This window comes from Tamandua tetradactyla, chromosome 20 (genome assembly GCF_023851605.1).
Source record: "Tamandua tetradactyla isolate mTamTet1 chromosome 20, mTamTet1.pri, whole genome shotgun sequence".
NCBI classification, from domain to species: Eukaryota; Metazoa; Chordata; class Mammalia; order Pilosa; family Myrmecophagidae; genus Tamandua; species Tamandua tetradactyla.
In genome coordinates, this window is record NC_135346.1 from 22180124 (window position 1) to 22324302 (window position 144179).

Sequence of the window (144179 nt, forward strand, 5' to 3'; positions counted from 1 at the left end):
TAAAATAAAATAAATAAATGATAATAATAATAATTCCCTGTTTTGTTTTGTTTTACTTTTTGAATGGTTTGCTAGATAATTTAAAATTTAAAACTCCGTATGTGGTTCACATTTTGGGGCTGTGTTAAGTTTCTATTGGACATCGCTGGTCTACATTCGGAGGCTGACAAATGAGGCCGCTGTCCTGTGGGTCTGCTTGTCAGCTCAGACGATTCCTCTTCCAGGTGGCTCCTCTGGCCCCGAGGTGGCTGCTCTGGCCCCAATCCATAGCACTGGATGGCCTCCTGGTTGTGATGGTGCTGGGTTTTGACCCATGGGTGGACCCCTGACTCAAGTATGTCAGTCAGAGTGCTTCCCTGGGAGTTTGGGAAAGCACCTGGTGGTTGAACCTGTAACAGGTAAACTGGGGTGCTCTGGGTGGTCATGGTTTTCTGCCCCATAGATCAGAAAAGCAGATGGAGCTGCTCTACCATGAGTACGAAGCCCATGAGTAGGTGGCGGTGGAAGATGGGGGGTTCTGCTGGTGTTTCCAGTCTGATTGCGTCATGTCTTTGGCCAAGCTGAGTTCTCATCCTTGGGTCCTATAACATACCCTTGGGTTCTTATAATAAATGCCATCTTTTTTCACTCACTCTAACTTAAACAGGTTTCTGGCTACCAAAAGAGCCCCAAATAATTTGTACTCCATGCTTTTTGCATTTTTCTTTTTTTACCTCAGGTCTACATAGGAATGGATTTTCCATGAAACTAATGAAGCTTGACCCAGCAAAGGCTGTTCCTGGAGCTCTAAGAGGACCCTAAACATTTTGTATTTGTAACTTTATGATTTTTTTTTCTTAAAGAGGCCCCGAAATTATGTATGCTTCAGGCCTCAAAAAATGTAAACTTGCTCTGCGTATTGCATTCCCAAACTCTGGTTGCAATGCAAACCTTGGTGAATTCAGGAAGACTGTCCCACCCAAACGCCAAACTCATTCCTAACTTAGGGCCTTTGACAAGTCTCAATGAAGAGAGGCCTGTAATCTTCTTCCCAGGATCTTTGCAGAGTTGGCACCTTCTCATGAATCAGATCTTATGTTCAAGTTTACTTCCTCCAAGGGGATTTCCCTTACCCCTCCTAACAACCTCTAGTGTCTCTATCACACCATCCTCTTTTATTTATCAGTCATGATGGGTGCTTAGCTCATAATTTCTTGTTTATTCATTTCTTTGCTCACTCATTATCTCCTCCCACTCTTTCTAAAATGAAAGAACCCTAAGAGCAGGCACCCTGTCTGTCTTGTTCACTGCTGTGTCCCCAGCATCTAGAATGGTGCCTGGCATATTGTAGGTAGTAAATATTTTTTTGTTATTATTTATTTATCAAATACTTGCAAAGTGCTTCTCATATGGCAGGCAAGATTCTAAGGTCTTTATAAATGCATGAGTTAAGTTCCCACCTTTCTAATATATCCATGTTCCATGCCAAATTTTTAATTCTTAATCCCTTTTTCCAAAGAAGAAAATTGGAACACATCCACAAATATTTATTGAGCTGTGCCTGTGTTACAAACACTGGGCTAAATGGTTTACCTCATTTGAATCCTCACAGCAACTCTAATAATAAGGTAATTTATTCAGTAGGGACTTTGCATTTGGCTACATGTAACTGAATCCCAACACAAGCTTAACCCACCAAAAGTTTGTTTTTCTCACTTAAGAATTCTGGGGTATGTGATCCAGAATTTGAACAGCATCTCCACGAATACGTCATTGACCTGCTAACTTCTTTCCTGCTCTGTCATTCTTAGCATGTGCCTCTTGTATTCATAGTTTCAGAGATGGCTGCTGCCTCTGTAGATATTGTATACTTGCAGGGAAACAGTGAAAGGCAGAGTACGTATATCAGCTTTCCCTTTTTGATCAGAGATATAGCTATTTTCTTGGAGTCCCCTCGTATAATATAAAAATTCTGCTTAGATCTCATCGGTCAGGCTAGGTCACATGGCCACCCCTAGCTGGATGGAAGTCTGGGAAGTGAGTATTCTAACTGGGCACATACTGCCCTTCATAAAATCCAGGTTCTCTTGGTGAAGACAAAGGGAAGGATAGATATCAGGTAGGAAATGAGCTGATTAGGTTTGGTGATCGTACCCAGGACCCCAAAGAGTGACAAAGCCTAGGAATTCCATATGTTTGGCATGCTAGAAACACCAAAAACTCTGAAGATTGTGCAGGATTTGTGTGATTGGATGGAGGAACCAAGACTGTGAGTGACCAAGTGCTTTGTCCAAGGTGTCGTATCTTAAAGGATGTTGAGGGATAATAGATGTAAAACTGGGGTTCACTCTCAGGACCGTTGATTCCAAAGGCCATATTCTCGAGGTCTGGTTCCCAGAGAGTTTTTTTTTCTTTCTTTTTACTAGGCAAAGAATTTTACTAATCTTTGTTTTCAAACTTTACTCCCACACTCCTTCAGCTTAATTAACCTCAAAGAATGAAATTGTGTATAAGCAAAAACTGAAAAGAGCTGCAGTGTCCAAGGGGCTTGAGCTTAAAAATATTAGAGATCTAGACTTTATTACATCCATAAACAAAACAGTTTTAAAAAGCAGTCGTAATATAAAATAGCAGCTCCAAGTCACTTCAAGTTCTATCTTTTTTAGAAGTTGACTCAGTTCAGTTTGCCTCATTCTTGGAAGCCTCATAAAAATTCTCTGCAAGACCTGGAACTTCATCATCATCATTCTCTCCAGTAGCAAGTGGTGCTTTTCCATCCACAGACTGTCTGGGCAGAGTTCAGCCTGTCTCCTTAAACTATCAGACGTTCTGCACTAAGCTGATTTAGGGCGCTGGGGAGCATTTTTGTCAGCTGCTTAGTCTCAGCACAGCCTTGTAATAGTGAGAGTGTTTGCTGCCAGAGATGCCTGAACTTTATGATTATTTAAATAATCCATTTAAATAAATGGATCACTGTTCCTTGGTTTGTAAACATACTAGCCTCTTCAATACTGAGATATTGTTTACCCCGAATTTCTTTAGAAGAACTGAAGTTTTTAATCATCTGCTGTAGCTGTGCTATGCTCCACCTTCTTTCTGCGAGCAGTTCCTTTCCCACCAACGTGCACTCGTGCCTGCAGTTTGGTGAGCTTCTCTTGGTTCATGACAGTCGCTTTCATCTTGTCAGAGCAGAAATGGGGCCAAGCAGGATGGTCTCAGACCAGCTGGGACCAGGTGCGCACACACACAGGCATGCAAGACGGCAGCTAGAGGGAGGTCGGCCCCAGCGGGTCTTAAATATAGATAGTTATATTCTGATTTTCTGGGATCCAATGAGCCTTCTTTTCATGATAGCTTTGAACAGTACTAACGTCCACCATTTATTGAGCACTTAACTGTGTGTTATTTTCTTAACATAAATGATCTCATTTTGAAAATGGCCTTACGGTTTTTGTAAAAATCATTCCTAAAATTTTTTTTTAAAGCAATAACAAAGCAGGTGCAAGGGTAGTTCAGTGGTAGAATTCTCGCCTGCCATACGGGAGACCCGGGTTCGATTCCTGGTCCTTGCACTTCCCCTAAAAAAACGAACAAGTAAAACAAACAAAACAAAACAAAATTCAACAAATGGTGCTGCAATAATGGGATATTTGCATGGAAAAATAATGAAATCTGACCATGCCATACACCAGTGAAAAAAAAAAAAAAAAAGCAATAACAAATAAACTCAAACACTATAGGAAAGAACTAAGAAAAAAAATTTTAAAAATTCCATAAACCTTCCCCCCAGAGAAAACCAAAGTTAGCATTTTGGTGACCACCCTTCCAGGTGTCTCTCTTTATAGATAAACATATAGAAATGTGTTTAAATACATAAGTGGAAGCAGGTGATACATGTTTTTCTGTAGACATAAATTGTCTAGGGGGTAGGTATCATTAACTCCACATTGTGGGCTTAGAATAGTTAAGTGATGTGCTGCAAAACAGCTAACAAGTGGCCGAATGAGGCTAGTTTCAATTTTATTTGAACTGACCACCCCAATTCTTTGGCTGAATTTGAAAAATCAGGGATCTCTTTCCTTGTATAATTTCTATATCTGTAATTATATATGTATGTACTAAGATGTCCCTCTTATGAGGCATGTGCATGATAGGAAAACATGGTCACCAGCTCTGTAAATGCAGCAGCTCTAGGGAATATATTCATTATGAATAAAATAAAGCATTGGAGCATTGCAAAGTTTCAGGGAGACCTTGCTAGTCTGAAGTCTGTGGGGAGCAATGCTGGGTTAAGGCTTCCCAGGAAATCCTCTGGCCCCATCATGGAGTTGAGTCTTATAGGACTGCTAGGGTTCATTCCTGTGATCACTGCACGCAACCCTCATTCTCCTACCTGGTAAATACTTTTTTTCATTCTACCTCCTACCCCTACCCCTGCTGATCCTTTGCTTTGTAGTGGCATTTACCAGATATTGTGGGCCACGTTGAATAGTGCTTGGAGCTGCAGAATTTTGAATGAATGAATGAAACAGAGTCCTTCCTCCCTTGTTGATAAACAGGACTTCAACTGCCAAGGGCCCACTTTGAAGTCTAAAAGATGTTTTGTCATCAGTAGTATACTGATTAAGTAAATTATGGCAAGCCGCATGTTGGAAAACCATGTGGCCCATAAAATGAGTGAGGTGGACCAGGAAAGGATGCTAAGATGGCCACTTAATAAGAAGAAAACAAAGCAAGGTGCAGGGCACTATGTAGATCATGATTCCTACCCATTTCTTAAATATATATATTTCACACACACACACATATTTATACACTATACTTTTTCTGGGAGAACCCATAAATATAATGAAGAGTTGTTAGCATCAGGAAGGGCAGGAACAGAAGTTGCCGCTTGTCATTTTGTATTTTCATGTCTAAAAGTTCTAACCTTATACAGGCGAACTGTTATAATTATTATCTAATATCAATGGGATAGTCTCTGTGCAATGAGAATATGGGCCATTAAATTTTTTTGTGTGTACTTCTCATGCTTAAAAAAATTAAAAACTGGTTTTGAAGTGTTTTCAGGGAGATATTTTTTTCTCCTTAAAATAGAAATTTTATTATGCATCCTAAAAAACAAGGGGGCCCTCTCTAATTATGGACTTTTGGTGTTAGGAGACATTCACACAACTGCACCCACTGTATGGGGGACACGTTCTGTGCAGTAGTATAACAATCTAGTTGGGGGAGGGGCAGATTTATTGTTTCTGCGTCAATTACTGTAATCAATCAGGCAGGACTGCCAAGTGGTGCCAACAAAGATCCGGCAGTTGGTGACTGCCTGGAGTGCTGTCTTGATGGGAGCCCTGAGGCCATTTCTGGGCAGTGGGTGGAGAGTCCAGAGGGGCTTAAGCATTGATTTCCCTGGTCTGGAGTGTGAGCTTAGCATGGGTGGGTGGGGGCGCAGTTTCTTCCCAAGTCAGTCCCAGCCTGCCCCACCCAGCATGTCAGCCCATCAGGATGTGCTCCCGACAGTGTCCCAACACCCCAGAGGGGAAAGCAAGGAAACACGAGCCAACATGAAACCCTGCGGTGCGTGGAAGTAGCAATGGAAACTGGGAAATGTAGGCCACTGTTCTGTTTGTTCTAGGACAGGGTGAAAATCGCAATCGTTTCATCAGAATAAGAAGGGGACATAGAAAAATTGAGTGCCAACCAGTTGAAAGGACCACCGCCATCCTTCCATGTAAAGGCCCTGCTACCTTCTACTCACAGTAACGGTGGTTAAGAAGGAGACAGAACTAGGGTGCCGCGTCATACTTAGTCTGGCTCAGCCAGGGATAAGCTGTGCAACCTGAGACCAACCCCTTTCAAATCTCATGGTCTTGTGGGGAGCCAGGAAAAACACCTCCTCCGAGGTCCTATGTGAGCTGAAGCCCATGTGATCAAAGGAGCTGGCCTTGAGCAGGTCTGCAAAGGCCTCTTCAGCTGGGCTGAATCTGTAGGCGCGCCGTGGGATTTTTCAGCACTTACAGATAGAGCAAGTCATCTCTGCCATGGCATGTGTACCAAGGTTTAACTCATGAGATGATGCCTTCTCCTGAAAGGGGCTTTTTAGACTTCCCTCCAATTTGTCATCAGTGGGTCTGACCGTGGCTGACTGGTGTGTTATGCAAACACGCTGCATAAGCCCAGTGTGCTTGTTAGCATCAGCTAGCTGGATTTGGGGCTTAAAAGAGCAGCATCAAAATGCCTGCTTGTTCTGTTTCTTCCAACGCTGTATTAGCTGATACTGAGGGGCAGGGAGTGCTGGGAAGAGGGGAAGAGACTCCCATGCCAGGTCTGCTCACCTCACTGCCACCTTTGGAATTTGGTCAAATCATTTTGATTCATTATTAATACACTTTTTTTGCTTCTCAGTACAAATCTGAAAGGATGAGGAGATTTCTCTCCTTCCAAAATTGGCAGAGGAAGAGGGCATAACCTAACAAGGTCACTTGGTTTTCTACTGTTGACTCTGCACCCTCCCTTCTACAGAGATATTAATACAGTCTCCCAATACCATCAGCTGTAGATAAAGCAAGGGCTTCAGGATCTGCCCATCAAGTCCTTTATATTGGATGGGGCTGGAAGCCTGGGGGAGCATTTACATTAGGGTGGGAGCCAGGATGAGGGATGCAAAGACTAAACAATTCAATTCTGGGTGCACCATCCCTGCTCTTTTATTTTACAAATATGTTTATGGTATGCCTACCACAAATGAGATACAATCCTTGTTCTCGAGAATTTATTGTCTTTTTGGTAGTGGATGGTGGCAATGATAGTACAACATTGCGAGTGTAATTAATACCACTGACTTGTATTTTAAAAAATGGTTAAAAAGGGAAATTTTGCATTAAATATGTTACTACAATGAATTGTCTTAAAAGGTATTTATAGTCTAGTGGGAGCCTCAGGTCCATCAAAAACTGTCTGAATTGTATCAAAGGTATCACACTAATCAAAATATTAATAATAGGGAAAACTGTGTGCGGGGGGTATGTGGGAACTCTATTTTCTACAAGAATTTTCTATAAACTTATGACTGCCCTAATAACATTTTTTAAAACTATCTTATGTTTTGCTTCTTTATTTCATTGAACATTGTGTGAAGCAATCTTGAGAAAAGCCCATTAATGTTTCAACTAGTTTAAATAATTGAACCTCCATTAAATCAACAGATAAATGAAGTTATTTGGGTCCTGTTCTTGCAGAACAAAGAACTGTGAGTTTCTTCACTACCTGTCAGCACCACCACCCGTCTCATCACTGCCTCTTCTCGGGCATCCCACCTCCTGCATGACCTTTACCAGATTGCGGTTTTCTTAATTTTATGGTTCAAAATGGTCCTTCAAATTAGCCTAGACTGACAGAATTAAGGCCTCCACAAATAAAATTACATTTGGCTTTTAAGAAACAAGGCTGTAGTGGCTAAACAAACTGTGGTATATACATTCGATGGAATATTATGCAGCTGTAAGACCGAATAAAGTAATGAAGTATGTAACAACATGGATGGAACTTGAGGACATTATGCTGAGTGAGATTAGCCAGAAACAAAAGGACAAATGCTGTATGGTCTCACTGATATGAACTAACATTAGTGAATAAACTTGGAGAATTATGTTGGTAACAGAGACCATCAGAAGATGGAAATAGGGTAAGATATTGGGTAATTGGAGTTGAAGGGGTACAGATTGTGCAACAGGACTGATTGTAAAAACTCAGAAATGGACAGCACAATACTACCTAACTGTAATACAATTATGTTAAAACACTGACTGAAGCTGAATGTGAGAATGATAGAGGGAGGAGGGCTGGGGGCACAAATGAAAGCAGAAAGAAAGATAGACGATAGAGATTGAGATGGTGTAATCTAGGAATGCCCAGAGTGTATAATGATAGTGACTAAATGTACAAATTTTAAAAATGTTTTTGCATGAGGAAGAACAAAGGAATGTCATTACTGCAGGGTGCTGAAAATAGGTGGTAATTAATATTTTAAAATTTCAACTTATGTGTGACACTAAAGCAAAAAATGTTTATTTGGTACAAAATTTATATTTTGACTAGTGCATTTCCTAATAGAATTTATGTAGACAGCTTAACTGAACACCCTAAGTACATGGAATCTTGAGTAGGACATGAGATTTTGTTGGTTTGTCCAGAGTGATGCCCTGATAAATCCCAGGGTGATTTGAACAGGGAATAAAAAGTTACTTGCGAAGTCCTCTTTGGGGAATGGTGAGAAAGGGGGAAAATTCAACTTTCCCAAGTTGAATTCTTGATGTTCTCACAAGCAGTGTGGACAACCAAAGCTATATGCTGAGCCCCTAGTCTTGGGGTTTGTTCACATGAAACTTAACCCCACAAAGGATAGGTCAAGCCTACTTAAAATTAGGCCTAAGAGTCACCCCCAAGAGAACCTCTTTGGTTGTTCAGATGTGGCCTCTCTCTCCAGCCCACACAGCAAGCAGACTCACCACCCTCTCCCTGTCTACGTGGGACATGACTCCCAGGGGTGCGGACCTTCCTGGCAACGTGGGACAGAAATCCTAGAATGAGCTGAGTCTCAGCATCAAGGGATTGAGAAAACCCCTAGAATGAGCTGAGACTCAGCATCAAGGGATTGAGAAAATCTTCTCGATCAAAAGGGGGAAGAGTGAAATGAGCCAAAGTGTCAATGGCCGAGAGATTCCAAACAGTTGAGAGGTTATCCTGGAGGTTATTCTTACACAGTAAGTAGATATCACCTTATTATTCAAGATATGATGGAGAGGTTGGAGGGAACTGCCTGAAAATGTAGAGCTGTGTTCCAGTAGCCATGTTTCTTGATGATGACTGTATAATATAGCTTTCACAATGTGACTGTGTGATTGTGAAAATCTTGTGTCTGATGCTCCTTTTATCTACCTTGTCAATAGACAAGTAGAACATATGGAATAAAAATAAATAATAGGGGGAACAAATGTTAAAAAAAAGAAACAAGGCTGTGAGCAAATAAATGTTTTACTCATTCTGAGAAATGACTCACAGAACACTAGCATTGCAAAGGAGTATCTGGTTTGTTGTAAAAGCCAATGTTCCTTTTCAGAAGTGTGTACAGTCCACACAAAAACTGTGCAAGAATGCTCACGATAGCGTTTTTCATAGTAGCCAAAAAAGTGGAAACAATCCAATGTCTTTCAACAAATGAATGGAAAAACAAAATGTGGTATATCCATAAAGTGGAATATTATTTGGCAATAAAAAGAAACGAAGTACTGATAGGTGCCACAACACAGATGAACTTTGAAAGCACTATGCTAAGTGAAAGAAGACAGACACAAAAGGCCGCATATTGTATAATTCCATTTATATGAAATTTGATTAGTGGTTGCCTGGGGCGGGGGTGGGAGGGGGTGCGGTTGGGAGGAACTGGGGAGTGACTGCAGTGGGGTTCCTTTTGAGGTGAGGAAAATGTTTCAACATATTTTGGCAGAATACATTGAAAACCACTGAATTCTTTGTTTAAATGGGTGAAATATACTATGTGACTTGTACCTCAATAAAGCTGTTATTAGAGGATTTAACATTTTAAAAAACCGAATCATTTCAGGGGCAGTTAGGGCACTTGCTATCTGTAGCCTGAAAAACTCTATCTCCTTATTTATTTAATTTGTGCATTTAGGTTTTGTAAATTGAGTTTTTCTCAATAGCTGTACTCCAGCTGTATAGATGGATAGATGTGTGGACAAGAATTAGAGAGCCAGAAATAAGTGCAAGCAAATAAAGAGATTTTGTATAAAATTGAGATTTTTTTAATCCGTGGAGAAAAAGGATAGTTTGCTCAACAAATGATATGGGATCTAGCTAGTCATTAAAAACAAACAAACAAACAAAAATAAAAAACTGGATTCCTATCACATTCCTCACCCCAAAATAAAACAAAAAGAATGCTTGTAGATTAGATTCATTAGATAATACAAATGTTCCAACAAAAAAACTAGGCAAGTAAAAAAGAAAAGAAATGAAAAATATGCAAATATATATATGTTTATTAAGTTAGCAAAAAAATTATTTTTTAACTTGCTAATACCCAATACTGGCAAGATCAGTGGAAGAAAGGGCAGGAATGTTAATGAGCACAGCTTTTCTGGAGGGCATTTTGGGAAGGTATTTTAAGAATCTTAAAAAGTGCCATCCCTGAGAAAAATTAATTTCATGTCTAGATATCCATTTTAATAAAATCATCAAAGATGGACAACAATTTCCATAAAAAGTTGTTTACCTCAGCTCTGTTTTTATTAAGAAATCAGAAACAACCTAAATATCAAGCAATAAGGAATAAATTAAGTTATTGTACATCCACGAGCAGACCATTATATAAATATTTAAAATGTCATGCAGAAGTATATTTACTGACAACTGAAAAGATGTCTACAGTCTATTGTGAAGAAGTGAAAAAAAATTAAGCTATAATACAAATCAAAATATCCAATTTTCAAGGAAAAAATGTGCATGTGTATATGCATAAAAATGACCGGAGGATAAAAAACTCTAAAATGTTACAGATGTTTTATATTCTAATAGTGGGATTTCAGGCGAATTTTATTTTCTCCTTCATTAGAACAGCTATGTTCCCTCATTTTTCTACAATAAATATTTATTCCTTGCAGGGCCACCACTAGCCCATATGGTGCCCATGTGCATATTAGGAAAAGGTACCCCCTTTTCCTGGAACGAAACCCCACAGCACTGTGACAGACCTGGCCAGTAGTACGCATGCTAGAATTTAGCTTACACTTGCCCCCTTGGGTGGGTACTTTTGCACAGTGAACATGCACAACTGTTCATGATGAGCCTAAAACTTGTATAATGAAAATTACTTAAAATGAAAGAGTAAAAGTAATATGACCTTTTAAAGCATCTATTCTTCCTTGACTACCGACAGGTTTTTGAGCTCACTCTTTCTCCTGCCTTCTTTCTATGCACCACTGTCTCAGTTGGCCAGCATGACAGACACCACACCACAGGGTGGCTTAACAACAGGGATTTATTGGTTCATGGTTTGGAAGGCTCAAGGGCCAAAATCAAGGCATCAGCAAGGCCATGCTTTCTCCCCCAAATCGTTAGCATTCTGGTGCTGGTTTGCCACAATCCTTGGGGTTCTTTGGCTTGTATCTCTGCTGCCTGTCACATGGTGTTCTAGTCTGCTAGCTGTCAGAATGCAATATACCAGAAATGGAATGGCTTTTAAAAAGGGGGAATTTAATGATTCCTTTAAGTTCAATGTAATGATTGCTAGTTTACAGTTCTAAGGCCGAGCAAATGTCCCAATTAGAAATGTCCAATCAAAGGCATCCAGGGAAAGATACCTTGGTTCAAGAAGGCCGATGGAGTTCAGGGTTTCTCTCTCAAGTGAGAAGGCACATGGCGAACACAGTTAGGGCTTCTCTCTCTCGGCTGGAAGGGCACATGGCGAATACGGCGTCATTTGCTAGCTTACTCTCCTGGCTTCTGGTTTCATGAAGCTCCCACGGAGGCGTTTTCCTTCTTCATCTCCAATGGACTCTCCGCTTCGTGGTGCTGCAGCATTCTGTGCTCTCTCTGAATCTCTCATTCTCCTCTTTTATAGGACTTCAGAAACTAATCAAGACCCACTCAAATGGGTGGAGACATGTCATCCCCTAATCCAGTTTAACAACCATTCTTAACTAAATCACATCAACCAGGGAGATGATCTCATTACAGTTTCAAACATACAGTATTGAATAGAGATTATTCTACCTTTATGAACTGGGATTTATATTAAAACATGGCTTTTCTTAGGGGGCATGCTTCCTTTCAAACCAGCACACATGGTGACCTCACTGTCTCCTGTGGCTGCTCTCCCGGTTTCTGTTCACTTCCAGTTTCTTCCTGGGTGGCCTTCTCTAACAAACTGTCCAGGTTTCTTCTGCTTATAATGGACTCCAGTTTTACAGATTAAGGCCCACGCTGATTTAGTTGGACACATCTTAATAAAAAATAGCATCTCCAAAAGGTCCTATTTACACATGAGTTCACACCTATGGGAACACAGATCAGGGTTAAGCACATGTGTGGAGCACACAATTCAATCTAGCACACCCACTCTACCCAAATTTGATCGATCCTCAGGATGCAGTGAAATTTTCCCTCTCCTGTGCATCTTTCCCAACCACTCCAGTGTATATGGTCATTCCTTTCTTTTCTGAACTTCCCTTGAACTTGTTAAAAATACATGTATGGAAAGATGAAGTGGAGGGGGACGCACTTGACTCTCCAACTCCAGTCAACTGGCAGTGCCTACGCACAGCACTGTGCTGAGAAGGATTTTTAGCTCACCAGGAGTAATGTGATTGATGATTGATGTCTGTCCTGGGCATAGGAAAGGGGATAGGACATACGAATCCCATGCATTCTCCCTGACTAGTTTGGGCATTAACTATTTAACTATTTCATGTATTCACTTTTGCCTGATAATTCAATTCTGACCACCTGATAGCACAGGCAGCACATGGTCCACTTCTTATTCTTCTAAATGATATTTCTTTATATTATTTTTGTTGTTAGTGCTTTTATAGCCCTTCAGAGTCTATCATGGAGCTCGGCACAAGAATGCCTAATAAATACTGTAATAAAAGAGTAATATAGTCTTTTGAAAATACTGCTTTCCAGGAGCACAGTGGTTTTCAGGAACAGCAAGTATTCTACAAGTGACCTCTTGTTTATGATGGGGAAAGGGAGGGTGCTAGGGAGTAGATGCAATGGAAATAATGCATCTTGACTTTTTGTTTTTTAACAGAGCCAGTTTGCTTTCTAACTGTGCTGAAAATGGAGGAGGTTTTAAAAAGAGAAAGCTTCCCACCGAGTAAGAATTAAACAAATATTTGTCAAATGAATGAGTACGTGAGTAAAATAAAAGGCCTGAAAACACTTCTAACAGGACAAGGTATCCCATGAAGCTCAAGCATTTCATACTCCTGACAAGCCTTGTGTTGACACGAATTCCAGATTAACATGGCCACAGAGAGTCAGTTGGGAGCAGGAGCTCCTCCCATGGCAGAACCAGGCTCTCCTCCTGTCTTCCTGTGCCAGTTTGAGAGTATTATGATGTACCCGAGAAAAGCCATGTTTTCATCCTGATTCCATGTTGTGGAGGCAGCCATTTCTTTTAATCCCTATAGGTTGGAAACTTGATTTGTTTATTTCCACAGAGACGTGACACACCCAATTGTGAGTGTTAACTTTTGATTAGATGGAGACGTGGCTCTACCCATTTTTGGTGGATCTTGATTAGTTTACTAGAATCTTTTAAAAGAGGAAACATTTTGGAGAGACCTCAGGAACAAAAGAAAGAACAGAGCTAGAGAAACGACAGAAGCCTCAGAGCCGACAGAACCTTCACAGCAGAGCTGACACAGATGCAGACACTTGGAGAACAGAGACACAGATGTGTGGTGATGCCTGGAGCCCAGCAGATGTTGCCATGAGGTGTCAAGCAAGCCAGAACCTGGAGAGAGCCAAGGGAAGCCAAGAGATGAAAGCCAGCCCCAGAGAAGCAAAGTGAGGAGCCCCCCCCGCCCCCCCCCCCAGGAACAGAGGCTGAAAGCAAGGGAGCCTAGGAGCAAGGGACCAGCAGATGCCAGCCACATGACTTCCCAACTGACAGAGGTGTCGCATATGCATCAGCCTTCCTTGAATTAAGGTATCTTTCCCTGGATCCCTTAGTTTGGACACTTTCACTTCCTTAGAACTGTAAACTGGTAACTTATTAAATCCCCCTTTATACAAGCCGTTATAGTTCTGGTATATCGCATTCTGGCAACTTGCAAACTAACACGCTCCCTGATTCTGTTGGCTTGATTAAAATTTATTGTAGCTCCATGCTCCCCATTTTAGCCAGCAGGACCCCAGCTTCAGGCTTGCTTTTTGCAGTGGCTCTAACCTCAGCACAGGGAGTCACCCACAGAAAGCTCAGGCCAGGAAAACTCCCCGGGTCTCTGTGGTTGGAAAGCCTGTGTCAGCAGCGCATCACTGAAGCAGTCAGTCCTTCCCCTGGCTGACGATGCAGGGACATGTACTGGGGCACGCGATAAAGTTCTTGGTATTTGCAGTTCGCAAAGCACTTTTTCGTACATCATCTCGTTTAGTTGATCCTCAGGAGGGAAAAAGACGAGGCCAGAATCTTCCTTTCCTTTCCTTTGGAGTCATTATATTTTAGAAGAACAGTTTTCCCAAAAGTTCATTTTTGCCGGCAGGAGACACTTCTCTCCCTTCCTCAAGAAGGGAGTTTCTTAAGATGTATCCTTCAGAAGCGCTTCCTGGGTTGGGAAGGAAGGCTCGTGCCCCAGGCGGATGTCTGTGTTTTGGAAGCGGGAAGAGAGTGACATTTTTAGGCTGCAAGCCTCCTCTGGGAGAGCTTGGGACAGGTTTATTTTTAGATGCGTTTTCTGCCACCCACAAAAAACTCAGAAGGTAATGAAGCACCTGGCGGGCTTCCTGAGGAGAAAGTAGCAAAGTGCAGGGAACTACAGCTACTGCGTCTTCTGAGTCACGAAGTTTGACTTCATCGATCTTGACGCAGTGAGAGCACCATACCTTTTTTTTTAAATCATAGTTTGGTTGCTATGGTGACAGCATTGCACAAACCCTCAAATCATAAAAAGCTGGGCCACAGACTTGCAGGGCACAGGAAGCCAGCCTCACACGTGTTAACCAAAAGCAGCATATTGTATGGTGCAAGGATGGAAGGAACACCAGGTGTCTGGTGGTATGGATGCTTGTCTCAGCTCTGCCACTTCTTGGCTGTGTGATCATGGGTATGCCGCTTAACTTTTCTGATCTGCTTCCTCATCTGTAAAATGAAGGGTGGAACAAAATGATTTCTAAAGTGCTTTTGACGCTAATATTCTATGACCTCCACACACAAAACAAGATGCTTAACCTCTGTGTTACTTGTTTCCTCATCCATAAAATAGGGATAGAAATAGAATCTACCTTATGTATTTCTTCTGAGTGGTGGAAAAGATAGTGTAAATTGCTTGGCACAGTTCCTGGCATAAAGTGTGTGCTCAATACGTATTAATACTATTATTAAAACAGTATTCTGTTTTTTCTTTTTAATGTTTTAAATTGTATAATATATAAACACAGCAGAGAAAGAAAAAAGCAACAGTTTCAAAGTACTCTTCAACAAGTAGTTATAGGACAGGTCCCACAGTTTGTCATGGGCTACCATACCATCATCTCAGATTTTTCCTTTTAGCTGCTCCAGAACATTGGAGGCTAGAAGGAATATATATATTTTTATCATCTTTTTTTTCTTTTTTTGTGCAAAATTATATATATACAAAAAAGCAATAAGTTTCAAAGTACATTGTAACAATTAGTTGTAGAACAGATTACAGAGTTTGATATGGGTTACAATTCCACAATTTTAGTTTTTTTTGGAAAATTTTTTTATTTTTATTTTTTTAATTTTTAATTTTTATTGACAAACCAAAACAACATACAAACATGAACATTCTTAACATACGAACATTCCATATATGGTGTACAATCAATGGTTCACAATATCATAACATAGTATATTCATCGCCATGATCATTTTTTAGAACATTTGCATCACTATAGAAAAAGAAAAAACTCATACATACCAAACCCCTTACTCCTCCCTCTCACTGACCACTAGTATTTCCATCTACTCAATATATTTTAACCTTTGTTCCCCTTATTTTTTTCCTATGTTCCTTACCACTCACTTTTATTGATTATTAGTATTTCAATCTACTCAATTTATTTTAACATTTGTTCCCCCATTATTTATTTATATTTAATCCATATGTTTTACTCATCTGTCCATACTGCAGATAAAAGAAACATCAGACACAAGGTTTTCACAACCACACAGTCACACTGCGAAAGCTGTATCATTATACAATCAATTTCAAGAAACATGGCTACTGGAACACAGCTCTACAGTTTCAGGTATTTCCCTCTAGCCTCTCTAATACACCTTAAACTAAAAAAGAGAAACCTATAAAATGCATAATAATGACCTCCAGGATAACCTCTTGAATCTGTTTGAAATCTCTCAGCCATTGACATTCTATTTTGTCTCATTTCTCTCTTTCCCCTTCCGGTTGAGAAGGTTCTCTCAATTCCTTGATGCTGAGTCCCAGCTCATTCTAGGATTTCAGTCCCACATTGCCAGGCAGGTCCACACCCCTGGGAGTCATGTCCCACGTAGAGAAAGGGAGAGCAGTGAGTTTGCTTGTCGTGTTGACTGAAAGAGAGGCCACATCTGAGCAACTAAAGAGGTTTCTCTGCGGGTGAATTTTAGGCCTAATTTTGAGTAGGCTTAGCCTATCCTTTGGAGGGATAAGTTTCATTTGAATAAACCCCAAGATCCAGGGCTTGGGCTATTGATTTGGTTGTCCCCACTGTGTGTGAGAATATCAGGAATTCTCCAAATGGGAAGTTGAATTTTTCCCCCTTCTTGCAATTCCCCCAAGGGGACTTTGCAAATATTTCTTTATTCACTGTTCAAATCACTCTGGGATTTATCAGGGCATCACACTGGACAAACCTACACAATCTCATGCCCTAATCAAGGTTCTGTATACTTATGGTATTCAATTAACCTGTTCATATAAGTTATATTAGAAAATGCACTAGTCAAAATATAAATTTTGTACTAAATGAACATTTTTTGCTTTAGTCTCACACAGAAATTGAAGTTTTAAAATATGAGTGAAAAAAATATGAATGACCATCTATTTTCAGCACCCTGCAATATTGACATTCCTTTGTTCTTCCTCATGCAAAAACATTTTTAAATTTGTACATTTAGTCACTATCATTGTACACTCTAGGCATTCCTAGATTATGCCATCTCAGTCTTCATCATTTATTTTTCCTTCTGATTTTGTATGCCCCAGCCCTCCTTCCTCTATCATTCTCACATTCAGCTTCATTCAGTGTACTTAAATTATTATGCTACAGTTAGATAGTATTGTGCTATCCATTTCTAAATTTTTACAATCTGTCAAAACAGTGTTCTTGAAGCCAGTGACATCAAAATCACCTTTGCTAGGGCGCTGGACAATGAAAAAGAAAAATTGTTCTTTAAAACTTTTTATTGTGAAAAACAGCAGTGGGAATGTAAGTGATTTTCTAGAGTGATCTGTAGACTAGAATACTGACCGTGTATGGAATGACTCTGGCTTACTAGGTAAAGGAAAGACAAGGCAAGAGGGCATTTGGTGTTTCAATAGGCAAGAATACAGCTTTCATTTGGCTGCTAAGTGGGTGGCCAATTATACCATTTCAAATAGAAATCTGAAGTTCTTGTGACCTGTTTATTCATAATCAACTCTGGAAGGCTTTGTTTCTGGGGGTATGATCCCATCTTGTACCACCACCCTGTCACAGCTCTGCTCACTCCAGGGGAGCGTTTGGCATAGAAGCAGGCTCGTCTTAGTCCCCACACAGGGGCTTTAGTTGTGAAAATGTTGTGGTGAGGGATGGTCCTAGCAAAGGCCCATATTAGAGAGTTGCTGAATAATTTGGCCAGGATTTCCCTGCTTAAAAAATTAACGCGCAGGGTGTGCGGGTGGTAGAATGCTTGCCTTCCATGCGGGGTACCCGGGTTCGATTCCCCGACCATGCACCCAACCAGGAAAAAAAGAAAATAGCATGCAGGAGAACCGATCCTGCACGTTTGATTCCTGGTCCATGCATTTCCTGAAAAACAAACAAACAAACAAGCCAAACAAACAACTGAACAAACAAAAAGTCAACAAATGGTGCTGCAATAACGGGATACTCAAATGGAAAAATAATGAAATGTGACTTCGCCATACAGCATACAAAAAAAAAACAAACTAAGTTGTTTCCTGGCTCTCATGTAATCTCATTTGGATCTGGAGAGTCTCCCTTGTCCACTGTCTGAGGCCTGCCCGGAGTCACCTGGGCAGACTTCCTGGAAGACCTTGATGCCCCCTGGTTCCCTTAAACCTCTGAGTTTAAGTCAGCAGCAGCTTCCTCCAGTGGAGTCCCCTGTGGGTCGCTTCTCTTATGTGTCGTAATTAGCACATATTGTTTCTCCCCTGATACACCACAAGCTATGCAAAGATCCTAGCTTTAATATTTCCCTTGCGTCCTCATGTAATCTTGCTTCTTATGATACTCCCTTAACGCGGTGAGAAAACCATCATCCTGGGACATGTGAGAAACCCTCAACTTACCTCACCAATCAGCTTGGGGGCTTGGAGGCAGTTAAATACTTGCCCTGCTTGCCTTGTTCTTTTTTCTGAGGCACTTAGTTGTTGCAACTGGTTGGGACATTGTGTCCAAAGATCAGGATTGAAGACTTGGTTTTCTCGTGGGCGGGCACTTTGCTATTCCTCATTCCTTGGTCATCAGCAATACTCCTAAATATATCTTGAACAGAAAGCTGCTTGTCAGAAGAGGGACTACTGAAAGATTTTATGGGGCTGCTTCCTGTGCAGATCGGATATTGCTCAAACGCAAGGAGTGTCATTTATAGAGACCACAATGTGAATGGCTATCCCTGGAGTTGGGCAGTGCACAATTTGCACAATCAAATGTAGTGGACCATGGGCAACTGTAGCATCTGTCCTGGGAGGGAGGAGCCCCAAATCTTAAAGCATATTCGTTCTTTTTTTTGTGTGTGTGTGAAATATAACATATATACAGAAAAGCAAGAAATTTTCAAGTGCGTTTCAACAAGTAGTTACAGAATGGATTTTAAAGTTTGGTATGGGTTATAGTTCCATGATTTTTTGTTTTTTCTTCTAGCTGTCCCAAGACACTGGAGACCAACAGAAATATCAATATAATGATTCAGCAGTCCTACTCATTTGTTAAATTCTATCTTCTCTGATATACTCCTCCTTCTCCTTAAATAACATATATACATAAAAGCAATAAATTTCAAAGTACATCACAACAATTAATTGTAGAACAGATTTCAGAGTTTGGTATGGGTTACAATTCCACAATTTTAGGTTTTTACTTCTAGCTGCTCTAAGATACTGGAGACTAAAAGAAGTATCTTGATTCAGCAATCATATTCATTTGTTAAACCCTACCTTCTCTGTATAACTCCACTATCACCTTTGATCTTTCTCTCACTTTTTAGGGGTATTTAGGTTTTGCCCATTCTCACTTTTTCATGTTGGAAGAGGCTGTCGATAATATGGGGTAGAGAGATAGAACTAGCTGATGTTGTGGAGAGGCTGGCCCCTCTGATTTCAGGACTTATCTGGTCCAGGGACCCATCTGGAGGTTGTAGGTTTCTGGAAAGTTACCCTAGTGCATGGAACCTTTGTAGAATCTTATATATTGCCCTAGGTGTTCTTTAGGACTGGCAGGAATGGTTTTGTTTGGAGTTTGGTAAGTATGATAGGTAGCAATGTCTAACTGACGTTTATGTAAGAGTGACCTTCAGTGTAGGCTCTTGACTCTATTTGAACTCTCTCAGCCACTGATGCTCATTTGTTACATTTCTTTCCCCCTTTTTGGGTCAGGATGGCATTGTTGATCCCATGGTGCCAGGGCCAGGCTGCTTTGGCAGTTGGGAAATTTCCGACTGTGAGGAGGGCAGTGCAGAGGTTGTTCAGTGGTAGAATTCTTGCCTGAAATGCCCGAGACCCGGGTTCGATTCCCGGAGCCTGCATATGCCAAAAAAAAAAAAACACTGAGGACACTTAGAAGAAATTTCTCTATTGATCTTGGTTTCATCTCTTGGTTTATTTAGCTAAGAATCACTATAAATTATATAACTTATTAGGTCTCCGTTTCATTCGGACTCCAAATTTACAGTGCATTTGTGACATATGTAACTTCATATGTAAATCTCATTTCTAGTGTTATTTTAATTCTGCAAGTATCTACTATGTGCCAGGCTTTGTTCACAAGGAGATAATAGTGAATAAGAAGCTAAAGTCTATTTCATGCTGCTACTCTTGTTTTGCTTTTTTTCTCTCATCTACATCTAATCTATAATTTCTTGCTATAGTCTAATCACTTAAACCCTTTTGGGGTCAAGACAGTAAATAAACTAAGTAAATTTTATGACTGTATATGCATCTAACATTGTAGTACCAAAATAATGAAACAAAACCAACACAATTAAAGGGAGAGCGATAATAGTTGGAGGCTTCCATACCTCACTTTCAATAATGAATAGCACAACAACTAGCCAGAAAATCAACAAGGAAATAGAAGATTTAAACAACACTGTATACATACTGGATCTAATAGCCACTTATAAAACACTCCCCAACAATAGCAGAAGATACATTCTTCTCAAGGGCACATGAAATATTCTCCAAGATAGACAGAAAATATACTGGACCATAAAACAATCCGTAATAAAGTTGAAAGGATTAAAATAATACAAAGCATGTTCTTTGACCACAATGAAATGAAATCGGAAATAAATAACAGAAATTTAACAGGCAAATATCATTCTGAGATGAATGAAAATGATGACACAACATACCCAAACTTATGGTATGCAGCTAAAATAAGTAAATAGCTACCCTTAGCATTTCTTAATTTCATTTGAGAGAATCAGTGAGGGTCCATTCATTTGTAGTTTCGATTTCTAGGCAGAAAGGCACAGTGCTTGCCATATGAGTGCTAAACTAATGCTTACTGAATGAATGAATTGTGTTCCAGTGGCAAGAAGGTATACCAAGAAATCAGGATTCCTACTTGAGTAGTCCTGTTTCTGTGACTCATTTTTTCAGAGATAGCATTTAGCTGCCGGTGTGTCAAGATCCTTTATAAATTCCTTCTCTTCCTCTTTTTTTCCTTTTTCTCTCCAGCAGCACCCCCCCCCCCTTTTTTTTAAGTACAAGTACTATTGTATTTTTTTAATTCATTTTTTAAAATTTATGAAATATACCCACATACAAACACAAACATTCTTACCATATGATCATTCCATTCTTGTTATATAATCAATAACTCACAATATTATCACATAGTTGCATATTCATCATCATGATCATTTCTTAGAACATTTACATCAATTCAGAAAAAGAAATAAAAAGAAAAAAATTCATACATACCATACCCCTTACTCCTCCCCTCATGAGCATTTCAATCTGCTAAATTTATGTTAACATTTGTTCCCCCTATTATTTATTTTTAATCCATATGTTCTACTCGTCTGTTGATAAATAGATAAAAGGAGCATCAGACACAAGGTTTTCACAATCACACAGTCACATTGCGAAAGCTATGTAATTATACAGTCATCTTCAAGGTACATGGCTACTGGAACACAGCTCTACATGTTCATGCAGTTCCCTCCAGCCTTTCTATTACACCTTAACTAAAAAGGTGCGTAAGAATAACCTCCAGGATAACCTCTCGACTCTGAATCTCTCAGCCATTGACACTTTATTTTGTCTCATTTCTCTCTTCCCCTTTTTGGCTGAGAAGGTTTTCTCAATCCCTTGGTGCTGTGTCCCACTTCATTCTAGGATTTCTGTCCCATGTTGCCAGGAAGGTCCACAACCCTGGGAGTCATGTCCCACGTAGAGAGGGGGAGGGCAGTAAGTTTGTTTGTTGTGTTGGCTGAGAGAGAGAGAGGCCATATCTGAGCAACAAAAGAGGTTTTTTTGGGGGTGACTCTTAGGCCTAATTTTTCTTTCTTTTTTTTTGGGGGGGGGGGGGGCTGCACGGTCCAGGAATCGAACCCGGGTCTCCTGCATGAAAGGTGGGCATTCTAACCACTGAACTTCCCCGTGCATCCATGTTGGGCCTAATTTTAAGTAGGCTTAATATATCCTTCAGCAGCCCCTTTTGAGTTTAAACTTCCTGCCCAGGTGCTCAGCACATAGCTTTTTTTATCCTGCTACCAAGCCAGGGGTCTGCAAACTACTATATCCTTGGAGCAAAACCCGCTTGCCATCTGTTTTTGTATGGCTTGAGAGCAGAGAATGGGTTCTACATTTTTTAAGTGGTTGAAAAAAAATTAAAAGAAAAAATATTTCATGACACGACATTATATGAAATTCAAATTTCAGTGTCCATAAATAAAATTTTATTGGAACAGAGCCAAGTCCATTCATTCTGCTTTTGTGCTAAAATGGTAAGGTTGAATATTTGTGACAGAGACCCTGTGGCCCATAAAGCCTAAAATATTATCTGTCCCTTTATATAACAAGCTTCTCAACACCTTGTTCTAAGCTTTTCTTTCTCATTCAAAACCCCTTCTCCCCAATCTTTCCCTGGTTATCCTACCCTCTTCATGGTCTCTCAGCATATGCATACATATAATCAACACAGCTGTAATGAATTTGTAATTTTTTATATTTAAAAAAATGTCTAGAAAAAACAAAACAAAGCAAAAATGTCTAGAATATGTGTTTATTATCTTCTTAATTTCATTGTGAAGATTTCAACAGTTGGACTGGTCTTTCTTTGACCTGTATTTCCCTCCATGAACAGAACAGGGCATGCACAAGATAGAATGGTTTTGAAGTCTAACCGATACGAGATTGCAGTTCACTAACTGGGCAAGTGATGTAAATTTCTTGTCTGGCTTCATCTGCAGAATGGGTTTGTTATGAGGATTACAGAGATGATGTGTGAAAGGTCCCAAGACCCAGGAGATGCTCCATAAACGTAGTAATTATCAGTAGATACCGGGTTTCCTTATTTGTAATATGAAGATGTAACTTTTGGCTCTTAATGAGACTCATAGTTACGGAGTGTGAATTAAGGGTGGTAGTAAGTCAATACAAACGAAAGTGTGTGGATCAACTGGAAGCTGCATAGATTAGCTGAATAAGTCAAAGGGCTCAAATGAGATATTCACCTAAGGAAGATTTAAATGAATATAACAAACACTTCTTGGTTTCTTACCGAATTTAGCACTGCTTTGGTGAGCCCTCCTGGGGATATGTAAGAGGAAGATTATTTCTATCTTGGAGATTTTTATCTAAATTGGGAAAAGGGGATACAGATATGAGCTATGCTCTTACTTGTCCAAAATATTTCTCTTCTCTCTCAGGATGGATGATTCAGAGTAAGCTATTCATATAAAAAGTATTGTGCATGGAAAGTATTACAGTGGTTCTGTGGGGAAATAAGTTTCTAAGAGTAGCAATCTGAAATGAATAACTTTCTCAGAGGAAATTCTCTTGATGACATCTCAAGATGAAGCCAAAGAGCACAATTTTTATGGCCTTGAATTATCTTCTCTGTCTGCTTGGCTTGTGCCAAGGCCTGGAGCTGTGAATCAGAAATCCAATTTTTCCCTTCACTCTACGACATACATGCCAACAGGGGCCCTTGCACAGTAGTGACTCGATTTCTCAGTTCCCCAATTTATCCACCCATCGAATCAGAGTGAACAATTAGAATTTCCTTCTTCAAGTCTTTGAGGGAACTAAGGGGAAAAAAAGACCAAACATGATAGAGTCTTTATTTTAGTACAAAACATTTGGTTATGACATCACAAAAGGAGTAAGAAGAGAAGATTGGAAGTTGAAGAACAACTTTTTTTTCCTTTTGAGAGAGAATATTCCAGTGAGAAAAGCTGTTATATAAATTATGATAAATATTTGTGTCTACATGCAGGGAGTGTATAGGTATTGCAGGGAGAAGTAATTTGGGAAATAAGTAGAGGTAGCAGTTTCTTTTCCACAAAAAGCCACCATACTGCATGCATGTATAAAGGCGGCAGCTGTTGCTCCGATCACCATATGTAGGAGGACAGACATATTCTTTTTTATTCTCTTTACGCATAAGTTTGGACAATCTGGACAAAGAAGTCAGGATTTCTACTTTCAGTTGGTGACATACATATTTTTTTTAAATTTCGAGTTAGACTTCTCTTTTTAATCATAAAGATCATAAGCATAATGTAATGTTTGGAATGATTCTCTTGATTCATTTAAAAGTTGTTTTCCTAGATTAAAAATAAAAATGAACAGGATAAGAAGGGGGAAATATGAGCCTTGAGCACGCCACTTTGAGGCCTTGCTTAGCATGGCATGTTGTTGGATTTGTTCACTCTCCCAGGATGTAAATATATGAGGTTAGCAACTTAGAAATAGGGCAGATATGTGGGACTTTGGTACTGATAGAGAATTCAATGAAGGAAGATGGATATCTAGAATTTTTACTGATTACAATTTGTTATATTCAGAAATGTGAGAGTGAGTTCAAAATACAGCTATGTTTAAAAATATGTAGTGAGACTCGAAAATTAGAAACTAAACCAGTAATATCAATAACAACTCTAGACTACCAGCTTGCAAAGGCCATCAAGAAGGAATGGGAATTCCAAAAAATCTTCAAAGATCAAGTTTTTTTCTTTATTGGACATGTGGATAGTAGCAGTTCCAGATGGCTGAGTGTGGCGGAAAGAAGAAACAGACCTTGAATGCCTGCTATCGGACTACATAATAGTGGATGCTGTGGGAGCTGGCAAAAGGTTTAAAACGAAATACCCTTGTCTTCACCAAGTTTATAATCTAGGCTTTCAGAAAGCTAGCTTAATGGGCTTGAATTTCAGCATTATTGCTTACTAGTAGTGTGACCTATTAAGATACTTAGTCTCTCCACCCATAGCTTCCTCATCTGCATAATGTTTATAATTGTGTCTCCTTTATGCCAATTTTCTTCATTTAGGTTCTTGCACAAGGCAAGCTCTCATGGTTTAGGCCCATGTTCCCGTTGCCTGGAAAGTTCTTAGCAGGGCTCAATCTTTTAAGTTCTAGCTTACATATCACCTTTCCAGGGAGCTTTGGTTCACAAAATTTGGCCTCTGTATCCACCGAAGAGGCTGTTGAAAACACTACAGAACTGCGTACACATGAAAAGGCTATTATCATCCAACTAAGTAGGCTTTGAGATTTAAGGGGTCCCCGAGTTCCTGAGGATCCACCTTTTTCAGGCTTTGAGGGCCATACCAAGCAATGCGAGCTACTGTGCTCCAACTGAGCTTTATTTAGGGACACTGAAATTTGAATTTCATATAGTTTTCATGATCACCATAGCGGACCTGATTTGGCCCCCGATCTATGAGGATGGTAAATCAGCACAATAACAAGACCTAAGATTCTGCAGCCGGATGCCAGGGATCAGATCGCTGCTGCCCAAGACTGTCAGCCTCTCTAGGCTCACGACCTCCTCCAAGTTGGGGCGGCAGCTCCTCAGTCATGGGGTTGTGATGGGGGTTGGGTGAGTAAACACAAGGGAAGCCCAGGGCCGCCCCTCTGGGGGAGGGGGCGCTGTTAATAATCGCTTTTTAGTGGAATCTAAGCCGACGCTCCAACCTCGCTCACGCGAGGAGGAGGGCGGGACCGCACCCTGGGCCGCGGCCACGCGCGGCGGCGCACGGCGAGGCGGGTGGCGGCGGCCAGGGCCGGGGGCGGGGCGGCGGCGCAGCGTCGTCGTCGTCGTCGTCGTCTCCGCCTCCTCCCGAGGGGCCGCGTCTGAGCTTCGGCGGCGGCAGCAGGGCTCGAAGCCTGAGGAGAGCGTCGTGCCCAGGAGCGGCGGCGGCCACCGAGACCCACCCGAGGCGCGTCCCCTTCGGCCTCCGGGAGCCCCAGGCCGCAGCGCCCGCGCCCGCCCAGCTCGCTCGCTCGCCCGCCCTCCTTCCCTGCGTCCGGCTGCGCCATGGCGTTGGCGGCGGCGGCGCTGGCGGCGGTCGAGCCGGCCTGCGGCAGCCGGTACCAGCAGGTGAGCAGCGCCCGGGCCCGCCCCGGCCCCCGACGGTGCCCGTCTGGTCGGTCGCGTCGGCCCGGCCGATGGCTAACGCGACGCCAGGGCTTGGCAGGCCGCGCTGGGCCTGGGCCCGCCTTCGGACCCGGGGCTGGGATCCGAGGCCGCCCCGGGCCGGGCCCGTCCCTCCGTGACCTGGGGCGGGACCTGGGCGGGGAAAGAGCCTCCGCCCAGCCTGGCGGGTCCGAGAGTGAGAACCTGCCACTTCAAGGGGGCGTCGATCTCGTTTTCCCTTTTCCACCCTTGGTTTGGTGTCATTGGAAAAAAAAAAAGAAAAAAGAAAAAAAGAGGGACCATGAAATGGAAAAGGCAGCTGGGTGCAGAGAAAAGATTAAAATCGGTGTTGTTGTCTCCGACGTCTCTCCGCGGAGAGATGCGATTACTCAGGGTTTCAGAGCCTCCCTCGCCTCTGGTTAAAGACAAAAGTCTGAAATGAAGCGAGAAAGTTCGCAGTTTGCAGTTGATTTTGGAAAAGGCAATGTCTGGCTCTCCTGAGGCCCCAAATGTCGCGCTACGGTGAAGGCTGTAGGGCGTGTGTTTTAAATGCTTGATAATGACTTTTTAAAGGATTTAGTAGTATAGCTGGGAAGGAAACGTGTAGGGACGATTGGCTTATTTTTTCGGATTTGATTTATAAATTGAGACCTCAGGGAAAACATCTGCTTGTGTTTTTCACTATTATTTGTAGCCGGGTTTGCATCGAAATTTAGAGGGACCTGCTGCACGATTTTTAAAGGTTTTTATCCAGCACATCGACATTGTGGATGTTGAGTCAGGTAGTAACTGGTGTTGATTTGGAACCGCAAATAATTGCTTTCTTTTTGTCATGTTTCAGATGCTGTTATAATGTTTATACAAATGTCAGTCAGCCTCTTACACAGTCAGATGTCCTATTTTAAATAATCTACAATTTTATGTTTTAGAAATAAGGAAAACCAATACGATCAGAACATATAGATTAACCCTGGTGCGGCCGGTTACTGGTTTATTTTGCTGTCATCAGCTGTGTCTTGTAATTTCCGCCTTCCTCGGGCTCGTACTCACTAAATGATTGGTGAATTTAGCCTCTTGGTTTCATAAATACGCCCAAATTGTGGCAATGCAGTCCATTCCTTAGATTTCTTCACAGCTTGGGGTCTGGCACATGCTTTTTTTGTATGACCTTGGGCAAGGCTCTGGGTACTTTCCTGCCTTAATTAGTAAAATGCAAATGACAAATGTCACTTTGTAACCGGGGTGTTTGCAGATCACACATAAGCTGTAGTGTGATCTGATTCATTCTTTTTATCCTGTCTTGGATAAGGCAAGCAAGTAAAAAGCTGTGGTTTGTCTTTGTACTGCCATCTTCTTGAGCTATTAGGTAATGCTGACATATTGCTAGAGTAAAAAAAAAATGGGTGGAATATCAAAATTATGTATACTCTAGTTTAGTACTTAACTTTAAATATTCAGACTTAAGTTATATCAGGGACAGGACATCTTTATCCTATTCTTTTTAAAATCTTTATTTTGAAAAGAATCTTTAAAAACAATGAAAAAAATTTTCTTAGAAAAATTGTAAAATAGATATAATCCAAAAAACCACACACAAAACAGCCACAAAAACCTATCATCCGTGGATAAATAATGTTAGTATTTTGATGTGTATTCCTGTAGACCTGCAACTTTATAAATATTCACAAGTATAGATCAGTATTCATGTGTACAGTTGATAACTAATATTGATTGCACATTTATTATGCGCCAGCCACATTACCAAGGGCTTTTCATCCATTATCTCATAATCCTCACAAAATTCCTGTGAGACAAATTATTTATTCTCATACTACAGATGACAGAATCAGGACTGAAAGAGGCGAGGTAACTTACTCAAGCTTAATAGTGATTGCAAAGTTGTATACACATTCCCCAACTTAAAACACAGGCTCATGGTCCAAATATAGGCAAATGCATTAGATAAAAACAAGTGCATGTATATTTTCTTTTGTATCTGTGCATACATATACTGGTCAATTTTTATACACACACAGGCAATTGTGTATAAAATTGATCACACTTGAACATACCTGTGCACATCCGTATGTTTACATATGCCCATGTGCATTGTATTTTAATACATGTGCATTTACAGATGTGTACATACGTGTTTCATGTACAAAGCAAGTTTGTATTTTTATCCTATTTTGCATTTGTGATTTTTACAAATGTTATGAATATCTCACTCTATCAGTAAATAATTTTAATGTCTGCATAGCATGCAGTTGTCAAGCTTCAGCAGTTATCAACAAATGGCCAGTCTTGTTTATTTATACTCCTTGCTATTATTTTGCAGCAAGTCATCTTGTATCATTTCATCTGTAAATGTTTCACTTCTAAAAGATAATGGTATAATATTTAAAGCAGATATTATTACATGAGAAATACATATATGAGAGCGCTTGTGATCCATTATGAATGTGGAAACAGGATGGTGCATGTCAGGAGTTACAGATCCGCAACTGTCCTTTGCATTTTATTTGAGTCACTCTTGGTAAAACCCTGTGCTTTGTGTTTTTGTAGCAGTGATAGATTCCTGTTGGTCCTTGCATATTTTCTTGCCTGGTCCCACTGGTCACCACTTAGTGGAGATTTAATAGCTTAATTGTTCTGTTTGTGCTCTGAGAATCGGCAAAGCTCCCTGGTCTGGGCCTATTACGCTGCTCTAAGAGTGAAATCCTCTAAACTGATGCCACCCACTGGTTTGTCTGCAAATAACATCGAATTACTTTGTCCTAGATGCCAAATTTCACTTAACTTTTCATTAAATTATATTATAAAATAAGTTCTACTTTGGGGGTGATGTTTGTTTGTATTAATAAGAAGATTAAGTGACATTTCTTGATTTGTTCTTAGATCTTTAAAATGATTTGTTTACTTAATGATTTATTCTTATCATCCTTGAACAAATACAGCTCCTTAGTGTCACCATATTCTTCTACTGGTAGAAGAAGCTGATTTACATAAAGCAACTTTTAACACTTTAGAGACTAATACCGAAAATTAGGTTCATGGTTTTGTCGGTTTTGAAGCCAATTATTAACAAATGGCCAGTCTTGTTTTCCTTATACTTTATTTTTGCCAAAAAGCTGGGCAATTGATAAATATCATATATCAAATTTATTGGGCTTTACATTTTTTCCAGTTGTAATTGGTTCTAGTAGCTGGCTAGGTAGAAGTAGAATATTCGTTGCCATCACTAAATGTAATAATAAAGCAAGTGCTAGCACACATCACCTAGCACATCCTGCAGTTACTATTAGACTGACATATTTTTCTCAATAACAATTTACATTAAAAACCTCAAGTGCTAACTTTAAATACTGATCAGTTTAGGAACATTTCTAGTAAAGTGCTTTCTTATTGGTTAGAGCAGTTCTTTTCATATGTATAATATATTTCTTATCCACAGAGTAGATAGCATAATTATTTTTATTTTTATTTTAACATTTATTCCCCCATCATTTATTTTTATTCATGTGTTTTACTCGTCTGTTGACAAGGTAGATAAAAGGAACATCAGACACAAGGTTTTCAAAATCACACAGTCACACTGTGAAAGCTGTATCATTATACAATCATCATCAAGAAACATGGCTACTGGAACACAGCTCTACATTTTCAGGTAGTTCCCTCCAGCCTCTCCATTACATCTTGAATAACAAGGTGATATCTACTTAATAGCTTAGTATAATTTTTGACAATGTTTTTCTGCTACTGTTTTTAAATTAGTAGGTTGGAATAACATTGGTTAGCAGTAACCACAATTTGAGACTTGAATGCAATTGTGGAGGTCTTTCTAGAAATTGGATAGTTTATGATTTGCAAAGTAAGAATTTTAGGGAGAGGCTTTTAATAGCAATTTCATTTTATCTATCATCCAGTGCTTATATGTGGTGTTTAAATTTAAACATTTCTTGTTATATGAATTAGTATGTAGCACAGTGTTTGTGTGCTAGATTCAAACAATAACTTTGTAAAGGGAAACTTGATTTTTCTTTTCTTCCAATCCTTTCCTAGAGGTATGTTTCTTTTCAAGTTTGGTGTACGTTCTTCAGGATTTGTCTTCTTACCTTTCCTTTGCTTTTTTTTCTTAACATTTTGTTTTGAAATATTTTCCAACTTATACGAAGTTGCAAAGTTAATACAAAACCCATACAGGGAACTGCAACATACCCCCCATTCAGATAACCAGGCCCCCCAAATTTTAACACTTTGCTATATTTGCCGTATTGTTCTATTTTTAACTTTTTTTATTGTGTGGTATAACATATATACAGAGCAAAGAAATAAAAAGGAATAGTTTTCAAAGCACTCTTCAACAAGTGGTTACAGGACAGATTCCAGAGTTTGTCATGGGCTACCATATGATCCTCTCATATTTTTCCTTCTAACTCCTCCAGAATATAGGAGGCTAGAGGGTGTAAATATTTTTTTTGTCATCACAGTCGACTTTTTTTCCTTCTTTTTTTTTTTGTGAAAAAAAATATATATACAAAAAAACTATAAATTTCAAGGTGCAACACCACAATTAGTTCATTTAGTTGTAGAACATATTTCAGACTTTGACATGGGTTACAGTCACAATTTTAGGTTTTTACTTCTAGTGGTTCTAAAATACTGTAGAGAAAAAGAAATATCAGTTCAATGATTCAGCATTCATATGCGTTTGTTAAATCCTATCTTCACTTTATAGCTCCACCAACACCTTTGCTTTTTCCATACCTCTCTTTCCATACCTCTCTTTCGGGCTATGGCAGTTACACATTTTTGACATTAGAAGGGACTGTCACTAATACGGGGTAGGGAGATGGAACTATCTGATGTTCTGGAGAGGCTGGGATAGGTTTCAGGGCTTATCTGGACCAGGGACCCATCCGGAGGTTGTAGGTCCCTGGAAGGTTACTCTAGTGCATGGAACCCTTGTAGAATCTTATATATTGCCCTAGGTGTTCTTTAGGATTGGTTGAAATGGTCCTGGTTGGGAGTTGGCAAGTTATGATAGGTAGCAAGGTCTACCTGAAGCTTGTGTGAGAGCAACCTCCAGAGTGGCCTCTCGACTCTATTTGAACTCTCTCTGCCACTGATACTTTATTAATTACACTTCTTTTCCCCCTTTAGGTCAGGATGAAATTGTTGATTCCTTGGTGCCAGGGCCAGATTCATCCCTGGGAATCATCGCCCACGTAGCCAGGGAGCCTTTCACCCCTGGATGTCGTGTCCCACGTAGGGAGGAAGGCAATGATTTCACTTGCAGAGTTGGGCTTAGAGAGACTGAGGCCACATCTGAGCAACAACAGATGACTTCCAGAAGTAACTCTTAGGCATGCCTTAGAGCTTCTCTGCTACCTACCTAAGCTTCACAAGAGTAAGCTTCATGATCAAGGGCATAGACTATTGATTTGGGTGTCCCGAAAGTTTGACACAGTTTCAGGGGATTCCCTGATGGTAAGGTTTAATAGTTCCATAGTCTTTCTCCCTTCCCTCAGGAGACTTTCCCGGTACTTTTTATTTTATTTTATTTTATTTTTTATTTATTTTATTTTTTTTATTTTTTTATCATCATAATTGACCTTTTTTCCTTTTATTTTATGAAAAAATAACATGTACAAAAAAGCTATAAATTTCAAAGCACAGCACCACAATTAGTTGTAGAACACATTTCAGAGTTTGACATGGGTTACAATTCCACAATTTCAGTTTTTTTTTTTATTAATTAAAAAAAATTAACTAACACAACATTCAGAAATCATTCCATTCTACATATGCAATCAGTAATTCTTAATATCATCACATAGATGTATGATCATCATTTCTTAGTACATATGCATCGATTTAGAAAAAGAAATAGCAAGACAACAAAAAAAATAAAATGATAATATAGAGAAAAATAAAAATAAAAAATACAAAAATATATAAGAAAAAAAACAACTATAGCTCAGATGCAGCTTCATTCAGTGTTTTAACATAATTACATTACAATTAGGTAGTATTGTGCTGTCCATTTTTTTTTTTTTTTTTTAGAAATCATACCATTCTACATATGCAATCAGTAATTCTTAACATCATCACATAGATGCATGATCATCGTTTCTTAGTACATTTGCATCGGTTTAGAAGAACTAGCAATATAACCGAAAAAGATATAGAATGTTAATATAGAGAAAAAAAATAAAGGTAATAATAGTAAGAACAAAACAAAACAAAACAAAACAAAAACCTATAGCTCGGATGCAGCTTCATTCAGTGTTTTAACATGATTACTTTACAATTAGGTATTATTGTGCTGTCCATTTTTGAGTTTTTGTATCTAGTCCTGTTGCACAGTCTGTATCCCTTCAGCTCCAATTACCCATTATCTTACCCTGTTTCTAACTCCTGCTGAACTCTGTTACCAATGACATATTCCAAGTTTATTCTCGAGTGTCGATTCACATCATTGGGACCATACAGTATTTGTCTTTTAGTTTTTGGCTAGACTCACTCAGCATAATGCTCTCTAGGTCCATCCATGTTATTACATGCTTCATAAGTTTATCCTGCCTTAAAGCTGCATAATATTCCATTGTATGTATATACCACAGTTTGTTTAGCCACTCGTCTGTTGATGGACATTTTGGCTGTTTCCATCTCTTTGCAATTGTAAATAACGCTGCTATAAACATTGGTGTGCAAATGTCCGTTTGAGTTTTTGCCCTTAATTCCTTTGAGTAGATTCCCAGCAATGGTATTGTTGGGTCGTATGGCAATTCTATATTCAACTTTTTGAGGAACCGCCAAACTGCCTTCCACAGTGGTTGCACCATTTGACATTCCCACCAACAGTGGATAAGTGTGCCTCTTTCTCCGCATCCTCTCCAGCACTTGTCATTTTCTGCTTTGTTGATAATGGCCATTCTGGTGGGTGTGAGATGATATCTCATTGTGGTTTTGATTTGCATTTCTCTAATGGCCAGGGACATTGAGCATCTCTTCATGTGCCTTTTGGCCATTTGTATTTCCTCCTCTGAGAGGTGTCTATTCAAGTCTTTTTCCCATTTTGTAATTGGGTTGGCTGTCTTTTTGTTGTTGAGTTGAACAATCTCATTATAAATTCTGGATACTAGACCTTTATCTGATATGTCGTTTCCAAATATTGATTCCCATTGTTTTCCCGGTACTTTTTGATTATCTGCTTAATATACTCTAGGATGTTTCCAGGCATTACAATAATCTATACAGGATTAAAGGACCTCTTATTCTGTTCTCCCTGTGTTTCAGTTGTTCAAATGAGCTATGCAGATAGGTTGAATTAGATTATGCAGTGCAGAAAATTTCAGTTCCAGATCAGATAAACCTTTTCTTCCATTGGTCTCAAAGTGTATGTGTGGTTCTAAAATATAGACACTGTCTTCCTTACCCTATGTTCTGAATTACTTTAACCCCAACCTGTTCAGCTTCGTTTTTATCTCTAAATATCAGGTTGTGTATATAAAACAGCCTCTCCAAATCCAGAAATAATCATCACCACTCCAGACGTAATATGTCTGCTCTAAAAGCTTACAATCTAGGCCCCTGCTTTCTTATAAGCATTTTCTAAAGGTGACTGTACCATTGTTGTTCTTTTGTTTCTGGCTTATTTTGTCTCTCCAAATGTCCCACAGTTTCATTCACATCATTGCATGCCTCATGACTTTGTTCCTTTTTGTAGCAGCACATCCTTTGTTCATAAGTATACACCGTCTACAATCTACTTCTCTGTTAGTGCATCCTTCAGCCACCTGCGTTCATTGGGCATCACGTATAAGGCCCAAAGTCCACATTCTCAATTTTAGATAATTTCATTGTTCCCAAGAGAAAGAAAAACCAATAAACACGTCCTCGCCAAGTAGGATATCTAAACCCCCTCTTAACTTTTGTCCCTTACCCCATTATTTACCTCTGCTGTTGCTGTGGTAGTACTAATGGTTTCTTTTTGAACATAGCTTATAGCGTGCAATAGCAGTTTTCCCCCTTTACCTGTATCATCTGTTTTGTAAATATTTGAGAGGTTTTATGCATCATGCTCCTTGAACATTTAATTCTTGTGTATTTCCTAAGAACCGGGACACTTATGTAATCACCTTAAGTACAGCTGTCAGGTTCAAGAAATTTTAACATTGATATGATGTTTACAGTCTATAAAGCGATGTTTTTGTATGTTGCATTAATGTCCTTTTGGACATTTTTCTGCCATTTTTAGATTTGGTCCAGGATCATGTATTGCATTTAATTGTCATTATCTCTCTTATTTTAGTTTTTTTTTTTTTTAATTGTGGAACCTTATATACAACGTAAAATAAAATTTTCCATCTCAACTACTCCTAACCACTTATAACCATACAATTCATTGGGATTAATCACATTCACAATATTGTGCTGCCCTCTCCACCATCCATTACTAGATCATTCCCTTTACCCCAAACTGAAACCCTGTATTCATTATGCATTAACTCCCCATCCCCTACAACCTGTAATTTTCTTTGTCTCTGCGAATTTGTATACTCCAGGTATTTTGTGTTAGTGAAATCATATATCTTGTGTCTGACTTATTTCACGCAATATGATGTCTTCAAGGTTCATCTGTGTTGTAGCGTGTATTAGAACCTCATTCCTTTTCACAGTTGAATATAGTATTCCTGGTGTATGTGTGTGTGTGTGTATGTGTATGTTTAACAAATTTTGTTTACTCATTCATCTGTTGATGGCCATGTGCTTGCTTCCAGTTTTTGGCTATTGTGAATTGTTCTATCATCATTGGAGTATAAATAACTGAGTTCCTGCTTTCAGTTCTTTTGGGTAATAGGGAGGAGTGGATTGCTGGGTCATAAGGTGGTTAGTTCTGTGTTTAACTTTTTGAGGAAGTACCAAACTGTTTGCCAGAGAGGCTGCACCATTTTACATTCCCACCAACAGAGTAAGGCTCCTATTTCTCTACATCCTCTCCAGCACTTGTTACTTTCTGTTGTTGTTGCTGATTTTAAATCTTAGCTATTCTAGTAGGTGTGATGTCGTATCTCATTGTGGTTTAGATTTTAATTTACCTAATGGTTAATCATGCTGAGCATCTTTTCATGTGTGTATTAGCCATTTGTATGTCTTTCGAGAAATATCTATTCATGTTCTTCCCATTTTTTAATTGGATTGTTTGTGTTTTTGTTGTTGAATTGTCGGTGTTCTTTATATATTGTAGATATTAAACCCTTGTCAGATATATGGTTCCAGATTTGTCTTTTCACTTTCTTGGTAATGTCCTGTAATGCCCAAAAGTTATAAATTTTGATGAGGTCCAAGTAACCTGTTTTTTGTTGTTGTTACTGGTGCTTTTGTGCTAAAGTCTAAGAATGCACTGCCTAGGTCCTGAAGATATTTTCCTATGTTTTCTTCTAAAAGTTTTATAGTTTTAGCTCTTTATTTAGGTCATTGATCCATGTAGAGTTAATTTTTATATATAGTGTGAGGTAGGAATTCACTTTCATTCTTTTTGCATATAGATATCTAGTTTTCCCAGCACCATTTGTTGAAGAGACTATTCTCCATTGAGTGGATTTGGCTTCCTTGTCAAAAATCAATATGCCATGGTTGTGTAGGTTTACTTCTGAACTCTCAGTTCAATTCCATTGGTCTGTATATCTGTCCTTGTACCTGTATCACACTGTTTTGATTACTGTAGTTTTGTAATAAGGCTTTTTAAAAAATATTTAAATTTATCATTTTTTAATTACAGAAGCTGTGGGTTTATAGAACAATCATGCATAAAATACAAGATTTCCTATACCACCCTATTATTAACACCTTACATTGGTGTGGTGCAGTTGTTATAATGGATGCAAACACATTTCATCAATTGTATAGTATTGATTATAGTTCATGGTTTAACTTAGGATTCACTGTGTACACAGTTCCATGGATTTAAAAAAAATTCTTTATTCTAGTAACATTTATACAACCTAAAATTTCCTCTTTTAACCAAATTCAATTATATAACAGTGTTATCAGTTACTTCACAACTTTGTGCTACCATCATCACCATCCCTTATCAAAATTTTTCCATTGTCCCAAGTGGAAACTGTGTACTAAAAGTTTTGAAATCAGAAGTGTGGGTACTCCAATTCTATTTTTCTTTTTCAAGATAGCTTTGGCTATTCGGGGTCCTGTGCCTTTCCATATGAATTTGATGATTAGCTTTTCCATTTCTTTGAAGAATCTGTTGGAATTTTGGTCGAGATTGTTTTGAGTCTGTAAACACTTGGGTACTATTGACATCTTAATGAAATTAGGTCTTCCAATCTGTGAGTATGGACTATCTTTCCATTTATTTAGGTCTTGGCCTTTTTTTTTTTAATTTTAAAAATTGGTGAAGTTTTAAATAAACTACTTTTTCAAACAGTTTTAGTTTTACAGAAAAGAAGATAGTACAGTTTTTATATATCCCACACCCAGTTTCCCCTATTAACATTTATGTTAGTATGATACTTTTTGGGGGTGGGGGTGGGGGGCGTGCATGGTCAGGAAATCAAACCCAGTTCTCCCACATGGAAGGCGAGCATTCTACCACTGAATCACCCGTGCACCCAGTATGGTACTTTTGTCATAATTAGTGAACTGATGTTGATACTTTTTTTTTTTTTAAATTTTTATTGATACAACAATGTGCAAGCACATATATTCTTAACATACAAACATTCCATACATGGTGTACAGTCAATGGCTCACAATATCATCATGTTGATATATTATCATTAGCTTAAGTGCAATTTTCCTAATTTTTACGTAATGTTCTTTTTTCCCCCAGTATATCATCCAAGATACCACATTATTTAGTTATTATGTTTTTTTAGGCTTCTCTTAAGGTGTGACAGTTTCTTAAACTTTCCTTGTTTGGGATGACCTAGACAGTTTTGAGGAGCACTTGTCAGGTATTTGCAAAATGTCCTTCAATTGAGTTTTTTCTGATTAGACTGGGATTATGGGTTTTTGGGTAGGACGACCACAGGGTAAAGTGCCATTTTTTTCACATTAGCTCAAGGGTACCTATTAACATGACTTTTCACTGTTGATGTTTGCTTTGATCATTTGACTCAAGTATGTTAGGTTTCTCTGCTGTAGAGTTACTTTTTCCTTTTTCTTCTTTTCATATTCTTCTCTTTGGAAGGAAGTTGCTATGCACAGTCCACATTTAAGGATTGGGAGTTACGCTCTACTTCATTGAGGGAGGAGTATCTACGTACATTGTTTAGAATATTTCTGCATTGGGGCGCTTTCAGTTGGCACCAGTATCCCCTTGATGTACCTCTATCATTGTGAGTTTTGTTTTGTTTTTTTAAAAAACCACTTCCTTAATTTCTGGCATCAGGCTTATCTTATATATCTCCTGCCTTGTCCCAGAATCAGCCATTTCTCCAAGGATCGTTGGTTACTTTTCTTGGAGATTGGTATCAGAATCCAAGATTAAGGTTCTAAGTGTGCTTGTTGTTATTGGGATGTCATTGCTTGTAGGCCTTCCAAGCTGACAGAGCAAGGAAATATATGTGTATATTAACCAGTATATATATACTTATCTATAAATATTTCTATATGTAACCACCTGTATCTGCATTAAACTAAACAGAGTTCATTCTCTTGTCTCCAACTCCAATCACATTACCGTTCTGGACTTTTCCTCTAGTTTGTCTATAATCTCTCACTTCAACAGTGAGAAACCTGGCTTCCATCATCCAACATTCATTTTCTTTATTGTTCAATTTTAGTATACATTTATAGCAATATCAGAAATTTTTAACCCATATCATATCCCTGTGAGTAATAACTTTATCAACTGGAGTACAGTGCTTTATGTAGAGCTCTTGTTGCCTTTAGGCTTATAGGCTCCACTCATTTCCAAAGTTACTTTGGTCAGCACCTTTTCTCCCCACTCCTTTAGTATTTATAGAGATTGTATTTATAATATAGTTAGATTGTTTTGGTCACACTCTGCATTCCATCCTGGGTTCCTCAATCTCCTGAATAATTTTTAAAAATTTACTTAAAGTTCATGCTTCGTGTTATAAAGTTTTATGGGTTTTGGTAAACGTAACGTGTCCTTTCTATTTTTTTTGCATTAAAAAATACCTTTTTAAAAAGAATAGTAGGAGTTATTTCCCTCTGATTTTATTTTCCAAATTTTCTATTGTAATCATGCATTGCTTTTTCTAAAATTCATCAGAAAAAAATCCTTTTCTGGGGAAATAATTTCAACCATATGGAAATATGCCAGAATAGTTTAAAAGAACACCCATTTATCTGTTTCACAGGTTTGCCTTAAACATTAAGTTATGATTAACAAGTCATACATAAATATAATCCAGTAAAAATTGAAAACAACGTAGATAAAACCCAAGTTTCTTTAACCATCAGAATTCTTTCTCTATGAAATTTGTGTTATTTTACTGTTTATTTTATTATAAAATTTATTTTTATTATAAAAAATTGAAGATTTTTAAATTTATTTATTTTGTTCCTATAAAATTTAGTTGAAATTTTATAGACTAGGGAATCAGACATATAGTGTTGATAGTATATTTTTTTACTTTTTTATTGTATAGTATAACATATACAAAGCAAAGAAATAAAAAAGCAATAGTTTTCAAAGCACTCTTCAACAGCTGGTTACAGGACAGATCCCAGAGTTTTTGTCATGGGCTACCATACGATCCTCTCAGATTTATCCTTCTAACTGCTCCAGAATATTGCTTTTTTTTTTTTTTTTTTTTGTACGTGGGCGATCATCAGGAATCGAACCCTGGTCTCTGGCGTGGCAGGTGAGAATTCTACCACTGAGCCACCATCGCACTGCCCAAAATATTCTGTTTTTAAGACGTTACTTTCTGGCCTGCTTCTAATAAACATTGTATATTATGGCAAAAAATTAATACTTTTAGAAATTAGGAAAATTGATAATCCTTTAAAAGCAAGAAAATGTTAATTTGGAAAGCTTTTTGACTTTTATTAAAAGAAGATATCTTTGATTTCTAGTATGCTTACTGCTTTTAGTAGTTGCATTTTCAAACATTTGGAATATCTGCACAAGTTATCATAGAAACAGCTAGATAAGTAAGATTTTGAGGGTGTCCTTGATTGATGTTTGATAGGAGATTGTTTTCAACACATTTGTCCTTTCAGTTGAATTGTTTACAAAGAGTAAAATAAATTCGGTAGATGGAAATACTAGTGGTCAATGAGAGGGAGGGGTGATGTGTATGGTATGTTTGAGTTTTTACTTTTTTCTTTTTATATCTCTTTCTGGAGTGATGCAAATGTCCTAAAAATGATCATGGTGATGAATACACAGCTGTGTGATGATATTGAGAGCCACTGATTGTACACTATGTATGAAATGTATGTGTGTGAAGATTTCTCAATTAAAAAAAAATCAGTTCTCCTCAGTCATGCATTCTTAAAATATTGGTTCAATTTCTCTTTAAGTGACTGAGTTAATAGAGGTGATCAGAGTTTTGCATCGGATCTTGAGAGATTTACAGCCATTTTGTCACCATTCAGCTCTTGCCAAAATGATTAGGTAAAGCCAAGGGAAAAGACAAATGATATTGGGCATGAAAGATAATGATTGGCTTATTAGTATCTGCTATTGTTTGGAAGGTGAAAATGTCTTTTATTTTTATGTTTCAGAGTGGTTTAATATAAGTCAGATGCCATTTTAGCTTTTAGACTTTTCACATTTCGCAGAAAACATTTAAGTGGGACTATAATTGCATTTAAAAGAATCTCAGCAATTACTAAGTATATTTCTTTCTTAGCACTGAGTTTATATTTCTGTTAGTAGTATGTTGTCTCTAGTTAATAATGCTGTAGGTTAAATTAAAAAAATGATTCTCAGAAATGAATTTTTACCTTTGAAAAATACAGACTGACTTTCAACTACTACAGTGATAGTATAAAAGAATATTTAATAATGAGGAAAAACTCTACCCTGTAGTTAAGTAAAAAAGGTTCTAAGATGATTTGTACTTTCCCCAAAGGTAGGAAAGGTATCTGAAAGATAGGATTATGGTAATTTTTATTTTCTTCTCTATATTTTTGTGTACTTGCCACATTTTCTCCTTATGAACTTAAATAGTCAAAAAGAAAAAAAATTATTAAAAAAAATCCCTCTGCTCTTTTATAAAAATATTGCTATTCTACTTATCTTGGAATACGTATACAATACGTGTTTTTTCAAAAATTAAATATTAGTTTTAGGAATGTCTAGCTACCATTCTGCAAACTATCCTTATCATTTATAATTTAATTAATCAAGAGGTATTTGTGCAGTGTCTACTCATATGCTTAAATACTGTGGAGTTCAAAATATTGTGTCACAGGTCTTACTTGTTAAAGGGAGTTTACTGCATGAAAAAATTAGAATGGGGATAGCCCAAATACCCCTAAAGAGTGGGAGAAAGAGCAAAGGTGATGGTGGAGTTATACAGAGAAGGTCAGGTTTAACAAATGAGCATGAGCGCTGGAATCATTATACTGATACTTCTTTTAGTCTCCAGTACCTTCGAGCAGCTAGAAATAAAAGCCTGAAATTGTGGAATTGTAACTCATAGCAAACTCTGAGATCTGTTCTGTAAGTAATTGTCGTGATGTACTTTGAAATTTATTGCTTTTATGTATATATGTTATTTAAAGAGAAGGAGGAGTATAGCAGAGAAGATAGAATTTAACAAATGAGTAGGACTGCTGAATCATTACAATGATATTTCTGTTGGTCTCGGTGTCTTGGAGCAGCTAGAAGAAAAAATGAGAAATCATGAAACTAACCTGTAGCCAAACTTTAAAGTCTGTTCTATAACTGTTAAAATGTACTTGGACTTTTTAATATATATGTTATGTTTCACAATAGAAAGAAAAATCTAAAAAGAAAAAAAAGGCAAGCAAATAAACAAAAAGGAGTTTACGAAGTACCTGTGGACTGCTTCTTTGTTCTTTTCCCTGCTTTCCTTCCAATAATAATTCCAACAATAATAAAGGTTATTTAAATACCACCCAGCAGAATCTTATGCATGTAGTAGGTACTCACTGAATATCTGTTGCATGACTCTGCTCCATAAGATTGAATTATGGTATTAATATGATCAGTTATTCCACCATTTTGTGATAGTTAGGAAAGGAAGAAATCAGTTGGTCCCAGAGAATTCTAGGAAGGCTTCTGAGAAGATGAAACTTGAGCCTGGCCTTGAAAGATGGATAATATATAAATGGGGAGATGAGATCTTGGGAGAAGGGATAAGAGAAGGAGAGTGGGTTGTCATATAATTTTTTTTTCCCCATGGGAACCTTGTTTCATTGCCTAGAATGCACCACCTTCTGTAGTTGAGAGGCCTCCCTTCATGCTATTTCCTCTACCTAAACTGATCCCTCCCTTCTACCTCCCCATCTTGGTTTAGATGGTCTCTCCTATGCCTTAGGAGAGGTTAGGACCTACACCAGGAGATTGCTCTTTTGTAACACATTTTTATCCCCTTTATTTTTACTTTTTATTTAGTTTTATTTTATAGCGAGTAAAATAGATCTATGAAACTTATTACCAAAAACAGCATTCTCCTGCCCACCTGCCCTAAGCTCTTTTACTTGTTTTTTTTTTTCTTTTCTTCTTCCTATTTTGGTATTACCCCTGTTGCTAAATAACATTTATAATATGCTACATTTTTTTTGAGCTTTTTAAAATTGTGTAATATAACATATGTACAAAACAAAGAAAACAAAGCAATAGTTTTTAAAGCACTCTTCAACAGAAAGTTACAGGACAGATCTCAGAGTTTGTCATGGGCTACTGTACGATCATCTCAGTATAATTTGCTACTTTTTAATTTTCCTATTTTCAGCATTTAAAAAAATTACTTCCCAGTATGGGATGTAAGGATTTTACTTTTTTTCCCCCCACCTTCTACAGCGACATGTACTCACATTTCCTGTCCGCTCATTTTCCTAAAATAGTTATGTCCATAAGATGGTTAGATCAATATTCAGCATTCATAATAATTGACAATAATAAAGGTTATTCACAACTAAGAAATAAAGTATACTGTGATTACTTTTTTGCCTGAACTGTACTTTAGTCTTCCTGAAGTTAAAAATTACTATTATTTTTTGGTTTGCTGAGGTTTCTATGTACATATCATAAATTTATTAGTGTCACTAATTCATCCCTAGACTCTCATCTGATAATCTTAATCATTTTTTTATGTTTGACTTTTTTTAATTAGAGAAATTGTAGGTTTACAGGAAAATCATGCATAAAGTACAGAATTCTGATGTATCACTTTATTAGTAACACCTTGCGTTACTGTGCTTTCATTACAATTGTAATAGTTTTTGTTAGAATTTTTAATCATTTATGTTCAAAATGTATCAGGTACTTTATCAATTTCTTTTCTTGGAGAATAACTGCCAGCCTTATTCTAGGAGATTCCTCTTGGGGCTTGCTCTTCAGTTGTCATTCTGAGGATTTCTTTTCCCATTTTTTTTAACTGAGCCCCCTTTCCTTGATTCACTTCTTTCTCTCTTGGTTTACTGTCTGGTTTTCATGGAGCAAAACCTCCAATAACTTTCTCAGAAAGAGTGATTTTTTTGTTGTTATTGTTGAAACTTTGCTTATCTAAAATTGTTTTCGACCCTCACTCACCCTTAGATTTTTGGGTTGGAAACAATTTCTCTTAGACTATAAAAGTATTTGCTCCATAGTCTTCTAGTTTCCAGTGTTGCTATTAGGAAGACTGAAGCCATTCTCAAGTCTGATTCTTTACATGTGACCTACTTTCTCTCTCTCGAAGCTTTTAAGAGCTTCTCTTTTTTCCCCAGTGTTCTTAAGTTTCACTGTGTTGCACTTGTTATAGATCTGTTTCTGTGCATTGTGCCAGGCACTCAGTGGGCACTTTCAGTCTGGAAACTCATGTACGTTGATTCTAGGAAGTTTTTTTTTTTAATGTGTATTTGATGTTTTTATGCTTTGGTTTTTCTTTCTCCCTTTGGATTTATTTGAATCTTTTTGCTTCTTCTTATATTTTCCATCTCTGTCTTTTTCTCCACTTTTTAAGGATTTTCCTTAATTTTAACTTCTAACTTTTTGATGAAACTTTAATTTCTGCTGTCATTTTTAATTTTCAAAAACTCTTCTGTAATCGTTCCTCTCTTTTTCTGCTTCTGGCTCCTAAGTTTTTATTGCTGCTTGCTCTCCTGTTATTTATCTTTGTGGATTTTTACTTTAACAAAACTTTACTGAAGTTTGTATTTAAGGGTTTTTTTCGGAAGAGATAAGAGATAAACCGTGTGTGTTCAATCTTTAACGTGAATATTGTCATTGTAATTACTTCTTTGATGATCTTTTATTTGCTGAGTTGCAGACTTAGTGAAGTAAACTCCTTGGCCCCCAATCAATCATGGCCTGACCATTTATGGAGTGGAGTTTAGTCTAGCAGCGAAACAACTTACAGAATCAAACATTCTGTTGTGACGGGTGTAGGGAATATTAAAAGGCCCTTGGCTCTCTCATTGTTTTTGCAGGAGATGGAGACCTCATAATTAGGCCTGGATCATGAATACGTTTTGTCACCCATAATCTTTGGCTGAGTATACTCTAGCCAAGGACTAACAAGCAAGCATAAGCCTTTTGCATATCTCAGCCTGAGAAAGAGAGCATATCAGACTAGGAGAGCCTAGCAACCTGTGGTCAGCATGCATCCCTGGGTTCTAAACTGTCTTTAGTTTAGAACATGCTCTCTGTCAGCACTGTACATTGTTTCTACTGTCTTTTTAATGTAGACTATTCCACTTCCAGATATGCCAGTTGGTTTTAGAAGAAGATAAGGTATTGTAGAAATTATAGCATGATCACAATATTAATTTTTAAAAAATTTTCTTCATATGTACCACAAACATTTATTGGATACCTGTTTGTACCCAGTATGCTATCTCAGGAGTTGCAGATTAAACAGTAAATATGAAAATGTTCTTATTTTTAAAGAGCTAAAAGTTGGAGATGTCTGTTTCTCTGCGTAATTCCTAGACTTCTGTTACTATTCTGTTACTATTTTTTTAAAATTGGTCTAAGTGTAGAACCATAGTGTTCTTTTCATCTTTATTATGAAAGATTTGATACATACAAAAGGAATATATGTAATACATTCTGTACCTTATGCCACATGATAATCAGTCTTTTTTGAAAGTCTTTTTTCTGTTCCTCACATATCCTCACTTTTAGACTGATCACAGCTAATCTTTGCCTTAGTTGCTTTGTAAATCCGTGTTGCTCCTTAAGTCTCTCCATGTTTAGTGGGATCTTCACACCAAATAGTGATAGAGATGCCATCTGCTGCTCATGTTCCTGGAGCCACAGTCACCACAGTCACCACAGTCATCTGTGTGTGGCTCCATGGCCAGTCTGTAAATTTATATAATGTTAAAGTGATATGAATAATTTAAGTGTAAACTTTGGAATTGGATGGCATTAAGATTAGCTCCCATTTTGTCAGGTAGGTTTTTTTTTTTTTGGTATGCTGTTTGATGGGGTCACATTTCATTATTTTTCCATGTGGGTATCCTGTTATTGCAGCACCATTTGTTGAATTTGTTTTGTTTGTTTTGCTTGCTTGTTTTTGGATTCCCAGTGCATGGACTGGGAATCGAACCCTGGCCTCCTGCATCACAAGTGAAAAATTTACTACTGAACTACCCTTGCACTTCTTTAGGTAGGTTTTTGTTAGAGCTACTCTTCTTTGTCTGCTTTTAATGAATATGTACGCGTCCATGATGTGTTACTCACTGTGTTGAGTGCTGGGTTAAATGCACCAGTAAACATGCAAAGCTGCCAGCACACAGAGCTCACAGTTTAAATTTAGATCACTAATCCTCTGATAGTCTCCTTTTTTCTCCATTCTGAACTTATTAGTGAAATTTAATTTACATATAGAAATATGCACACAACTCAGTGGATTTTCAGAAAACGACACGTACATTTAACTAGTACCCAGATCCAGAAATGGAGCATTACCAGCACTCCAAAAAATCCTCTCCAGTGCCCTTCCAGTCACCCCTCACCCCAGGGGGATCACTTTCTGGCTTCTAATAATATATTAGGTTTGGCAAATTTTGATCTTTATATAAATGTAATCCATCATACAATAAGTACTTTTGTGTCTGACTTCTTTTATTCAACATTATGTTTGTGAGATTCACTTATGTTGTGTATTACAATTTATTTGTTTAAGTGGCTATATAGCATCCCATTGTGTGAATGTATCATGATTTAGTTATCCTACTGTTGATGGACATTCAGGTCCTTTCCAATTTGGGACTATTATGAATAGAGTTTTGAATATCTTGTATATCTTTTGGTACACACATGTTTCTGTTGGATGTATAACTAAGAGTGGTTCAAGGCTGGGTCACAGTGTTAATAGATAATAATAAACAATTTTCTAAGTGATTATAAAAATTTACACTCCCATGAGCATTGTTTAAGTGTTCTGCTTGTTTTATATTCTCAATAGCATTTGGTATTTTCTGCTTTTTCGTTTTAACTATCATCTGTGGTTTTAATTTGCATTTCCACTGATGACTAATGAAGTGGAGCACCTTTTATAAGTTTATTGGCCATTTGGATATCCACTTTTGTGAAACTTCTGTTCAAGTCTTTTGCCCTTTTTTCTAGATATGGGTTCTTGAATGAAAAATGTATCTTTTCCCTATTCTTTAGGATGTGTTATCACTCTCTTAATGGTGTCTTTTGAATGAGTACAAGTTCGGCGTTTGAGATACAGACATGGGTGAACATCCTCATGTCCTTGGAGACAAAAAAGCTAACCATAAAGGAAGAAATTTATTGTCTGTTTTGAAAACAGTAAGGTGGACATGTATTACTTCTGGAGGAAATTGCTGATGAAAACATGCTTTCCCCTGCAATGACCCAGAAACTAAGCTGATGTCTTAGATTAAAACTATATACAGGATTTAAAAAAATGCTTTTACCACTCTTACATTTGAACTATGAAATAAGTTTTGTATAAATTATGTTGTAATGAATCTGGTATGGCTACTATTTTTATATTATTTATTTGTGGATAAAAAGATGGTTTTTTCCCTGTTGTCAGAGTCAAAGGGAACAAGCTAAGTGCTCAGCTTCCATTTTACTTGTCTTTGCTTAGGACTTTTTAGTTCCTTCTGCAAGTAGGCGTTGAAGCCATGAGCCAAACCTGAACTTTCTTATGGGGAATCAAGAAGTGATAAAGAGACAGTTAATGAGGGAGTGTGTTATTAACTAGTGTGGATGCTGCTTCTTAAAAGATATTATGTTCAGGGACATACAGACTTGTTATCCATTTGAAAATATTACACAATAGTGTCCCCTTATTTCGCCCATCTTTATTATCTTAGGAAGTTTCAAGGGTTCAGTATAACCTGAAAGTCTCTCTCAGTTGTAAATTTTGCTGAAACTGTGCCAGAAAGCACAGGACCATTTGCTTCTCAGCGTCTTGGTGGAGCCGTTAGTGATGGAAATACTTGGATTTAGTACATGTATCCCAGGGGTTGGCAGGTTGATGACAATTTTCTGGTGCCACCCAAAATTTCACAGTGCCGCTGCTGTAACCATGGTTGGCTAACTTAGTGCCTTTATGGACAAGGAGTGATTTCTCTTGTGTCATGGTTTCTAAGAAAATTGAAGATAAGTGGTTTGCCTTCATTTATTTGGACCTTAAGTAAAGAAGAGAAAGCTGGGGAAAACCCCCCATCAAATTGGTGGAGAAACTTTCTAGTATTTGCTCTAATTTCTAAGGACTGACATAAATATTGAATACTTTCTTTCCTTCCAAACCAAGCTGTATTTATATACGTTAACAATAATAACCACGAAATTCTTTCAGGAGAAAGCTTTACAAACTGATGGCCATTCTGAGGGCATTTGTTGAAGTATTAGTGTTAGTACTATTTCATAGTACTCTGTTACTACACTTTAAAAAAAACATTTTTTATTATGAAATATAATTTATTTACAAAAACCGCAATAAATTTCAAAGTACATTGTAACAAGTAGTTATAGAACAGATTCAGAGTTTGGTTTGGGTTGCTGTTCCACAATTTTAAGTTTTTTTCCCTAGCTCCTCCAAGACACCTGGAAATTAAAAAAAAATCAATATAATGATTTAGCAGTCATAATCATTTGTTAAAGCCTATCTTCTCTATTATAACTCCTTCTCCCAGTCTTTGGGGGTATTTGAGCTCTGCCCTTTCTAACTTTTTCATGTTGAGAAGGGGGTGTGCGCTGAATTTTTAAAGCATTGTTTTGATTATTTTGATTCTTCTTTGCTTTGGTGAATTTTGGTTTTTAATTGTATTTATATTTTGGAACTAAGAGGATTTGCATTTATTTCGTCCTTCTGACATGAGGGATATTGTTGGACACACTCTAAATGCATTGTAGTTTTTGCTAAATTACCGTTAGTTAAACTCCTTTTTAAATGCAATTTTATTGAGATCTATTCACACACTGTATAATCCGTCCAAAGTTTATAATCAATGGTTCAGAGTATCATCACATGGTTGTGTATTCATCACCACAGTCAATTTTAGAACATTTTTTCTCCAAAAAAAAAAAGAATCCAAAATATCTCATACTCTTTCCCCCACTATTATTATTATTATTATTATTATTATTATTATTATTATTATTATTAACAGATTTAGTCACATACCATACAAGCCATCCTAAATGTATAATCACTGGCTCTTGGTATAACCACATAGTTATGCATTCATCACTACAATTAATATAGGAACTTTCTCATTTCTTCTTAAGAAAAAAATCCTATATCTGTTATATTCCCCATTACTGACGTTTAGCTTTGGTATAGCGCCTTTGTTACAATTACTGCAAGAATATTACAATGTGTATTAGTTTGTTAAGCTGCTGGAGTGCAATATACCACAAATGGAAAGGCTTTTAAAAAAGGAATTTGATAGTTACAAGTTTATAGTTCTGAGGCGGTGAATGTCCAAATTAAGGCACAAAAGGAGAAGTTACCTTTATTCTAGAAAGGCTGATGCCATCCAGAATACCTCTTTCAGCTTGCAAGGCATATGGCTGGTATCTGTTGGTCCCTTTCTCCTGGGCTCCATTAGTTTCAGCCTCTGTTTCCTGTGGTTTCTTCTCAAAGGTGTCTGTGGGTATTCTGGTTTGCTAGCTGCCGGAATGCAATATACCAGAAGCGGAATGGCTTTTTAAAAGGGGAGTTTAATGAGTTGCTAGTTTACAGATCTAAGGCCGAGAAAATGTCCCAATTAAAACAAGTCTGTAGAAATGTCCAATCAAAGGCATCCGGGGAAAGATACGTTGGTTCAAGAAGGCCGATGAAGTTCAGGGTTTCTCTCTCATCTGGAAAGGCACGTGGCGAACGCAGTCAGGGCTTCTCTCTCAGCTGGAAGGGCACATGGCAGACACGGTGTCATCTGCTGGCTTTCTCTCCTGGCTTCCTATTTCGTGAAGCTCCCCGGGAGGTGTTTTCCTTCTTCATTTCCAAAGGTTGCTGGCTCGTGGACTCTCTGCATCTCATGGCTTCATCGTTCTCCTCTCTCTGAATCTCTCTGAATCTCTCATTCTCCAAAATGTTTCCTCTTTTTATAGGACTTCAGAAACTAATCAAGACCCACTGAAATGGGTGGAGACATGTCATCCCCTAATCCAGTTTAACAACCATTCTTAACTAAATCACATCAACCAGGGAGATGATCTCATTACAGTTTCAAACATACAGTATTGAATACGGATTATTCTACCTTTATGAAATGGGATTTATATCAAAACATGGCTTTCTTAGGGGGCATATATCCTTTCAAACCAGCACAGTGGGCTTTCATTTAGCTCCTCTGGAACATAACTCTCGGTGCTGGCTTGCTTAGATCTCATGGGAAGGCCATGGCAACATCTCCTGGGCTCTGCCCGTGTCTAGGCATCTGTTTTCTCTGTTGGCACTCCAAGTGTCTCCAAGCATCTATGTCTCTGTCAGCTCTGAAGCAACTGTTCTCCAAGCATCTGTATCTGAGGTTTCTCCAGAATATTCTCCCTTTTAAAGGACTCCAGTAAGTTAGTCAAGGCCACACCCACAATTGGGCGAGCCACATCTCTGTAGAGATAATCTAATCAAAAGCTCCTGCCCTAAAATAGTGAATCATGAGTAGAAGAAAGGGCTTTCCCCACAAGATTGGATCAGGATTAAAAAATGGCTTTTCTGGTGTACATAATAGTTTCCAGCCAGCACAGAGTGTTATTACTGTTAACTGTAGATCTTAGTTTACATTGTATTTTTCTCCCCATATACCACCTGATTAGTAACATCTTGTAATAGTGACATAGGTTTGTTTTAATTCTTAGTTAAACTCATGAAGTAGAAAAATAAAATGATGTTCCTTCTAGGCTCTTAAAATAAATTGTTAGCCAAAGCTATTTTTTAAGCTCTTGACTCTAATATTTTTCTCTTCAGGAAAGGAGAATTTTAAGGAATTTTTTACTTGATTAGTTTGCAGTTCACTTTCTTATTTTTCTTTTTCATTTCATACATTGATTCAACAAGAGAGTCATGGTATAATAAATGTTTAGTTTTGTTTTCAGTTAAATTTACATTTTAGAGATTTGCTTTTTAAAAATTAGAGGGCGGTGCAACGGTGGCTTGGGCAGTGCAGTGGTGGCTCAGGCAGTGCAGCGGTGCTCAGGCAGTGCAGTGGTGGCTCGTGTGGTACAGCGGTGGATCAATGGCAAGAATTCTCGCCTGCTGAGCTGGAGACCTAGGTTCGATTCCTAGAGCCTGCCCATGCCAAAAAAAAGAAAAGATTGAGAAAATACTCACCTTTCTTAGATACATAAAAGTCATCCTTCTTAAAGCATATAATTCAGTGGTTTGTAGTATATTTAGAAGGTTGTACAGCATCAGCACTATCTATTTCCAGATCATTTTCATTCCCCCACAAAGTAATCTCCTTCTCCATTAGCAGTCACCGTCCCACATTTCCCTTCTCACAACCCATGGCTGTCACTAATCTATTTTCTATCTCTATGGATTTGCCTTTTCTGAACATTTCGTATCAGTGGAATCATGTAATATATGGTCTTTTGTGACCGGCTTCTTTTGCTTAGTTTCATGCTCTCAAGTTCATCGTGTTGCAGCGTGTATCATACCTCATTCCTTTTTATGGCTCAATATTCCATTGTATAGATTTACCATGATTTGTTATCTGTCAGTTGCTGGACTTTTGGCTATTATGAATAATTCTGTTATGAGCATTCGTGTAAAGTTTTTGTGTGAATATATGCTTTCAGTCCTTTTGATTATATACCAAGGAAAATTGCTGCATTGTAGTGGTGCTTCTCTTTGTTATTTAGTATGGTTCTTTGCTTACTTCTTCCACACTTAGTAAACAGAATCCAAGAATACCTTCTAAGTACCTTTAGAGACTGACCTCTAGTATAGTTGCAAATGTTACCCCTCACTTAGCCCTTATTCTGGCCCTGGCTTTGCTGTTGCTATTTTTGTTGCTCAAAAATAGCCATTTCTAAATTGGTGATCATCTTTAGAACCACTTAGGGGAGAGTAGTAGTGATAAAGTGAAGCCTTTCTCCTGAGGTGGGAACTCACTAAGAATTTAAACCTGTAGGCAGGTAAGTGTCTTTAATTAAACTTGTTAAAATTCAAGTTTGTTTCTATTAGAACTAGTACTTTTTATGATTTCTGTCTTGGGGAGTCTTCAAAACTGTTGTTAAGATGTCGTATCTTTTTTTTTTTTTAGAGATGTTTGGTGAGTTTTATTGCATTATAATGTGTGTTTAAAAATAGAAAAACACGTTTAGGCATTCATGTATTCAAGAATACATATAACCTCTCTGTGGAATATTTTGAAAAGAAGATTTGTCATGTAGAGATTCTCATTCCATGATTAAGAGGTTACAGAGAAGAATTTTAAATTATAGACATAGAGACTTATGGGAGATCTGAGGCAAGAGAGAAGAAAAATAAGTAAAATGCTTTGATAACATAAAATATAAATTTAAATCTTTATTTCTGAAAATACCTCAAAGTAATTTACCTAAAGTTTCAAATAATATTTTTATTTTATAAAGAATAAATTTCTGTTTTTCTTTTTTTACATTTATTTATTTATGTATATATTTTTGGGTGCATGGTCTGGGAATCACACCTGGGTCTCTCACATGGAAGGTGAGCATTCTACCACTGAACCCAACCCGTGCATTTACTTACATTTATTTTTTAAATATTTTAGTTGAGGATTGTTCACATACGTACAGTCCAACCATATTATACGTTCAGTGACTTACAATATCATTTCATAGTTGTGTATTCTTTACCATGATAATTTTTAGAACATTTGCATCATTCCAGAAGAAGAAATTAAAAGGGAAAAAACCTCATACATTCCATACCAATTACCCCTCCCTCTTTTGATGCACAGTATTTTAATCTATCCATTTTTAACCTTAATCTCCTTCTATTATTTATTCATTTTTATTCTTCTAATTTTTTTTTTTTTACTCATCTGTCCAAACCCAGGATAAAAGGAGCATCAAACACAAGGTTTTCACAATCACGTAGTCACATTGTAAAAAGCTATACATGGATTTGCCTTTTCTGAACATTTCGTATCAGTGGAATCATGTAATATATGGTAGTCTTCTTCAAGAAACATGGCTACTGGAACACAGTTCAACAGTACTTCCCTCTAGCCACTCCAGTACACCATAAACTAAAAAGTTTATGTTGCTGACTGGGGTAATGCTGACTTTCATAGCTTCAGTGCTCTAACACTGAGTCACAGGTGTCACACAAATACCCAAAGTTTCAGGAAACGACCAGGTTATACATAAATAGCTCAGAATCTCAGAATTTAGGAGTATCGGTTACAACTCCTAAATATATGTGTCTGCTATAAGAGTTTACAATCTGGAGCCCTTTACAATAGTCCCAGACTTCAATTCTCTGAGTTTGTATATTATAGTTAATCCATATGAGTGAGGCATGATAATATTTGTCTTTTTGTTTCTGACATTTCATTCAACATACTGTCCTTAAGGTTCATTCACAAGATAATCATATCTTTCTAATAGCAGTAGTACTTAGATATAGAGGAATGAAGTAAGAAGGGAAAAAAATAGAAAACAGTGTTTCTTTAGATTTGCTGTGTTTATAGGCCAAGTCTAGAAAACAAAATATTAATAACACCAATTTGGACTTTTTTCTCTTTTTGGGTGCATGATCCGGGAATAGAGCCCGGGTTTCCCGCATGAAAGGTGAGCATTCTACCACTGAACCACCTGTGTACCAAGTAGCACCAATTTGTAGGTAAATTTTTTTTTTTATTTCTATCATTTTATTTTATGCTTTCTATTTATCATTTCTTTTTTTTTTCCAAAAGGTTTTCTAGACAATGCATGAAGAAATATTTGCCAAAATCATACATACAGAACAATGTATGAGTAAATATCATACATTTCAAATAACAGCAAAGTAAATATCCAGCGACTTAGTCAACGGGCTTAAGAAAGGAAAAATGACCATATTCTAACTCACTGTCTTGACTGTATTCCACCCTCCCCAAAGAGGTCACTTCTATCTTTATTGTGTTAATTGTCCTGTTGACTGTTTCAGTTCCTATCATGTATGTATTTTTTTTTAACATTCTTAACTTTTGATCATTCCGTTCTACATATGTAATCAGTAATTCACAGTATCATCACATAGTTGCATATTCATCATGATCATTTCTTGGAACAATTGCATCTATTCAGAAAAAGAAATAAAAAGAAAACAGAAAAAAATTCATATATACTATACCTCTTACCCATTCCTTTCATTGATCACTTGCATTTCAATCTAAATTTAATTTAACATTTGTTCCCTGTATTATTTATTTTTATTCCATATGTTTTACTTGTCTGTTGATAAGGTAGATAAAAGTAGCATCAGACACAAGGTTTTCACAAGCACACAGTCACATTTGAAAGCTGTATCATTATACAATCATCTTTAAGAAACATGGCTACTGGAACACAGCGCTACATTTTCAGGCAGTTCTCTCCAGCCTCTCCACTACATCTTGACTAACAAGGTGATATCTGTTTAATGCATAAGAATAACTTCCAGGATAATCCTCTCGACTCTTCTGGAATCTCTCAGCCATCAACACTTTGTCTCATTTCACTCTTCCCCCTTTTGGTCGAGAAGGTTTTCTCAATCCCTTGATGCTGAGTCTCAGCTCATTCTAGAGTTTTTCTCAATCCCTTGATGCTGAGACTCAGCTCATTCTAGGATTTCTGTCCCATGTTGCCAGGAAGGTCCACACTCCTGGGAGTCATGTCACACGTAGACAGGGGGAGGGCAGTGAATTTGCTTGTTGTGTCAGCTGGAGAGAGAGAGGCCACATCTGAGCAACAAAACAGGTTCTCTTGGGGGTGACTCTTAGGTCTAATTTTAAGTGGGCTTAATCTATCCTTTGTGGGGTTAAGTTTCATATGAACAAACCCCAAGATTGGGGGCTCAGCCTATAGCTTTGTTTGTCCCCACTGCTACTGACACTATCAAGAATTCAACTTGGGGAAGTTGAATTTTCCCCCTTTCTCACCATTCCCCCAGGGGGACTTTGCAAATACTTTTTATTCACTATTCAAATCACTTTGGAATTTATCAGGGCATCACTCTGGACAAACCAACAAAATCTCATGTCTTACTCAAGGTTCCATGTACTTATGGTGTTCAATTAAGCTGTTGTAGGTAAATTTAAAAAAAAAAAATTAAGGGTGGAGAACTTCTGGGAGATGGCTCCAGGAAGAATAGCTTGAGATTAGCCCTGCTTCACTGGAAAGTTAGAGAAGAGACAGGAGGGCGACTGAGGCAGCAATTTGGGAGTGTGGCTCACCTGGGAGAGCAGCTGACCTGGGAGAACCTTCTGTACTGCATGTAGCAGCCCTGGTTGCAGAGGCTGAGAACTGAGAAGCAGAAAGATGGAGCCTGGCATGAAGGCGTGGAGCCCACAGGAGTGCATGTACGGGAACACGGAACTAGGAAGTAAACCAGGCCTTGTTTGGACGTGCTGCCCTCATCAGCGCAGCCCCATGACCTGCAACTTGCTTCACACCCCATGCACCTCAGCTCCATCACCTGCTCCCATTCCCTGCACTCCACGTGCCCCCACCCTTCTAGCCCCCAGTACACATACCTGCCCCCCACCCCCACCCCAAGTGCAGCTAAACCCACCTCTCCTGCACACCTCCCGAGCACTGCCTCTCCCTCCCTGTTCCTTGCAGGCTGTTGCCAGCACCTAAAGGTTGCAGGCACTAACCTCCATACTTAGGCTACCCCTGCCCCCTGCCCATAGTGTTTCACAGACTCACCCTGCCTTGCCTGAGCTCAGTGCATCTGTTTACAGCAGTCCCAGGCCCACGCATGTGCACGGGCCCCCAATCACGTCATTCAACCCTGGGAACTACACTTCACAGCAGTCCTAGAACCATACATGTGCACAGCCCTCAGCCTCACTTGCCAGCTCTGAGAAAGTGCCAACCTGCTTTAGCCAGGTCGCATCTGCCCCCAGTCCACGAAGGCATAACGGTGACCTGCTGCCACAGCTCTATGCATGCGCACAAAGGGCCCCGTTCCTTAGACCAGTGCACACCAGGGTTACGCCCCCCAGACTGGTGCACCCACACAGCTACATCCTCCCTGGCCGCTGGGCAGCAGTGTTTACAAGCACCAACGTAAAATCCCCAACCTGCACCTATACCTGCTCTGAAACAAATCACTGTACTAAGTGCTCCACCCCGTGCCCTGCTCTCTGTTGTACAACTATCCCGCAAACACAAGGCCTTAGACTACTGAAAGAAATCAACTCTCAAAGTAAATCAATCAAGATATTTATGTGCGATGAAGACAGTAGAAAGTCATTAAGCATATCACAATGCAAGCAGATATAGCCCTGCCTAATGACCAAATTAAACCACCAGAGGCAACACAGATGTCCCCTACGTGGGGCATGACATTGAGGGTGAAAGTCTCCCTGGCGACGTGGGCGATGACTCCCAGGGATGAGTCCAGACTTGGCACCGTGGGATCAACAATTCCATCCTGACCGAAAGGGGGAAAAGAAGTATAATTAATTAAGTATCAGTGGCAGAGAGAGTTCAGATAAAGTTGAGAGGCTACTCTGGAGGTTGCTCTTATGCAGGCTTCAGGTAGACCTTGCTACCTATCATAACCTGCCAACCCCCAACCAGGACCATTTCATCCAATCCTAAAGAATACCTAGGGCAATATATAAGATTCCACAAGGGATCCAGGCACAACAGTAACTTTCCAGAAACCTGCAACCTCCATATGGGTCCCTGGTCCAGATAAGTCCTGAAACCTAGCCCAGCTTCTTCAGAACATCAGATAGTTCCATTCCCCTATCCCATATTAGTGACAGACTCTTCCAATATCAAAAATTTAGAATTGTCATAGCCCAAATACCCCAAAGAGGGGTTGGAAAGATCAAAGATGATGGTGGAATTATACATAGAAGATAGAACTTAACAAATAGACCTGAATGCTGAATCATTAAATTGATATCTCTTTTAGTCTTCAGTATTTTAGAGTAGCTAGAAGTAAAAACCTAAAATTGTGAAATTGTAATCCATGTCAAAGTCTGAAATATGTTCTACAACTAATTGTGATGCTGTGCTTTGAAATTAATAGCTTTTTTGTGTGTTATTGTTCACAAAAAAAAGTCGATTGTGATGATAAAGTATTTAAGCCCTCTAGCCTCCTGTATTCTGGAGCAGCTAGAAGAAAAAATATGAGAGGATCATATGGTAGCCCACAAAAACTCTGGGATCTATCTTGTAACCACTTGTTGAAGAGTGCTTTGAAAACTATTGTTTTTATTTCTTTGCTTTGTATATATGTTATACTATATAATAAAAAAAACTAAAACAAAAATTGAGGGTGATCAAGTCCTAGAGGCACCATGTCAGGTGGTAGTGTATCTAAAGAGGGAACATGGGAAAGTTTTAAGGTTCTTCTGTGGAGTCATGACAGTCTGCTCAGAATATGGAGGTGAGAGTGAGAGCGTAGTCTGGGGTATGACAAAAGAGAAAAGAGTTCTGAATTTTCAGGTGACAGGATTATTCCTAGCTCAGCAAAGAGATATAGATACTTTTGTATGAGTAAACTCATACAGAACTTTAGATGGCATGTGTAGGTAATTATATAATTCTATTTAGAAAAAAATGCCATTTAAATCTTAAATGGGAATAAGTAGAACTGATGATATTTTAAAAATAATTATAATGCAGAAAAGAATGCAGTCCACCATAGCTGCTTGTTACCTGTCACAGTCATATACTCATATTCAGGCGTGTATGCACGTGCACACACTAATGGGATGACGCACTAAGAGAGTGGATAGTCCCACCACTTGTCAGACTTTCCTTTCAGAATAGCCCTTATGACCACGATGTGACCTGTAAGTTGGTTCCCACTGACTCATTTAGTAGAAGAAACTGGGTGCTTCCCGTCTCTAGCTCCCAAAGTGAAGTGGCAAATATTCTCTGAGAGAGCCTGGGTTCCAGGGCCTTGGTGGGAGTGCACAGGGGACGTTCCCAGGGACAGTAAAGGGAAACCTTAAAAAAACATTTTGGAACCAAGTAACCAATTTATAGCCTCAGAGAGGGGTCCATTCTAATTCTAGTGTACACATTCCAGCCTTGTTAGGGAGTACTTGACTTTTACTGACAGAGCCCAACTAATGGCCACAGATGCCCCAAAACAATTAAAGATGTATCTTCAGGTATTCCGTGGCTTAACTCGTTATTATTCACATTGAAGGTGGCCACTACTGGAGTCCTCTTTATGAAGACGATTGCTCCCCGTCCTACCTGCTTCCTCCTTGTAGTATTTTATTTTAAACAGATTTCTTGATGGCCTTAATCTTACTGGGAGCATTACATAAACAAGCCGGAGTCTGAGGCCTGTGGACAGTGAGTGATGTCCTCGGATCATCCCAGTGTGGGAAGCCCCCACAGCCATGAGGGATGCTTTTTGGTTTTTGTGTTTTGTTAGAAATACTATTGGCATGATTCTTAAAGTGGTGAATTTTAATGGAGCAAAAAAACTTCACCGGAAAATAAGTAATTTTTCTCCCCCCACCCCCCTAAAAAAGTTAAGGTTTCTGAGACGTTTGGAATTTCTCTTCTGTTACTGTGGTATTAGATGATTAAATTTCACATTTTCAGTTTGCTAGGAGACAGGCATTGTATCTTATAGATACTAGCATGTAAGAACTCTTTATTCACTGTACTCCTGTATTTCTTAGAATTGTAATGCTTCCTTTCTGAAGCCTTAATTATTCAGGGGTAACATGATTACTTTGACCAAGCTCAGGAAATATGAAACGGGTCAGAAATATCAAGCTAGGTTTAAATATAGGTCGTTACTGGTTACATTACATTAGGGTAACATTCTTGAAAAATTGACATTTGCCTCTGTTCTTGCTGCTGCCTGTTTTGCTTCTTTCAACTTCCCAGAGCACAGGAGTGGTTAAGTCCAGGAGGCTCAGGACATCCAGTTTAGAGTCCGAGATCCTGTTAAAACTGGTAATCCAGGTGAACAGTGGCCTCGGGGGCTCACTTTAAATGATTCACTAATTTTCTATCCCAGATAATTTTGGCTTTATTGTAGCTGTTTTGCTAATACATCTTTGAGTAAAAGAAAAATCCATCTTAGATTACAATGCAATTATTTTGGGAGTTCTTAAGTTTAATATTAGATGATTAGGGTCCTTAAAAAATGTGATAGATATTGATGAGAATTTTGCTCAAGAATTCATGAATTTGAAATTGAAAGCTTTGCAGTATTAATGAGAAAAATTTTGTTGGTATCTGGTTTTGAATAGTTTAGGGATTGGAGATTGAGATGACTGGTTAAAATTTAATGGATTTTGGGGGGGCCTCTCCTTTATATTATGATACCTCAGGCTCCCTATGTAATTTTTCTGTCTTAATTCAAGGTAGAGTTCTTTGTAGTGGTGGGGTTTAGAGGCGGTATATATTTTCCATGTGGCTCAGTCGGCTCTCTATATCATGATGTTACTGAAGCCAGGACCAAATCCTCAGAGTCAGTTATATCAATAAATATTCTATTAGGACTTTACAGACTGACTCACATCTCAGCCAGCTCATCCTGTAAATGAATGTAGCCCACTGTCACACTGGAAAAATAAAGCAAATGTCTGTGTTCTGTGAAGGTGACTTTGATTGACTGTTCACACTACAAATGGCAGGATTTTTGATGTTAGTTTTTTAAAATAACTCAAGTTGGTCAGTAAAGAATTTGCTGAGATAGGGAAGAGGAAGATGTATTTACAGAGGTGGTTTTATGTAGAATTAGGTAAATTTTTTTGTTTTAAAAATCTCAGTTATTTAAGATTTTGTTTCCGTGCGTAAACAGTATTTTGGTAAACCTTGGTTTACCTTTTATTTTTCTTTGTTAACAGATCATTTTTCTAACTCAAAAAAGTATATGTGCTTACAGTGGACTACTGAGCGCCTGCAAGAAGGAATGAAGTTGTGAGGCATGCGATTAGGTGAATGAACTTTGAGAACAGTATGTTGAATGAAATGTCAGAAACGAAAAGACAAATGTTATCGTGCTTGCTCATATGGACTAACTGTAATATACAAACTCAGAGAATTGAAGTCAAGAGCATGGCTTATCAGGTTGGGGCCTACTGTAAAGGGTCCTAGGTTGTAAGCTCCTGTAGCAGTCACATGTGTTCTGGAGTTGAAACTGTTCTTTCTAAATTCTGAGATACCAAGCTATATATAACTTAGTCGTTCCCTGAAACTTCGAGTATTTGTGTGACACCTGAGACTCAGAGTTAGAGCTCTAAAGCTATGAAAGTCAGCAGTACCCCATACAGAAACTGTTGAAAAAGCTGAAGAATTGATCAGACTTCCACTAGAGATATGAATGAAGCTGATCTGGATAGGACTAAGGTAAATCAGAATACAGGGTAAAGGATGATATGGTCCATATTTTAAAACTTCAACTTCTGTGTGAAACCATAGAGAGAGATGTTTATTTGGCACAAAATTTATATTTTAGGTAGCACATTAACTAATTTAGTTTGTATGGTGAGTTTATTTGAACACCATAATTACATGGAATCTTGAATAAGGTGTGAGATCTTGTTGGTTTGTACAGGTCAGTGTACATCCAGAGTAAATTCGGCAGAGAATGAAAAAAGTATTTGCAAAGTCCCCTTGGGGGACTGGGGAGAAAGGAGGAAATATTAAACTTTTGAACAGAAAGTTAAAGATTCCTGATGTTCTTGCAAGCAAGAGGATGATTATTTCAATAGGCTGAACCCTTAATTTGGACTTTGCCCCTATGAAATTTATTCCTGCAAAGGAAAAGCTAAGCCTATTTATAATTAAAAGCCTAAGAGTCACTCTCAGAAAATCTCTTTTATTGCTCAGATGTGGCCTTCCTCTTGAAGCCAACTCAGCAGGTGAACTCATTACCCTCCCCCCTAGACGGGACATGATTCCCAGGGGAGTAAATCTCCCTGGCAACGTGGGATAGGGATCCTGGGGATGAGCCAGGACCTGGCATCATGGGGTTGAGAAAGTCTTCTTGACCAAAAATGGGAAGAGAAAAATGAGACAAAAAGTTTAAGTGGCTAAGAGATTTCAAATAGAGTTGAAAGGTTATTTGGAGGTTATTCTTATATACTATATAGATATCTCTTTTAGTTTATAGTATATTGGAGTGACTGGAGTGAAGTACCTGAAACTGTTGAACTGTATTCCAGTAGCCTTGATTCTTAAAGATGATTGTACAACTATATAGCTTTTACAGTGTGACTCTGTGATTGTAAAAACCTTGTGTCTGATGCTCCTTTTATCAAGGGTATGGACAGATGATAAAAAAAATAAGAACAATAAATAAATAAATAACAGGAATAAGGGGCAAAATAAAATTGGGTAGATTGAAATCCTGGTGGTCAATGAGAGGGAGGGATAAGAGGTATGGTATGTATAAGTTTTTTCTATTTTCTTTTTATTTCTTTTTCTGGAGTGATGCAGATGTTCTAAAAATGATCATGGTGATGAATACACATGTGAGCCATTGATTCTACACTTTGGCTGGAACATATATGTGTGAAGTTATCTCAGTAAAAATATTTAAAAAATTGTAAGTGCTAAAAAGTTACTACAAAAAATTAGAACATATATATAAATGATTAAAAGGAAAAATCCCCTATAATTCCATTACCTAAGCAGTGTTGAACTTCAGATGTCTATCATTCTAGACCTTTCTATCCTATGTGTCTTTTTCAAAAGAAAAAATGTATTCATATGATATGTACTCTTTAATTACTAGCTTTTTTCCTGTAACAGTACAACATAAATGATCCCTCTGGTCACGTCATTAAATATTCTTCATCTTTTTAAATGACTTTTTTTTTTCCCTTGGGCAGGCACTAGCTATCAAACCTAGGTCTCCCGCATGGCAGGCGAGAACTCTGCCTACCGAGCCACTGTGGCCTGCCTTAAATGACTTTTTAATAGTCCTTAGTGAAATGCACTATCATTTATTTAATAATCCTCTATGATTGGAATTTAGGTTTCTTCTAATTTTTGCTACGGTAGCATTTATAACTACTTTTTTTTTTTTGCCTCTTTGATTATTTCCTTAGAATAAATTCCTTGGATCAAAATACTTTGTTAAAGGATTCACACAGTATTAAGGCCTTTGAAACATATCTCCAGATAGCATTCTGGAAGGACTCTACCAATTTTCAGGTTCTGACTTACCTAGTTGGCTTTATATTTGCATTAAAATATGAAATTTTTATTTAGTTGCAGAATGAGGAAGAGCCAGGAGAACCTGAACAGGTTGGCAGTGATGCACCTCCACCCTACAGCAGCATCTCTGCTGAGAACAACATCTCTGCCGAGAGTGCAGGTAAGTAACAGAGAGATGATTACTCAAGTCCTTACATGGGCAGGCACCGGAATCGAACCCGGGTCCTTGGGCATGGCAGGCAAGCGTTCTTGCCTGCTGAGCCACCGTGGCCCACCCTACTCAAGTCCTTAAATGCACTTACCCGTAGACTTTTTTTTCCCCCTTGCATAGTCCGGGAATCGAACCTGGGTCTCCTGCATGAAAGACGAGCATTCTACCAATGAACCACCCATAGACTTTTTTTCCCCCTATTATTTACTTATTTTTAATCCATATGTTATACTCGTCTGTCGATAAGGTAGATAAAAGGAGCATCAGACACAAGGTTTTCACAACCACATGGTCACATTGCGAAAACTATATCATTATATAATCATCTTCAAGAAACATGGCTACTGGAGGACAGCTTTACGTTTTCAGGCAGTTCCCTCCAGCTTCTCCTTTGCACCTTAACTAAAGAGGTGATATCTATTTAATGTGTAAGAATAACCTCCAGGATAACCTCTCTACTCTGTTTGGAATATCTCAGCCATTGACACTTTATTTTGTCTCATTTTGCTCTTCCCCCTTTTGGTCGAGATGGCTTTCTCAATCCCTTGATGTTGTGTCCCAGCTCATTCTAGGATTTCTGTCCCACGTTGCCAGGAAGGTCCATACCCCTGGGAGTCATGTCCCACGTAGAGGGGGGAGGGCTGTGAGTTTGCTCATTTTGTTGGCTGAGAGAGAGAGGCCACATCTGAGCAACAGAAGAGATTCTCTTGGGGGTGACTTTTATTCCAAGGAGGCTTAGCCTATCCTTTGTGGGATTAAGTTTTTTATGAACAAACCCCAAGATTGGGGGCCTACCCTATTTCTTTGGTTTTCCTCACTACTTGTGAGAATATCAAGAATTCTCCACTTGGGGAAGTTAGATTTTCCTCCTTTCTCACCATTCCCCCAAGGGGACTTTGCAAATACTCTTTTGTTCACTGTTTAAATCACTCTGGGATTTATCGGAACATCACTCTGGACAAATCTACAAAATCTCATGCCCTGCTCAAAGTTCCAAGTATTATGGTGTTCAATTAAGCTGTCCACATAAGTTATATTAGGAAATGCACTAGTCAAAGTATAAATTTTGAACCAAATAAACATTTTTTGTTTTAGTTTCACACATAAGTTAAGTTTTAAAATATTAATTACCATCTATTTTCAACTCCCTGTATTATTGACATTCCTTTGTTCTTCCTCATGCAAAACATTTTTAAATTTGTACATTTAGTCACTATCATTATACACTCTAGGCATTCCTAGATTATACCATCTCAATCTTTATTGTATACAATCTCAGTCTGTATCTTTCCTTCTAATTTCATTTGTGCCCCCAGGCCTCCTCCCTCTATCATTCTCACATTCAGCTTTATTCAGTGTTCTAACATTATTGTATTACAGTTAGATAGTATTGTGCTATCCATTTGTGAATTTTTTTTATTTTTAATACATGGGCAGGCACCGGGAATCGAACCCGGGTCCTCTGGCATGGCAGGCAAGCATTCTTGCCTGCTGAGCCACTGTGGCCTGCCCTGTGAATTTTTACAATCAGTCCTGTTGCACAATCTGTATCCCTTCAGTTCCAGTTACCCAATATCTACCCTATTTCTATCTCCTGATGACCTCTGTTCTTAACTGAATTTATCCAAGTTCATTCCTTAATTTTAGTTTATATCAGTGAGGCCATACAGTATTTGTCCTTTTGTTTCTTGCTAATCTCACTCAGCATAATGTCCTTAAGGTCCATCCATGTTGGACCTTAACTTTATTCTGTCTTACAGCTGCATAATATTCCATTGTGTGTATATACCACAACTTGTTTAGCCACTCTTGTGTTGATGGACATTTGGGCTGTTTCCATCTCTTGGCAGTTGTAAATAAAGCTGCTATAAACATGGGTGTGCAAATGTCCGTTTGTATCTTTGCCCTCATGTCCTCTGAGTAGACACCTAGCAATGGTATTGCTGGGTCATATGACAGTTCTATACTTAGCTTCCTGAGGAACCACCAAACCCTTCCACAGCAGTTGTACCATTTGACATTCCCACCAGCAGTGGATAAGTATGCGTCTTTCTCCACATCCTCTCCAGCACTTGTTTTTTGTTTTATTGATAATGGCCATCCTGGTGGGTGTGAGATAATATCTCATTGTGGTTTTGATTTGCATTTCCCTAATAGCCAGGGAAGTTGAGCATCTTTTCATGTGCCTTTTGGCTGTTCGTATTTCATCTTCTGAGAAGTGTCTATTCAAGTCTTTTGCCCATTTTGGATTGTCTGTCTTTTTGTTGTTGATTTGAACAATCTGTTTATATATTCTGGATACTAGACCTTTATCTGATATATCATTTCCAAATATTGTCATTCCTTGCATAGGCTGTCTTTTTACTTTCTTGACCAAGTTCTTTGATGTACAAAAGTGTGTAATTTTGAGAAGTTCCCATTTCTTTCTTTCTTTCTTCAATCCTCCTGCTTTACTTTTTTCTTTCTTTCTTTCTTTATATATTTATACTTTATATATAAAAAAAATAAATATGTATTTATTCTTTATATATAAAATTAATAATAATTTCTTTCTTTCCTAGACCAAAGGTCTAGGAAACTGCCTCCTATTATAAGACTTATAAGATAGTTCCCTACATTTTCTTCTAACAGTTTTGTTGTCTCAGATCTAATGTTTAGGTCTTTGATCCATTTTGACTTGATTTTTGTATAGAGTGTGAGATATGGATCTTCTTTCATTCTTTTGCATGTGAATATCCAGTTCTCTAGGCACCATTTATTGAAGAGACTATTCTGTCTATCCTAGGTGAGTTGGCTTGACTGCCTTATCAAAGATCAGTTGTCCATAGATGAGACGGTCTATATCTGAACATTCTACTCAATTCCATTGGCCAGTGTATCTATCTTTATGCCAGTACCGTGCTGTTTTGACCACTGTAGCTTCGTAATATGCCTTAAAGTCAGGTAACTTGAGACCTCCAACTTCGTTTTTCTTTCTCAGAATACTTTTAACTATTCGGGGCACCCTTCCCTTCCAGATAAATTTGTTTATTGGTTTTTCTATTTCGGAAAAGTAAGTTTTGGGGATTTTAATTGGTATTGCATTGAATCTGTAAATCAATTTAGGTAGAATTGACATCTAATCTATATTTAGATGTTCATGTTCCAATCCATGAACATGGTTTGCCCTTCCATCTATTTAGGTCTTCTGTGATTTCTTTTAACAATTTCTTATAGTTTTCTTTGTATAGGTCTTTTGTCTCTTTAGTTAAATTTTATTCCTAAATATTTTATTCTTTTGGTTGCAGTTGTAAATGGAATTTTTTTCATGATTTCCCCTCAGATTTGTTCATTACTAGGGTATAGAAACACTACAGATTTTTGAGTGTTGGTCATGTAACCTGCCACTTTGCTGTACTCATTTATTAGCTCTAGTAGTTTTGCTGTGGATTTTTCGGGGTTTTTGACATATAGTATCATATCATCTGCAAGCAGTGAGAGTTTTACTTCTTCCTTTCCAATTTTGATTCCTGGTATTTATTTTCTTGTCTTATTGCTCTAGCTAGAACTTCCAACACAATGTTGAATAAAAATGGTGATAGTGGACATCCTTGTCTTGTTCCTGATCTTAGGGGGAATGTTTTCAGTTTTTCCCCATTGAGGATGATGTTAGCTGTGGGTTTTTCATATATTCCCTTTATCATGTTCAGGAAGTTCCCTTCTATTCCTGTCCTTTGAAGTGTTTTCAACAGGAAAGGATGTTGAATTTTGTCAGATGCCTTTTCTGCATCAATCGAGATGATCATGTGGTTTTTCTGCTTTGATTTGTTGATATGGTTGGTGTATTACATTAATTGATTTTCTTATGTTGAACCATCCTTGTATATCTGGGATGACTCCTACTTGGTCATGGTATATAATTCTTTTAATATGCTGCAGGACTACCCATAGACTTTTATAGCAAATATTTATTGGTTTTTGCCTTTGTTTCAGTTATCCTTAAGACATCTTTGGCCTTCTTTTTTGTTTATTTGTAACCCCATTTGAAGAAAACTCATGATGCTGTTCTAAGAAACAGATTAAACCTCATTTCAATTGTGGATTTTTATGAAGGTGAATTTTATCCCAACAGACTCTTAATGTAAAGGAAGTAAAAATTCAGGAACCGTGCATCACTTGATTTTTGTTCTTTTTGTAGTCTCTTCTTCATTCACTGTTTAAACTCTATGTGATTCTGTAGTATATTAGATCTCTTTTATACCAGTAAGTTCTTAGTGAAAAAAAAACTAATGGTCTCCCAACTCTTTCAGCCTGTTTCTCATTGCTTAAATTACACTTGACCCATTTTGACTTTTAGGCTTCTTGTCTTATACCTGATTATATCCTTGCTTTTCATGTGTTTGTGTGGAAGGGATGAGGAAAAAGAAAAAAATGTCATTGGTTAAGGATTTTGGTAACTGGAATTCCTCTTAACCAGTTCTGGTATAGTTCCTAAAAGTTGACCAGTTGTGATGGACCCTCTTCCATATTCTTTGAAACAGGGTTGTGGCCAGGTGCAAAAACATGACTCATGTGCCACTGCTGAACCCAGTTTTCTCCCAGGGTAGATATGTAGACTGGAGACAGCATTCATCCTGTGAAGCCCAGTCACAGTCTCAGTCTCCTTTTCAACACAGTTCTTGGGGCTGTTAGTTTTAGTTGGTGTGCGATTAAATCTGTGGATAATCTCTGTGGCCCTGAGGCTGCCATTATAAATTGAAACAAACTGGTCAGTTTCCCACCTCCACTCAACTTTTGAATCTTGCTTTCTTTGTATTAGTAAGATTCTTTTATTTGTAAGAGGCTGAAAGGAACCTTCATTAGAAGGTATTTTTTTCCTGAATATCTGAGTTTCTTCCTACATTAATTGTAAAAAAAAAAAAAAAAAGCTTAACCATTTTAGATAGAAATCTTTTTCAAGCACATCTTAAACACTTTTCTGCCTTGTTCACTAACACCACTAACATCTCATATTTTTTGTTTAATTTTTTTCCTTATGGCTTGGGGATTATAGTCAGAAACATTCACTGATAGGTATTATGTTCTGTAATACAGTGATGCCTTTATTCATTGAGATTTGTAGAATGGTGGTTCAGCAGGCAGAATTCTCGCCTGCCATGCCAGAGACCCGATTCCCGGTGCCTGCCCATGCTTAAAAAAATTTGTAGAAAAACTCAAAAATGGACAGCACAATACTACCTAATTGCAAGGTAATTATGTTAAAACACTGAATAAAGCTGCATCTGAGCTATAGTTTTTTTTGTTTGTTTGTTCTGTTTTTTTATATATATTTTTTGTATTTTGTATTTTTATTTTTTTCTCTATATTATCATTTTATTTCTTTTTCTGTTATCTTCCTATTTCTTTTTCTAAATCGATGCAAATGTACTAAGAAATGACGATCATACATCTATGTGATGATATTAAGAATTACTGATTGCATATGTAGAATGGAATGATTTCTAAATGTTGTGTTAATTTTTTTTTAATTAATAAAAAAAAATTTGTAGAACTTTTTGATTCAAGAGTGTTAGGCATGGGGTTGTTAAGGATTCCACACGAGACAGCGAGTTAAAGATTAATAGATGGGGAATAGAAAGTGGGAAGAAGCAGAAGGGAGCCATCAATACAGAGGTCTGCGGAAGTTAGAAAAATGGCTCTGACATTTTGTTCTGGGAGCTGTATTTTAAAGGGCAAGTGACACCAGGAGGGGAGGGTGCCCATTAGGTGGTGTGCTGTCCCTTGATTGGATGGGGCTTGTTGACTTAGGGTATGATAGGTTGCTGAGGTATTCTCCTTTGATGTGCAGGTGCGTGTATCAAGCAGAGCGAGACACTGGCAGGGGAGGATGACGTCTGGCGGATGCAGTAGTAGTTAGTATGGCAGTTGGTTCATAACTGGGTCCTTGGACCTGCCAAGGACGCTGAGGAGGGGGCTGAGAGAGCTCTGCAGCAAAAGTTCTTTTGTCTTAGAATTCTTTTTCTGAAATCCAACAAAGAGTAGGTCCCTAATGGTGGTCAGTGAGTGGGAGGGGTAAGGGGTATGGGATGTATGAGTTTTTACTTTTTTCTTTGTTCTTCATTTTTATTTTTTCTTTGTTTTTGTTTTTAATTTTTCTTTCTTTTTATGGAGATGCAAATGTTCTAAAAATTATTATGGTGTTAAATGTACCACTATGTGATAATGTTGTGAGCCATTGATTGTATAATATGTTTGGACTATCTGTGTGTGAACACTTCTCAATAAAAATATTTAAAAAAATTGGAGTAAGTCCTGCATATTCCTCCCTTGCTTTCAGCATGAGGTAGTTCTATTTTCCTTCTTATTTTATATCTGTTAATCTGCTATGGGCCTGAATAGCGAATAACAAAGCTTCTTAAAATCAGGTATGAAATAAAAGTAAACCATTTCTGGAGTGGAGATTAAAGAACTCTCTCCTGAAGAAAGTCTTGGGGTTTTTGAGGCATTCCCTCTCAGAGATCTTAGGGGAAAAAAAGAAAACTTCCTGGGTCTCTGCTGAGCTGAGTTCCACCTAAGTGAGGTGTCAGGGAAATATGTTTTTAGAGATTGTAAATTACTCAGGAATGTTAATTTTTGATTATTTATAAACTGGGATTTTACTTTTTCTTTTTTTTTTTAATGAAGGAAACTTCTAAAATATCCTTTTCTCCCTTTGTTGCTTATCTTTTTAGATAAATGTCTGTGTGTCTGTTAGTCCATTTATGAGAAAAAGTGATTAGAATGGCACATACATGTTGAAGGGAAAAGCACAGATCATTATTTTGTATGCTCATTTTGCCTACGGTTCTTTTATTTTGTAGTGTATAGAAAGAAGAGTTTAGCAGATATTGGATCTTTTATATTTAGGATGGTACTAAACAAACTTGAAAAGCTTGTCATATTAAACTGCTCATGGATACTTAGGATTATGTGACCCATGCATGTTAATGGGTGCTGCTTTTGAAATGGGGAAATATAAATGTCTATGGTTTTCCTTAATTTAAGGTAGTAGAGTAGGTAACAGTTTTCTTCATGTATTCATAATTACTATGGTAGTGGATTAATTCAAGTTGTAGATTTGTAATTTGAAATTCAAATTGGGGGGGGGGATGCAAGGGTATTTCAGTGGTAGAATTCTTGCCTGCCATGTGGGAGACCTGAGTTTGATTCCTGGCCCATGCACTCCCCCCCCCACCAATTTTTTTTTTGAACAAATAGTACTGCATATATGGAAAAAGAATGAAATGTGACCCCTGTCATATAGCATACCAAAAAAAATTCAAATTGAATTTATATATTCTAATAGTTTATCTGTAGAATTCTCTTGGATTTTCTATATACACAGTCATGTCATCTGTGATTAATGAGTTTTGTGTTTTCCTTTCTAATCTTAATGCCGTATATTTCTTTTTCTTTCTATATTTCATCAAGTAGAGGCATCAGCTAGAGATCATTTTGATAAGTGATAGTGAACATCTTTATCTCATTCTCTAATCTCAGAGGAGAAAGCTTTTAATAATTTACCATTAACCATGTTGTTTACTGTAGGTTTTTCAGAAGGATTCATTATCAGATTAAGAAAGTTTTTTCTATTCCTAATTTACTAAGCTTTTTTTTGGTATGCTGTATGGTGGAGTCACATTTCATTATTTTTCCATGTGAATATCCCGTTATTGCAGTCCCTTTTTTTGAATGTTTTTTGTTTGTTTTATTGGTTTGTTTTGCTTGTTTGTTTTTTTGGGACGTGCATAGACTGGGAATCGAACTCGGTACATGGCAAGCGAGAATTCTACCACTGAACTACCCTTGCAACCCCATTACTAAGCTCTTACTTTTAGTGGGTGTTGAATTTATCATATGCTTTTCTTTCTGTGTCAAGATGTTAGAATTTTATCTTTTTTCTATTTATGAGGCAAATTATATTAATTGATAATTTCTATAATATATCACAGTAAAAACTGTTGGAAGTTAACCATATTTAACCAAAAAGGAAAAAAAGAGAAGAATGTTCATCTTGGTGGACCATAAGAATTGTTTTCAAAATTCCTTTTATTTTCAAAACGTGTGTAAAAAGTTGATACATTTAAAAATAGATCTTTTCTAACAATATATTTGAATCCGTTATGAAAGATATCAGTGAAAATGAAGATGCAAATGTTAAAGAGGAAATAAAAGATTTGATACAGATAAGTAATGATTCTGTAACTAAATCAGTTACCATAGGCATGTCAGAGAAAATAATACATTGTAAGATAATGTGCAAAAACCAAAGTACAATAAAAACCTGTGAGAATGAATTTTAACCTTAGTTTTGTTGTTTTTTTTAAATCAATTTTCCTTACTATAAATGAGGCAGCTATGCTACACATTTACATACACATAAAGGCTATTTAGCGTCTTAAATGGTCTCCTTATAATAGTATTAATGTTAAATACCTTTGGAGAACACAACACATGACACTTGAAAAAAGTGTTTTAAAAGTAATTGGAAGAGGGGCAGTGCAACATGGCTCTGGCAGAATTCTGCCATGTCGGAGACCCGGGTTCGATTACCTAGAGCCTGCCCATGCCAAAAAAAAAAGTAATTGGAAGGGAAGGATGCAGAGCAAGTCTGGAATTTAAATAATTAAGAATTGGTTAAATTTAAAAACCATTCCCAGTCTCTTATATTTGTCTTTAAACATCTTCTGATTCAGTTATTCTTTATTCCTCTTAGGGAAATGACTGGTTTGTGTTTGCCAGAGTTAGTAGAAATCCTTTTACCCCTCAGTTCAGCTAATCATTAGATAATTGTGACTTCATTTTTATTCTGCAGCGTATTTTGACTACAAAGATGATTCTGGGTTTCCAAAGCCCCCATCTTACAATGTAGCTACAACACTGCCCAGTTATGATGAAGCCGAGAGAACCAAGGCTGAAGCTACTATCCCGTTGGTTCCTGGAAGAGTAAGTACAATTTGCCATGTTAGTTGATGGCTGATTTATGGGAATTAAGTTATTTTCATTATCCGGTTTTGATTTATTATTTATGATTGCATTGATTAGTAACAGTACAGCTAATTTTAAGAAGCAAGTACATTTTCTTTTGGGATTGTAAACTCTTTTGTGTATCTGAAAATAATAAGGTTGAAGAGGTACAAATGACCAGAAAACATCACAGGAAAGCCAGTTCATTTTCTCTGTAACTCTACTGCTACTTCATTTTCACAAACCTCAAGGGATGGTTGAAATGTCTTTGAGTAGGAACTGATTTAGGAAATAACTGCCTTTACCTTGGTTTTGCACTCTTAATATTTTAGTGTTAAGATAGATCTTTGTAGAGAGGAGTAAAATAAATGCACCTTCATAGAATTAAAAATCATTTAGATGAATCCATTGTTAGCAGCAGTCCAGATCACTCCATCTGTGAGGGCATGGTAAATTCAGGTCCCATCTGGCCTGATACTGATCCATAGGGATGCCGTTAGGGTGTGATGTAAGCCAGCTAGAGGTTTTTGGACACTCTTGGTTCTTGGTGTCAGACCTACCTGTGATGCAGATGTAGCTTCATAAATATTCATCTGGATTTGAAGTTGATACAGGTAAGGCCTTAGGCCATATGTTGGGAGAATGGGAAGCAGAATCCAGGCCCCAGGAATGTGAGGAGATAAGAGCTCCAAGTTCTACTCTTAGCAAGAAACTAGAGTAAAGGTTAAAACTAGACCAGAGCTCAATTAGATGGTCTGTGCAGTGCGATGACATAGGCCTCTGAGGGTCCCCTGATTAGGATGATGGACAGTTCATGGTGCACACCTTTTACTTGGGTGAAGCTTCTAAAACCACTGCCTGTCAGCCGTTATGGTTTATGAGCCATTCTAGACTGATCTCGTAGAGTGAAATGCGTTTGGTTCTTGTAGTTCTTACTACAAGAACTTGTTGGTTCTTAGCCCCTTACACTGAGGGGCTAAGAAATCTCTCTCATGGAGCTTATTGTCTAAGGGCAAAACCATAATATAACTGCATGTTTGGAAAGCAGGCAAGATATGATTTGTAAGGTGTTTGGGTGCTTTTATATATTATTTCCAATCTTTATAATAAGCTCCAAAAGTAGAGCTTATTGTAGGCAACATTGAGGTTTAAAGAGATTGTCATTTGTCCATAGTCATGTAGCTAATAAGTAGCAGAAGTGAAAGGCAAACCCAGATCTCTGAGACTATGAAGTCCTTATGTGTTTCACTGTGCCCAGTAGACCTACTGGAATAAATGGTAAATGTTGTGTGGGAATAGACCACTATGGAGATTGTCTCTCATCAACAGCAGAACTCTTCAGAATGTTTTCACTTGGCAAGTACATAATGACGCGCCTCCTAAGGGATTCTATTATTCAACAAACATGTATAGAACATCTTTTTTATAAAAGATGCTGTATATTTTGCAGTGGAAAGGTAGAGAGCTTTGTATAAGGCAGTCTTCCTGCCATGTAGGAGCTTAAAATCTAGCTGGGTATAAGAGCTTCACAAATAATCATATCTGAGCATTGAAAGAGAAGTGGGCCTTAAGAACTGCAGCTTTTTACTGGGTCATCATGGAGAAAATGGGGTTTACAGTGAACTCTTGAATTTTGATGGATTAAGATAAGACCAATACAGAGGGAAAAGCCCAGAAAACAGGTTATAAATTCAGCCAGGTGCAAGTTAGTAGAAGTAGTAATCGATTTTGCTTGAGCTAAGAGTTTGTGAAGGGAGCCAAAGGAAGATGTGACTAGAACTGTAGGTATTAAAAGCCTCAGAATGCAGGTCAGGCAAGAGTCCTTCAAAGTTTTGAGCAGGGCATGATAATAAGACTACTATGATATTTTAGGAACATTAACCTGGCAGCAGTTTGTAGGAGGAATTAGAGGGATAGAGATCCCAAAGACAGAAAGAAAAGTTAAAAGGCATTTGCAGTGTTATTAGCAGTTCAGTGGGTTTGGGGAGTAGATCTTTGAGAGGTTAATGCAGAAAAAAAAAACACCAGAATTATTTCCTAGGTTGGCAAGGCCTCATTTATCCTGCTTACATGAAGCCAGAATGCTAGTCATCTAATATTTAAAAAAATTAATTACAAAAGCAAACACATTTTTGTAAACATCTCAAAACAGTAGGGGAAGTAAGTTAGAAATGAAAGATGTCTCTGATATTTCCCTTTCTCTAGTTAACACTCTCGGGAGAACCACTGTCAACAGCTTGATATGGATTTTCCCAGTCCCTTTTCTGTATAGGGCAAGTTTGGTGGTCCCTGAAATAATAGTTTCCTTTTGAGGAACACTCATAAGACTATATACAAATCTGTCACTTTTATTTTTGAATGTATATACAGTTATTTGTCAAGCTCTCAACACTTATCTTTATCAGTTGAAAAGGTAGTTTCCATATGTTGGTCAGGATCATGTTCTTCCCAGACTTGGAATATTATGTTTTCCAGCTAGGATGGAAGCTATCCTATCTGCCAATAAGATTGAAGGTGAGATTATCTCAGTTCTGTATGCTGATACCACAAACGCCTGCGGAGTTAAGCATTGAGCAGCCCTGTAGACTTTTCATGTGTGCATGTGCGATCCTCTTTTTTTTTTTTTACATGGGCAGTCACCGGGAATCGAACCCGGGTCCTCGGGCATGGCAGGAAAGCACTCTTACCTGCTGAGCCACCGTGGCCCGCCCGTGCTATCCTTTTTTTCTCACTGTGTCACCCTCATCATTTTCTTGAGCTAGTTAATTTTATCTCTTTAATACAGGTACAGATTTACAAATATTCTAAAATTTAAGCGAAATGTATAAGTAAATTTTCTCTTTTTTCTTTTCTTTAGAGATTTAAAAAAAAGAAGAGTGAATTCTTGCCTGCCATACCAGAGACCTGGGTTCGATTCCTGGTGCCTGCCCATGCAAAAAAAAAAAGAAAGAAAAGGAAGCATGAATAGTCCTTTGTGACTTTTTTCATTATTGAAGTCCATTTAAAAATTAGGGGTTAAAAAATGAAAATCTTTCATTTAGAAAAAATATGGAGCTAGATGAAAGATTTGTTTCTTCTCTAATATGTTTTCCTTATAAGACCAAATGAAACTTTTATCACATACTGAGCCTTAATGCTTATAGTTTTAAATCGAGCTGAAGCAGTAACTTTTCTTATTGATACTTTTTCGTTTTTCTTTTTTTTTTTTTTTTTTGCATGGGCAGGCACTGGGAAATGAACCCGGGTCTCTGGCATGGCAGGTGAGAACTCTGCCTGCTGAGCCACTGTGGCCCACCCTCATTGATACTTCTTATTTTTGTGCAATCAAATATCAACCAGTTTTTTGTTTTTTTGGCATTTTTAAAAAGGGGAATTTAATAAGTTGCAAGTTTACAGTTCTAAGGCCTTGAAAATGTCCCAATTAAAGCAAGTCTATAAAAATGTCCAAATTAAGGCACCAACAAGAGGTTACCCTCACCCAAGAAAGGCCAGTGAAGTTCAGGGTTTCTCTCTCAACTGGAAAGGCACATGGCGAACGCAGCAATGCCTGCTAGCTTTCTCTCCAGGCTTCTTGTTTCATGAAGCTCTCCCGAGGGTGTTTTCCTTCTTCATCTCCAAAGGTCCCTGTCAACCAATTTTTACGTGCATTTGTGTGTGTGTTTATGTGTGTTTATAGTCTCATCACGTGTGGATTCCATAAGCACTGCCACATTAAGATACAGAACTGTTCCATCGCCACGAAGGAACCGCCCTCATGGCATCCTCTCTTCCCACCATCCCTAAAGCCCTGCAACCATGAATCTGTTTACCATCTCTTTAATTTTGCCTTCTAGAGAATGTTATATAAATGGAATCATAAAGTGTAGAACCTTTTTCTTGTGTGTGTGATAACATAGATACAATATAATATCCATTTTTTACAACCTTTAAGCATATAGTTCATTGGCATTAAATACATTCACAATCTTGTGGTACAATCACCACCATCCATTACCAAGACCTTTTCATCACTCCAAGCAGAAACTCTCTACCGATTAAGCATTGATTCCCCCATTTCCTTCTCAACTGCCACCCTTGTAACTGTTATCTACTTTCTATCTCTGTAATTTTTCAATTTATAGTTATTTCATTTGAGTGGAATCATATATCTGTCCTTTTGTGTCTGTCTTACTTAACGTAGTGCCTTTAACGTTCATCCATGTTATAGCATGTATCAGAACTTAGCTGAATAATAGTTCTCTGTGTGTGTGTGTGTGTGTGTGTGTGTGTGTGTGTATACCATATTTTGTTTTTCCATTTATCTGTTGATAGACACTTGGATTGCTTCTGTCTTTTGGCTGTTGTGAATACTTCTGGTTTAAATGCTGAAACAAATATCTGTTTGAGTTCCTGCTTTTACTTTTGGTTATATACCTAGAACTATATTGCCAGGTCACATAGTAATTTAAGTTTAACTTTGAGGAAGTGCCAATCTGTTTTCCACAGTGACTTCATCATTTTACATTACTACCAACAATGTATGAAAACTCCTATTTCTTTGCATCCTTGCCAACACTTGTTATTATTATTATTTTTTAAATATTAGCCATTCTAATGGGTATGAAGTGGTATCTCATTGTGGTTTTGATTTGCCTTTCCCTAATGGCCATAATGTCGCATCTTTTCATGTGCTTATTGGCCATTTATGTAGCAACTTTGGAGAAATGTCTATTTGGGTGGTTTGTCTTTTTGTTGTTGAGTTGCAGTAACACTTAGGTTTGCCTGTTTCTTTATTTTTTCTCCAGTAATTAGTTACGAATTTTCCTATTTTTGTTTTCATTTAGGATGAGGATTTTGTGGGCCGGGATGATTTTGATGATGCTGACCAGCTGCGGATAGGAAATGATGGGATTTTCATGTTAACTTTTTTTAGTAAGTATACACACGTAACAGAGCCACTTCCCACAGCCTAGAGTGTTTTGGATGATTGGTAAATCTGACTAAATTAAAATAGCTATTTGAGCCAAATATGTACTATTGGAGCTTAGTACATATTTATCTTGCTATCATCTCTCTTCATCTTCTATTTCTGTGAATATTTATAAAAGTTATAATTAAAGCTGTTGTAGTGGAAGCTGCATTTTTATGTGTTTGAAGCCTCATCTTCCAGGTCTGTAAGTCCCCTTATTATTGCACCTATTTATACCTAACTTGTAGAAAAGAAATTAAATGGTGTTTCTGAATTTTGTTCTGCAAGCTAGTGTTTTCTAACAGATTAAAGTCAATCTGATTTTTTCCCTTGATATTATTGTGCTTTTATTTTTCCATGTGCCTTATTTAGAATTGAGCAATTATTTCTTTTATTTGCTATATTAAAAACTTTTAGTGAAATTATGAAGCTATCAAAATTCATAGAAGCAGAGGATGAATGGCTTTGAATATCAGATTATGTAGGGGCACTTATTAAATGTTCAAGGCATTTATTTATCTTATTTATTGACATGTTACACACAGTAAAGGGCACATATCCTAAATATAAAATTTGGTGAATGCTAAGACATTTTTGAAAGAGTGAATAGGAGCAGACTTAATGATGTGACCTCAGTATCCAGAGGATATTTTCTTGCTTGTTTTTGGGGGAAGACTGGAGGATGATGTCTTGCATGAGGTGGTGTGAAGGTTGTAGAGGGTGAGTAGTCATTTATCCATGGGAAACCCATTTAAGCAGAGGCAAGCGTAAAGAGCCTTCTTCCTCCTTGGGTAATAAGACATGTTTGATATATTTTTTCCTCTCTACTTTTACAGTGGCATTCCTCTTCAACTGGATTGGATTTTTCCTGTCTTTTTGTCTGACCACCTCAGCTGCAGGAAGGTATGGGGCCATTTCAGGATTTGGTCTCTCACTAATTAAGTGGATCCTGATTGTCAGGGTAAGTTGTACAACAGAAAAGATTCAGTTTGCAGAAAGACAATCATTAGAATGATTTTGACTTTTTTAAAAATTTGCATAATTGCATTTTTTATGTTATCTCAACATTTTGAATGATTTTAGATTTGTCTTTGCTCTGGTTTCTTGGTGCAGTTGCACCAAAATCAGTTGCAGTTGGATTATTTGATTCATGCACACAAGTTCTGTAGTCAAATCTGGTGAATATTGATGGTCTAAGAACATCTTCCCTACAAGTTTTTACACTCTCTGTTTTTAAAGCTAATTGTATGATAATTTATATGTTTGTTCTAAAATTAGTTGTCTTATAATCAAAGGAAGGATATCACTTCTTTAGTATTCCATCAGAAGCAGGTATTCCTTTCACTAATTCAATTTAAGTTTTAGTGTAGATGTCTTCCTCTCTCCTTCCCTCCCTCTCTTCTTTCTTCCTCTATTCTCCCTCTATTCCTTGTTCTCTTTCTCCCTCTCTTCTGAATTAGTTATCAGTAGCATCAGTGGTTATGCCAGAATGTTTGGGGAGGTAAAACTGTAACAACTACTACTTCACCAGAGGGCCTTACCACTGAAGTAAATTAGAGATGTCTGCAGTGATTTGGGAGTTATCACTTAGTCAAAGTTAGATGAAATAATTTAAAGTTGTAAAGAGCTAGTCCTTTAAGTGTCCTCTGTTTTCAAATAAGCATATTTGTAGCTTTATAAACAAAGCTAATTTATTTATTATAAATGGGTATTAACTGATTAGTGGGTGTTGATTGACCTTTAGAATATTCAAAATAGTTCCATTTCATTTATTATAAAGCAATTATTAACTTTTTTAGGGTTTCAGATTCCTTTGAGAATCTGGTGAAAGTTATAGGGAAAGTTTTTTCCCCAGACAGAAGCACGTATATACTCATCTAAAACATGAATTTTAGATTAGGAGCCAAGCCCTAAAGAGATTTTTCAGTCTTTCTCTAAATCTTAATTTTTATTTTATTAAGAAATAGTATACTGGGGTAAGGGGTATGGTATGTATAATCTTTTTTTTTCTCTGTTATCGTTTTATTTCTTTTTCTGTTGTCTTTTTATTTCTTTTTCTAAATCGATGCAAATGTTCTAAGAAATGATGAATATGCAACTATGTGATGATATTAAGAATTACTGATTGTATATGTAGAATGGAATGATATCTTAATGTTTTGTTTGTTAATTTTTTAATTAATAAAAAAATTTAAAAAAAGTATACTATATTTTAATTCTGTATCTTAAACTCTTGAACACCAAAGTCTCTAGTAGAAAACAGAGAAAGTTAAATTACCAGTCTTTTTAAAAAAATTAAATGTTCTAACTAACTTGAATAAATTTTTAAACTGAATAAAGTGAATCAGTGTTGTATTTGTTAGGATGCTTTTGGCTGCAAGTAACAGAAAACCTAACTCAGATTGGTTTAGAAAACTGAAGAAAAGTTATTAGTTCCCATAACAAAGCCCTATGTGTAGGGTTGCTCTGGCATTAATTAAATCGGTGGTTTGGTAATTTCATCAGAGATGTCTGATATTTCTGCTTTCCCATCCTCAGCATGTTAGTATAACTCTCCCCTCCCTCAGGGTCAAAAAGTGCTATAGCAGATTCAGGCATCATCTGGAAACTCAGCAGTGCTGAATAGAAGATAAGGAATGATTCCTTTTCTTCCTTCTTTCTTAAAGAGCAAAGAAATCTGCACAGAAGCCCTTTTTTCCCCAATGACCAAAAGAACATTATATGTCAATTCCTAAACCAGTCACTGCCAAGGGAATGTGTTTATTGTGCTGTTTTAGTTTGTTAAAGCTGCTAGAAATGCAACATACCAGAAATGGGTTGGCTTTTATAAAGGGAATTTATTAAGTTATAAGTTTACAGTTCTGTGGCCATAAAAATATCTAAACTAAGGTATCCAGAGAAACATACCTTGACTTAAGAAAGGGCTGATGACATTTGGGTTTTTTCTATCAGCTGGGAAGGCACATGGCAATGTCTACTAGCTTTCTTTCCCAGCTTATCATTTCAGACAGCTTCCCTGGGGGTATTTCCTTTCTGCATCTCTAAAGGTTTCTCTCTGTGTCAGCTCTGAAGCTCTTTCCAAAATGGTTTTTTCTTATAGAACTCCGATAAGACACACCTTGAATGGGCATAGATGCATCTCCATGGAAACAACCTAATCAAAAGGTCCCACCCTAAACAATAGGTCTGCCTCCACACGATTGGATTAGAAAACAACACAACTTTTCTGGGGTATATAACAGTTTCATACCAGCACACATGGTGTACATGGTAAAACTTCTAAGGTCCCAGTGAGATGGGAGGCGTTAGGAACCAAAACAGGGCACATCGTAAGGAGGCAATGATAGTTTCCAAACATGAATTTTGGTACTGGGGAAGCAAAGTAAAACTATTATCAAAACAGATTTCTATATAAGGTTGAATATTATGTGGACCAACCCAAAAAAGTTAAAAAAAAAAAAATTTTTGTCTACTTTCAAAACATGGAGTCCATAAAGCTGAAAGCTGTATACTGTTTCAGTGGTCTTGTATTTTCTTTGCCCTCAAGTTAAATTGTGAAATTGTATCTTTAAGATGCTATAAAATGTTTTGCTTTGGGGGTTCAAGGGTAGTTCAGTGGTAGAATTCTTGCCTGCAACGTGGGAGACCGGGTTCGGTTCTCAGCCCATGCACCTCCCAAAAACAAACAGACAAACAAAAATTCAATAAATGTGTTTGTATTAATGGGATACTCACATGGAAAAAGAATGCAGTGTGACCCCTGTCATACAGCATACAAAAAAAATGTTTGCTTTATTTTTATAGTTTTCCACCTATTTCCCTGGATACTTTGATGGTCAGTACTGGCTCTGGTGGGTGTTCCTGGTATTAGGTAAGTGCTTTTAACGTGGAAAGGGGATAAAATATTATGTTAAATTTTAAAAGTAAAATTACTTTCAATAAACTCTCATTTTTCTTACTGCACAGTGATAAACTAACTCAGCAATAAGATTAATTTTAAAAAATGTTTCTTTCTTTGAACACTTCAACCAGATCTTATTGATTAGGCTCTTGTCATCATCAGATATCTTGTACATTATTAAAAAGTCTGTTAGCGATAGTAGTTTTTTTCCTAACCCACTCATACACATTTCTTGGGTCCCTTTTGTGTGGGACCTAATGATTAAATGACTGTATAATCGATGGATTTTTTTCCCCGTTGTGGCTTATTGCTGTAAAGGGTTCCTACAGGCATAATATAACTACTTGAATTAACTTGTAAGGGTCTATGACCCATCTTTCTTGAGTCTGTTAGTAGAAAACAGAAAATGTATAATCCTGCTAAACACATCTTCTGGAAGAACCACTATTGGGTGTTAAGATTTATTTGGCTTATTATTATTGGTGAGATCAGAGTTATTTTGTGATGGGGAGGGAATTTTTTTTTTTGAATACTGTGTATTTCAGGTTGTCAGTTATGAGATTGTATTTTTTGCTCTAAATATTTATTTTAAAATCTTTTCTTTCAAGACATTAAAACAAAGAAATGAACTTTGGAGGTTATTTTAATGTTGGCTTCTTCATTCTTTAAAGATATGCCAAAACTACCACTACTGCTGTCATTTCTACGAAACAACGGCGTGGCCGTCTTGTAGCTGTTAAACATGCTCCCTCTGTGCTTCTGTGCCATCTTTCTGTTACCTCCTTAAGATCATTGGTGGCAGTGCTGCTAATGGTTCTGACTAACACAGTCTGACACCCATGCCCAACAGGTATTTAATAGGTTCAGGACCTGCTTTGCCTGGCAGAACTATGCATTGCTGACCTTAAATTTTATTTAAGAAACAAATCATCATCATGCTATCTCCTTCCCAACCCCCAAAAACAACACCTGGAATTCCAAGGGAAGAGAAACAGAGATTTTTTTTTCTCCCTCAACTATTGAGAAGTTTAATGATAAAAATGACCTACCTGAGTTATTTAAGAATAGTTTCTTTGCTTGTTTATTCTCTAAAAACTTTAAGAGAAAGGCTGCCCTCTCCCTCCATCCACACCTAAAATCAAATCAGACTCTGAATGGACCAGCCATTAAGCGTATTTTGAGGTTGATTGGTAGTTAAGTAGTTTAAAGAAATTTAGTGGGTTGATTTCTATATTAAAGTTTCATGGGAGATGAATTTAAAATACTTCCTGGTCATTCTTTTTACTGCTTACTGATAAGCAAAGGTGAGACTTTAGATGCACTTACTGTGCATTTGAACCCGATGTTTGGATCATTTGGTGAACTTTTCTTTCAAAGAGAGCTATTTTTTGGAGTTCTTCTGCAAGGGTAAATATTCTATGCAGAGCTCTCCAGGTGGTGGTTCATGAGCTACATACATCCAGCTAGTAGTTGTTTTGTTTGTGACATGGTTATTTTTAAAACTTTTTTTAATCATATGCCAATATTTAAAAATCAGGAGTTTTCATATAAAATGTTTGATTTTTCTACTTTTCTTAAAAATTGGAATATTTATCTAGCAAAACTAAGCCTGCTTACCACATGGCACCCTTTGGCTATTCCCCTCGAGTGCACTGGGATCCCCCACTCAGGTTCTGAGGGGGATACACCTGTGCTGTAATACATTTGTTGCTCTTGGTGCCAAACCGTGGTGTTCACTGAGCTCAGCCCTGGCGACCCTTGGTTACTGCGGAAAATCAGTACTACTGTCTGTGTACAAAGACCTTTCCCTTGTTGAATATGTACCCAACAGAAAGTAGATTAGTGGTTGCCTAGAGGAGGGGAGAGGGGAGAAGGGGAATAGAGAATGACTGCTAATGGGTACAGGTTTCTTTTTGGATGACAAAGTGTTCTAATATTAGATTATGATACAACTTTGTAAATGTGCTAAAAATCAGTGAGTTGTACACATTAAACAGGTGACTTATGCATATAAATTATGTCTCAATAAAACTGTCTTAAAGACGTATCTAAGACTCAGGGAGCATCTCTGAAGGAAGAGGGTCTGAGCCACCACAGAGGGGGCACATCGCCTCTCTCTCTGTTTCCAAGAGAGGCAAATTTCTATGAATGTATAGATTCTGGTGTAGTCATATAAAATCAGCCCTATTTCTTTGCTGCCTGGTAAATAAATAGCAACACACCCTGTTTACATTTTTTAAAATGTAGAAAAATGTAAAGTTGAGAATATGACAGTTGCTATAACAGGTAAGGAAGTCCTGACATCTAGTGGACAACATTATGTACTTAGGCAGTTAGCAAAAAAGAAAAAAAAAGTCTCATAGTAAGAAAGAACAAAGCAGGTTTTTTAGTTTTTACTTGAGAAAAACAGTCATAATCCCCTTGTGTTGCTTTTTAGGAGTTAATTGTATTGAAATACTTTTTCTGGAACTCAGAAAGTAAATTTTTAGTGCAATTAAAAATTTTTTTTATTGTGCACAACAAACATACAAACATTCTTGACGTATACACATTCTATACATGGTGTACAATCAGTGGCTCACAGTATCATCACACAGTTGTGTATTGATCACTATGATCATGTTTTTGTACATTTGCATCTCTCCAGCAAAAGAAATAGAAAAAAGAGAAAACTCATACCTCCCTCTCGTTGACTACTAGTATTTCAATCTACTCAATTTATTTTAACCTTTGTTCCATTATTTATTTTTTATCCATATTTTTTACTTATCTGTCCATACCATAGATAAAAGGAATATCAGACACAAGGTTTTCACAATCACAGAGTCACATTGCAAAAGCTATATCATTATACAATCATCTTCAAAAGAACATGGCAATTTTTTAAATTATGAACAATAATATATATATATCCAAAAGAACAGTAAATTTCAAAGCAGGCCGCAATTGAGTGTAGAATAGATTTCAGAGTTTGGTATGGATTACAGTTCCACAATTTTAGATTTTTCCTTCTAGCTGCTCCAAGACACTGGCGATTAAAAGAAATATCTATATAATGATTCAGCAGTCATATTCGTTTGTGAAATCCTGCCTTCTCTGTTATAACCCAACCTCTTGTTGCTCAGATGTGGCTTCTCTCTAAACCAGCTTGGCAGGTGAACTCACTGCCTTCCTGCCTACATGGAATATAACTCCCAGGGGTGTAAATCTCCTTGGCAATGTGGGACATAACTCCTGGGGATGAGTTAGGACCCGGCATCATGGGATTGAGAAAGCCTCTTGACCAAAAGAGGGAAGAGAGAAATGAGACAAAATAAAGTTTCATTCAGTAGCTGAGAGATTTCAGATAGAGTCAAGAGGTTATTCTGGAGGTTATTCTTATACATTATATAGATACTCCTTTTTAGTTTTTAGTGTATAGAATAATAGAAGAAAGTTCCTAAAACTGTTGAACTGTATTCCAGCAGCCTTGATTCTTGAAGATGATTGTATAACTATATAGCTTTTATAGCGTGACCATATGATTGTGAAAAGCTTGTGGCTGATGCTCCTTTTATCCAGGGTATGGACAGATGAGAAAAAAAATAAGGGCAAAAGATGAATATCAAAGGAGTATAAGGGGTAAAAAAAAATTGGGTAGATTGCAATACTTAGTGGTCAGTGAAAGGGAGGGGTAAGGGGTATGGGGGTGTATGGAGTTTTTCTTTTCTTTTTCTTAAATTTCTTTTTCTGTAGTGATGAAGATGTTCTAAAAATGATGATGGTGATGAATACACAACTTTGTGATGCTATTATGAGCCATTATTGTATACTTTGGATGGATTTTATGGTGCATGAAGATATCTCAATAAAAATATTTTAAAAAATAATAATAAAAATAAAAACTATTGCTTAACATGAAGTCCTGAAGATACCTTCCTGTGTTTTCTTCTAAGAGTTATGTAGTTTTGGTTTTTATATTTAGGTCTTTGAAAAGACTATTCTTTCCCCATTGAATGTACTTAGCACTTTGTAATAAGTTTTAAAGTAATTGGCCCTCATATTTTTATTTACTTTTTAAACCAACTAGATTCTAAATGGGTCTTGTCATGGAAGAAAGGAGGATTTTGTATAGAATATCCTTTGGAAATTCTGAGGGAAATTACTTATGTGTTAATTGTTTTTAGCAGCAAAAAATGGCCAAGTATTGCTATGAGGAGGGATATTTCTGGACTTAATATAGAAATTATAAATTCATTCTTGACTTCTCTTTTTTAAATTAGGCTTTCTCCTGTTCCTCAGAGGATTTATCAATTATGCAAAAGTCCGGAAGATGCCAGAAACGTTCTCAAATCTACCCAGGACCAGAGTTCTCTTTATTTATTAAAGGTATTAAAGTGTGTGGGGGAGGAGTTTATTCTAGTCCTAGTGTAATCATGTGATAAATTGTAGATTTCCATTCAGTTTTTTTATTTTTTTATTATTATTTTTTAACTTTCCTACTGTTTTATTTTAATGGAGACAGGTTACTTAAAATAATTTTAGTTTCAGCCTCGCCTCACGCTGTCCCTGACCGCAGCTTGGCGCACTTTGTGGTGGCTGCTGGGGTTGCAGTGCTCGGGCTGAAGCACACTTGGGTGGCCATGGCCCGCGGGCTGTGATGAGTGAGCTCCTGCTGGAGGCAGGGGAACTGGGCTGGAGTCATGGTCAGTACAGTGGTAGCAGTTAGACTGGCCATTGCAGTTGCAGGAGTTGCGGGTCATTTATGTTTTGCAAGCCTTTACAAAGCGTATGGAGCCTCAAGTAAAACAAGTTTTTCAAAGTCTTCCAAAATCTGCCTTCAGTGGCGGCTATTACAGAGGTGGGTTTGAACCCAAAATGACAAAACGGGAAGCAGCATTAATACTAGGTGTAAACCCGACTGCCAATAAAGAAAAAATAAGAGATGCTCATTGATGAATTATGCTCTTAAATCACCCGGATAAGGAAGGATCTCCTTATTTAGCAGCCAAAATCAGTGAAGCTAAAGATTTACTAGAAGGTCAAGCTGAAAAATAAAGTAAATATATAATGAAAAAATAAATAAATAAATAATTTTAGTTTCTTGGGTCCCTTAAAGTGTGTTTTTAAAATTTTAAGATTTTGCAAGGGCAACATACAGTTTGATGTTGTCACTTAAGAATGAGGTTCCTTGAAAAACAAAACAAAGGGGGAAAAACTTACTTGAGCAGATCCTCTACTCTGGCTCCTGGGCAGGACTTAATACTGAGTCTTTTCAAGCTACCCTTTAATTCTAGTCAAATGGTTACAGGCACCTACTAAGAATAGGAGTCTGTGGTAGAGGATATAGAGGTTAAGGAAGCCACTGTTCTTGCTTTTTAGCATTTCTAGTTTAGTAAGGGATGTTTCTACAAAAAGCTACTTTGATAAAGGCAAGTTAGGAAAACTGCCATAGGAGAAAATATTTATCCGTGTTCTGATCATTCAGAAGAGGCAGGGGTTTTAGTAGTCAGAAGGTAACTAGGATATTTGACTGGGACTCAGAGTCATAGATCTTGGTACTTGGGATTCTTAGATCTTTGACTCTTGAATCCCAAAGCCTCTGCTCATTGTTGTACCAGTTCCAAAAGTCAGAATTCAGAAGGAACCCTTCTGGGCTAATCACTCTGCTTTATAATTATGGAGGACCCTAAACCCCAGAGCTAGGTTAGACTGTAGCGTACTTAAGAAACTCCTTTTACATGGGCTACCAATAAGCCGGAGGTGTCAAACTCTTAAAATTAGTGAGCCTTTCCTGGTACCTTTCTTCAACCTCATGTTACTATTTTGGTGGGGAGGAAAGTCAAACCCAAGGAATGTAACTGGAAAAGGGCCTTTTCCCCAGCTTAGACCAGGAGGTCTAAGTCTTGCCAAAGGTCCATGTTTGTTCACATGTGGGTTTCCCCAGAGGTTAACTCCCTCTCACATCAGTAGTCGAATAAGGGAAGAGATAAGGAGTCTTGAGAAAATATATAGCAGAGAGAGTAACAAGATCTAATTGGTCTTTTTGGACTTTGCTCTTTGTTCCTTGGGACTGTGTTGGGTATGGGTGATGCTAGAATGGTTCTTTGAATGCCATCTAGAGGCCAATCCAGGTGAAAGTCTCAGGCAAAGCTTTGTTAAAGGATGTAGCGTTTGGAATAAACTTTAAAATGATAGGTAAAATTTCAGCTCGTGGAAATTGGATGGGATGGAGAAAAGTTTAAGAATCACCTGAGGCGAGTAGAAAGCAGAAATAGAGTCAAGGAGCTATAGCGCTTGTTTAAAGAACAGCAATTTAATTGTAGTTTACAGTGATGACAGTTAAGGCTGGAAAACCAGGTTGAAACAGCCTTTTCAAGAATCTTGAGGACAAAACCGATTTACAGTAGAACCATAGAATTTGTAGAATTGCCTTTTAAACCCAGTGACATGTTGGTTCAATCCAAGTCTAACCCCCATGTGAATAACCCTCTCTTCTGTATTCACCATTCTGTGTCACGCTTTATATAGGTAAGTATGCTAAAAGTAGGGTTCTCAGTTTTAAAGACATGTGATGGCCTCAGGATGTATACTTCCAGAAAATAAAGTACTCTTCATATTAAATTTGTCAGGCAATAGAACAGTATTGAAAGTTTTTAAGTAACAGAATGATAGGATGAGAACTTCTTGAATGTAGCAAAAATTTTTTTCAAGCATGAGATAATTTGTTAACATTCATTAAGTTTTCCCGCGTATGAGATCCTATATTAAATAGTACTACATGCATAACAGAGTGACAGTTATAGTGATAGATTCAGGTACATGCATGGTGGAGTGTATTCATCAGGTGTTGTAAAAATTAAAGCATGCAAAGAAGTCAGGCTTATGTTGGTTTTCTTCAAGGGTATATGTACTTTTGTTTGAAATAAAAGTTTAATCAAGAGTAGCATTTAGGATAGTCTATGTATGATTTTTTTAAAAGGGGGATATAAGTTTAACTGAATGCTTAAAATGTATGGCATGTCATGAATTTGAATTAGGTCACAAAATCTGTATACGGAGAGATATTAGCACCCCTGGCCTAGGCCCTAGAGCCTGTCATTTGTTTGTCTTTGTCTCTAGGACATCCCTAACTTCAAAAGGCTTATCAGGTGTTCTGTGCATGATTATTTAATTAACATTGTCATCATTTTTCTTTCATCTCCATGCCTGCTTATAATTTATAGTTACTTCAAGCCTCATGTTTAATTTTTATCTACCACAGATACAAAAGTAATGTTTTTGTGGTTGCCACAAGTCCTCCTCCTTAGAAAGGGTGACCTGAAATCATCTACAGATTTCCCCTAATTCATTTGGTTCCCCAAATATCCTTAGAGGGCATGTTCCTGTCTTTTTTAAATAATATGTTCTCTTTTAGGGGATTGCACACCTTGCTCATCTTGCTTATTATATATAACAAATAGCAGCCAGGTTGAGGGAAAGCCTGAACTTCTCAGTTTTCTTATTTTATTATTATTGGCTTAAATGAGGGGGGATTTGTTGTTGTATTTGTCTTTTAATATTCAACACAGTTTCTGAAATGCTCTTTTTATGCGTATTCTAAATGTGAAACAAAGTATCTCCAAGTTATGACTTGACGAAGGAAGTCCTTAGTAATTAAGCTCTTGGAACTGGTAAGGGAGATAGTAAGCCTGTTACTCTGTGTTTTGGAGACAGGAAGCAGCTGCTAGTGCCCAGTGTGTTTTAAGAATTGCCCAATACTCTAGTTATTCCAGTTTCACCATCTAAGACTTGAAACTTACTTAGCTGATTTCTCAGCCTGCAGCATGTGTTCTTGCAAGGCCAATATTGTAGCCTTTCTCGTTTGTCAAAGGACTGTACCTGCTTTCTTTGACCACCTCTCCTGATCCCCTCACCCTGTTCCTTGAATGACGTTTTATCCTTTCGAAAGAACAGGGCTGTGATGTAGCAACTGTTGTCTGTTTCTCTTGTGTCTGTTTTTGTCACAGATATATTTGGAGACATTGGATACGTTCATTTTCTATAATAAAGTTTCCTAATCAGTCCCCACCCTCTGAAGAAAAGAATTGTCAGAAACCTACTCAGAGGTTTATGAATGTCCCCCATTAAAGGGCATAGTAGAGTGTTCTAGTTTGCTAGCTGCCAGAATGCAATATACCAGAAACAGAATGGCTTCTAAAAAGGGGAATTTAATAAGTTGCTAGTATATAGTTCTAAGGCTGAGAAAAAGTCTCAATTAAAGCAAATCTATAGAAATGTCCAATCTAAGGCATCCAGGGAAAGATACCTTGGTTCAAGAAGGCCAGTGAAGTTCAGGGTTTCTTTCTGAAGTGGGAGGGCACATGGTGAACACAGTCGAGTTCCTCTCTCATCTGGAAGGGCACATGGCAAACACGGCATCATCTGGTAGCTCTTCTCCTGGCTTTCTGCTTTATGAAGCTCCCCAGGAGGCATTTTCCTTCTTCATCTGCAAAGGGCGCTGGCTGGTGAACTCTCCTTCTTGTGGTTATGTCATTCTGCTCTGCTTTCTCTGAATCACTCTCATTCTCCAAAATGTTTCCTCTTTGATAGAACTTCAGAAACTAATCAAGACCCACCAGAATGGGTGGAGACATGTCGTCACCTAATCCATCTTAACAACCTCTCTTGATTAAATCGCCTGTCCGGGGAGATGATCTAATCACAGTTTCGAGCATGCGCTGCTGAATAGGGATTAGAAGAAATGGCTACCTTTACAAAATGGGATTAGGATTAAAACATGGCTTTTCTAGGGAACATACATCATTTCAAACCAGCACATAGAGTTTGTTTGCTTTTCTGTCCTGCTTTGATACCCTGGTTAATTTGAAATAATTCCTAATACTCCTAGAGGGGTCAGAGCGCCAAATTAAGGGTCTGGGGGCTTAGAATTTTAATGGCTTCCTTGCTAATTTTCAGGGTGTTCTCAAAGGAACTGGAAAAGACACATTATCCCATGGGACTGAATTTCTTTTTTGCATTGAAATGGGTAAGAGCTATCCATCCAGAACCAAATGCAGAATGCTTTCTTTCTCTAGTTCAGAGCAAATTTAGTTTAAAGATGTATTGGAAAACCATTGTATAAAATATGAAAGTTTTTTTTTTCCTTTCTTTCATTGGCTTCTTTTTCTTTGATAGAAATTCCACTAGTTCAGAGCTTACTTTTTGCAAAAAAAAAGATACAGAGATACAGATAGGGAATTTTAAAAATAACTTTGCTATAACTGAAAAATAATTTCCATGTACTATTGAGATTTGACATACTACTAGAAAATGGTATAAGAATAGTGACTTTTCTATTCTAGCTACCCAAAAAAGTACTAACTGATAAACAAACCCAGAAATAACCCCAAAAGACCCCTTTCTAATCTGTCAAAGTAGCTAAAGCTTATATACTGCAGTTATAGGGACAGTGCTCAGGTTTCCTTCAAGAGCCCATTTACTGTTTTTTGAAGTTCCGTTGTTAATAAATTCAGTTATCTAGTTTCCCAGTCCACAGCAAAAAGCCAGGAGAAATTGCTAAAGGTGGTCACGGAGGCATCAGCGAAAAGTATGTGACTACAGAGGAAGCAGAAAAAATGAAATGTTGCTTATGTATAGTTTAAAAAGACACAGACACTTTTTAGAAACATCTTTCCTTGAAATGACTAAAAATGTAAAGTGGTCGTACTTTTTCTTATTTACCAGTTAACTGGAACATACTTTTTTTTTTTTTTTTTTTTTTTTTTTGCATGGGCAGGCTCCGGGAATCGAACCCGGTGGAGCATACATTTTTATGGGATACCACCTCCTTTAAAGCTGTCAGGTAAATCAGGGAAGAGCTAGTCACCATAAAGTGATAACATAGTTAACTTGTAATATCTAACGCTTTTTCAAAAGCACTTCGCATATGAAACACAATAGCCTTTAAAATGTATTCTTTTAATCATATCTGAAGTAGAAGAAAAAAAAAATAATTTTTAAGCCCTGGCATCAATGATCTAGGGCTGAGGGTCCTTTATAATTAGAAAGTGATTGCTGTGATTTGGTGAGCTCTATCTATTAGACATCAAATATTTTAACTTTTTCCATATGAAGACAAACACTTCCATTTCTCCCTTTCTTTTATCTCCATACCCCCCCTTCTCTAATATAGCTCTCACTTTATAAAAGGAAATTCATCTCAAGTTAAAAGTTGGATTTATTAGAATGCATTAAATTAGCAGGGCATTAGAGATGTTTTCCAGTGGAAATATTTATTTATATTGATAAGCACATAAGGCAAAAACTCCCCCTTTCCACCCTTCCCTCATCCCCCGGTAACCTCTAATCTATTTTTTATCTCTGCACATTTGCTATTTTTAGATATCTCATATAAGTGACATTATACAAAATCTGTCCTTTTGTACCTTGCCTAATTTACTCAGTGTAATATTTTCAAGGTTCATCTACCTTTGCAGCATGTTTCAGAACTTCATTCCTTCTTAAGGCCAAACCAGTGGAATTTTATCCAGAAGAAAATGTCTTTTAAGAAATTGTTACCTTCTGCTTTTAATTAAATGACCTGTAAGCTGTTAGAGTCCTTTTGTTTCCAAAGTTACTCATCTACAGTTTAGTAATGATGTCCACAGCCCCTAGGGCCTTCCTATCCTCCAGTTACGTGCCACCAGCGTTTCTGTATTGCTGTGGGTTGAGCTGATCTGAAAGAGCCTCCAGATCTTAGCAATGCATTTGGAGTTTGTATAATAATAGAGATCATTGGAAACATATCTAGGTCATCTTAATAGAGTTTTAATGTTTGTTGAGTGGCAGGCTGTGACTTTCAGAGACCTATTAAAGTTAATTTGCCTTATACTGAAGCAGCATGTTCCAAGAAAGTGTAGCTGTATAGGCCAGATAGTTATCTGGACTGTATCAAGTTCTTGCACACTCCAGTGTTTTGACCTAATAGTCATTATTTCATCAGTTTTCATGTATGAGTGGGAACTGATAAAGTTAAAGTCAGCATAGGCTTCCAGTGAGTCTCACCTCATTGCAAAATGTCCATTTGACATCCGTCTACCAGTTTTCTTTCTGCTTGTGCTTAGCTTTCAGAGTTTTTTTTATCTTCCTTATCTCTCATGTCCCTGTGAACATTCTGCAGTCTTTCAGTCTCTTATGTCTCTATTTAAAGTAATACACAACTGAATTTGGAGTTTGTAAAAATAATGACAGTTTAAAAAGAGTATGTTAATTTCTTCCAATGTAACTTCTCTGCCTTTCAGCAGGCTTTTAAAGATTTATTTGGTGTTCTAATCAGAAAAGATATAAAAGAGTTTCTTACGGCTTTTACAGCAATTTGGAGAGAGAGAAAATTTAGCTAATGTTTATATGAGCCCATCCAACCTTCACTTGGTGCCAGGTATCATAAAGTAGTTTCTAAGTAAATATTTAAATAGTTAATGTATCTCTTCGGTGTTCCTTCTTTTAATATAGGGAGTTACTTATAGTTTTCCCCAGGTTATTTCCATGAGAGCCAAAACAGTTTGCCGTGCCAGAACAGAAATGCCTCAGTGTATTGAATGAAAAACACGTTTAACAAAATCTGGGGACATTATTTTGAGAGCATTATTTCAGCCACAAATATTTCCTTTCTTAAAATTAGTTGGGACTATATATATAAGTATATATTTTTGTTTCTTTAGGGAGACATGCCCTTTTACATTGACCTTTTTTTTTCTTCAAAAAGTTGTTTGTGATACTTGTGAACTTATAGGTTTTTTTTTTTAACTTTCCTCTGTACTGTTTATAAGTACAGAGGGTCATCATTGGCATCCTTATTACAAATCTTCCTTGCATGAGATCTGGCAGAATCAGCAGGATAAACAGTAGCTTTAGCTGTATTAGGAAAATTACATGTTGCACATGAAATTTTTTTAGTCTCTCTGCAGCTTGTTTCAGTCTTTGCTAAGATTTTCTAACTGTGGGATGAAGAATTGCTGCTTCCATTCTGCTCTTTAGGAGATTTGGAGAGAAAGATCCCTCCCACTAATGGGTTTTTAGGGAAAGGATTCATGTTCTTTCTAATTCTGGAGGCTTTTATAACCTTAAGAACTGAAATTTTAATGTTTATTGAATACAGCGATATCAGTGTAATCTTAAAACTATGTTAAAATGTACTTGTCTCCAAACATCCTGCCTTCTTTTGTGACTACATCCTTCTCGGCCAAAATAACAAGCTAACTAGAGTTTCAATATTCACTATCCTTCTCTGGCAGATGTTTTCTGGCAAAGGCCTTCCTGCGTTTATGAATTCTCTCTCAAGAAGCAAGAGAACACCTGCAGGAAGTGAATCAAGATGCAGAACACAGAGGAATAATCATCTGCTTTAAAAATAAATAAAAGTACTGTTGAAGAAGATCATTTCTCTTTATTTGTTCCTAGGTGTAAAATTTTAATAGTTAATGCAGAATTCTGTAATCATTGAATCATTTGTGGTTAATGTTTGAAAAAGCTCTCGCAATCAAGTCTGTGATGTATTAATCGCCTTATGTATTGTTTGTAGTCATTTTAAATAGCATGAGCCATGTCCCTATAGTCAGTAGGGGGCAGTCTTGCTTTATTCATTCTCCATTTCAAAATGAAGTTAGAATGAAATATTTTAGTGTAAGATATGTATAATGCTGGCCATCTTAAAGGGGTTTTCTCAGAAGTTAAATTTTTTGTTATGACTGCATTTCTGCACATAATACATATTTGCTGGTAAAATTAATTGAAAAATTTATTGTATTGTGTGAACACCTTGAAGCAAAATCTTAGTGCAAAATACATTTAAGTTGTAATCAAAAATATGTTCTCAATTGGTAAATAATAAGCATTAATTTTTTATTGTCTGTATTCTAAATTTTGCAGTAATTGTTCTGTGGTACAGACCTAGGGATTCTACGGTATTGTCACCATACAAAATAGAAAGGACATGGACAAATATGGCAGAATTACTAAAATGCAATTCTTGACATTTTCTTTATGAATGGAGTCCTTTGCCCCTTTTTTTGTTTATCTTTTGTCTCCTGATTATGGGCCAGGGACTGGTCGTGAGGAGAGAATTAGCCACTAGGAGCAAAGAAAGAATTGGCTTTGGAATTTTTGAGATGATCCCTAACATACTGTACTACTTACTTTTACAATGTGTTAGCAAAAACTGATGATAAAAGTGTAGAAGGATGTGCTTTCTGCCAGGTGGTAATTCACCCTGGTTTGCTATGTTAAAACTGTAAATACAACAGAACATTAATAAATGTCTCTTGTGTAGCACCTTTTGCTGTGGACTAATACTTAATTTAGGACTTAAACTTTCTTGTTTTGCATTTGTTTATTGCTAAAGCAGTTTTCTTGGATTCAGTACATTTATTTCCAACAGAGGAAGTCCTCTTCTTTGGTATCATTCTCAGTACATTACGGGAGACATATGGGAAAATTGGTTCTACAAAAGATAATAGACTAAAATATCTTACAGAGAGGAGCTGAAGAAACCTTAAATCATTCTGGAATTCCCAATAATGCTTCATTTTTTGAACATGACCTTAGACAATTTATTCCAATGTTTTCTGCTTGTTCCCTGCTTTTTCTTTTTTTCCCAGTTGAACACAGCCAAATGGTTTAAGTTCTTATGAGCACCCAGTTGAGGCTAAAGAGTACTCATTTCTCATGATCTCCATTTTTGTCTCAGTTGTATTAAATTTAATACAGAATGTCAGCCATTTTATTTTTTCCATTGCCTACTCAAATGAAAAATGAAGAAAAAATGCAGCATGATGGCCAAATAACTACACAAACCAGCAGGATCACAGTATAATAACTGCAAATATTCATTTGTCTGGAACTAACAATGAACTGTGTCTGTAATCAGCATAGGAAGGCTGTTTAGGAGTTATCAGTATGTAATATACAGAAGTGTAGGTTGTTTGAAAGCCAGACAGGAATATTAAGAGCCTCTTGGATTGACATTTCAATGATCATTCTAACCAGTTTATTGATTATATAAATAATGACACATTCCTGTTTATAAGTTTTATTTTACAGTAGGGAAGTAGGGAGTTTTAAGAAAGTCTCTTTGAAGTTTTGTTTGTTTTTCTTATTTTTCTTTTCGTTTTCATTAGATTGTACCAACATCAGAATTTGAAAGTTTTTATTGCCTATAATGTTCTAAGTTCCAGAATGAATACATTTCTAACTACCTGAATAGATGTGTATGCATGCATCAGAGAGTTATTTAAATGACCTTGCAAAACAAAGAAGAGGACCCTAAATCACATTAACTCGAACATTACAGACTAGGTTTGTGTTTATTTTTTATGTCCTTGTACCTTACAAATATACAGAAACTCCTTTTTCTGTATATTTGTTGGTCTACAAGATGCTGTCAGTTTGGGAAACTGTTATTTGGTATGTTTTAAAAATACTTAGTCTCAAGGATGATATCTCTTTCTTTTTTTTATAATTGTTCTATCATTCCTGGAAAATTGAAGCCTTTTTCAGGTGCATGAAGTTGATGCCGTTTATCACTTAGGGCCCTGTTTTAGTTTGCTAAAGCTACCAGAATGCAATATACCAGAAATGGGACGGCTTTCAAAAAGGAAATTTATGAAGTTGCAGGTTTACAGTTCTAAGGCTATAGAAATGTCCAAAGTAAGGCATCTAGAGACAGATACCTTAACTCCAAAGAAGGGGCCGATGATGTTCAGGTTTCACTCTCACCTGAGAAGGCACAAGGGCTTCTTCAAATGGCTTCCCCTGGGGCGTTTTCTTCCTGCACTCCAAAGGTCTCTGACTGGGGGGGCTCCATCTTTTTCCATAACGGTGCCCTCTTAAAAGGTTCCAGTAAGCGACCCCACCTTGAATGGGTAGAAACCACCTAATCAAAAGGTCCCACCTAGCAATACTGAATCAGGGTTAAAGAACATGACTTTTCTGGGGTACACAACAGTTTCAGGCTAGCACAGGACCGTACTTTTCAAGGTAGAAATGTCTATGCACAACTGTTCTTTTGCATTTTCCTCACACTCTTCTTTCTTCCTTTGGCAGGTTCATTATTAAGAATAACCCTTTCAGATAAAAGATGAATCTTTAAAATGAATTATTTTGAAAGGACAGTAGAGAAGAAACACTGTTCTTTGCCTAAGATTATAAAATTAGCTCGTTTGACCCAGAGCCGAGGAACAAGGGTTCACCCATGACCGCAGAGATCGCACATGTCTGTGACCTGTTGGTGCCATTTGGAATTACGCAAGCTTATGTTTTTGTTTTTGTTTTTGTTTTGTATGGGCAGGCACCAGGAATTGAACTCTGCCTGCTTAGCCACTGTGGCCTGCCGGCAAGCTTATATTTTAAAACAGTGTTAAAATATTGCTGGAGGTGTATTAGCCATTTCTGCATGTAAAAATGGGAAGAATGAGTATCTTTGTTAATGAGATCAATTTGTTTAGAGTTTTTGAGAAACAATTTTTTAGTGAAGTAAATGATGATCTGGGTTTTTTGCTTTTTTGTTAAATATACTTATTTGACTTGAGCTGTTGGTCCACCATAAGTCATTAATAACACAGATGAAATTTCTTTTGGCTTTCTCCATTTTCTTATACTGGAATGTACTCTACCTTGTTATAAATTGTTTATCATTAAAAAGAAGAAATAAACCAAGAAGTAATTATTGAAAGGGGGTATCAGGGCCAATAGTAATGGTAATTTAAGTGATGTCTGAAGTGGCAAGGTTTAGAGTTGAGACTCAACAAAAGTGTACCCCACAAATGGAGCCCTGGCCTCAGCTTTGAATCCAATCTTACCCCCTCCTCCCACTGTCTTGACTTTTCTTGAGGGTTGACATAGTAGGTGCAGATGTAAATGGAAAAATCACTTGGCCCTGACTCTTGTAAATATTAATAATCAAATTTAAATTTAAGCCATGCCAAGAAATCTAGATATAGAATCGCATATTTATGTAATGTATGAAGATACTGCTCCTATTTCCTACTTCAGTCTGGTTCTTGTTGAAACCTCAATGATGAAGCCAGGTAAATCATGTGCAAGATGCGGTTGGATAATGTTCAGGTTCTGGTGTTTAATTGGTCCTGGTTTTTCAGCTATTTAGAAGATTTTAACATTCACTGTCAGACTTTCTGAAGATGATCTGAGGAATGATGAGGGGTGTAACTATGTTTTTGTAGATGGTTTGCGTATTTTCAAAAAATTATATTTTGCCTCTTTTTAGTCTAAATAGTATCATAGTCTGTAAGGTAGATAAGGAGAAGTGAGTGCAAGTAATTTGTTAAACCAATATTAAGATACTCTTGGTTTAATGTTTCATATGTATAGATAAGCTTTTGCATATGTGTATAGTTACACTCTTGTAGACCACCCACCAAAAATGTGCAAGTGCACTTCTACAGGTGGCCTCTGAAAACTGGTTCTTTATATGCCCTCTTGTTAAATTGGAGTACATCCTAAAGAAATACACCAGAAATTCCCTACAGGGAAAATAAGTTTAGGTTGAGATTAAAAGAAATTTTCAGGAGAAAGGTGGTTACAGAAGTTGATTTTGTATCATCCCTGTTCTAAAAAAGCTACTTTATCACTTTGTTCATATCACTTACCTACAACTTTATGGACTATCGAAAGAACTGTTGCTATGGAAGATTTATCAGTGGAGAGCTGTCCTGCTAAAGACAGTTTCCCTGTCTATAAAATCTGAAATAGTCCATGTACCCTACAACATTTTAATCCCATCAACCCTCCAGTTATTCTCAGAATTTGCTATTTGTAGAATAAATATATTACTCCAAAGATTAATTTGATATATGTTTTTATGTTAAGGGTGTGGATCTTTGGTGTTCTGTGTTTTTTTCCTTTGCGAAAAAGCATTGCCTTCTGATTTTGAGAGAAGTTTTAATTCTTAAAAGAAACTCAGCAGTTGAAAACTTAGTAAGATGTAAATTAAAATGCAAGTCTTAAATCTGAGTACAGGATATATGAATATAAAGAATTCTCTTGTATTTATGCTGGATTTCACTCAGATCAGAAAATGAGATGTGGTTTGTGCCAAATAGACATCTTCCAACCCTGCTTTGTATGTTGTTTATCCTGCTCTAAAAACAATTTTTATAGTTTATGTGGGAAATGAAATGTTTCCTAAACTTCTCCATCCTATTTCATTGCAAGTTTATAGACAGCAAAACTGAGGAAAGTGATTTTATTTAAGACTTACAAAGACTGGTGCTGGAACTCTGAGAAGAAGGTAGTATTCTTCTGGAATGTTCACCATGAGTGGTATCTGCAGCGTGAGAAACAAGAGAATGGGTCACAGCCTAAAAGAAATAACTTAAAGAGAGAGTGTGGTTCCCTACGAAAGCATTATCAGAAAAACTAAAACTAAGAAGGTGCTACTTCCTTCTGACCCTGAAACCCCACCTGACTTCTGTAATTCGACTGGAGTGTTGGGCTAGTAGCCAGCTGTAGTGAGCATCAACCACGTGGAGTTAGGGTTTGTGTTCACATCCCCTTCTGAGAGCTCCTTCCACCATTATACCAGTTGACTCCTGAGCCAAGTGGAGAGGATTGAAACAGCCTATTATCAATAACTTGGCTAGATTTACACTTGATGAAATAGCCCTCTTTTCATTCGCGAAACAGTCAGAAATGCCAAAGTGTTCCTGAAGTGAGATTTTTGTTTTCTTTTTTTGCATGGGCAGGCACGGGGAATCGAACCCAGGTCTCCAGCATGGCAGGTGAGAATTCTACCACTGAGCCACCATCACACCACCCATAAATGAAACTTTGACAAGATTCTTGCCATCTGCTTCCTGATCCTTCTACTTTATTTTGACAGAACATTTCACAGGCTGCATTTGGCAGTCTCCTGGTTAGATGTTATGGTCATTTTAGTATGATGTTTTTTTCCCTTCTCCGATTATCAGTATTGAGGATTTGTACATCATGATTTATTTCCAGTTTGTATTTAACTGAAATTGCAGACATATTAGTAATGAGCCACTGGGTGGATCAACGTTTTCACTAGCCCTTCATTTTATTAGTAGCATCATTTGGTACTATTTAGTTGTTAAAAACCCTGGGCACTGCTGGCCTAAAGAAGCAAAATTAGCAATCCATTTTTTCTTGATCTGACTCAGTGACTGTCAAGCTCTGGATTTGTGTATCTATGGACATGAGTGTGAAGAAAGATGCTTTTTTGGTAATTTTATTTGTTGACCCCAACATGGTACTTGTGATACGGAGTTTAATCAGGTCATAGGTTTCCAACTCTTGTTGCCTTAAGCCCTTCTGTGGTTTGGTAGTTTACTAGACGTGAGGCATTAAAATACAATTTTTTATGTTTTTCCAACATCCGTGCTGATGAATTATAAATTGTCAGACTTAGTTTCTGCAGCAGCTCCACAGAGCTTCCAAATAAGGATAATGGGTAAGCACTTATCTTGAATTGTCACTTTCCACAGAAGAAGGTTGAATAGGATAAATTACAGAGCATATATACCTACACTTTGTAAATCATGTGTTAGTTTAACTTGGAATATTTTCATTGCATTGATTGCAAGGTAGAATTAGTCATTTTATCTTTATGTAGGTCTTCCCAAAGCTTGTGGCAATTTTTTCCACATTATTTCCCACTTCTTTATGGCAGGGCTGTGGGAAGAAATATATATCCACAGCAATGGGAAAAGGCCTTAAGGAAATTAATTTCTAAATAGTTGGCTAAGAGTGATTGTGGACTCGTCCCTGGATGTCTTTAAAAATAGGGTAGATGCTCCTCTGTTTGGAACGGTTTAAGGGTAAAGGAAAAGGAATGGATTAGCAGGCCCCTGAGAGTCCCCAAGAGTTCCAGAGATTTGTATGTGACCCATGTCAGTGACAGATGGAACAGTAAGTTCAACAGATGTCATGCCTGCCGTTCCCAGGCTATGCTGCCTTTAATGTGGTGACCTTCCGGGAGCATTGTCCTAACTAGTCTGCAAGAGGGAGAGGACTGTATCTAAACTTGGGGTGAACCTAATTTGGGTGGTTTATTACCTACTCCTCTATCCCCCACCCCACCCCGCCCCTAAGATTCAGTGATCAAAAAAAAAGTTGCACTTTGCTTGGAATTCCAATAATGAGAAAACAAAACCGTCCTCTGGTCTCTGAAACCACTTTCAAACCTTTGTAAATTCAGAGGGAATTCTGTATGGGTGGCATTCCCTAACATTACCTTTAAGAATCTTTCCCCTAAGGGACTCCGTGTGGAGGAAAGAAAGCAGATTAGGTGGGTAAGGGCACTGGAGGAAATGAAGTCGATTTGTTAAGAAAGGAGGGCTGAGGAAGGAGTGTGGCAAATTGGTTCCTTTTGTTCTTTTCCCTGCTTTAATCCTTCAGACTCACAGGACAAGATTGCCAGCTAATTGCTAAGAGCGCCCTAGGAAAGAGGCTTGTCCTATGTTGAAGAATAAATTTGAGTGACTACAATTTTTTTTTTAATTCCATTTTTATTTGGGTCACTTCTTTACATATGATTATGTCTCCAAGAAGAGGTTGGATACTCCCGCAAAAGGTTTTCTTTACAAAAAAGAACGAAAAATAATCCCTCAAATTCCAGACTGTTTTCCCCCTTCACTATAGCACTTATGTAAGCGCATGGTGAACTAAATTCGCTAGACTGTAGTTTAAACTTAAGAAAAAAAGAAAAGATTAATGTGTTTTATGGTGGCATTTTAATACAAATGACTCATTGCTAGAAGTATATTAACCATTTTAAAGTGCAATCTGATCTTTGAGGGGAAGACATTTACATTCTATGAGTGGAGACACTGTACTTAGGATAGCTGACTGTGTTTTGTACCCTTGTGCCAATCTCAATCATGTCCTCATTGGGTGATTATTTTCAAATAGTACCTGAAAAGGTACTGTCCAAAAAGCAGTATACTAAAAGTTGTCATTGAAAATATATCAAGTTTTAATAGCAAGCCATGGATACTTTTACTGCCCTTTATTTATTGCCCAGTGTATTTTATTAGAAGGAAAGGTAAATAAACATGTTTTGCAGAAAATATGTAGTCAGCTCCAGTAGCAGTTATTTTTTAACTGGATGGTGGAGCATTTACACACCTCGTTTATTAGTGACCTTCCCATAAAATTTTTAGGAACCCAGGGCCAAACAGAGGTCATAAGCTTATCCAAGCCGTCTCTAGAGCACTGCTTTGTGACATCAGACTACTGAAGACAGGCCAAGAAACATTCCCTACATCTTCAAATTCCTAGTAACCTTGGCTTTGCCTCCAGCTACAGTGTTTTATTCCCTTTGGAAAGAATTACAGATGAAATTCATGTAATCACCTGTGTTAGAAATAATACAGTTCTACTTTGGGAAAATATAGTTTCTATATATTATAAATAATTGTGCCCTGGCTTCTTGAATAGAGTTGTTTTAGGCCTTTTTTTGATAAACACACTTTTTTATTAGCTGATTACCATGTTGTATGCTGGACATGCTGGATGCAAGAATTTGTATAGGACACTCTGACCATGAGGACTTCATGCTCTGGGGACTGGGGTTGGGGCAGGACATAAGAAAGTGCTGTCCTATCCAAGAAATCTTGGTACTTAAAATGTTTCTCCTCTGCTTATTTAAAGATATAATACTTCTTAAGTTATGATTATCTCCCTCTAATTCATTTTAGACCAGAAGATCTTCATAAAACAAAATATTGTAAAGAGTAAGAAATCAAAGGAGGAAGATAACACTGCCACTGTGGAACCACCTCTGGAGGCCCTAGGATGGAGGGGGCGGGTTGCATCCTAGGGTGCCCTGAGGCTGGGACCCGGAAGACCAGCTGCAGAGGGCAGATGCATGCATGAGTGAGTCAAGTCAAGGTAAGGGCCTGAACTTTCACTCCCCAGCTACTAACTAATTGTGGGTAATTCACTTGCCCTACTCAAGCTTTGGTTTCCTAACCTATGTACCAGAATATTTTTTCAAAGGGCCATTTTTAGTTCTAGATAAAATAATGTAGGCAAAATGCATGGCACACAAAAGACAGTGCTTTGCAGCTCCAATCAGCTACAGCATTGGGTCCAGGGCAGGACATTTAGTTCCCAAACTGCAATTCAAACCAAGGGCATTCATTTCCTTCTCAAGACCACGTAAGCTTTCTTAAACTCAGCTTTTCCTTCTTTCCAAAAGACCCATCCCTGACATCAGACCATTCTTTTTCCTTCTGAATTCCTGCAGCCCAGATAAGAATGTGATTTACTCTTGCTTTTCTGCTAACACCATCATGTGTTTATGTAGAACTTTATATACATGTTCATTCGATCCTCACAGATTACTATAAAAGGGATTATTATGCGTTCTTTACCACCAAGCAACCAAAGCCTCCCTCCCCCTCTGACAAATAATTTTTCAACACTCAGTCACATCAAAACACCCTATAAATCCAATAAACACTGATTCTCATTTCCTTTCCTGAGTTCTATAGGCTGAAACTCTGGCCTTCTTTCTTCTTAGGCCATTTGTATTATATTACAAGATTTGCCGCACACTATCTTTGTGTGGATTTAGGTCTTCAAAGCGTCCTTTGAACCTTTTATCCTTTGTCGTGTTTCTTTCTGCACTTGCCTTAAATTCCTTGCTACTCTCTCTGCTCTTCACATACCCTCTTTGCCTGCCTGCCTACACTGCCCCCCAATGTTCCCAGCACTTCTTAGATCATCCGGCTCCTCTTTGCCTTTTCCTGTCTAAATCCCTACATATCTCCTTTCCACAACTTTAGATTAGGGCCATTTTTCTCCCTGGTCACTTGGCCCTTTCCTTTCCAAGTTTCTTGTCTTATTTTCCTTCTGCAGCCCTCAGGATCCCCACCCCAGAAAATCACATGCTTTCCTTTTCTTCCCGAAGCACTCTTTTAACTCCAAGGGGATTTCCTGGATGCCCCAGGGCAGATGTTCCCAGCCTGGGTGTCTGTACCTCACACCCCTCTTACATCCAAGCCTGCTCAGCTGTGCTCTACCTGTTTGCCCCCTTTTTGGGAGAGTTGGGAAGCTTTTCACAGACATGGTCTTTACCATAGTGTCTGCCAGCTCCCCTCCTCCTGTGCCCCTTCTGTATTAGTTTGGTTTGGTCGTTATCTCATTCTTCTTCACCATACGTGAGCTCAGATGACTTTCACAGAAATCTATGGCAAGTCTTGGGTCTATATGGAAAAACACCTGGCAGTTGGTTGATCCCGATTTTCATAATCTCCTCAAGGTCTTGGAACTATCTTCCAAGGAAGTCTATGACTAAGCTTTTAACTGGAAGTTTATCTTTTAAAATATTTTTAACCATTTTTAAGTGTAATAAAATGTCTACAGGCAAATGTGTATTAAACTGGCATAGTTATCTGTGCTCTTGTTTCCAGACCTTCTGGTGTAAGAAGTATTAAAATTGAACATATGTATTTTTCTTTTTGGAGCAATGAAAGTTGTCTAAAATTGAGTGTGAAGATGATTGCTCAATTAAGTGATGATATTGGGAGACACTTCGGATGTAATATATGATGTGTGAATATATCTCAATAAAACATGCAGATTCTAAAAAATTGACCATGCAAAGTTATTTATTCAATAAAAGCAGTATTTTATCTGCTTTTTATATTGGGGTCTCTATAAGACTTTGTTTACAAAAAGGATTCTGCAGCAGAAAAATAATTTTGTTTGAAAACCACTGCCCTACGTGAACACCCAAACTCATCTGCCCTTCCCTGAAACTCTTAGACCATCATTTGTTCTTATCCCTAAGTAATACAGGGGTTTAAAAAAAATAGCCTGATTTTGAAAAAAAGAAAAAAATCTAAAGAAGTCATCTATAATCCCACACTACCCTCCACATCAACTATTTGTTCTTTTCCCGCCTTGTACAAAATGAGAGACATTAAATTTTTCTTAAGTCATTTTGCTGCACTGGAGATTATCTTGTCGCTGCTTTTCAACTAGTTTTAGCGAATCCTAAATGCTGGTGTCTTTTAAGCCAACTTTGAATACCTCTTCTTTCCACTGGTTCATTGTTAAGGAGAACGACTAGACTTTTGAAACAATTATGACAAGGCTTCCTATAATCTTGAAATTACTTAAATACTTCGAAACAGAATCTCAACACTAAGTTCTTATTAATAGCATATATTTAGTTGGCACTTACTGTGTTCAGTTGCTGCTATAGTATAATCTCTTTTGATCCTCAACAATCATTCAGCAGCAATGGTGCTATTATCCCCATTTTACACTAAGGAAGCCGTCCCAGAGAGGTCCAGCAACTTGAATAATGTCACACAGCATACAGAACAAGGATCTAAACCCAGGCAGTCTTGATCATTAATGGATACTTTTAAAAAATTATTTTTATTGTAAACAACAAACATACAAACATTCTTGACATAGTGTACAATCAATGGCTCACAATATCATCACATAGTTGTGTATTCATCAGATCATTTTTTTAACATTTGCATTTTCCAGCAAAAGAAATAAAAAAGAGAAAAGAAAAAACTCATAACATACTAGTCCATCTCATTGACCACTAGTATTTCAATCTAATTTATTTTAATCTTTGTTCCTACTATTATTTGTTTATTTCTTATCCAAATTTTTTACTCATTTGTCCATATCGTAGATAAAAGGATCATCAGACACAAGGTTTTCACAATCACACAGTCACATTGCAAAAGCTATATCATTATATAATCATCTTCAAGAAACATGGCTATTAGAACACAGCTCTACAGTTTCAGGCACTTCCCTCTTAGTCACTCTAATACACCATAAATTAAAAAGGGATATCTATATAGTGCATAAGAATAACCTCAAGGATAATCTCTCGACTGTGTGTGAAATCTCTCAGCCACTGACACTTTATTTTGTCTCATTTCTCTCTTCCCCCTTTTAGTCAAGAAGTTTTCTCAATCCCTTGATGCCAAGTCCTAGCTCATCCTAGGATTTCTGTCCCACGTTGCCAGGGAGGTTTATACCCCTGGGAGTCATGTCCCATGTAAAGGGGGGAAGGCAGTGAGTTCACTTGCTGAGAGTGAGAGAGGCCACATCTGAGCAATAAAAAAAAAAAGAGGTTCTCTGGGGGTGACTCTTAGGCTTAATTTTAAGTAGGCTTAGCCTGTCCTTTTTTTTTTAACATGGGCAGGCACCGGGAATTGAACCCGGGTCCTCAGGCATGGCAGGCAAGCATTCTTACCTGCTGAACCACCGTGGCCCACCCATTAGCCTATCCTTTGCTGGGATAAGTTTCATAGGAGCAAATCCCAAGATTGAGGACTTGACCTGTTGATTTGGTTGTCCCCACCTAAGGGACACTTTCCCCCCATTTTTACAAAGGTAAACCATGTTCACTGTGGAAATATTTCAACTATGATAAAAAAAAAAACTTCTGTCAATAATGTTATATCTGGAGTAATTTTTTAACCTCTTAAAATGCCACTAATTCTAATGTACATAGATGTAAATCTTCATGAGAAAAGCATGCAGTCTTTGGACTGCTAAGAACCCAATCCTGTCTATATGTCAGAGAAGGGTGTTTGAAGCTGCCCAACTGATAGCAAAGATGTTAAATTATTCCTTGGAAATATTTCTTCATTTAAATTTGGAAATCCTGATTAGTGAGAATAAAATTTACTCTTATCAGCAGACCAACTGTTATTGGTCTCATCCTTTTCAACAAAGCTTTATTTTATTTTATTTTTTTGCTCTGTATTTAGGTCAAGATCTCTTGCAAACCTGAAAGGGGACAATCCATAATCTTTTCCTTTTTTTTTTTCTTTTAAAGTGAGGTGACAATTTTTTATTATCCCATCTTTGAAACCCGGAATGATCTAGGACGGCTGAACCCCTGGGGGCCTACTGACTGTCCCCTGGAGTCCATTGACTGTCCCCTGGGGTCCACTGACTGGCCCCTAGGGCCCACTGACTGGGTGCAGTGCTGGCCCTGGGACTGCAGAGACACAGTGGCCTGCGGGGACGCCTCAGCCTTCTTGTCCCATGTGATCCCATCTTTCAAAGACTCCATCTTCTAAACAAATTTCATTTATCATGTGGTCAATTCTCTGTGTTCCCACGTGCTGTGGCTAAAGAGTATTAACCAGTCCTCCTGCTCTGCAGAAGGGCCACCACCCTAAGTGCGTCCTTGTTCATTTCACTTGAAGATTTTAAGGAGCACCTCCAACTTTATCAGAAAAGTATCATTTCTGTAAGGAATACTGAGAAGAGATCTAAGCCCTCCCCAGGAATCGCAGGGCTAGGAACCAGTGGTACAGGGTTTGGAATTACTTAAAGAGGAACAAGAGCTTCTACTCAAACACATTAGTTGAATGAATGAAAGAATGAAATCCACAAAGTATTTCATAGAGCTTGGTGGCTTTGCAGAGACCAGATCGCATTCAATGGATTTCACCTCTACTGCATTTTGCATAGGTGATGTTTACAAAGCTGCTGGCTTTGCATGTCAGGCTACTGCTGGCCCAGCCACTGAGTCACAGTAGGCCAGGGCTTCGACTGCAAATTCAAAGGTTTTAACTGAGGACCCAGAAATCTGAAAGAAAACAACAGGCTCTCCACAGCCACGTGGCTCATTTCTAAGGGGCTTGGGCCTTGGTCAGGAGTGGTCTCCAGAGGCCCTGACCTCGTCCTGCTGTCCAAGGCCCCTGTCTCAGCCAGGGTTCTCCAGGAGCAGAGAACCAGTGCATGGGTGTGGGCTATAAAATCTCCTTTTCTATCTGTATACAGACATTTATCATAAGGAATAGCTCCCGCGGTTGTGGGGACTGCGTGGCAAAGTCTGAGAGCTGATGCTGAAGGCTGGAGCCCGAAATCTGCTGGTGGCTCAGAGAAGAGAGGAGTGCAGGGAAAGGTCTTGAGGCAGATTTCCTTCCGCATTTAAGCCCCTGTAGATGGTTGAGCCCCTGCTCCGCCCCGCCACATGCACATTGGGAAGGGTCATCTCCTTTGGTTCATGTCTACTGATGCAAAAGCTAATCCCATCCACCAAAACCCTCCACGGCCTCCTCCAGGCCAGAGTTTGACCTAACAGCTGGAGGTAACAGTCCAGCCACGCTGGCACGTGAAATGAGCCATCTCAGCCACCTTCAGTGGCCAGATGGAGAAGGAAGGGGATGAGGACTTGTCGGGCCGCAGCCAGCAGGAAGCCCCACTTTGTGGCCGCTGAGCCTGGTGAACATGGGAACCCCGCAATTTACTCCAGCATCTGCTGCCCAGGTCCTCAGGGTGTCAGTAGCTGCTGAGGGTGGAGCTGATACCTGAGGGAGGCCCTGAGGATACATCTAAGGTCTCCAGAGGGGAGTCCCATGGCCACTGGGACAGTCCTAGACCTGGGGCAGAAGTGGACGGCGTAATCTGCATGACAGCAGAAACCAGCACACAGCCTCCGTCTGGAAATGCAGAATATAAGGGTTTGGCCCCTCTCTAGGAAAATCAACCAGCCTCGGGATAGAGTCTATTCTTTTTCATACCTCTCCAGCAATTTCCTAAATACTCTAATCCAGTAGTTCTCAAAATGTGGTATGCATAGATTGCCTGGAGATCTGGTTAAAATGCAGATTCTGGTTTAATAGGTCGGGGCTGAGTTCCAGACTCTGCCTTTTTAATAAGAATTAAACCTGTCAAGTGACACCCAAACTGCTGGTCTGAGAGACCCATACTTTGAGTAGCTAATGTAATCCACATTATTATTCAAGACAAATTCAAATTCAAATCTATTAACTTACAAAAGCTATTTACCGAAGAAACCCAGACTCAAATCATTATGAAACATCAACCCCGGTCCTCAGGCTCCATAGCAATTACATTCGTTTGTTACATTAGTAGATGCAGATAACTGAACTCACCAGCTCCCCTCCTTGCTTCTTTGTGAGCAGGGTCATTCCTCTCTTACTAGTGTGATGTTGGTGGGTCGTGGCTAGGACTAACTGTCTTACTTGGATGAAGGGTAGTGAAACTTATTTTTCTAGACTTCACAAAATCACTGTGAAGGCAGGGTGTGGGGTAAGAAGGAGTCAGAGCCCCAGGATTGAAGATCAGTTTAGCCCTGACTGTATGCATTATCTGATAAAGGGCAGCAAAAGTTCGCTCTGTGCCAACCACTTCCACCTACTCTGAGCCTTGGCCATGTCCAGAATGGACTCCAGATGGCAGCTGTGGATGCTCAGAGCACAAAGGGTTTCTTGTTTGCCCAAGGGTCTATCAGTGCTTAAACAGAACTGGCGGAAGCATAGGCACAGCATATCAGCAGTTTATCAGGGCCTATGGTTTTCCATGTTCATTTGCTATTCACTTAGTTTACCCTGCTCCTTAAAAATCACACATGCAGGGCCAGGCGATGCAGGGGCAGGCATACCCCGCTGAGGCAGGGCAGGGGGAACAAACCAGTTCCTGAGTTGTATGAGTGTGTGTGTGGGTCCTCGAGACTTATACTGCATTCTGCCCACATGGCGTTACCAAGACGTGAGAAATGCGGACGTGCCCGCCGAGTCTGCTCACGCTTCGGCTGAGCACGCGGCCCTCGGCACATCCCCCAGCCTCGGCCGGCTCCTCCCCCGGGGCGTGCAGGGTGTGCGCGGTGCCTCACTTTCCTCTCCTGCCCTCACCCCCCGGCGCCGGCCCCACCGCCACTCCGGACGCGGCGCTTGTCGCCCGTCCTCTACCGCAGCTCCCCGCCTCCCCGCGGGGAGCCCGCGGCCCGAGCTTACAGGAGCGCCAGGCACGCAGGCCCTGCTGCCAGTGGGGAACTCCTAGGGAGATAAAAAGCACGTCTTTGACCACTTCTGTACCAAACAGACCCAAGATGTGTAATTAAAGGCCCCGGGACTCTGGTGAAAATAGGTTTAAACTTGAGGTAATCCCTCCTGGCACTTCCTCTTCCTAATAACCAGCAACACAAACCAAACAAATCCACCTGGCTCCGGCCGGCAAGTCTGCAACAAGCAGAGGTCACGGGAGGGGCGGTGAGAGAAGGGAGAGCCGGGGGCGCAGGGACCTGCGGAAGCTCCTGCCTCGCCCCGGGCCCGTCCCTCCCCGAGGAGGCGCCGCGCTGCCCCGGGAAGCTCCTTCTCCAGGTCCCCGCGGCGGCGCGGGGGGCGCGGCCTGGGAGGGAGCACGAGTCCGCGCAGCTCGTTAGCTTCTCCGCTTCGCCTCTCCTCTCTGGAAGACCTGACTCGAGCCAGAGAGGATTCTAGAGGTGAGGCGACTTTTAACATTCTTTTTAAAGTTGGGTTCCCTCTCGTTATGTATGGCCATTATGGAAAATACCGATAAGCAAAATGAAGATAAAGTAATTACCCGTGATTCCGCACGTCCAGCCCAACCCTGCAGATGTTTTGGTTGATGGCTTCCAGTCTTTTTTTGGTGCATGTGTGTGCTATATATGTATTTAGGTGCAATGTGCATCGCGAAGGTTTTTTGAAAGCTTCCAAACTGTGTTATGCTGTACAAATGGTTTTTAGCCTACTTTTTGTTACCTTGAGCATCTTTTTGCAGTCCTGTGTTGCTACATTTTAAGTGATCAAATAGTATTCCATCACCCACATGTACACTAATTTATTTTAATAGTCTCCTGTTATTGAACCTTTAGGTATGTCCCAGTCGCGCCCCCCCCCCCCCCCAGTCATTGCTGTATGTTGTGTAAACACCCTGACTCTTTAGGGGAGTTGTTTGGGGACTGAGAGGGCAGGTGTAACTGGTTTGAGCTGTGGAGACACAAGCTCAGTGGTCTCAGCAACACCTGGATCTGCTTTGGAAGGGGAGACAGTTGAATCCTCAGTGTTGGCCCATGTCCAAGACATCTTGGGGACCACATTTATAGAGCACTCTGGCAGTAAGGGCAAATGAGGTCCCTCCCAGGAGCTGAGATGTTGGCTGTGGAAGCTGAGGAAGTCAGTCCATGCTGACGTGGTTGTGGGGTGGCAGTTTGCCGAGGGCAGTGTGGTGCGTGATTGGATGAGGGCTTCCTTCCCTTCCTGTGCGTCTGTGCTGCCCTGGACCCCAGTGATGGGTCAGTGTCAGACAGAGGGTCCTGATGCTAAAATCCAGCTGGTTGACCTATGAACTTGACCCCGAGGCACACCCCCCTACTTGTTCCCACCTAAGTGTCTCTAGCTGTGACAATGCAGCAGGCGATTACAGTGAAGGAAAATGCCAAGTCAAGACAAGCAGAGCAAAATCAGCAGCGAGCACGTATGACCACCTTCTCTGTGCTGGACATCTCCATTTTCCTGGGGAGAAGCTGCAGGCATAGAAATGTTGAGTCATTTGCCCAAGGTCACTACAGCTGGGAAGGTGGAGCTGGGATTCTCGCCCTGTCTGATTTCAGCCATCCCCTGAACCACCATTGCCCACTGACTCTTGTTAGGAAGCATTTAAAGAATGTTTTCTAGCCAGCCATATTTGCATATAAGGTTTGTAAAAGCTAACAGAACACAATAAAGTCATAAAAAAAAATGCTATTGTTCAGTAGAATTTAGACAACAAGCCTTGCAAAAAGCTGGCATAGATGGAAGAGAGAGCACCAGAAACATCCTTGTCCAAGTAGTTTTGTATGAATTTGTCACCATAGGAATTAGGACGAATGGAGATATGTCGAATGTTCATAGCTTGGGTAGGCATACTTATTATTTTGAACTGAACTTCTCAGCTTGACTATTTTGAATGTGTAACCTCTGAAATGTTCAACCTAAAATCTGAGTATACATTCTAAGAAGTTGGGGAGTATAGATTTAAAAATAAAGGTAGAATTCAAGTTTCATGCTTTTCAAAAATTTTTTCAATCTTTGATTATTTTAGGCAATCTTTTGCCTATGATACTAATAAGTCTGTCCTGACTGAGCAAAATGAAAAAGGTTTTGTAAAGCAAGAATCTATTTTGGCAATATGGGCATAAAAACTGTGTCAATGAAGAGTATACAGTGAAAACAACTGTGGAGCCCAGTGGGCGCCTGAAAATCGTGCATTTTCCCTGCCATCCCGGAGAAGGAGGGAGGAATCCATGGCACTGAGCAGCCTGCCCATGCTGAAAATGAAATCCGGGCTACCGAGGCACGGACTTTGAGGAAAGGATGTTTCCTTAGGAATGGGACCATTGCAAAGATTTCAGTTTGCTCAGCTGCGGACCCCTGTCCGGGCAGTTATACCAGGTCTGTGAAGGGGTTATTTGTCAACTTGAGACACTTAGAGAAACCCATGCCCTTGGGGCCTTGCTCCAAGACCTGTGGCCCAGGCTTGTGTCTCCCTGTTGTCCTGCCACAGCTCAGAGGACTTGCTGAAGGGGCAGGCCTGTTCCAGGCACACAAAGGGAGGCTTTATCCTAAATTGGGGGGCCCCCTGCTGCTGTCTGTGCCCCTTGTCCGGGTCTCGGCGCTGGGCCAGGGGCAGTAGATCCACCACCCTTGGGGACAGCTGGATGGCCTGGAAGCTGGGGGCTGGGGAAAGTAGGGGCAGCCCTGACAGGGTGCCAGCCTGAGGACAAACAGCCATGCGGCTCGGACCCTGCAGTTGGCCTTTGACTGGAGCAGATTCGAGCAGGGCCTTTAGCTCTGTGGGGTTCAGCATCCCCCTCCCACAGCTGGAGAGGAAGTCGAGAGATTCAGGGGCATTGGGGGTTTGGGAGGGTAGCGGGGGGGGGGGGGGAGTAGGGGAGTGACATGATTGGTTCCCAGGACCCAACCTGGCGGGGAATCGGGGCCATCTCCTTGGCCAGGTCACTTTCTTCTCTGCCTGCCTTCAGCATCTGTCCACACCGTCTGGCAACGTTGTGGATGCTAAGTGTGTAAAGATAAGACAAGATCCTGATTTTAGGAGGTGAGGAATAGTCACTGAACTAAAGGAAAAATCCCTGTGCAGTGTGATGAGCACAGTAAGGGGAGGGGGCGGGGGCAGAGGCAGAGGGCCAGGGAAGGTGACAGTCCGGCGTGCAGCTCCTTGCATTCATCTTCGTGTCTCGGTGTCTTCACAAATGGGTTGGATTGCAAGTACTTCTGTGCTGGGGACCAGGTCCCCCTACTGGCTTCCCCCAGAACCTCATACTGCTCTTAAATTGATCAGCCAGCCTGGAACCCTGTGGCCAGGCCAGGGGACAACTGATATGTTAGGACATTAGGACCCCAAAGTCTTTTCAGGGCTGGAGGCAGGAGGCCAGATGGGAGCCATTGAAGTCTGGTTAACTCAGGCTTTGCTTTCAAAGAAGCCTGTTGAGAATCGATCACACATCAGCTGAGCCACTTTGAGCAAGTTGTTTAACCTCTCTGAGTCTCCATTTGCTTAGCTGTGACCCCACAGTCTCTGAGGAGCTTAGGTGCCTGGCTTTTTAGTAAGCACTCCGAACAAGGTGTGGCTACTTAGAACTGGAGAGATCTGAGTCTCTTTATCTTATTTTTTGGATACTGACTGTTTCTGGAATCAAGGTGCCCTGTAGCCTCCACTCTGACCTTCTCCATTCTGCTCTAAGCCAGATTCTGATAAGGTCCAGGAAAGGGACCCATCCTTGAGGTTTACTTTTAAGAAAAAGAAAGGAATTTTTAAAACATGTTTTTGACCTCTTATTGGTGATGCTATTTGGTCATATCTGTGTTAACTTTTTTTTTCACTGATACATTTTAAAGTTTCTTACAAATCTCATGATACTTCTCTAAAGTATGTATTTCCAGAATAGGTATGCTCCTGAATAGGCTCAACGCTGTTCATCACAACTTACAGAGTTAACATTAATTCCTTAGTGTCACCTGGTACCAAATCCATATTCAGATTTTCTCAGTTGTGCTAAAAATACCCCTTAGGGTTGATTTATTCCAACCAGGACCACATATTGCGGTTGGTGGTTGTGGCTTCCAGGACTCTATTCTAGAACTGTCCCTCCCCACCTGTGCACCCACTGTGCCATCCAGTTGTTGAGGAAGCCAGGTGGGTTGCTGAGGACACCTGACCTTCTGGCTTGCTCTGAGTGCTTCCTCGTGGCCATCCCCGCCACCTCCCCACTGGCTGCAGCTGGCCTGGGAGGCTTGGCAGGCGTGGGTGCGCTGCATGCCGCTCGCCCCGCTCCCACCCCTCACATCCGGACACGCATCGTGTCCGCCTGCCCACCCGCCCCGCTGTGGGTGCCTCCGCTAGTGGGGTCGCGGTTGACCTGGGGGTAAGGACCGTTCCCTCCAGTGTCAAGTCACCTTTCCATTTTCCACCTCGCAGCCAGCAAGCCACCGGTGGGTGACACTTTGGCCCTGTGAATATATCTAGCTCCCCAATGACAGACGTTGCCCGATGGCTTTTGCATCTGTGGACAATCCCTGCCTGAGTTCTTTATTTCATTGGGCTGCCAAAAAGGCAGTTGTCTAATTCTTTTGTTCCTTCTATATTTATTATACAGAATTTTCTGTAAAGAAAATCTCTTCCCCACAACTGCTCTAATTAAAAAAAAAAAAGAGTGCTCCATACTCACCTGGGACTGTTTACCTTGAAATACAGCTCCTTGGGGGGAAAATAGGGTAAATACTAAATTCTTTCCTGTTAATTACTAATTTCCGAGTAAGGAGTTGGGGAAATGATGTCTGGTCTTTATGGGGGTTGAAGGATCAGCGCTACTGAGAGGCTGGGGCTTTCTCTTCCTTTGTTTCCTCCCCTTTTCCCCCATGGTTCCTCAACTCTTTAGAAGTGGGCTGGAGGGGCGGAGGGGCGTGGGGGGTGACGTGCTGCTCAGCAGTGGAGCCCCTACCGGGAATTCTTTTCATTCCAGGCTGGCGTTCTGGGTCGGGGCTGGATCTGCTCGTGGGTGTGCGGTCGTTGATTTCACCAGGCTCTTCCTGAACAGCCAGATGGTTTTAGCCTCTATTTTTGCCTTTCTTCACGTGATTGACAATGGGTCAATTCACCTCATATTCCCGGAGCATCTTCTGTGGGCCCCCTTCGCTGGCTCCCTCCAAAAGAGCTGCCCTTAGGGAACTCATGGTCTGGTTTGGGAGGAAAGACGTACACCTGGGAAGTGGGGCGAAGAACAATGTCAGCCCAGATAGACCTAGAAATAAGTGCCAATAGATGGTCTGGACTGATAGTGAGCATTTATTGAACACTGACTGTATACTCGGCACTTATCTTTAAAATCCCTTACATTTCAGGTAAGAAGTGGAAGCTCAGATAGGTTCCATAGCTTACCCAAGGTCACACAGCTCTTAAATCCAGGAGCTCTGCTCTGTCTGTCTCAGAGCCAGTGGTCCATTCACCTCCCACGCTGCTCTGTCACCAGATGTTAAAAGAAACAGGGACTTAGAGAGGGTGAGAGGCCAGTACCGCTGTTATCCACAGGGTTATTTGTTACTTTGGAAATTTTAATTTTCCCCTTTTACATGTAACTGCCAAAACAATGCTGTGCTAGCAATATAATGTATTGAAAATATTACAGCTGTAAATAAAATCTCAGAGGAAAATATGTCCAAAATCTTGCCACCTTATTCTACCAAGTCCTTTTATGTTTAAATAACTTCTTCCAGTCTTTGCCCATGGGCAATGGTGTTCCCGCCTGGTGTGAATCACAGTATATTTGCTATTTCATGTTTTAAAGACTGGATAATATATTGAAGCATAATTTACTTGACCAGTCTACTAGTCTGAATCTCATCTGGACAGTTTCTAGTTTTTGTTATTTAAAAAAGTCAAAGTGAGATTCTCTGTGCATGTTCTCTTTTTATCCTCTTTTGAGTTATTTCCCTACGAAAAGTCCCAGGAGTAGATGATCTAGCGCGAAGATCTGAACATTTGTTATGGCATCTGGCCTGCTTTGTTGAATTGTTCTTCAGAAGCACCATAGACCAACCATTCCCTGCTCCCAGCAGTGGAGGGGGCGCAGTTTTTCTGAGCCTGGCCAGCATTGTGTGGTCTCTTGGCTTGGGTATAATTTTTACTGAGTTAATAGGTGTAACGAAGTCCTGTGTAGTTTTCAATGCCTAAACCTGTGATTACTAGGAAGCTTGAAGATTTTCCTACCATTTGTATACTATTTGTATTTCTTCTATACGAATTGTCTGTTCTTGAAGCTTTGTCTATTCTTTCTTGGGGCCTTTGCAATAGTTTTCTGTTTTGTATGAGATGTTTATGTATGTGTCAGGCCCTGACAGGAAACAGAGGGCACACTCAACTAGGTAGTTGGATGAGAGTTTAATAAAGGAGCGGTTTGTAAAGATGTGGGCAGAGCTTGGGGAACCATGGACCGGTGGGGCAGCCGTCTGTGTTTAGCAGCAGCCTGTCCCCACCGCTCTGACTCCTCAGGAAGCAAACAGAGAGAGCAGGTACCAGGAGCTCCACTAGACTGGATGTGTGGAGAGTGGAGAGGGCTGCCTGACAGGAGCCGGGGCTGTGATGGAGGGGTGCAGCCACCCGGATGGCTCTGGAAGGAGGGCGCCGGGAGAGTGAGAAAGCAGCCACCTCCTTCTGCCCGGCCGCTCCCCTGCCAGGGCCCTGAGCTCAGGTCACTTACAGCATGTACCTGCATTTCCCAAAATGAGAGGGGATTTTAGGAGGTCTATGGCTAAAAACCTTTTAAAGTCAAGTATTAATGTATCTGAAATCTATCTTACTTATGTAGTAAAGTACTTATAAAATACTCATTTCACAGATTATTTTTTGTCGTATGGCTAAATTATGCATTTAAGTTAAAAAGTGGCTTGGTTTAATAGAATACATGAAGTGAGTAAAAGAGTACTGATGGTACACAGGTATGGCAGTACTGACTGGAGTTTGGGGAAATGGAGCTCGGCTCCAGAGTTTCCCCACGGCATCTAACCCTTTGAGCTCTGATTTCACACACATGCACGCACACACATATGCACGCCCACACATGCACACATACATGCGCTCACACACATGCACACATGCACGTACGCACATGCACATGAGCACACATGCACACAGTCGCACATGCACACATACACATACCTGAGATAACTATCCTGGAAAGTCAGGGGCTCTCCGTCACCAATGACCACTGGACCCCAATGTCCCGGGTTGCAGAGCGGATGCAGGGATGCGCCGGAAGGTTCTTGACTCCCCGATCCAGATGCTTCCTGTCTTAACAGAGGGAGCTGTAGGAGGGGCCGCCTCACCTGGGGTCATTAATAACAGCACAAGCGCCCGTGGGCTGCCCCTGGGCCCCTCCTGCCCTAAAAGAAGACCCCTGGGCTCAGGAGGGAGATGCAGCTTGTGCTCCCAGAGAGCAAAATATATTACCAAATTTATTATAAAGCACTAGGAAGGAAACTAATTCTGTTCTGAGCAGAAAAGAATGTCCAAAAATAGTCTAGAATTCAGTATATAGTTAATAAGATATTTCAAATTAATGCAAGAAGGATAGAGTATTAAATGGCTGGAATGACTGGCTGTTCGTCTGGGAAAGGATAGATCCCCATCTCTCACCTCACACAAAAAGAAATTTCAGATGCAATAACATTTACGAGTGAAGAACAGAATACTGACAGCTGGACGAAGGAATGAAGTTGTGAGGCATGCAACTAGGTGAATGAAGCTTGAGGACAGTATGTTGAATGAAATAAGTCATAAATGAAAAGACAAATATTATCATGCCTCATTCATATGGACTAACGATAACATACAAACTTGGAAAAGTGAAATTGAGAGCATGGTTTGTCAGGATGGGGCTTACTGTAAAGGGTCCTAGATTATAAACTCTTACAGCAGTCACATCTATTCTGGAGTTGTAACTGTTATTTCCAAATTCTAAGATACTGAACTATTTGTGTATAACCTGGTCATTCCCAGAAACTTTGGATATCTGTGTGACACCTGAGACTTAGAGCTTTGAAGCTATGAAAGTCAGCAGTACCCCCATACAGCAACTGTTTAAAAAAAGTTGAAAAAGTGATCAGACTAGAAGAGATATGAATGAAGCTGATCTGAATAGGACTAAGGTGTAAATCAGAATATAGGGTAAAGGATGATATGGCCCAAATTTTAAAACTTCAGCTTGCTATGTGTGAGACCAAAGGGAGAGATGCTCATTTGATGCAAAATTTATTTTTGGTAGCACATTATCTAATTTAACTTGTATGATCACTTTTTCTGAATACGATAATTACTTGACTGGGGAGTGAGATCTGTTGGTTTGTACAGGTTAGTGTGATGCCCGATACATCCCAGAGTAATTTGGGCAGAGAATAAAAAAGTGTTTACAAAGTCCCTTTGGGAGACTGGGGAGAAAGGAGGAAACATTAAACTTCCCCATCTGGGGAATTCCTCATGTTCTTGCAAGCAGTGGAGACAACCACTTCAATAGGCTGAGCCTCGATCTTGGGACTTGTCCCTATAAAACTTATTCCTGCAAAGAAGAAGCTAAGCCTAGTTATAATTATGCCCAAGAGTCAACCCTAGAGAACCTCCTTTGTTGCTCAGAGTGGCCTCTCTCTAACTCAACTCAGCAAGTGAATTCACTGCTCTCCCCCCACTATGTGGGACATGACTGCCAGAGCTATGAATCTCCCTGACAATGTGAGACAGGACTCCTGGGATGAGTTAGGACACAGCATAATGGGTTGAGAAAGTCTTCTTGACCAAAAGGCTGAAGAGAGAAATGAGACAAAATAAAGTCTTAGTGGCTGAGAGATTTCAAACAGAGTTGAGAGGTTATCCTGGAGGTTATTCTTGTGCACTATATAGATATCCCTTTTTAGTTTATGGTGTATTGGACTGGTTAGAGGAAAATACCTGAAAGTGTTAAACTGTGCTCCAGGAGGCTTGATTCTTGAAGACAGCTGTATAACTAGCTTTTACAATGTGAATGTGTGATTGTGAAAACTTCGTGTCTGATGTTACTTTTATCTAGGGCATGGACAGATAAGTAAAAAAAAGATAAAAAATAAATACTAGGCAGAGATAAAGGTTAAAAATTGGATAGATTGAAATACTATGGGTCATTGAGAGGGAGGGGTAGGGGTATGGGATATATGAGTTATTATTTTTCTTTTCCTTTTTATTGCTTTTTCTGGAGTGATGCAGATGTTCTAAAAATGATCATGGTGATGAATATACAACTATGTGATGATATTGTGAGCTGTTGATTGTATAATATAGTTGAACTGTATGTGTGTGGATATTTCTCAATAAAAATATTTTAAAAAGGAAAGACTGGAGAGGACCCTGTGTTTTCATCTTGAGATGATCTCCAGGTTCTCTGGTAGGAAGGCTAAACTCTGAAGCAGAGCAAAAGCCAACACAACCAATTGGCAAAGACAGTGAAACATGTTTTTTGCATTGGTTCATTTGTTTTTATTAGCTCCTGGCATTCAAGAAAATCTCTGTCATGTCACTAACTGGATACAAACTTAAGAAACAGACATTTTAGGGACTAAATGCCAGAGATAACATGTTAAAAGATTAAAATGTACAATGTGCAAAAAGCTTATCAGATAGACAAGGAACTAGAAATGATAGCCCATCCTAAGGAAGAAGACAGAGCATCAGAGAACATTAACAAAGAAGACCAGATTTTGGAAATAACAGAAAAAAACTTTATAAAAATGGTCTTAAATATGCTCAAAAAGCTAAAGAAAAACATGGACAAAGACTAAAGGATATTAGGAAAACATATGAACAAAATAAGAATTTCAATAAAGGAATAGAAATTATAAAAAGGAACAAAAAAATACTGTAATTAAATTCTGCAGTGACTGAAATGAAAAATTCCCTACAGAGGTTCAACAGCACATTGGAACTGGTAGAAGAAACAATCAGTGAATTGAAGATAAGACATTTGCAATCATCCAGTCTGAGGAGAAGAAGGAGAAAGAATGAAAAAGTAAACAGGGCCTGAGGAACCTGTGGGACACCATCAAGTATAATCAAGTGTACACTATCAAGTATAAGCATTGCAAGGGTCCTAGAAGGAGAAGAAAGAGAGAAAGGGGCAGTAGGAACATTCACAGAAATAGTGGCAAGAAGCTTTCCAAATTTAATAAAAGACTTTAATGTACACATCCAAGAAGCCCAACAAACCTCAAGCATGATAAACTCACAAAGCTCCATGCCCAGACACATTATAATCAAATTGTCAAATGTGAAAGGTTAAGAGAATTCTGAAAGCTGCAAGAGAGAAGGAATATGTCATGTACAAGGAAGGCCTAATAAGATTAAGTGCCAACTTCTCATCAGAAACCATGGAGAAAAGAAGGCAGTGGGACAAAATATTTAAAGTGCTGAAAGAAAGTACTTGCCAACCAAGAATTTTTTATCTGCTGAAACTGTTTCAAAAATGGAGAGGTCCTGGATAAACAAAAGAGGAAGGAGTTTGTCACCTCTAGATTTGATCTACAAACAATTCTAAAGGGAGTTTTTCAGATTGAAAGGAAAGAACACCAAAGGAGTTACCAGTAAAAGTGCATGGGTAACTACATATGTAACTGTAAACACCAGTACTGTTTTATTGTATTTTTGATATGTAACTCTATTGTTTACTTCTTACAGGATCTAAAATGCAAATGCATAAAAGTAATGATAAATCTATGGTTTCAGATACTCGATGTAGAAAGATATAATTTGTGACAAGTGCAACATAAAGATGAGGGGATGGAGTGGTATAGGAACATACTTTGTATATGCTATTGAAGTTAAATTGGTATTCTATCAAACAAGATTGCTGTAGAGTTAGAATGCTATATTTAAGCCCCATGGTAACCAGAAAAAAAAAATCTGAAAAATATACACGCAAGAAAATTATAGCTCTAAGTGATACATTAAAAAAAAAGGAAGATATCATATCAGTGGCCTAAACTCCCAACCATAGGCATTAGAATAAGAAGAGCAAACTAAATCCAAAATGAGCAAAAGGATGACATAACACAGAATAGAAGCCGTTAGTTAAACTAACTAAAAATAAATAAATAAAAGACACACATAACTAAAAACAAACATGAAGGGGTGATATTACTACCAATCCCACAGAAATCCAAAGGATTATAAGAAGATACTATGAACAATTGTATGCCAACAAATTAGGTAACTTAGATGAAATGAACAAATTTCTAGAAACTCACAAATTACCTAAATTGAATAAAAAAGAAATACTTAAGACCTCAGTAGACTGCTAATGAGTAAAGAGATTGAATCAGTCATCAAAACCCTCTCAACAAAGAAAAGCCCAGGATCAGATGGTTTCACTGGTGAATTTTACCAAACATTCAAAGAAGAATTAACACTAATCCTACTCAAACACTTCCCAGAAAATGAAAAGGAGAGAACACATTCTATAAGACCAACATCACCCTAATACCAAAGCCAGATAAAAATATCACAAAGAAAGAAAATTACAGACCTTATAAATATAGAGGCAGAGTGATCTGAACAGTGAATAAAAAAGTATTTGCAAAGTTCCCTTGGGGGAATGGCAAGAAAGGGGGAAAATTCACCTTCCCCATTTGAAGAATTCCTGATATTTTCACAAGCAGTAGGGACAACGAAAAAAAAATCCTCAACAAAATACTAGCAAGCAGAATCTGACAACACATTGAAAGAATTCTGCACCAGTGAGACTTACAATCTCAGGAATGCAAGGATGTTTCAACATAAAATCAATCAGTGTAATGTATCACATTAATAGAATGCAGGGAAAAACCCACATGATCATCTCAATTGACACACAAAAAAAGACATTTGACAAAATCCAGCACTCAGAAAACTAGGAATGGAAGAAAAGTTGCTCAACAAGATAAAGAGTATATATAAAAAGCCCACAATTAACATCATATGCAGCAGTGAATGGCTGAAAGCTTTCCTTATAAAATCAGAAACAATACAATGGTGCCTACTGTCTCCATTATTCAACATTGTACAGGAAATGCTACCCAGAGCAATTCGGTAAGAAAAAGAAACAAAAGACATCCATATTGGAAAAGAAGAAGTAAACTTTCCTTATTTGCAGATGACAAGGTCTTATATGTTAAAAATCTTGAAAAATCTACAACAAAGCTACTAGAACCAATAAACAAACTCAGCAAAGTGACAGGTTATAAGATCAAGATGCAGAAATCAGTGGTGTTACCATACATTGGTAATGAACAATCTGAAAAGGAAATCAAGAAAAATATTCCATTTATAATAGCAACTAAAAGAATCAAATATCTAGGAATAAATTTAGCCAAGAATATTTAGAACTTGTACATGGAAAATTACAAAACATTGCTGAAAGATTTTAAAGGCGATTTAAATAAATGAAAGGACATTCTGCGCTCTTGGATTGGAAGTCTAAATATTGTTAAGATGTCAATTCTTCCCAAAGCAATTTATAGATAATGCAATCCCAGCCAAAATTTCTGCAGTATTCTTTGCAAAAATGGAAAGACATACCATGAAAAACATCTTGAAAAAGAGGAACAAAATTGGAGGACTTACTCTTCCCAATTTTAAAACAAATTACAAAACTACAGTAATCAAAGCAGTATGGTATTGGCACAGTGACAGCTCTCTGGACCAACAGAATAGGATTGAGGGTTCATAAATAAACCCTCATATCTGTGGCTAATTATTTTATTTATCTTTGGGGGGTGGGTGGGCATGGTCTGGGAATTGAATCCTGGTCTCCCACATGAAAGGTGAGCATTCTACCACTGAACCACCCATGCACCCCCAATTCATTTTTTTCCAATTCATTTTTGATAATGGTGCAAATGCACTCAATAGGGAAAGAATAGTTTCTTCAACAAATAGTGCTGGGAAAACTGGATATCCACATGTAAAAGAATGAGAGTGGACCCCTACCTCACATAATATGCAAAAATCAATTCAAAATGGACTGAAGATCTAAATATAAGAACTAAAACTACAAAACTTCTAGATGCAGGAGAAACATGGGTACACCTTCACTGCTTTGTACTAGGCAATGGATTCCTAGACTTTAAGCCAAAAGCATGAGCAACATAAGAAAAAAAGTGGATAAATTGATCTTCATCAAAATTAAAAGCCTTTGTGCACTTAAAGACTTTATCAAGAAAGAGAAAAGACAACTTACAGATGGGAGAAAATATTGGAACCCATATATCTGACAAAGATTTAATATCCAGAATTTATAAAGAACTCCTACAACTCAAAAAGAAGACAAAGCAATCCAATTTTAAAATGGGAAAAAGACTTGAACAGACATTGTTCCAAAGAAAATAAACAAATGGCCAAAAAGCACATGAAAAGGTGCTTAACATCATTAGTCATTAGGGAAATCCAAACCAAAACCATGGAATAACACTTCACACCCACTAGAATGACTATTATTAAAAACAAACAAACAAACAAAAAACCAGAAAATAAGTCTTGGTGAGGATGTGGAAAAATAGGAATCTTTGTACATTGTTGGTGGGAATAGAAAATGATGCAGTTGCTGTGGAAAATGGTGGCGGTTCTTCAAAAAGTTAAGTATAGAATTACCATATTACCAGCAGCCCCACTTCCAGGTATATGTCTAAAAGAATTGAAAGCAGGATTCAAACAGATATTTGCACATCAATGTTTATAGCAGGATTATTCCCAATTGCCAAAAGGTGGAAGCAACCTGTGTTTCCATCATCAGATGACTGGATTAACACAATGTGGACACTATACACACGATGGAATACTGTTCAGACAAAAAAGAAATGAAGTTCTGAAACATGCTAAGACATGGATGAACCTCGGAGACATCATATGAATGAAATAAGCCAGACACAAAAGGACAAATATTCTATGATCTCACTTAAATGAAATTATTAGGATATGCAAATGCATAGAGCCAGAAGTTAGAATACAGATTACCACAGATAGAAGTGGGACTGGGGAATGGGGCGGGAGAGGTATTTATGCTTAATTGGTACAGAGTTTTGGTTTGGGGTGATGTGAAATTCTGGTAATGGATGGTGGTGGTAGCACAACACTGTGAACGTAATTACCACTACTGCATTGCATAAATGAAAAGTGGTTAAAATGGGAAATTTTATGTTGTATGTAAGATACCAGAGTTTTTATAAGGCAACTGTACAACACAAGGAGTGAACCCTAATGTAAACTATAACTATAGTTAATATGCTTATAATTATATTTGTTCATAAATTGTAACAAAGGTACTATACTCTCGCAAATTGTTAAGAATGAGAAAAATGGGTGGCGGCTAATATTCCTGTATTAGTACAGAGTTCCTACCCTGTACTTTCTGCATGACTTTTCTGTAAACCTACAACTTTCCTAAAATAATGAATTAAAAGAAAATTCTTTTCATTATTACTCTTCAGTCTTCTTGATGTGTCTGAGGCAGCTGTTTCCTCCCCAAATGTAAGAGGATACGTGTACCACACCAATACTGTGGATCAGTAATGTGGGGGTGGGGGGCGATAAGGAGTATTGGAGCATTTGGGTTTTCTTTTTTCTTCTAATCTCTTTCTGGAGTAATGAAAATGTTCTAGAATTGATCATGGCGATGGATACACAACTATGTGAATGGTACTGTGAGTTAGTGATTGTATGCTTTGGATGGTTTATATGGTATATGACTGTAACTCAATAAAATTGCATTAAAAATGTAAGAGGATAAACTATCTTCTATAGATACTTACGATTTCAAAGTGTGTATAGGGAGGATGGACTTTAAGTAGTTGATTCTTCCATAGACAGACTGAAGGCCCAACCACAACTCCACCCCACCCTGTACCACCAAGGCAAGCAGCTCATGAAATGTGTCATCCGGGACGTAGCCTCCAGCAGGTTGTCCTTTAGGAAGGAAACAGTCCCCAGGCCCCGCAGGGATTGCTGTAAGAAACTGAGGCCCAGCATCTCTTTGACAGTTTCCCGGTCTCTTACTCCTCTGAATAGCATTTAATTCAAGATTAAATTGCTGCTCACACAGGAAATGAATTTTCCTCTATCTCTTTCTAAAGTCTATGTGAGAAGGAATAGGCAGGAAAAAGTGGGCTTGATTCTTTTGAAAGTAAAAACGATTATTAAAGGGTAATCATTACAGTCCTGAAAGAGCTCTTCACTATCTTAAGGGCAATTTTCTCTCCAAACAACTAGTGCATAGAATAGTACCTGGCACATAATAGATGCTCAATAAATATCTCTTGAGTGAACAAATGGACAAATGTGGTCTGGTCCCCATGTGGCTACTCTTGAGGCATTCACATTCCAATGAAAGACAGAAAGACATCTCCCCCCCACCCCCACCCCCCAGTCAAGTTTCCAGGTACAGGGTAACAAAAAGTAGTTAAATTATGGCCTCTAAACACTGCTGACTTTATAAAATCAATTTTGGAAAGAAGTGGCTTTTTTCACTCCTACCTCTACCTCCCTATCACATTTATCCATGTATTCCTTACTAAAACATTGGACCTGTCACATAAAGGTTCATAATAAGTATTTGTGGAAGAAAAAATAATTAATAAATGGATTGACTGATCCAACAGCCACATAGCTGGCCTGATGAAATTGTCAGAGAAAGATGGCAGCCGAGTGGGGAGCAAGCCAGCCATGTGGGTTTTATTCCATTAGCATCCTGTACCAGACAGCGTATTTCTAAATGAAATCCCAAGTGAGACCTCGTTTGGGAGTACAGATTTGTTGCCTGCTGCAGTGATTCGAGCCCTGTGTTTTAGAAAAGGACAGCCCATGATTATTAATGGTAGTTGACACAGTTGCAATAATTTACATTTTGTGAACCTTACAGGTGACTCATATCCATCATGTCCTTTAATCCTCACAACAACCCTATGACGTGTGTTGTATTATCCCCATTAATAAACTATGACTGAGTCTTGGGATTGGATGGTGGTGATGGTGGCCCCACATTGTAAGCATAATTCATACCATTGAATTGTATATTTGAAAGTGGTCAAAATGTGAAATTTAGTATTATATATGTTATCACAATAAAAAATGAAAGCAATAACCAAACAAAATTAATAAGTAAACTATGGCTGAGAGAAGTGAAATAATTCACCAAGGCCAGGCAGCCCTTTACCACGCCTCTTGGCATCAACTCTCCAGCCTGCTGCCAGCTTTTCCTCTTCATTCCAATCCCTTCCAACTACTGCTGTTCTTCAAACACCTCCAGATGTTTGCCAACCATTTCCCGTGGCCTGAAAAGCCCTTCGCATCTTTGCCTACTGTGTAGAAATTCCCCTTGTTCTTCAAGGCTCTGCTCAAAAGTTTCTCCTTTCAGAAGCTTCCTTCAACCCTCCTTGCAGCCCAGGCAGGATAATTGCTGCCTTCTCTGTACCCGTAGTTCAGGGCGTGATGTCGTGAACCCACTGCATTGGGGGAAGTCCGTCACCAGAACACAATTGCACCTCCACGCCTAGCCTGGGTCACCTGCCTACCGCACAGCAAGAACTTGATAGATGTCCTATAATTAAGTAAAATTAACATCCTTCCCAGGACACCAAAACAGAGAAGTAAACCCCCAACCCAGGGACATGTCCATTCTGGTCCCTAGGAAGTAGCTGACCAACGGGGGTAAGGAGAGGTGGCAGAAAAAGAGAGGATTAGAATTAGACTGAGACCCCCCAAGCAGCTCTGGGCAGGGGTCCAGCTCAGGGAGAGCCAGGGGTGGCTGCCTCGTTGCCCACATCATCAGGCTCTGTGGGGGGCAAGTGCTGGTCACGCTCAGCCGGTTGAAGGCCATTTGGGCTGCTGGAGGTCATGGCCTCACCCCACAACAGGGTCCCTGCAGCACCAGCCCTGCCTCCACCTGTAGCCTGGCTGGGCCCTCAGACTCCTGACCTCCTCTCTGTGATCCTCCGTGCATCCACCTCTGTTCTAGTTTGCTAGCTGCTGGAATGCAATATACCAGAAACGGAATGGCTTTTAACAAGGGGAATTTAATAAGTTGCAAGTTTACAGTTCTAAGGCCTAGAAAATGTCCCGATTAAAACAAGTCTAAAGAAATGTCCAATCAAAGGCATCTGGGGAAAGATACCTTGGTTCAAGAAGGCCGATGAAGTTCAGGGTTTCTCTCTCATCTGGAAAGGCACATGGTGAACGCAGTCAGGGCTCCTCTCTCGGCTGGACAGGCACATGGCGAATACGGCATCATCTGCTAGCTTTCTCTCCTGGCTTCCTATTTCGTGAAGCTCCCCGGGAGGCGTTTTCCTTCTTCATCTCCAAAGGTCGCTGGCTGGTGGACTCTCTGCTTCGTGGTGCTGCAGCATTCTCTGCTCTCTCTGAGTCTCTCTGAATCTCCAAAATGTTTCCTCTTTTATAGGACTTCAGAAACTAATCAAGACCCACTCATGGGTGGAGACATGTCATCCCCTAATCCAGTTTAACAACCATTCTTAACTAAATCACATCAACCAGGGAGATGATCTCATTACAGTTTCAAATATACAGTATTGAATAGGGATTATTCTACCTTTAAGAAATGAGATTTATATTAAAACATGGCTTTTCTTAGGGGGCATACTTCCTTTCAAACCAGCACAACCTCTGACAGTCATTGCCTTTACCACAGGGAAGTGAGCAGGACCAGCCTCCTCCAAGGGCTTCCTCTTGACACAGCGAGAGGCCGTTCCCCCAGCAGGACCAGCTTTTGAGATCAGTTTTTCCTGATCAGCAGTTTCCTGATCTCTCAGAGAATTCTGAGCAGAAGGGGGAAGAGGCAGGCAAAAGGCAAATCACCACTGAGGCACCTGCGAGGGGCTGGACCCAAGGCCGGGTTGACGGATGCTGGGGAGCCTTGTGGATGCTGGGGACCCTTGTCGGATGGAAGGTTTTGGGAGCCGGCTTGCTGCCTTCTGGTAGCAGGATGGACCAAAAGGCCCTGGAAATAAATCCCTTCCAGCTCCCAAACTCCATTCTGTCTGGAGACTGGTCACGTGTCTGTGTGTGTGTGTGTGTGTGTGTGTGTGTGAGAGAGAGAGAGAGAGAGAGAGAGAGAGAGAGAGAGAGAGAGAGAGAGATCAATAATTACTGTCCCAACCAGGGTACTTTTAAAAATGAAAGCATCAACAAGCATAAACTGGGTCTGCCCAAGGGAAACCTGGATGTTGGGCTCTCTACCTGTATCATCAAGTTAGAGAATGCTTCTCCAAAGTTCAAGTTTGTTTAGCTCCGAGATTTAAAACTAGAGTCACCGTTCAACTTTTCCAAAGGACGTGGCCGCTTCTTAAAGGGATGCAAGCCGCTTCTCTGAGTAACGTAATAAGATGCATAATGAACCGAAATGTAATGTAGCCTTTGCCTAATGCCCTCTGGCTTCTCCCACAGGGGCTCTGTGCAGAGGGCCCGCCCGCAGGGTGGTGTGGGCAGGCAGGCACTCCCTAAGGACAGCTGGAGACTGCCCTAAACGGCCTGTTCTACAGAGAATTCCCCTGCCCCCTCCCCCCCAAGTACAAAAGGGCTGGAGGCTGGGAGGAGTCAAGGCCTTTAACCAACTTTTCCCAGGTGTGAGAGAGGAGGGAAACCTACTCCTGGCTCCCCCCAGGGCCCCTTTGTGCACTCTCCTTTGCCCCGGGGGCTGGGGGCTTGAGTGGGGAGGTGGTACTTGCAGTCCTTCTCCCAAACCCAAAAGTGGGCCCCGGGCTCCTCACTCCCCTTTCTACCCCACTCTGTTCTCTTTTGGGAATGCTCTTTTTTTTTTTTTTTTTTTTTTTTGCCCCTTACCCTGTTATATAATATTACCTCAGTTTTCTTCTAAAACTTTTGTGGTTTCATTCTTCACTGTTTTTTTTTTAATTTTAATTTTTTGGTCTTTGGTTTGCTTTGTTCGTTTTTTCAAAAAAATATTTTTATTGAGATATCTTCTCGCACATTCAGTCCATCCACTGTATACAATCCATAGCTCACAGTATCATCACATAGTTGCAGATTCTTCACCATGATCATTTTTTTTAGAACATTTACATCAGTCCAGAAAAAGAAATAAAATGAAAACTCATGCATCTCATAACCCTTACTCCTACCTCTCCTTGACTGCTAGTATTCCCGTCTACCCAATTTTTTATGTTTTATCCCCCACCCATTTATTTATTTATTCACTTATTTATTTATTTCCTTATTTTTTTTTTACTCATCTGTCCATACCCTGGATAAAAGGATCAGACACAGGGTTTTCACAATCACACAGTCACATTGTACAGACTATATAGTTACATAGTCATCTTCAAGAATCAAGGCTACTGGAACACAACAGTTTCAGGTATTCCCTCCAGCCACTCCAATATACCATAAACTAAAAAAGGATATCTATATAATGCATAAGAATAACCTCCAGGATAACCTCTTGAGTCTGAAATCTCTCCGTCATTGAGACATTAATTTGTCTCATTTCTCTCTTCCCCCTTTTGGTCAAGAACGCTTTCGCAGTCCCATGATGCTGGGTCCAGGCTCATCCCTGGGAGTCAGGTCCCACATTGCCAGGGAGGTTTACACCCCCGGGAGTCATGTCCCACATAGTGGGGAGGGCAGTGAGTTCACCTGCCAAGTTGCCCAATCTTTTCTGAGCCTGCACTCATGGCCTTAGGGATGCCCCATTTACTGGGATCCTAATGCCCCTCTTTTCCCTATGAACTAGTCTTTTTCCATGCTGGGTGCCCTACTGTATCTTTAAAGCTGGCAGTCCTTTGCCCAGGCAGTTATTGTTCGATTGTTTTTTTTACAGTGATTAGGTTGTTTGCAAGTAGCTTCTGCCTGCAAGGCAACTTCTGGGATGGTATACCGGGGACAGGTGTTCTGGTTCAGCTTTTCATGCTGCCACTAGATAGATTGGCTCAGACATACTTGCACCCTAGGATTGCATCAGGGTTGCTCTGCTCTCTCCGGTTGGGCCCAGGGACCCACACTGGTTGTGCAGGCTGGCTCCATACCCAACTGGAGCGGGGGTGCAGGATGAGGTCAGCAAGAGGGGTGTTCAAGTTCATATCATTTTTCAGTTGCCTTGCTCTTGATTCAGTGCATGCCCAGCTACTGCAACCCCTTAACTATTTCCTTGAGCTCTGAGGAAGACGGCCCTGCCGGATTTGCTAGTTGTTCAGAGATTCTGTTGGGGAACCGAACCCTGGAACATCTCCTGCCACCATCTTGGTTGATCTGAAAATAATTTAACGGAAGCAATAGTGAACATTTTTGAGTACTTATAATGTCCCTTGCAAACAAGTGCCTTTTATATGTTATTTCACTTGATCCTCACAATGACCCTGTCAAGTTCATGCTATCATCCCCATTTTATAGACGAGGAAAATTGAAACCAAAATACTGATCCCACCACTTGTAAGTAGCAGACCTGGGCGTTGAACCTATTTCTCTCATGGTTCGGGGGACATGGCCTTCCCCCACATACTATCCTGGTGGTGGGGTTGTCTCCAGGCACCAATCCCTTCTCCCCTTGAATTTTCTGTTCCCTTTTCTCCTCTTGCATCTATATTCATAAGGGAATATGTTCATTCTCCCTCTCTCCCTCCTTTCTTCTCTTTTTAGATGATATTTAAATTAACCAAGCCAGACTTAGAGAAGCTGGATGAGCTTTTTCCGGGGCCTTTTATGGCGAGGGACCCCATCCTGGAGCTGTAAGGGTTAATCCTGTCCTGGTGCTTTAGAGACTAATCCCTTGGCCTTGGGAGGCGGCTATTAGTCCTCCTTTCTAATTAAAAATCACCACCACTGGCTTTCATCCCTGTGCTAACTAAAAGAGTGTGTGTTTGTGTACGCCGTGTGCACAGTTCTTTATCTCCATTTCCTGTTTCATATTTAATTCAACATTTTTTCGAGTTTGTGGATGTGGAACACGTGTAAGGCTGGGGCCGTGGTCTGGTAGCAATCATTCCTGCATTTGGGGGCTGGCTTGCTCCCATCCATCCTGACCAAAGTCCTGTGGATTCTTATCTTCCTGCCTCACAGAAGTTACTTTATCATGATCGCTCTGGTTTCTGAAGTAACTGCCTTCCCGGCAGCAGCCTGGCCCTGCAGATGGCTTTCCGGGGGCTCTGGGATGTTCCTGGGGTGGTGGGGAGAGGGGAGGTAGCACGGCACCCCACTTTGGTGGGTGGAGAACTGAGGACTATGCGAGAGCCGGGGAGAAAGAGCCCAGTGGTCAGCTGGGCTGTCCTTGGCCAGGCCTGGATGAGGAGCCCTTTCTCAGGGCTGGGAGCCCGGACTAGTCTGGCCTGGATCTCAGACTGGCCCTGGCCCTGGCAGCAGCTTAGCCTTGCAGACCTTCTGTGGACCGCGGGAGCTGAGCACGGGCTTCTCGCGTGGAGGACAGGAGGACGGGGTGGGGGCTAGGGAAGCCCCACCTCCCAATTGGTTAGTCCTCAGCCTTTGGGGGGTTGGGGGGTAAGAAGGGCGATGGAAATCCTTCAAGATCCCATGCCGGGTCTGAGTCCCAGTAGGGGATTCCGAGCTGCTGTCGGGGGCCTGCCCACACGCCTTCGTCTTGCCATGTTGGTGCCTGGCCCCAGCCCAGTAGCTGGGGAACCTTGGCACTTTCCTGGGTGTTTCTGAGTCACTGAGCTTTGGGGTAATTAGACTCTGGTTACCTCGTATATAAAAGAGAATCAAATCCACTGTAGAATGAGAGCTGGAAGGAAGTTTACCAGTGGGACTGAACTGGGAAGGGCAGAACCTGGGGTCCTTGGAGCCTTAGGAGTGTGTTTGGGGGCAGGAGGGGAGCCTGAGACTGCCCCTCCCACCCCTGGAAATAATGCACAGTTCTGTGTGTTGTGCACAGGTGTGATTCTCTAGGGACAGCGTCCGTGGCCTTCATGAGCAGCCTGAGATTATCCTGAGGGTTAAGAATCACTGGCCGGATGAGTCCCTCACTTTAGAAGAATGCTGTAGAAAAGGTTCGGAGGGGGCAAGGAGACAGCGGCTTCTCTAAATGGTTGTGGATCTCACACTTCCAGGTGCTGGGGGTGGGGGTGGGGAGGTCAAGTCTCTTGGCCATGTGGATGGGATAGATATAATTCGTATTTCTTTGCAGACAAGAGAAATTATGATTTGCTCTTAGCTCTGTGGATGTACAGTAAGCAGTATCAAGTATAAAGAATTATAATCAGCCGACTCCCTGACTTTGACTAACCCATTATGAAAGTACAGTTCCTTTTATCACAATTCTCTTATCTTCTGTTTGTTTCTTAGCTGAACAGAAATGCCCTAAGCTACACCCCAGCCGTAGAGTTTCTCAACCAAAGGCTACTGTTTTCTTCCTGCAGGAACCCTGGGGTGTTTGGGGGTTAAAAGGCCTGGGCCAGCCATGTGTGTTTAAAAAACAAAGCTGATTCCTTAGCTGGCTGGCTCCAGCCTGACTCCATCCTGCTGTTAATGGAGGACAGAGGACCACTTATAGCTTCCTCTTCACCCCATAACAAATAACCCAGCGCTCCCCCAGGCCTTCCTGTGGCCCCCGCCCCCGCCGCCTCCCGGCAGTGGCAGCAGCAGGCTGGCTCAGTCTGGCTTCTCGGCAGGCCCTGCGGTCAGCCCCCGAAAAGGCATCTGAGGCACAGTGCCTGCTCGCCTAGGCAGGGCTGTGGCTTTTCTGTCTCTCCAAGATAAGGCCCTAACTAACCACATTAGCAGGATGCTTGGCAGGTTTGCCTGGCCTCTGTCTTGTGTTTGGACACTCCGTCTCCTGGGCAGGGTGGAGGCCTTTGCCCTGCAAACAAAGCATCACCCGGTTTGGAGCCCAGGCTCCTGCAGCATCTCTGCATACTCTAGCCCAGGCGGAGTGTCTCCTTGTGGCAGTCATTTAACAGGTATTTATCAACCCTCCCCCTTTTATTTAAATCCTTTATCACACGTGATACACAGTTTAGCACATCATAATAATTCCCATTGATTGGAATTCACTATGTGCTCAGCTTGACATTAAGCACCTTACATGAAATATTCTTCTCACAAGGGTCCCTATGAAGTTGGTACTATTGGTACCCCCATTTTAAAGATGCATTCACAGGGCCATTTCTGTGCATCATATTCTTTGTTTTTGTATGCTGTATGGTGGGGGTCACATTTTATTCTTTTTCCATGTGACTATCTCAGTACCTTTTGTTGAATTTTTTTTTTTTTTTTTTTAGGGGTAGAGGGAGTGCATGGGCCAGGAATTGAACCCAGGTCTCCCACATGGCAGGTGAGAATTCTACGACTGAACTACTCTTGCATCCCCACTTTCTTGGTTTTTTACCACTCTCTGTGGTCACGTTATATATTTATTTGGTTGCTTATTTAATGCCTGGCTCCCACATTAAACCAGGAGCTCCATGAGGGCAGGGGTTTTCCTGCTGAGACACTGGGACCTGGCACCTAGGAGATGCCTGTTCAGCGGTTGATCGAGACCCAGGAGGCTGCCACCTGTCCATGGCTCACAGCTGGTCAGTGGTGAAGCTGGGATTTGAACCTGGGTCCATGCATGCCGTCGTGGGTTCTTTTCCCCAGACCATTGGAGACTTTAGATACCTGAAATGGTCCCCGCACTTTGGAGTGAGCTCCAAAACTAGGCTTATCGTAAATGCTCATGAGTTCGGTGGATCAGGTTGAAAAGGCTTAGAAATCCCTTTATCATTTTTTTATTTAATTATAACTAATACACAAGGACATGCTTATTGCAAAAAGAGAGGAGAGAGAGAGAGAGAGAGAGAGAGAGAAATCAAACAATGCAACTGTATCTAGAATTAAAAATGAAAGGTTTTACATCCTTCTTTGCCCCAAAGCCCCTCTTCCGCTCCAGAAGGAAGCGCTTTTAAAGGTTTGATATGCATCCTTTAGTTTGTTTTTAAATGCATTTATCTAAATAATGCATTTTGTACATAAATAAGACTAGGCATATTCTGCGGTTTGTGTTTTCCATGGACCTACCTTGAAGGGCTTTGCCTGTTGCTGCACTCAGATTCACCACAATCTTGTTCACGGCTGCCCAGCATTCCTTGTACGGCTGGACCGTAGTTTACTTAACCATTCTGTTGATGGCCTTCAGTTGTTTCCAGTATTTCTTTATGTCGTACAAGATGGCAATGCATTTTTTCCTTTATCAGTATCTGAGTAACAACCCCCTGAACGGGGAGTGGATTAAAACCCTCTCTGATGTCTGACACTTCTGTGGCGTGGCCTGGTGAGCATGCGGATATCTGCAAGGAGAGGAGGAGACACTGTCGCCAACCGATTTTGGAGACTAGCTGTCAGGAATATACATGGATATCGTTGTTCTTCAGATATCTTTGTAGATATGCAGGAGAGTTTTTGGGTTTTTTTGTTTGTTTGATTTGTTTTTATTAATTTTTTATGGGTTGAGTCGTAGAGAACTATGGGCTCAAAGCTGTACACGTTTTATTTTATCTTGTCGTTGTTTGTTTTGGTGTGCACGTTTTAGAACTGGATAGTTATTGCAAAATTGCCCTCAACTAAGTTGTACCGCTGCATGTGCGTCCAGTATATGAGCAGTATATGAGTATGCTCGTTTCTCTATACCCTCACCAGCAATGGGTATTAGCAATTTTCACCTTTGTCACTATTATTAGAGACATTGAACATCTTTTCATATATTTCATTTTTCTTTATATTTGAGAATTCAATTTGAAGATAATGCAAAAAAAATTCCTTATACCTTTGGTGCCATCAGAGAAGCAGAATGATGGTTTTAGGGGAAGAGGGGAAAGCAAATGCTGTGTATGAGGACTTTGATTCTGGACCTCATCAAACAGCTCCGCCCCCTGGGACCTGCCTTTTAGAAAGAAGATATCAAAGCAAATCGTTAACTCCATACTTTCTTTAGACTCATTGCCTAGTAAGATGGTTCTGGGCTTTCAGAGGACACTGGGAGTCCCCGTGATAGAATGTCCTGCATTTTGGTGGAATTGTGAGACAGCGCTGAACTCTGAGCTGGGAGCTGGACTGGAAAAGCCCATTTAGGAGTGTGAGGAGGGGGTGTGGCAAGCTCGAGGGAGTAAAACCACCACCCAATACCTTGCTATGAACCTACTTTTCAGGGTTCTTCCCTCTTGTTCTCCCACTTTCCCCAGACAGAGGAGGATGAGAGGAGATAAGCAATGGTGCCTTTGATGGCACAGTCTAGGATTTAATTCAAAGACATTCACTGGTCAAGGTTGGTCCCTCTGCTTTTCCATCTTTGGATACAAGCTTCAGTCTCCTAGACTTTGCACATTACAATATCGGATAGAACTCCTTTGGTTATGAGAGACAGAAAACCTAAACCATACTCTGGCTTAAGCAAAAAAAGAAAAGGATTGGATATATCCTGGGGTGTCAGGGATGGAGATACCTTTAGGACACAGCTGGATCCGGGGCTCAAGGGTGAGGCACAATTGTCAGCCCTGGGCTCCTTTCCTCACCTCAGACTCCTCATGAAGGCAAAATGGCAGTGGCACCCCCAGCCTCATCCTCCCGTGCTGAGTCTAGCCAGAGAAAGCGCCTGTCTCTGGCTCTCCCTTCCCTGCAGGGGCCTCCGTGACCCATTGGCTCCACCATTTTCCCTTCCCTGCTGCAGGCCCTGAGTCGGGGAATCTGGTGGACTGGTTGGCTTAGGCTGAGATGTGTCCTGCCCAGGGCCTGGGTTTTGGAGCCTCTCCCTGGAAGTGGAGTAGGGCGGGCTGCCAGGCAAACCTGAAGATGGAGAGAAGGGCACCGTGCATGCCAACAACAAATGTCACTGCCCCTGGTTTCTCTGTAGTGTGCATCCCACAGTCATTCATTTAGAGTATAAAACCTACAATGGGAGGGATCTGGGACCCAACCCATGTGGGTTCCATTCCATGACCAGAAGTGTCAAGCAGGAAAAAGTGTAGCTAGTCCAAGAACTATTACAGATGATTCATAAATCTCACTGTGGTCTGTTTAGCACGCCTTCACCCCCGTGGGTGATGAAAAGGCCAGATTCTACTCTTTCTCCCTCCCTCTTGCCTTTAAGGGTCAGTGTCTGAGTAGTGAAAAGGCAAAAAAGGGAAGGAGGGGGGGCAGGAGCTGGTAAAAATAGCTTTCAGATTTTAGTTTGCAGCACTATTATTTATAAAACGGATTATCTTTATTGCAAATTATCCACGGAGGTTGACGTGGAGGGTATGCATTTTCTTCAACCACAACCTACACACTTTTGGGTGGAAGAAAAAAAAAGAAAAAACGAAACGAAGCAAAATGTACTTCTTTTCTGGACTGGACCAACAACTCCGTGATGTAGTAACAGACCCAATGGGATCGTTATCCCCCTGCTAATCCTTTTATGGTTTACTTTTTCTGCTTTTTTAAAACAACGAAAACTTGGGTTTAATATTTATTGCCCGGGAAAGGAATGCTGTGGCTTCCTCCTGATTTCCCTGCTTTGTTTCTCTTAGTTGTTTAATAGGCAATAGTATGCAAATGGCATAAAATCTAAAAGCTACAAAATGCTATATGGGAAAATTTGCAGTCCCTGGAACTCCTGTCCCCAGCCACTCACTGCCCGGAGGCCATTGTGAGCATCAGTTTCCATTGTATCCTTCAAGACATAGTCCAAATATTTATTTTTTAATAGAAAAATGCACCACATATACATAAGTCACATGAGTAGTGACTTATTTCTTGTTCTTTAAAATAAAATGATTAGAATTTTCCACCCCAGTGACTTAAAAACCCCAGCATCAAAGCCACAGCGTTAAAGAAAGAAATCAGGCCTCACCTACCAATGAGCTAATCTATCGAGCGCCGATGCATGTTTGCTGGTTCTAGAGGTTTCTGTCCTTGGGCGTGTTCTCTCGGGGGGCCTCCACCCTTCACAGAGCCTGTGTGCTCACTGAGTCCCTGTGAGCACTTTTGACCAAAAATGGTATCACTCAGCATTGTTTGACAAACTCCCCATTTGCGTTATTTGCCATCTGGGCTCCAAATGCCCTCTAGTTTCCAAAAATAAAGCTCATCCTCAGAGTTGAAGACTTGTCACCGCTGAGGCTGTGCCAAAGATGATGGCTCGGAATCGGAAGGCACTTCTGAAACAAGAGTCAATCCAAAACTGTCGTGAACAACAAGCGGAAGCTTCCACTGGGGAAGCGCCGATTTAGCTCCCGCTGTGTTCCAGGTGTTGTGCAGGGCCCTGGGAATGAAATGGCAAATAATGCGCAGTTGTCTTCCTTGCGTGGCTTGGTGCAACCACCCCAGTGATGGGTGTGGGCGCTGCTATTCAGTGCCCCTTGTGTGGGTCTGCTATTCAGTGCCCCATGTCCTGTGGACATGACTGGGAATGGACAGTATTTGTTTTAGATATAAAAGTTCTGTTGCTTTTGTTTTATTTTTATTTATTTTTTATTGATACAACAGCATACAAACACATACATTCTTAACATACAAACTCTCCATACATGGTGCACAATGTCTCACAATATCGTCACATTGTTGTATATTATCACCGTGATCATTTTTTAGAACATTTGCATCACTCCAGAAAAAGAAATAAAAAGGAAAAACTCATTCTTACCATGCCCCTTAGCCCTCCCTCTCACTGACCATTGATATTCCATCTGTCCAATATATATATTTTTTTGTTTTAACATTGCTCTTGTTTTTTTTAAAAAGAATCAGGGTGGGCAATGGTGGCTCAGTGGCAGAGTTCTCACCTGTCATTCCTGAGACCCGGGTTCCATTCTTGGTGCCTGCCCATGAAAAAAAAAAAAAGAATCAGCGACTCTGCGATCATGTCTTTTACAATACAGCCAACAGAGAGATGTAGAAGTAATAATGGTACTAATACTCAGGTATTGATGAGAAGAAATAATTGCTACGTGCAGGTGCCAGGCCCCATACCAAGCCCTTCCTGAGCTTTACCTCCGTGACGCACGAGGTAAGGCTGGGTGTTAGCCTCATTTTATAGGCAAGCATGCGGTCCCGGAGAGATGAAGTTAGCAGCCTGAGATCACAGAGTAGGGCTGTGGTGGAGGCAGCATTCGAACTCACAACCATCCGATCCCAGTGCTCACACCTTAGGCCCTGTTCCATATGATGGAACACCTTGTGTTCCATCAAGAGGTAACTTCAGTAGAGTTCTCACCTGCCATGTGGGAGGTTATTCTTATGCATTAAATAGATATCACCTGTTTAGTTAAGGTGTAACAGAGAGGCTGGAGGGACCTGCCTGAAAACGTAGAGCTGTGTTCCAGTAGCCATGTTTCTTGAAGAAGACCGAATAATAATATAGCTTTCACAATGTGACTGTGTGATTGTGAAAACCTGTGTCTGCTGCTCCTTTTATCTACCTTATGGACAGATGAGTAAAACATGTGGATTAAAAATAAATAAATAATAAGGGAACAAATGTTAAAATAAATTTAGTAGATTGAAATGCTAGTGATCAATAAATAAAAGGGGGGGTAAGGGGTATGGTATGTATGAATTTTTTTCTGTTTTCTTTTTATTTCTTTTTCTGAATTAATGCAAATGTTCTAAGAAATGATCATGATGATGAATATACAACTGTGTGATGAGAAAAAGAATTTTCATGTTGTATGTTAATCGGTTTTATTAATAAAAAATTTTTTTAAATGGAGTCTGATCAAATACTGTCTGATCTCACTGATATGAAATAATTTCGGGTTACCAGGAGCTGAGGGGGTAGGAGGGAATGCGAAATTAATGCTTCATAGGTACAGAATTGCTATTCGGGGTGATGGAAAAGGTTTGGTAATGAATAGTGGTGATAGTAGCACACAGTGAATGTAATTAACAGCACTGAAGTATATATTTGAGTGTGGTTAAAAGGGAAACTTTTAGGTTGTACATATGTTACTAGAAGAAAAAAATTTTTTATAAAGGACAGTGACCTTAATATAAACTATGGACTGTGTAATTGTATAATTATAATAATGTTCTTTCATCAAATAACAAAGGTACCAAACTAATACAAAGTATTAATAGTAGGGAGGTGTAAATAGGAGCTCTGTATTTTCTGCGTGACTTTTCTGTTCACCTATAACATCTCCAATAAAAAAATTTTTGTATTTAAAAAAAATGGAGTCTGATCTTTTACAGTCTCTCAGCCTCTTTCCCCTGGCTGGGGTAGGGTGTGGTTTGTGAGCACACCTGGCCTGGGGGAAGGGTCCCCTGTCCCTGCTGTTCCATATGTGGGCTGGCTGGTGTCAGAAAGGGCTGTGCCGTCCCTGGATCACCCTGGCGCCCACTGTGCCTTCTGTAGCCATGGCATCCATTCCTTCTCGTTGGTGCTCTACAACCTATCTTTAGTTTCCCCAATTCTAGCCTCATAGTTATCTTTAATTAACTAATTAATTTGCATCCTCTCACTCTCTCTTGCTCTCTTTTTTTTTTGCCAGCCTAGATAGATTTTATTGACAAAATGGGCCCATAGAGTTTATTGATTTTCTCAAAGACTCAACTTCTCATTTTGTTGATCTTTTCTATTGTTTTCATCTTCTCAGTTTCAATTATTTCTGCTCTAATCTTCATTATTTCTTTCCTTCTGTTTGCTTTGAGGTTAGTTTGCCGTTCTTTCTCTAGTTCTACCAGGTGAACTATTATTTCCTCGAGTTTTGCTCTTTCTTCTTTTTTAACATAGGCATTTAGGGCAATAAATTTCTCTCTCAGCACTACCTTTGCTGCATCCCATAAATTTTGATATGTTGTGTTTTCATTTTCATTTGTCTCAAAATATTTACTGATTCCTCTTGTAATTTCTTCCTTGACCCACTCGTTGATTAAGAGTGTGTTGTCTAGCCTCCATAGATTTGTGAATTTTCTGGCCCTCTGCCTGTTATTGATTTCCAAGTTCATTGCATTATGATCCAAGAAAGTGTTTTTTAGAATTTCAATCTTTTTAAATTCGTTAAGACTTGCTTTGTGATCCAGCATATGGTCTATCCTTGAGAATGATCCATGAGCATTTTAGAAAAATTTGTATCTTGCTGTTGTAGGGTGTAATGTCTGTTAATTCTAGTATATTTATTGTATTATCCAAAATCTCTGTCTCTTTATTGATCCTCTGTCTATATGTTGTATCCATTGATGACAGCAGGGAATTGAAGTCTCCAACTATTATTGTAGAGGTGTCTACTTCTCCCTTCAGTGTTGTCAGTGTTTGCTTCATGTATTTTGGGGCACTCTGGCTCAGTGCCTGAATGTTTATGACTATTATGTCTTCTTGATGAACTGTTCCTTTTATTAATCATAGTGTCCTTCTTTGTCTCTTTTAATTGTTTTACATTTGACGTCTAATTTGTTGCATATTGGTATAGCGACTCCTACTTCTTTCTGGTTGTTTTTTGTGTGAAATATCTTTTTCCAATCTTTCACTTTCAATCTGCTTTTTTTTTCCTTTGAAGGGAATTTTTTTAAGTTGTTAAATATAATGTATATACAAGCAAAATAAAGAAAAGGCAATGATTTTCAATGTACACTTGAGCAAATAATTACAGAACAAATTTCAGAGTTTGTTATGGGTTACCATTTCATTCTTTGAGATTTTTCCTTTTAGCTGCTCCAAAACACTGGAGGCTCAATCTGTTTTTGTCCTCGGGTCTAAAGTGAGTCTCTTGTAGACAACATATAGATGGGTCTTAGTTTTTAATCCATTCTTCCAGTCTGTGTCTTTTGGTTGAGGAGTTTAATCCATTAACATTTAATGTTATTACTGTAAAGGCTGTTCTACCTTCTACCATTTTGTCTTTTGGATTTTAGATGTCACATCTTTTTTTTTCCTTTTTGCCTTTATTGATAGTCTTCATTTCTACATTCTTTTCCAGATCTCTCTTACCTGTCTTTTCCTATCTGCCTGTAGTGTTCCATTTAGTATTTCTTATAGAACCAGTCTCTTAGTCACAAACTCTTCCAGTGACTATCTGAAAATATTTTAAACTCTCCCTTATATTTGAAGGACAGTTTTGCTGGGTGTAAAATTCTTGGTTGACAGATTTTTCTCTTTCAGAATCTTAAATATATGCCTTCTCACCTCCATGGTTTCTGCTAAGAAACCCACACATAGTTTTTTTGAACTTCCCTTTTATGTGATGGATTGCTTTTCTATTGCTACTTTCAGAGTTCTCTCTTTGTCTTAGACATTTGGCAATCTGGTTAGTAAGTATCTTGGAGTAGGTCTATTTGGATCCATTCTGTTTGGGGTACTCTGCACTTCTTGGGTCTATAATTTTATGCCTTTCATAAAAGATGGGAAATTTTCAGTGATTATTTCCTCCATTAGTCTTTCTGCCCCCTTTCCATTCTTTTCTCCTTCTGGGACACCCATAGCATGTATATCCATGTGTGTCATGTTGTCATTCAATTCCCTGAGACCCTGCTCATATTTTTCTTTCTTTTCCCTTTCTGTTCTTTTGTGTGTAGGATTTCAGATGTCCTGGCCTCTAGTTCGCTAATCCTTTTTTCTGCCTTTTCAAACCTGCTGTTGCAGGTCTTCATTGTTTTTTTCATTTCTTCTATTGTGACTTTCATTCCCATAAGTTCTGTGATTTGTTTTTTCAAACTTTTGAGTTCTTCTTTATGTTCACCCAGTGTCTTCTTTATATCCTTCAGTTCTTTTGCCATATCTTCCCTCAACTTATTGATTTGATTTTTGATGCAATTTTACATGTCTGTTTGAAGATCCTTAATTAGTTGTTTCAACTCCCGAATCTCATTTGAAATGTTGGTTTCTTCCTTTGACTGGACCTTTTATTTTTTGGTGCATGGTCTGGGAATTGAACCTGGGTCTCCTGTGTGGAAGCCGAGCATTCTACCACTGAACCACTGACTGGGCCATATCTTTTATTTTCCTAATATGACTCGTTATTTTTTTGCTGGTGTCTAGGCATTTGATTTCCTTAATTAGTTTATTCTGGAGGTTGTTTTCACTCTTTAACCTAGGGTCTTCTTGTTGGTTGGCTTTGTTCTCTATCTGTTCTTTGGCATGCAGTTCAACTTATTCTAGACTTGTAGCATAGCTTCTGTTTAACTGATCGGAATTTTTTAGCTCTTGTTTTTCTGGTTCTTGTCCTGCCTATATGGAACCATTTTTTGAGGAAGATCTCCTCAGATATGATCTATTCCAATCAAATTTTGTCAGACAAGACAGGCCCACATCTCTGGAGGAGGGCCCATAGTTAAATCTTGATGGCCAACAGCAGTAAGAGATGCTACTGTACCCAATAATTTCCTCTATAGAAATTATAATTTCTAACATCTCCAGCCTCAGGTCTTTTATGCTCTTAAAGTGGATATTTGCCACAAGTTGTGAAATCATTTTTTAAAAATTTATTTATTTATTAATTTAAAAAAATTAACTAACGAACTAAAACAATATGTGATCATTCCGTCTACATAAATAAATAATGAGTAATTCACAATATCATCACTTAGTTGCATATTCATCATTTCTTAGAACATTTGCATCAATTCAGAAAAAGAAATAAAAAGACAACAGAAATAGAAATAAAACGAAAACAGAAAAAAAAAAAGATTATACATACCATACCCCTTACCCCACATCTTCATTGATCACTAGTGTTTTTGAAATCATTTTTGACAACCTCCTTTGCAAATCCACATTGGTGGGTTAGTACCCAACTTTGATTTGTAGGAATACTTGTCATTGATGGTTTTGTTCTGAGACACTGAAGTGTCAGCCAAAATCAAGACATAAAGAGTCCTCCTTAACAATTGGTATCTTGAGTATTGCAGTTTACTAAAAGTTAATATTTTTTTCCTTTCTGAGCCTCTCAGCAATCCTGTAGCATAGACAGGAAAACTAAAGCTTAAAGAGCTTAAATTATTGAATACATCAAAATGAGCAGGGCAAATATAACAAGGTCATTGAGGACACTGCCGAAAATTTGAGCAAATTCGTCCGATTTTAGAGTTTTCTTCCTTGAATTTACTGAGAGTTTATTTGTTGTTTGACTTGTAAGTTCATCTTTCACTTTAAACTGGTAAGCTAATGTTGATTTTTTTAAAACTTCTTACTCTTTTGTTTCTTGAAATGTTTTATATTCCTGGTTTTTTGTTTTTTTTTTTGAGATGACAGGCCATATGCATATAAGAGATCAAAATACTTCTGGTTCTCAGATGGAACAAAATATGCTAATATTTTATGGTACCCCTGGTGGTGACTCCATATTCAGTCCCACCTGGACAAGTTGCTCAGAAGTGCTTGTTCGCTGGAGCACTAGATCCAGGGAGGAGGATCAGGTGATACTAAAGAAGGAACAATGGCAGGGAAGAATGTGGTCTATGGACAGGTGGTTTTGGGAACAGGTTAAACACGACTAACAGGCTTCTTACCTGCTGGGATTCTCACCCCTTTTGCAGGACTCCCAGGGTGGATCTATTGTAGACAGCATTGCCCAACCTTATTTACTGTTTTAATTGGCCTCTTCAGATTATCTATTTCTACTTTTGTGAGTTTGGGTAGCATGTGTCTTTCAAGGAATGGATCCATGCCATCTAAGTTATCAAATTTGTGAGCCCAGCATTCAAAATATTCCTTCAATATCTTTTAAAAATTGTTTTATTAATTTTATTTACATATACTCCATATCTACCAAACATACACTCCCATTTTACCCCTTCCCCATTCCCTGGTAACCTCTAATCTACTTTCTTCTAGGCAAATTTGCTGTCAGTAGACATTTTTTATCACTGCCATCATACCATATTTGTCCTTGGATGCCTTGCTTATTTCATCAAGCATAATGTTTTCAAGTTTTATTCATTTTGCTTCAGTGTGTCAGAACTTCTTTCCTATGGCTTAATAATATTCCGTTGTGTCTATCTGCCAATTTTTCTTATCAGTCTATCTGTTGCCTGACTTTCGGGTTGTTTCCACCTCTTGGCTGTTGTAATTAATGCTGCTGTGAACATTTGTGGACAGGTGTCTGTTTGAGATGCCAAACTTGTTTTTTGATGAGGAACATTTCATGGGATCAGTGCTGCATGGAACTCATTCTAGGAAGTGCTGGTCTAGAATGAGCTGTGTAGGGGAAAACGGGGAACTCGTAATATCTTAGTATTTCCTTATGAGCAATGTCCATGGTCCCTGAATCGAAAGGAGCCTGTGGGGATGAACAATTTTAATGGAGAGCCTGCGGTACTCGGGCTTTATTGTTCATGCCTAACAATTCCTCACCACAAATGAGCCAGCCCAACATAACGCCCTCCTGCCTCCAACAGAAGCCAGCACCTCTGAGGAAGGTGTCAGATTGTGTTGCTTGGCGTGGAGGTGGGGAAAGGGTCCATTCAAAGCTCTGCTTGTTCAGACATGAGAAGTAAATATCCTTCAGTTCCACGCCCACCCTACCCCCCCCCCCCCCCAAACACTACAGCTTTCCTCAGACTAAAACAACACTCAGAAAGGAAGAAGGGGGAAAGGAACAGGAATTTCAAGAATCTGCATGACATTTACCAGTTCCCTGGGCTTCTTTTCCTTTGAGAATCCACTAGCAACTGACCTTATACCAGCACCGGATAGCTGTAGAATGCAAATATGATTCTAGCCAGGTAAAATTTGAGCAACACCTGGAATTAGTTGTTATAAAATTCTACCTGTTTTGATTGTCATGCAGCCTCTTCAGCCAAGGTCTTAAGAGTGGTAGAATTGACCCTCCAAGCCTTGTGGGCTGGCAGGCAATTAGGTGGCTCTGAACGTTTAAGTACTCCCAGAAGGAGAGAGTCCCCATCTCCCAACTACGCTGGAAATATAAATTGGGTTGGCTTTTCAGTGAATAAAGATAGCCTGAATGCTATCTTTAATGGGGGTGGGAGGGCTCTGAAAGAGAATCTGCAGTTGAAAACAAAATCTTGTCCACCTGGAAAAGACCTCTTGGGCTATATAACGTCCTCTATAGGTTTTTTACGTCTGAGGTATGAAGCTAGCTCTTAGAGAAGCAATCCTATATAAACAAAATCAGAGAGAGTATAAAATTTCTGACTGCATAAGCCACAATTCAGTGGTGAGGGGACCCAGGATCCTGTAGAGACCCACTGCCTGCAGAATACAAAAAGAGCACAGCTCACAGGGCGCTGCTGGGCCCACCATTTCTACTCCAAAAAATCAAAGATTTTCCCTTTCCCCTCCCTAACCAGTTTCTGTATTGGGAACTGAGATGCTGCTGATGTGAAACTTGGAGGTCAGTGGAGTTTGCTCCATTTTGAAGGCCACCAGAGCTTTTTGGAGCTCCTGCCACATCATAATCATTGCTGTCTTAAGTCATTTTCTTATTGTTTCACATCTTAGTTCCTTTCAGAGATTGTTAGCTTGATACAGATTTTGTCTTCTCTGTTTCTGTGGACTCCACAGTAGTGGCTCAATCCTTTGCATTTAATAGGAGATTAGGTGGACCCTTTGGGGTATCTCTGACTTGCCCATTGACCTCTATTCTCTAAGAAGGGCCCCTTTCCCATCAGAAATGGACCCAGGAGTCCAGTTTATCTTATGTAACTTGTCTCCCCTGGCTGCAAGGGGTGGGCAGCTGACTAGGTCTGGACTATTCAGATTCCCTCCTCCTGGGAATCAGACATCAGTTGATTTTCACTGAATCCTTGTAATAAATTCATCGTTTTGCTTAAAGTAGTTGAGTAGGTTCCATTCCTTGCAACTAGAAAGCCTTGACTAAGTTAGATGAAAAGTAAATGATCTTTGGGCAGAATTTCCAAATATTTTATCGTATCTTATTGGTTTTACCTTTAGAATAAATTTCAAAAAGTACTTCTCACCACCCCCACTGCTACCAAGCCTCCATTATCTCACTTGAATTATTGGGATAGCCTCTCAACTGGTCTCCCTTCTCCTCTTGCTACCCCGCAGTCTAGTCTCCACCCAGAAGCCAACATATCAGAGGTGTTTTCCTTCCTTAACTTCATTTCCTGTGTTTTCCCATCCCTTCTTGGATAGATTGGTTCTAAAGCTGTCAGGTGGGACAAGGGCAAGGTAAGCACCTAATGCACCTGGGGAGAGCAGCCATGGTCCAAAATGAGGTGTCAGTGTCTGAATGGGGTAAGGATGCTGTCTATGTAGAAAGACTGGTTGGCCTGGGGAGTCAGAATCCAAGAGAGGCAAGAAGGCGTCCAAGGAAGAGGGATCTCAGAGCCAGAGAAAGGTGGGGAAGGTGTCCAAATGGGAAAAGGGGAGTTCTCATGTGGAAGGACAGAACTTGAGTAGGGAAAGGGTGCCTCTGGTGAGGAGGGGCCTGGCATGAAGGTTCAGAGCCCAAGCAGAGTGTGCCAGTTTGAAGAGATTATATGCCCTAGAAAAGCCATGTTTTAATCCTGATCCATCTTGTGAAGGCAGCTGTTTCTTTTAATCCCTAGTCAGCACTGTAGGCTGGAAACATGATTTGATTATCTCCACGGAGATATGACACACCCAACTGTGGGTATTAAACTTTGATTAGAGGGAGATGTGACTCCACCCATTCCAGGTAGGTCTTGATTAGTTTACTGGAATGCTTTAAAAGAGGAAACATTTTGGAAAAAGCTTTACAGCCACGAGAACCACAAGAGCCCATGTAGCCAGAGACCTTTGGAGATGAAGAAAGAAAACGCCCCAGGGAACCTTCATGAAACAAGAAGCCGGAGAAAAAGGTAGCAGACATTTGTATATTCACTATGTACCTTGCCAGTTGAGAGAGAAACCCTGAACAACTTCATCGGCCTTTCTTGAGTGAAGGTAACCTTTTGTTGGTGCCTTAATTTGGACATTTTTATAGACTTGCTTTAATTTGGACATTTTCACAGCCTTAGAACTGTAAACTTAACAGCTTAAAAAATTCCCCTTTTTAAAAGCCATTGCGTTTCTGCTATATTACATTCCAGTAGCTAGCAAACTAGAACACAGAGAGAAGGGTGCCCATGTAGGGGGGAGTTGGCCAGGCATGGGGAGTCCAAGGTGAAGAGGGCATTCATACTAGAGAAAGAATAGTGATTATAGATTGGTGACATCAGGAGGATTGATAAAGTAAGTAAATTATTATGAATAATGAAGCCTGATTTCTCAGTGTTAGAGAAAGCAGTTACTGCTATGGAAAGGGATAAAACTTGAAAGAACCCTGCAGAGTTGGATTGGAATTGGAGATATCTGTGTGTACTTGTGATTTTCAATAGATCAATAAATAGTTTGAGTGAGAGACGGATGTAAATGTCCACTAGCTCTGACTACTGAGGATCCTGGAGAGCCATACACATACGCAGCACTCAGATCTTGACTTCTAAATACCATTCTCATTACTAGGAACTAGGGCTCTTTGGAGTAATGACTGATTCTAGGATTAGGGCTAGGAAAGTAAAAGAAAAGCCTGGAGCATCACCTTGGGCCAGAAAGCAAGGAAGTGCTAAAAAAAAAAAGATGGAGAAATGTCAAATGGACACAGAAGCCAGCTTGAAGACACTCTTACTGGTCAAATCTGGAGCAGGTTGGATTTCAAATAAATAATAATAGCAATGGATTATAACCCAT

General features: G+C 39.2%; 1 protein-coding gene and 2 pseudogenes across 3 annotated transcripts; 2 read left to right on the forward strand and 1 right to left on the reverse strand.

Moving 5' to 3' along the window:
- Positions 1 to 2658: 2658 nt before the first annotated feature.
- LOC143664483 (transcription factor BTF3 pseudogene) lies at positions 2659 to 3158 on the reverse strand (annotated as a pseudogene).
- A 22464-nt stretch (positions 3159 to 25622) lies between these two features.
- Positions 25623 to 92059, forward strand: NDFIP1 (Nedd4 family interacting protein 1). 2 transcript variants are annotated; one of them, XR_013166223.1, is made up of 9 exons: positions 25623 to 25743; positions 60779 to 60884; positions 69769 to 69899; positions 74744 to 74831; positions 75705 to 75829; positions 78673 to 78739; positions 83032 to 83137; positions 88527 to 88592; positions 91024 to 92059. XR_013166223.1 is itself a non-coding variant. In XM_077137278.1 (8 exons), exons 1-7 carry the CDS (start codon positions 25681 to 25683, stop codon positions 83133 to 83135), a joined length of 684 nt encoding a protein of 227 aa, XP_076993393.1. In that variant the 5' UTR covers positions 25624 to 25680; the 3' UTR covers positions 83136 to 83137; positions 91024 to 92059. The 2 variants fall into 2 exon arrangements, 1 of the variants encoding a protein (XP_076993393.1); XM_077137278.1 differs by lacking the exon at positions 88527 to 88592 and having other exon boundaries at positions 25624 to 25743.
- LOC143663914 (mitochondrial import inner membrane translocase subunit TIM14 pseudogene) lies at positions 83148 to 92059 on the forward strand (annotated as a pseudogene). Its single transcript, XR_013166224.1, has 3 exons — positions 83148 to 87776; positions 88527 to 88592; positions 91024 to 92059. The product of XR_013166224.1 is annotated as a mitochondrial import inner membrane translocase subunit TIM14 pseudogene (transcript).
- Positions 92060 to 144179: the final 52120 nt, after the last annotated feature.

What these genes read in the sequence shown, in the direction of transcription:
- NDFIP1 (XM_077137278.1), top strand. Translation starts at nt 25,681, where the DNA reads ATGGCGTTGGCGGCGGCGGCGCTGGCGGCGGTCGAGCCGGCCTGCGGC. An exon ending in GCGGCAGCCGGTACCAGCAG is followed by an intron (nt 25,744 to 60,778) that starts GTGAGCAGCGCC and finishes ATTTTTATTTAG; the next exon opens with TTGCAGAATGAGGAAGAGCC. An exon ending in TTTCATGTTAACTTTTTTTA is followed by an intron (nt 74,832 to 75,704) that starts GTAAGTATACAC and finishes CTACTTTTACAG; the next exon opens with TGGCATTCCTCTTCAACTGG.